The sequence below is a fragment of the Ceratotherium simum genome, chromosome 2, assembly GCF_057802395.1.
Source record: "Ceratotherium simum simum isolate JZ-2026a chromosome 2, ASM5780239v1, whole genome shotgun sequence".
Classification (NCBI taxonomy): domain Eukaryota; kingdom Metazoa; phylum Chordata; class Mammalia; order Perissodactyla; family Rhinocerotidae; genus Ceratotherium; species Ceratotherium simum.
In genome coordinates, this window is record NC_141901.1 from 47,006,236 (window position 1) to 47,126,017 (window position 119,782).

Sequence of the window (119,782 nt, forward strand, 5' to 3'; positions counted from 1 at the left end):
GAACAAATCACAAGGGAGAAGATTACAGAAGTTGGTGGCTCAGGGAAGGTATAGCTTCGTTTTCTCTGAAGATCTCTTACAGAGAGACCCTCTATCTGGGGATGAAATTTTCTGTGGATATTTGGATTATGGCTCATTTAGAAGTGTAGTAGCCAACTACCTGTAGTAATACTGCTTATCCTGACCTGACTTAGTGGTGTCATTCATAAGAAAGCATGAGAAATGCTCAGCTCACTCTGCATGGGCAGGCCACAGAAGCCTGGAAGTGAGCTATGAGGCAAGAGTAGGAACTCTGTTGAGGCCTGTCCTTGTCCCACTTACATTTGCTTCTCTACTTAGTTTCCACACATTGATCAACCAATCAAAAGGCATTTACTGAATGACTACTATAAGTAACAGAAACTGAGGCTACCCACACTCCGTCTTAACTCATAATGATTTTCTTATTCACATGGACTCTTCCCTAGTTACTGAAAGTCCTCCACCTTGCCCTTCCCTTTCAGGTTTGTGGAGTCTGCCTGCTCCTTAGGAATGGGGAAACTATTTCATTCTTCCTGATTCTCCAGTCCTTGGTCAGTGCCTGCCTTTCCAAGATGCTGGGGTGAGCAATGGGCTGAATGTTGGAATTTGAAAGCATCGCTTTGCCCTTCTTTACTCCAGCTCTACAGAGGTTTGGCCATGAAGAATTTCCACTCATTCTAAACTCTTCTTAGTATAACAAGATTATAGGTAAATTGGGTGGATTTAGAACTATCTAGCTGGAAAGAAAACTGTTTCCTCAGTCAGAATGGGATGACAAAAAGGTTGAAAACAGGCCAGTTTCAGGGGCAAATTGTTTCCTCATGAAACTTCCCCAAACTTCTCATGATAAATTCCTCCACTCCCTGGGTGGCTAACCATTCTGGACTCATTTGTCAGAGAAATAGTGTGACAGCCTTCCTGGCCACTCCCAAAGCCTGGCTTCCCAGTCATGCCGGAAGATTGCCCTTGCCCATTCCCACTGCCAAACCTGGGTCCAGGGCAAGAGCCCTGCACCCTCAGATTGAGATAAGGACTGAAAGATCAGTGATCATTTAAAAATTAATCTAAGTTAGCAGAATATAGGAGGTTCAACAAACAAACAAATAAAAACTCAGCTCCTGTAATCTCATTTTATTTTAGTCAAGTAGAGGATGCCTTTGACGGTGTCTTACATATTAGCTTACTCTGCCTACGTAAGAAGTAGACCAGAAAATAGCTTTGAACAATTGGCACTGGATCAGCTTAGAGGAATGTCAATTGCATCAAAAAAATTGAGAGTCAGCTCCTTGTTCCTCTAGGGCAGCCTTTCCATTGCCATTCACCTATCCTACAGCGGTAGCCACTCTTTTTCTCTCTACTGTTGGTATGTTCCATCTTGATAGGATGCTTATAGAGGGATACAGCCAGAGATACGGAGAGGCTGCAATTACTTCTACAAAGGATCCCTAATTTTGGCTACAGAAATACAAAGCTTATCCTTGTTTTCGAGTTTGCTGATTAATTTGGTGATTGCTCCCTTGAGGCTGAGATGGTAATCCAGTGCCTCTTTTCCAAGGTGCTGGGGTAAGCAATGTACTAGATCTTGGAATTTGGAAGCATCCGTCTGTCCTTCACCCTAGCTCTGCAGAAGTTTGGCCATGATGAATTTCCACCTATACTAAACTCTTCTTAGTATAACAAGATTATAGATAAATTGGGTGGATTTAGAACTCTCTAGCTGGAAAGAAAAATACCTATATTGCTAAGAAGCACCTTTACCATCAATACAGCTTGGCTGTTATGCATTGGCTGATATGAGCAAGACCTCTTCCTCCCACTCCCCTAGATGGAGACTTCTGAGCCCAGGAACAAAATATGCCCAGCAAGGCTAGGAAGGATGGAGATTGGAACTAATATTTATTGCACCTACTATGTGACAGACATAGTGCTAGGTGCTTTAAATGGCGTTGTATCATTAGGAAACCAAGGTTCAGAGAAGTTACATGCCTAAATTCACAAGGATAAAAAGTGTTAGAATTGGGATTTTATTTACTTATTTTTTTCTTTTGTTAGGAGATCAGCCCTGTGCTAACATCTGCCAACCCTCCTATTTTTGCTGAGGAAGACTGGCTCTGGGCTAACATCCATGCCCATCTTCCTCCACTTTATGTGGGAGGCCGCCACAGCATGGCTTATCCAAGCGGTGCATGGGTGCGCACCAGAGATCCAAACCCGGGCCCCCAGCAGCAGAATGCATGCACTTAACCACTTGCGCCACCAGGCCGGCCCCTAGAATTGGGATTTTAAACAGAGAACTTCAGATTGAGGTCAGCTGATGGCAGTGTCCTGTGTGGAGGTGTAGTTGTAGCTCTCCACTTTTTCTGAGAGTGACATGGCCCCCAAGGGACATTGGATAATGTGTTCTTACACCTCAGGGTCTACTGGTATGTGGATCAGTCATTTTGCTTATTTTGTCCTTTGAAAATTAACCTGTTTGGAGACTCTTCTTCGCGTAGGGAGTAGCATCTGAGGGTGGGTGGTTTTGCCTTGGAGGCAGTCTTAGACTATTTAAAAATAAATAAATGTTCTTCCATAGCTCTGTAGTAGTATGGTCTGGTGGTGAGAACTAGGATTGGGCATCAGATGGCCTGGGTTCTAATCTCAATTTTACCACTATTTTGTGGTGTGACCCTGGACAGTTATCTAACCGCAGTGTGCTTCAGTTTCTTCTTCTGTCAAATAGATAAAATAATATTAGCCCTAACTACTTTCCAGTGCTGTTGAGAGGCTAATTGAAATGGCACTTGAAAGGGCAATGAGGAATCACAAGTGCTGAACAGGAGTATTACCTCAGAATCCATCTACCTTAGATAATTTTATGGTTTGGGTATTTAAAATCTTTCCTGTTTTTGATGAATAATTTGCCCTGACTATGTAAACAGTATTTGAAAAGGAGTTATTTGGCTTCCATAGACTCTATTTTTTTCCACCTCCTCCCACAGCCTCTTGTTGAGATTACACCTCATAAAATGCAATGTGCCATCACCAATCCCCACCACTTCCTGTTTTGTTAGAAGGATGCCATACACTTTTATGGCTCTTTACAGTTTACAAAGAAATTTTATATACATTAGCTCATTTAATACTCACAACATGATGAGGTAGTTATTATTTCCCACATTATATAGATGAGGAAATAGGTTCGAGGTGTTCAGTGGCTTACTCTAGGTCACATAGCTGAGAAAATCGTTGAACCAGGCCCTGAACTCAGGTCTGATGACAAAAATATTCATCTAGGGCTCTTTTTACCATACCACAGATTTTTGCACCCCTTCTTCCTTTCCATTCCCCTCTCTGGATCAAACCAGGCTTTTTTTTTTTGCTTTCAACCCTGGGTGTTTTTATACAGCTCTTTCTCTTTCACGCCCTGTGTTACTTCAATTATTGTAATCACCCCACCACCCGCAAAAGTCAAGCTGGAATGATAGAACAATGCATGCCCAGGTGTGGCTGTTGTCTGGGACAGCTGCTCACTGCCAGGAAAACGAGGAGGGAGGGGAGGGAGAGGAAGGGGAGCTACCTCTTGGTTGTTGTTGCCACGGAAAGGGAAGAGTGACTAGCTAAAGGGCCTAGATATGAGAAGGAGAAACAGAAACTGTGCTTCTCCTCCCAGTTTTGGGGCCCAAAGCCAATGGGTAGAGATGGTATGGCTAGGTATTTGGACTCCTGGCTGTGACCTGAAGCTAGTTGCCTTGATCTTTCAAATATCTGAAGACAAAAAGTGGAGCGACATGGGGAGGTGAAAGGCCATGTGAGCCCAATCAGGAGTGGTCAGTTTGGTGCATTCTGCTGCAACAAGACCTAGAGAGCAAAAGGGAAAGGAGTCATGGCTAGGACTGCTCTGAGGTTGTGCACCTGTCAATAATCATATGATGATAAGAAGACATTTGAAATACTATGCATTTAGTACTCAAAAATGACTTTTTGTGTGTGTGTGTGTGAGAGGAAGATTAGCTCTGAGCTAACATTTGCGGCAATCTTCCTCTATTTTGTTCGTGGGTCACTGCCTCAGCATGGCTGAGGAGTGGTGTAGGTCCGCGCCCAGGATCCGAACCCACGAACCCGGGCCCCCAAAGTGATGCGCACTGAACTTAACCCCTACACCATGGGGCCGGCCCTTCAAAAATGCTTTTAATTTAGTAGTCCAAGCACCTTTTGGTCCAAAGCTGGCAATAACCAGCAGTAGTTCTTGTTGGCATAGGAGTTGGTGACTATTTAACTGGCCCACCTAAGAAGGACTAAATGATCTAGGCTGAGTGACTTGTGGAACATTGAAAGGACCACAGGGATGTCTCTTTTCTTTGGCTTGGCATCCTAACCATCTCCCTCTTTTCTTTCTCCACACCACCCCCATCATACAATTTGTGGCTCTGGACCAGGTGGAGAGATGGAACCGCCGTGATCAGAAGCTGCTGGAGGCAGTGCAGCGAGGGGATGTGGGACGCGTGGCTGCCCTGGCCTCCAGGAAGTCGGCCCGACCCACCAAGCTAGACTCGAACGGCCAGTCCCCGTAAGTCAGTCCTCCTGACCCCACCCTTGGTATGTGGTTCTCTTTAAAAGCCCCAAACCCCAATATGATGTAGCACCAGGGAATGCCTACAACTTCAGAGCTCTTTTTGTCTTAATTAGCAAGCATATCAATAAATCTTTGCTATGTATCAAGTGCTGTACAAGGTGAGGGAAGAAGATATTGTCCCTGAGCTCCATCCACCTCACAACCCAGATCGACAACACTGACAAAAAAGGACATAAAGCCTATGAAACAAACAGAAAACTGATACATTCACTAAATAGAGTATTTATTCATTGCACAAGTAGGAGAGTGTGTATGCTTAGGAAATTAGGAATGAAGTGGTAGCCATGAGAGTCAAATGGCTAGAAGGAGTGACAAGAACAAGGGGGATATTATCCCTTGTTTCTGCCCAAGTCAACCTTCAAACGTCCACCCCTCTGCTCTGCTCTGGCTGACTCTTTCTGTGACACTTCCAGTCTGCTAAGGGTCCTGTCTCAGAGCAACGGGTAATTATGTGTTTCCTGGACACCCCTGCAGTAGTCTGAGATTGCTTGAGACCATTTTTGTTTCCAGCTTCCTCTGACTTTATGACAGTAGGCCGTATAGCTTTCTCTTTCTCAGAAAGTCAGACTAGCGGAGCTTCCCTCTCTGCTTTTGGGATTAGCTTTGGGGTGAGGGAGCATAGCAGGTAGTGCTTATTAAGCTTCTCCCACTCCTCATTCCCTGGTCCCTTCATCCTCTCCCTCTCGGCTTTGATTCTGGCAGGTTTCATCTGGCAGCCTCCAAAGGCTTGACAGAATGTCTGACTATACTGCTTGCAAATGGGGCCGACATCAATAGCAAGAATGAGGATGGTGAGTAAGTCTGAGCACTGGGTCATGCTGCTTGCTTTTTTCTTTGCAGCAGCAGTGGGGGCCAGTGCTGGGCCCTGCTGGAGGTTCCAACTATAGCCCCCTGCTTCTCTCCTCATAAATTCTGACCAGTATCCTTCCAGGGGTTCCACTCCCTGCATACCTCACCCCCACTCCCACAACCACCACAGGTACCAGGCACTTGGGGAACAGGAACTTCTGGCCCTGTGTGACTGAGAGCTTCTCTCTCTAATCTCCCTCTGATTATCTGTGCCTCTGCTGCCCTCCCTCCCTGTGAGTCATGGGCATGCATGGGGCCACCCACCCTCCCTACCCCTCTTTCTCTTTCCAGGAAGCACCGCCCTGCACTTGGCCACCATCTCCTGCCAGCCACAATGTGTCAAGGTCCTGCTGCAGGTAAGAGCAACCCCTTGATACTATTCCTGCAAAGAGAATAAGTGGACCCAGAGTCTCCTAACTTTATCTTGTAGTCACAAGCAATATTTGGTCAAATATACCCCATTCATCCCCAATAAGAGAGCTGGTAATCATTTATTCATTAACTCACAAACATTTATTTAACACCTACTGTGTGAGGCAACACGCTTAATGCTGCCCTCGAGGGCAGGTCACAAAGCAGAGTTGCCAGGGACTGACTGTCAGTCAGTCAATATGCATATGTTGAGCTCTGCCACTGGCAGGGCCACTGCGGACACTAACTGCTGTGATGATGGGCAGGTAGAAGGAGGGAAGAGGTGTTCAAATTAAACCAAAACCCTACTCTCTGTTTTTGAGGAGTTTGTAGTCTAGGAGCACAAAGAAAAATATACATGTGAAATGACATGTGGACAATTTAAAAATAAGTCTCCAAAAGTACAAAAGGCACAATTCAACAGGCTATTGGACAGATGGCTGTTCTGCTTTTGTTCTTCTTGGCCCTTTCCAAGTTTCCCAATTACAGTATGATCCTAAAGTATTAGTCATGGACTCAGGTGTCATTTTCCCTAACATGTTTAAGAAAAACATATTTTTCTTAAGCCCTAGGTTTAAGAACCAGGGCTGAAATTCAGGGCTACCTATCATCGTCAAGGAATGGATTGGGCTTGCCTAGTAGCTGGCCAAAGCCATGGTCCTCCTGCCCCTCCCCATGGTACTATGGAAGTTGGTGACCCAACAGGGGGTAGGGATGAGGATGTTAACGCTATGCTCCATGCTACTTCCCTTTGTTGCTGTTTGCAGCACGGTGCCAATGAAGATGCTGTGGATGCGGAAAATCGTAGTCCGTTGCACTGGGCAGGTGTGTGGCATGGGACTGGTGGGCAACAGGGCTGCAGGGACCATAGGGTGGGAAGGGAGGGGAGGATAACATGTGGTGGGAAGGGCAGGCCAGGGCTGACTGCTAAAATGTTTGGAGGGGATGTTGCATCATGGTCTGACTAGGTGTCCTTCCTGCTTCCCCTTAACCCAATCATCCCTTAACCCTCTCCAGCCTCCTCTGGCTGTGCCTCAAGTGTGCTCCTGTTATGTGACCACGAAGCCTTTCTGGATGTCCTGGATAACGTGCGTGTCAGCTGGGTAGCTGGGCAGCTGGGCAGTGCCCTACACAGGGAGGCTGCTGCTCTCTCTGACCTTGATTGGCCAAGTTCAGTGACCAGGGGTTGTGCATCACCACCTCCTCTTCCTTTTTCCCCTGCTCCTCCTCTTCCTCACAGAGAGGTTAAGCCTTATCTTCTGGAGAGCTTCTAACCCTCTGAAAAGGAGCATCTAGCCCCAGGACGTGTGTTTTTTTCTGGAGAGGTGGGGGTAGAGGGGAGTTTGTAGGATTGTGTCAAACTCCTAGCTCCCCCTGGCTCCTCATGAACCCCCTCCTCACAATCTGCAGGATGGACGTACCCCCCTGATGATTGCATCACTGGGTGGTCACGCAGCTATCTGCTCACAGCTACTGCAGAGAGGCGCCCGAGTAAATGTCACAGACAAAGATGACAAGTGAGCCTTCCCCATCTTCCCTCCCCAAATCCAGATCCTGACCAATCTAGAAAGGAGCCACTGGGCAAAGTGTGTGTGTGTGTGTGTGTGTGTGTGTGTGTGTGTGTATTAGGGAAAAAGGCAGGTTGGACTCTGTTTTCTTGGGAACCTCTTTCCTTCCAAGTGGTGGTTTAGAACTCTGCCTGCTGCCTCACTGTTTTCTTCTTGGGGAGTTGAGAAAGTTTTCCTTATAGTTTCCTACTCAGCTGCTGCCACCACCATCTTCCTAGCATAGATGACTCCAGAAGTAGAATCAATACTTCTGAACCCATTAGTTTAATTTTCCGGTTTTCAAACTATCTTCTAAGCAATGGAATCCTTTTTTCCAATAAAGAATTTATACACAAGGTCAATATATAAGGCAGATAAAAATGGAGCCCTTCCAATTAGCCTTCTACTTTCTAATGCTGCAGCTCTAAGGAATGACATTTGAAGAGTTCTGGCCTGGTCTAATGCTTTATCATTGGCTAGTGTTGCTCTGTGGTTCTCCTGACCACACTGAGTGAGACCTGACCCTGTGATGGAATTTCTGGAACCAGGACTCCTGGATTCCATGGGGAAAGCCTATGCTCAGGTTTGTCCCAACCCACAGATCGGCTCTGATCCTGGCCTGTGAGAAAGGCAGCGCTGAGGTGGCTGAACTGCTCCTGAGCCATGGAGCAGATGCGGGGGCAGTGGACAGCATGGGGCATGATGCTCTGCATTATGCTCTACGCACACAAGACAAGGTGCTGTGGAGGCTACTGCGGCAGGCCCTGAACCGGCGGTGGCGGGGAGGTAAAGCCGATTCCCTTTTGTAACTTCAAGATTCTCCTCGATAGCCTTAGAATCAAAGAAACTTCTTGGAATCCCATTTGTTCCCATGGAAGTTCACATCTGACAAATAATTGTCACTTTAATTGAGAGCTTACTTATTTATTGCTGCTACTATGAAATGAACCCAAATTCCCAAAAGCATGGTCACAAAATTCCTTAATGTAAATTTGTCTCTCACTGAGGGCCACTCTGGCTAGTACTATTGCTAGCATTTATGAGTTGTAATTGTACATCTATTTGTGTGATTTGCTAGTCAATCCTCTCTCTTCCCTACTAGACTGTAAACCCCTCAGATGATAGGCCATTTCTGTTTTGCTCACCATTGAGGTCCTGGTGCCTATAACAGTACCTGGCACAGTGTCCAGTAAATGAGTGAGTAAACAAAACAAATGAGCTGTCTCATCTCTGGATCGAGAACCAAGGTTGCTGGATAGTTAGGGACCCATTGAACAGGGGTGGCTTCCAGCACCAGGAAGACATGTTTAGTAAGGTTTATTACACTGACAGGCCACTCCTCTCAGAGAAAGTCTCAAGACAGAATGTGGGCTAGAAGCACATGGGATCTGTCTCCTCTCTCATTTCCCCCATGTCTTTTCACATAGGTCAGGGACTAGTTCAACATCCAGATCTTCCATCTCAGGTAAGACCCTAAGTGCCTCTCCTTTTTGCTTCTGCCCCACCCCAGGCTATCCCACTGGAATATCAGGCTGTGATCCTTGGGGCATCGAGATAGTCTAAGAGAAGAAAGGCCCTCCTGGGGCTAGGTTAGCTGCCTGGCTTTCTTCACTGTTCCTTTTTCTACATAGGCCTCTCCATCTGAGCCTCAGGTGGGTTCTCCACAGAAGAGCCCATGGAGAGCGGAGCCTGAGGAGGAGCAGGAGGAAGAGGAGGATGAAGAAGACCCATGCTTAGAGGAGTGGAGGTGGAAGTATGAAGAGGAACAAAGGAAAGTTTCTCAGTTGGAGCAGGAGCTGATACGAAAGACAGAAGAGTGTAAATCTCAAGCTGCAGCCTACCTGGGCCTGGAGAACCAGATTCGGGAGCAGGTGCAGGAGCTGGGGCACCTCCTATCCCGAGAGCCCAGAGCTCCAAGAGAGCAGGGCTCTAGTCTCCAGCCTGGAGGAGATGGCATAGAGCAGGGTTGTCCCCTGGACCTGCTGACTGAGCACATACAAGAGCTAAAGAAGCAGCAGCAAGCAGCAGCTGCAGCTGCAGGAAACCCAATATTAGCTTCCAAGAAGGCAGAGGATTCAGCCCCAGGGGAGATCCAGTATGAAGCCCATGTGAGGGCCCAACCAGAAGAACAAGGGCCACCCCAGAGCCCAAGGTCTGAGACCATTGGGAAAGCCACAGGACAACAACTTACCACCAATGGTGGACAGGCCCTTAGCCCTGATCATACTGACCAGCTGCATGCTGACCAGAAGGAGAGGCCCCAGGCCCCAGGGACTGAACCAACAGGCACAATGGCTGAACCAGTGGGCACAGCAGCCATGAACCAGCTCCTGCTACAACTAAGGGAAGAGCTGGCTGCTGTGTGGCGAGAAAAGGATGCTGCCCGGGGGGCTTTGTCAAGACAGGTCCTGGAGGGAGCTCTGGGGACACCCCGGGCTGAGGCTGCAGCAGCTGCCTGGGAGAAGATGGAGGCCAGGTTGGAGCAGGTGCTGGTGCGGCTGGATCGGGCAAAGGCAGGACTACAGATGAAACCTGAGGCCCCTGCCCAGGAGCACAGAGAGAGAGCCCCAAAGGCAGGCCCAGGGACCATCACCAAAGAGGATGAAGGGAGGGAGAAAAGGGCTCCTGGGGCCCGGGGAGAGACTCTAGGGGCCCCTGGAGGGGAACAGATGCCTGGAGAAGGCCTGGCAAAGGGACAGCTGGAGAAAGAGGTGTCAGCACTGAGACTGAGCAACAGTAACTTGCCAGAGGAGTTGGGGGAGCTGGGGCAGGAGCGGCAGCGGTTGCAGGGGGAGCTGCAGTCCCTGACCCAGCGGCTCCAGCGGGAGTTTGTGCCTAAGCCGGAGGCACAGGTCCAGCTACAGCAGTTGCGGCGGAGTGTGGGGCTGCTGACAGATGAACTGGCCATGGAGAAGGAGGCCACCGAGAAGTTGCGGAAGCGCCTGGCCACCCAGAGCAGTGGCCTCCGAGGGCTGTGGGACTGCCTGCCCCCGGACCTGGTGGGCAAGGGGAGTACACGGGGCATAGCCGAGCCCCTGGAGGAGCTGCAGGCCTGCATCAGCACCCTGGTGGACAGGCACCGTGAGGCCCAGCAGGTGCTGGCTAGGCTGGAGGAGGAAAATCAGCAGCTGCGAGGGTCCCCTGCCCCACGTGCGGAGCCAAGCACCCCCTCAAAGGACCCAGCATCCCCCCAAGTGGCCGCTCTGGAGCAAGACTTGGGGAAGCTGGAGGAAGAGCTGCGGGCCGTTCAGGCCACAATGAGTAGAAAGAGCCAGGAGATTGGGAAGCTGAAGCAGCTGCTTTACCAGGCCACAGAGGAAGTGGCTGAGCTGAGGGCCCGAGAGGCAGCCAGCCTGCGGCAGCATGAGAAAACTCAGGGTTCACTGGTGGCTCAGGCCCAGGCTTGGGGCCAGGAGCTAAAGGCTTTGCTGGAAAAGTATAACATAGCCTGCCGGGAAATGGGTCGGCTGCGGGAGGCTGTGGCCGAGGAGCGCCGCAGGAGCGGGGACCTGGCTGCAAGGGCTGCCGAGCAGGAGCGCCAGGCCAGCGAGATGCGCGGGCGCTCGGAGCAGTTTGAGAAAACAGTGGAGCTGCTGAAAGAGAAGATGGAGCATCTCATTGGGGCTTGCCGGGATAAGGAGGCCAAGGTGAGCAGGCGAGACAGCTGTAGGGAACATTGGGGAAGATTTCTGTGTGTTTAATGGTTTGCTAATCTGAATCCACCTTTGGTTAGTCAGATTAATAGCCCAAACAGAAGGCCAACCATTTGCAAAGACCACACTATGTTCTCCTTGGTCTGAGGGGGTTTGGGGTTGAGACTGCAGGTGAGGTAAGGTATAAACAGAAGGGAGAAGGGGTCTTACCTATCAAAATTTGGGACTCAGGGTTCAGAAGCAGTGTGGTCAGGGCTACCACCAGTGGAGTCCTATGGTTTATTAGCATTTTGACTTACATAGTGTATTAGCCTGGGAAGAGGTCTGATAATACGGTGGGTTGTGGTTTTGAGGTTCTGAGGGGGTGACTCAGGGGCTGATGGGTTAAGAAAAGTAGACTAGGCTATAGCCCCTCTCCTCCCCTCCCACTTCAATCGGAGTAGGTTCTACAAGATTTCCATTGACAAAGGGGGCGCCAATGCAAAGAAAAAAAGTTTGAAAACCACTGTGTTGGATACCTGAGTTTCCTAATGATTGCTCCAAAAGTGAGTGTAAATCTACATGTTTCTAGCAGACGTATTTTATGAATTCTAAAAAGTCAGTTTACAAATAAACTTTGTAATTCTAGAACTACCTATGAAATGAATGAATTCAGACTTCTTATTAAAATTTGTATACATGATCAAATTTAGAATGATTAAAAAATATAGGGAGTATACATTTTATATAATATAGACTGCATGAAAATAGAAGAAATGTTATACAGAATAGGAATCAGTGTGAGGAGGGGCTAATCAAAGAAAGGAGGAATTTTGTGTTTGTGTTGAAAGAGAAGATGAAAGTAGACAAATGGGAAAAGAAAATATTTTGGTAGACTCTGGACTGAGATTTTCTGGATTTGATTTCAGTTTCAAAATTTACTGACTGATCTTGGGTGAGTTCTCTTAGAGCCTCTAAGTCTCTAAGTCTCAGTTTTCTCATCTATAAAATGGGGATAATAATAGGGTTGTTGTGAGGATTACATTAAATAAGATATTATATTTAAAATACTCAGAACAGTTTTGGCAAATGGTAATTACTCAATAAAAGTTAGCTATTTTTATTATTCCTATTACCACCATTCCTATTACTGCTGGTTGTCATTAACTACATTTGTGCCTCAGCCTTACAAACCACAAAAACTCATCTCCATTTCCCTTAGTGGTCAGCAGTCAGAAGTAGGTCAGGATCCAGTACAGAGTTAAGAGCATGGACCATGAATGCAAAGAGATCTTGGTTCAAATCATGATTTCATCACTTATTAGCTGTATGATTTTGACAAATTACTTAACTCAGGTTCCTTATCTATAAAATGTGAATAATACTTCCCTCAGAGAAGTATTGTTCTTCTCAGAACAGAAGAAGAGCTCTTTTGAGTATTAAATGAGACAATGTGTATAAAAGTGTCTGGCACATATTAAATACCTAATAACAGGAAACTGACCTTGACCCTGGGTGGTATTGGAGTGGGAAATGACTTGGGCCTCATTGGTTCCCTTTCTTTCCTTTTGGCCTCAGATCAAGGAATTGTTGAAGAAGCTGGAGCAGCTTTCAGAGGAGGTCCTAGCAGTTCGGGGAGAAAATGCTTGCCTTGCCCTGCAGCTGCAGGTGTGTTTTGGCCCTCAGGGAAATGGACACTGCTAGAGAAGAGAGTGGACAGTGGAAGTGATGTAGATGTGGCAGAGATTCTGGGAACTGCAGACGCCTGGCCAGGCAGTGGGCCAGTGATGGGCCAAGGGAGCCTAGCTGGCACAGCTGACCACTTCATTTTATTGCTCCTCATGCTTGGGGGATCAGGGTGAGTGTGGGGAAGGTGGTCACGTAAATTCCCATTGATGCTCCCTCCCAGGATTCCCAGAAGAACCACGAAGAGATCATCTCCACCTATAGGAATCATCTGCTGAATGCTGCTCAGGTGAGCATGGAGGGAGGTAGAGACAAAGAGTGGGCAGGGGGCATTGCATTTGGGGTCCCTTCTTCTACCTGCACATACTTGTCATTTCTTGGAAATCTAGACTTTAGATGCTTGGTGCCAGGTCTCTGGATCTCAATTGTTAGATCAAGAGAAGTTGTACATGAGTGTGAGGAGGGAGAGTATTTGCCCCTCCTTTTCAATTCCCTGATCTGCTGTAAGGCCTTTTCCTGTCCCTTATGTCCTTTCTCAGTTTCCTCCTGAACCAAATTATCCCTCACCAAGGAAGAAGAGGTGGGGGGCTTGCTCCTTTATTAGGAAAAATAATAACTACAAAGAATCAAACACTTATTGTATACCAGGTGATTTGCTTCATATTCATAGTTGTAACCCTCACAGCAATCCTGAAAAGTAGACGTTGTTATCTTCCTTGAAAGATTAGGAAACAGCCATGGAGAAGTTAAATACTGTGAGGGCACATAGTAATAGCATTCCACTACACCACAGAACCTCTCCCTTGTCTGCCTCTCCCCATTTTCTGTTCTTCATCTCCTTTTATTTCTTTCCTGCCACCTACAGGGCTACATGGAACAAGATGTGTACAATATCCTACTGCGAATCCTCAGCATGCAGGAGGACTGAGGCAGCCTGTGCCCTGAGGGATTCCAGATTTCTCTGTAGTGAGTTGAGGGATAAGGGAAGGAGCCTGGGAGAAATGACTTGGGAAAGGACGCTTAAGGATGGGAATTGGAGTCTCCTTTTGCCCCAGGTAGTAGCTGACTCTAGGGAGTCCTGTGGGACATAGAGCACTTGAAGTGAGCTCAATTGAGAAGACACAATATGGGGAATCACTGGGTGGAGTCAGGAATCAGTGAGCAGGTAGATTGAAGGAGGCTGACTTAAGGGATGGAGGCTGAAAAGAGGAGCTGAGTGACTCTCCTAAGGTCTGAGGTAGAGAGATACCAGGGAAAGATGAGTGATGGTGGGATAGTGGTGCAAATTCATTTCCTAGAGTGGGACTCTACAAATTCCAGAATCTCTCCTTCACTCCCACACCACTCATTCAAAGAGTAGTCATCCCCATTCTTCTCCCTGCCCCTATGCTGGTGGCCATCTTCTCCAGTGCAGATAGACAAGGATCTCCTTCAGCATCTTGGCATGGGTGGGAGGAGACTGAGGATATGGAAGTGTGTACATTTCAACCTTGAATTTCTTCTTTCAGGGAACAAGAGCATTCCTGGTTGCCAGAGGCTCCATCAGGCTGTGGTGGGTTGGGGGGTGGCCACTAGGGGTGGTGTGGGTGGGGCTTCACCTGACACTATGGACCCCAGACCTGAAAACCTGAAGCCTGGAATCAGCATGGATGAGACCAGAGGCAGTGTGGATGGAAGCCAGCTCTATGGAAAATAAAGCAGGAGGCAGGATGGTGCTGGGTGTTGTTTTTTCTGTCTAAAGGGCTGTGACGGAAGGAATCTTTTTCATTCCTCTTTGATCACAAATGGCCTCATAAGTCAGCAGCTTTCAAACTTTGATTATGACCCACAGTAAGAAATACATTTTGCATCCTGTGTACATACCTGAAATAATATTTACCCTTACTATTTCTATTCTATTCTATTCTCTGCTACTATGCTCCACCGAAAAAATATTGGTCACAATACATCCACTAATGGGTCAAGATCTACTTTGAAAAACAGCATTCCCACAGTTTGAAAAACAGCCCTCCGTTAAAGTGGGGATTGACACTCCTCTCTTTCTCAAATTTGTCTCATACTGACCAACACAGCTCTGATCTTTTTTCTCTACCTTGGGACTCCTGAGTCTACTATCTTTTTCAAGGAGAGATTGAGAGACCTGGTTTTTCTTCAGGATGTACAATCTAAAGTGTTCTATTATGTGTTAAACGATGTGTCTAGATTTGAGGCACATGGTTTCATGTGGTCAGTGTTCTTTGCCCCAGGTGCAAAGAGGGATGAAAAGTCTGATTCCTGGAAAAGGGATGAAGGGATATCAGAGTTGGCTTCTTCCCTCCAGTTCTGTTCTCAGACTAAAAAAATGTATCTCTCTTGGCCACTTCCCCTGGGTCTCCTCCCCTTCCTGCCCCTCCACCAGCCAGACTGCTAGGTGAGAGTGAGGCAGTGAGTTTCTCCAAAATCTGTAATTGCGGTTTGGTGGCCCACACACTGATCCCTCCCCATTCCTTCTCTCAGCCCGCCCCCTGCTGGGTTATGCTGGGTTAGCCGGCAGCGGTTTGGCAGTAAAGAGACTGCGTTGAGAGAAGAATGGGGAGGGGCTGCTGTGGAAGGCAGGGGGCCACACAAGGTCTGCCGAGCCTGGCTCCAGGGTTTGGCCAGGAAAAAGAGCAGCTATGTAGATCAGGTCCTAGAGAAGATGAGGGTCAGCTTTGGGGTTTGTGTGGTTGGGCACAGGACTGCTTTAAGGCTGGGGGAATGGAGAGAGGAGGACTTAATGGAGAAAGGGAAGAGTGCAGCTGCCAGAGGAAGAGCATCAAAAAGGTCCAAGTCATTTCTGTTAAGGGGAACAGAACCTCTCTTTTCCTTCCTGTTCTTAGAGTTACCAAAGAATATAAAAGGACTGTTGCATGCCTGATTATATATGGAGTGTTGGGTGGGAAGAATGAAGAAACTGCCAAGAGAAGTGTCCAGAGAGGGGGAGATCATTTGGCTATGTTCAAGTATGAGTCAGGATACAGCTTTGGTAATGGAAGCCAGGGCTTTGGCTCCCTCTGGGGCCCCTGGAAGCTGATCCCAGGATGGCTGAGCTACGGGAATGGTCAGTGATGTTAATCTTAATAAAGGAGTGGAACCTTCCCCAGACCCTGGTCTTCCCAAACAATCTCTCTCTATACAACCCCATACACTGTTACCCCAACAACGCTGAGCCCTGAAATTTTCCTTGATTTCATAAATAAATCTTTCTTTCCCAAAGTAACTCTAGTCCTAACGGTCCCCCCTTTCCTCCTGGGCTGTTTAATAGGACTTCAGTAGGAACTTATCACTCCTGTTGCACTTCCCCCTTGTTCCCCAGGCTTCAGACGTAGGAGTGCATGGGTGAAAGCAGGTGAAGCTTGGTCGGCCATGATGGGATTCAGACTATGTCTTCTAATGTCCTCCATCTGGAACTTGGCCCTGATTTGCAGTTTCCCTCCTTTATCTGGTAGGATTAACTTATTAAATTGATATTTAAAGAGTCTACTATGTGCCGGGTACTGGGGATAGAGTGAACAGCACAGAAAAGTTCTTGTCCTCCTGGAGCTTGCACGATTAGATTCAGGTGCCTGGGTTCCTAGTTTTCTGCTATCCCATAGGGATGCTAGAACTTATAACCTCAAATTAACTATTAAAGGAGATCCCTCCTTTATGAAATCGCTAGGAATCAAGGTGAGGTTGACTTTTTATTTTTACATTTTTACAGCTTTATTGGGGTATAATTGACATACAATATAAACTGCATATACTTACAGTGTACAATTTGATAAGCTTTGACATATGTATACACCCATAAAACCATCACACAATCAAGATAATGAACATATCCATCACCCCCAGAGTTCCCCTCTCTTTTTCATCCTCCTTAACCTCCTTTCCCCAAAACCACTGAAAACTCTAGAAAATACAAACTAGTCCACAATAACTTTTGATCTAGAGGACTATACAGAACAAAAAAAATTGAGCTCAGGGCCTGATTAAGACTCAAGTGTTGGAGGAATCACTTGGGATTTAGAACCAAATACTTGAGCTTGAGTTTATCTTGAGGTCCCACCAGTGCTGGCAGCAAAGCAGCAAGGAAGGAACCTGAGTGTCAGGAGAAGGTGGACATTTTCCCTACGGACAAAATCCACAAAGTAGTTGGGCATGGTTCAGTTCAACAGGTACCTGGGGATATTGGCAGGCTGGCACTTTTAGTTTTATGGTGTGAGTAGGGTCTCACGGGAAGGATTATACTGAAGGTTTAAGATAAATGAGAGGATTATTCATATTATTTATTAAAGTACTCTTTTCCTATGCTGATTATAGGTTTAACTGTCTTGTCTGCTACTGTTAGACTGAGAGCTCCTGCATGGCTTTGATGTCCTCAGCACCCAACAATCTCTGAACAGCATTCCAATATTTATTGAACAAATGACATTATCATTTAGGTCCCAGCCAACTAACTATAAAATACTATGCGTTTTTCCAGGACCTAGTTTGGGTAAACTGCCCTCAAGTTGGTGCTTTCATGGCACCTGTATGTGAGCGATTAGCCTGGAAAACCTCCCTTCTGTTCACCTTCAGCTACACCAAGTGTGTGTGGTCTCTGGTGACGGTCTGTGTATTTGGGGTAGGAGGTGGCGGCCACAGGTAAAGTTAGGGCTTAGGTACACTTCGGATTCTAGCAGCCCAGGCTGCTAGAAGTCTCTTTTCAAGTAGGAATCTCTTAATGTGGTCAGATCCCCGGTCCACACTGTCTTATCCGCAGCATGCCTCCGCCCCAAGCCCGTACACCAGCGTAAGGGGTCAGAGCGATAGTGAGAAGGACGAGATGCAAGAACGTCGTCTCCCCTGATCCACTCACTCGAGGAGTTAATCTCTCCAGCGACAGGCTCAGGGTCCCTCCCTCTCCCGCCCCAGACTCCGCCTCCTCCCCCCATCTTGGCGATCCCGGCGGGCTCACCCAGGAGGGGGCGGCCCCGGCCCGAGCGGTGGGCCGGGCGGAGCTCCCGCCAGGCGGAGCTCCGGCTGCAGCGTCCAGCTGCCGGACCAACCTCCAGCCCTTCAGACTGCGGGAGCGGCGCCGGGCCCCCTCCCCCCACATCCCCAGCCCACCCTCTGAGCCTCCCGAGCCCCCTCCCCGCTCCCTGCAACTGTGCTGGTAAGTCCCGCTCTCCGCACCAAACTTTTTCGCTGCCTAGTTTGAGTGCTGCGCTCGGACCACGAGCTACATTGTAGTTGGGGGGGGCGGGGAGGGAGGACGAAGGATTGAGAATAGCCGTCTTGAAATGAACTATTCACGACTCCATAGCTTCCCTAAAATGGGTCAGATCTCACCCATTTCCCGAGTGGTAGAACTCTTGATTTTAGCTAGTTAAACTTGTAAAGAGGGAGATGAGGGTATTCGCTTTAACTTCGCTACCCCCTCCCCCATTTCTGAGATTTAGCAGTTCTCGATACTTTCCCTCCATATTTCAAGTATCTTTGGCTCCTTAAAAGCTCATCCCCTCCCAACTCTGGCGTGGCAAAGTCCCCCTCCCCCAGGCACTTCGGGTCCGCCTCCTCTCCATTACCCCCGGGAACCCCCCGATCTTTCGGGCCGTACCCTCCCTCCGGGTCTACGGGTCTTGCATACCGGCCAAAGACGTGCAGGGGCTGGGTCCGGCTGTGGAGGGAGGGGCTGAGGCCGGGGCTTGTCCGAAACCAGGCGGGCGGGGTCGGGAAGGGGAGGTGTAGGGGGCCGGACGGGGCGGAGCAGGCGGCATTTGCGGCCGGCGCCGGGGTGGAGAGTTGTGCGCCGGTCCCTGGGCCTGAGCTGGGGCTCGGGCTCCGGCTCCTGCGATGTCTCAAGATGGCGGAGCTGGGCGAATTAAAGGTACCGGCCCCCTCCCCCATCCCCATCTGGACTGAGCTCGGCAGTACGCCGAGTCAGGGAAGCGACTGAGACTGGGTGCTGAGGGCTCGGGTGCGGGCTGGAGACGTGGCGGGGACTGGCTGCTGGGGATGGGAAAGAAGTGGCTGTGGGCGAGGAAGGGGCTGCGGTGAAGCTCCGGGGGCGGGGCCGCGGGGCAGATGTAGGGGTGGGGCCGAGGGGAATTGCAGCTGTTGGGGGCCGAGGCGCAGGGGGCGGGGACACGGGGTAGGAGTCGGATTTGGTAGTAGGGGCAGATGTAGGGGTAGGGCTAGGGGGAAAAGCTCTGTAGTGGCATAGGGGGCCAAGAGGTGCGACAGTAGGGGGGCAGATGTAGGGATGGGACTGGGAGGCAGATGTACGGGAGGCTCCTGGTGAAATGCAGCTGAGAGGATACAGTCTTTGGGGCTTCTATTGGGATCCGAGCCTTGGGAAGTACCAGTAGGCGGCTGAGATCCAGGGGGCGGGGCTGTGCGGGCAGATAGATCGAGGGGTGGGGCAGGAGCATCCTGGAGGCTGAGAGAAAGGTCCTGCCTTAGTGAGTCTTCGGGCAGGACAGAGGATAGAAAGGAGGGAAGTTCTTGGCAAAGCTAATGGAGAAATAAAGACAGTATAGAGGAAATAAGGATAGGGGGAAAGGTAGAGGAGCAAGTTTTTCATCACATTCCTCAAAGGGGGCCCAAAGGTATAATGCTTCCTATGAGGGGAAGAACTGTGGAGGGCTAACAAGGTCTGCCCATGGCAGGGTCTCCTAGAGAATCACAGAAGGGAGTCCTTTAAAGAGAAAGCTTTTTGTGCCCTCCCACTATGAGGGCACAGAGTCTTGAGGGTGACCATATCCGAGGACATCTCATGGGACATCTCTTAAACCATTGGGTTCACCCCTCTGCCTCCTGGCTTTGTTCCACCCTTTGAAATGGAGCCATGGTCCTGGGCAGGTTGAGGTCTAGTCACTGGGCCCAGCTGCCTTTAGGAGAGCTTGAGATTCTGCACCCTGGCTCAGGGCCCACATATCTTCTCCTTATTCTCCCATGGCCTATGTTGAGAGCTTTGCCCTCTCCTCTTCCACCCCTATGGAGGGGGAGGATCGCTTATTTTCTCTATGTAGGAAAGAAGGAGACGGAGTAAACAGGTAGGATACCTGGATTTGGTGATTCACTGCTAACACTCTCCCTCGCCTCAAGTTTTGGTCTTGTTTCCCTCCCAGAAAAATGACACTGAGAAAGGATTTAGGGGAGGTATGAGCATTGAAGCCTGCCCTGGAAACCCTGGCCACAAAAGCTCCAGAGGCTTGGGGAAATAGCTGAGGTAGATTGAGGTATTGGGAGGGGTGGGCTGTGAGGCACAATCCTTCAGCCACCTGGCCCCTTTCTTCCTTGTGGTGCTGTCTGGCCTGAATCCTCTTCTCCCCCTCCTTCTCCTTGTCTCCTATCCTCTTCCCAGGAGTCTGGGATGGGTCTGGGAGTCTGAGAAAGAGCAGGAGAGGAGATAAGCAGCTTAAAGGAGAGTCCAGACTTGAGGCAGGGATGGAGGTAGGAGGCTGTAGTGGACTCAGAGGTGTGCCTGAGGGTGGCTTGCCGTCTGCACCCTGCATCCTGCCCCCACCTGGTCAACTTGCAGGCATGGGGAGATGGGGTTGCTCAAGCTCTAGGGGGTAGTGGTGAGGTTGACCTGAGGTTGCTAAAATGAGACTGAGATGTCCCTTTGGCCAGGTTGGCTGTCTGGCAGTAATCCACTGGCTGCAAAGCATCTTTCTGATCAGTACTGGAGGCAAAGAGGCATCGCCCACTTGGTAGCTCAGCCCCAGCATCTTTGACAGGACAGGCCTGTGCAAGGTAGGATTCTCAAGCTTCTCTGTTCTCCACAGCACATGGTGATGAGTTTCCGGGTGTCTGAGCTCCAGGTGCTCCTTGGCTTTGCTGGGCGGAACAAGAGTGGACGGAAGCACGAGCTCCTGGCCAAGGCCCTGCACCTCCTCAAGTCTAGCTGTGCCCCCAGCGTCCAGATGAAGATCAAAGAGCTTTACCGCCGACGCTTTCCCAGGAAGACTCTGGGGCCCTCTGATCTCTCCCTGCTCTCTCTGCCCCCTGGCACCCCTCCTGTAGGCTCTCCTGGTCCTCTAGCTCCCATTCCCCCAGCCCTCTTGGCCCCTGGCACCCTGCTGGGCCCCAAGCGTGAAGTGGACATGCACCCCCCTCTACCCCAGCCTGTGCACCCTGATGTCACCATGAAACCATTGCCTTTCTATGAAGTCTACGGGGAGCTCATCCGGCCCACCACCCTTGGTACGACTCTTTGTGGTGCCTCAGCTTTCCTGGGCTCCATGCCTCTTCCCCAGGCCTTTCTTAGGTTTTAGTCCTGTGGGATCAGCAACCTGGGATGGGGGCAAATTCTGTGGCTGCCTGAGCATGGGCTTGGGAATAACTGCCCCCTTGTGTCCTCAGCATCCACTTCTAGCCAGCGGTTTGAGGAAGCACACTTTACCTTTGCTCTCACACCCCAGCAAGTGCAGCAGATTCTCACATCCAGGTACATCTCTTTCAGTCCTCCTGCCCCATCCTAGGGGGTTACCCTTGGACTCTGCTCTCTGACTCTTCTCTTCTGCCTTGCTCTCCTCCCTATCCATCCTCCTGTACCTGACTTGTCTCTTGTATGCCTCTTCTCTATCCCCTGGACATCTAACTTTCTGTGTCTCTGTCTGTTCACCCCTGCCCTCTGGGGTCATATACTGACATCTTTTCTTCTCCCTCCCTGTTATAGGGAGGTTCTTCCAGGAGCCAAATGCGATTATACCATACAGGTGCAGCTAAGGTGAGTTGATCCTCCCCCTTAGCCCTGCTGGGCTCCCATTGGGGGTCAAATGAAATAAGGGTATGACAGATACTCCTGGGAGACATCCCTGCTCCGCCACGTCTACCTCAGCCCTGGATTTTTGTTGGATGCTGAGGGCTACAGATATCTATGACTAATTTTCTGAGGTTCCCTGCCTCTCTGCCAGATTCAACTCAAGAAACTGCCTGCTACCCTTTCATGTTCTCCCACGTTTTACCAGGTTCTGTCTCTGTGAGACCAGCTGCCCTCAGGAAGATTATTTCCCCCCCAATCTCTTTGTCAAGGTCAATGGGAAACTGTGCCCCCTGCCGGTAAATATTCTTTTCTTCTTCTGGAAATAACCCTTACCCTGTTTCAGTTCCTAAATGTTAACTACAGACTTATTATGAAAGAGACATGCCCAGCACAGTGCCTGGCACACAGTAGGTGCTCAGTTTACTGATTGAATCAATATAATCTAGAGTACTAAGATAAGGCTGAACAAGGGTTCTGTCAGAACCCAGAGGTGGGACAATAGTTCAACCCAAAGGTTCAGGGAAGACTTCTCAGAAGTGATGACCCCAGAGCTGAGAGTTGCGAGAAGTGGGGCATCCGTATTCTTCCTCCTCAGGAACTCAGTGAGTGGGTTCCTATTTCCTATAAATCCTAGATAGTTCCCCAGTTTTGTGAGTCACTCAGTGGGCCCCCATCTCCTTGGTCAGTGAGTATGCTGGCCTTCCCTCCAGGGAGTGAGTAACTGGAGACAAGAGGTCTTGACCAGTCCCTCCCTTCCCCAGGGTTACCTTCCTCCTACTAAGAATGGGGCTGAGCCCAAGAGGCCCAGCCGCCCCATCAACATCACGCCCCTGGCTCGACTCTCAGCCACTGTTCCCAACACCATTGTGGTCAACTGGTCGTCTGAGTTTGGACGGGTGAGCATGGCTGAGGCAGGGAGCCTGGAGAAGCCTGCAGGGAGTGACGGGGAAATCATCCAGTGTCCTGGGTTGGGGAAACATTTTCCTCTTCATGAGTCTCTCTACCTTAACCCACTGTCTCTTGTCCTCGTGGGACAAAGCAGGGAGTGGGGGGATGGTGTGCAAAGCAGAAGCTAATTGTCTCCCCCCACCTCCAAGTAGAATTACTCCTTGTCTGTGTACCTGGTGAGGCAGTTGACTGCAGGGACCCTTCTACAAAAACTCAGAGCAAAGGGTATCCGGAACCCAGACCACTCCCGGGCACTGAGTGAGTAACACCTTCCCCTCTTCTCCCCTCTGATCTGGATCCAAGTCTTCCTGGCCCTCCAGTCTTTTCAATCAAACCCATACTCCTCTTGTGTCAACTTACCTCACCTCTCACATGAACCCCAACCCTCCCCCTTCCCCCTACCAATCTTCATGGTTCAGAAGTTGGACCACTCCAAGGCACTGTGACACCCTTGCATTCCCAATTATACATCTTTGCACCTTACAGACCCTAACTCCAGTCCTGCTGGAATGTGGGTTCTCCAGAGTGGAAAGAGTCTTAAGGATCATCTAATCTAACCCTCTTGTGATGCTTCAATTCCCTCTAGGTCTTCTCTGCCAAAGTGTCACCCAGCTGTATTTAAGCATCTTCAGGGATGGGGAAATCCCCCTCCCTCCCCAGCCTTCATAATTCAGATCCCAGACCACCCCCATGTGACATCCCACTGGCCCCTGAAGGCTGTCTACTCAGCTGCCTCTCAGCCAGAGCTGTTTGCTTCTGGCCTCACTATATCCTGGGCTTCCTCTTCAGCCTTGCTGACCCCATGGCTCTGGCCTCATTCTTGTTTCAGTCAAGGAGAAATTGACTGCTGACCCGGACAGTGAGGTGGCTACTACGAGTCTCCGGGTGTCACTCATGTGCCCGGTGGGTACAAGGGAGAAGAGAAGGGGGAGGAGGTTTGGGTTAAACCTCTGGACTCAGATGAGGGTTCTTAGGGCTGCTAGAGTGAAGCTCTCTGGGATGTGGGGACCCAGCTGACCAGAGAACTTGTCTCTCTCAGCTAGGCAAGATGCGTCTGACTGTCCCCTGTCGTGCCCTCACCTGTGCCCACCTGCAGAGCTTCGATGCTGCCCTTTACCTACAGATGAATGAGAAGAAGCCAACGTGGACATGTCCTGTGTGTGATAAGAAGGCTCCCTATGAATCGCTTATCATTGATGGGTAGGGCCATTATGCATTCTGTTTCCTCTTACCTAGGACATCCACTGGGACCACCCCCTACCCCTCTCTTTCTCTATGACTATATATAGAGAGCATACTTCCCCTCCCATGAACCTCAACTCTTAATCTATTTATCCGTTTTATATATTATATATATATATATAAAATAAAGAGGATAGATTATTTATATATATATTTCGAACATTGAGGACTTCCTACATACTAGGGATTGTGCTGAGCACTTTGCATGCCTTATTTCATTGAATTCTCATAATAAGACTAGGAGATAGGTACTGTCATTACAGATGAGGAAACTGAGGCTTAGATTATCTTGCTCAAAGTTACACTGTTAGTAAGTGGCAGAGCTAATGTATCAAACTGTTATAATATATTGCCTATAACAACTACTGGACCTCTCACTGAGCACAGCAATGAAGTTCTTTTGAGGGCCTGGGTGTGCTGCTAGCTAGTCCTAACCCCCTTCCAGAGCCTACGTTATGGTTCCTGTTCCCAGTGCCCTTTTTGAGATGGTTTATGGAGTTCTGTATCTTTCCTTCTTACTGTCTTGTTCTTAGTACTACATGAATCAGGTGCTTAGAATGTATTTATTTTAAAATTTAGCATTTAAAGTTTTCAAAGCTCTTTTACATACCTTACTTTATTTGATTCCAGCCACAACTCAGAGAGGTCAGTAGGGTGGATAATATCCCTACTTTAGAGGAGAGGAAACTGAGGTTCAGGAAGGTGAGTCCCAGAACTCCCTGGCTACTGTTCCAGCCATCTCCCAGCCCCATGAATTCCCATCTCTCTCCTCCTCCAGTTTATTCATGGAGATTCTTAATTCCTGCTCGGATTGTGATGAGATCCAGTTCATGGAAGATGGATCCTGGTGCCCAATGAAACCCAAGAAGGAGGCATCTGAGGTTTGCCCCCCGCCAGGGTATGGGCTGGATGGTGAGTGACCCCCTGTCCCCCAGCTGAGCTAAGTCTTGGATGGCCTCTTCTCTGAGACATAGTCTTCTCACTACCCACAGGCCTCCAATACAGTCCAGTCCAAGAGGGCAATCCATCAGAGAATAAGAAGAAGGTTGAAGTTATTGACTTGACAATAGAAAGCTCATCAGACGAGGAGGACTTGCCTCCGACGAAGAAGCACTGTCCTGTCACCTCAGCTGCCATCCCGGCCTTACCTGGAAGCAAAGGGTATGAGGAAATAGGCTGAGTCTATAGCAGAAGGGACAGAGGAAAAAGTCAGGAATGCTTTCTGATCACTGGGCAAACCCTGGGCCAGAGAGGGGACTTAGTGGGCTGAGCTGAGTGAGGCCATCTGTGGTTCGCTGGCTGTCCCAGCTCCTTCTCTCTCCTCACAGAGTCCTGACATCTGGTCACCAGCCATCTTCGGTGCTACGAAGCCCTGCTATGGGCACGTTGGGCGGGGATTTCCTGTCCAGTCTCCCACTACATGAGTACCCACCTGCCTTCCCATTGGGGGCCGATATCCAAGGTATGACACTGATCACAGGTGGGGCCAACACTGCCACATCCTCCCCAAAACCAGATCAGAACCCCCGCTCCTTTTCAAAGTTTTCTGGCTCTCTTGCAAAGGACCACAATCCAAGGAACTTCTTTGTTTTTTTGGTGGTGCAGGGGTGCAGGAGGTTGATTTTAATTTTTCTTTTCCTACCAGGTTTAGATTTATTTTCTTTCCTTCAGACTGAGAGTCAGGTAAGTGGTTCCTTCTCCTCCCATGAAGATCTCAGATCTCTGAAGCTTCCTTTCTAGGCACTGATGGCTCCCCTCCCTCTCTCATTTTCCCCAGGACCTAAATCTGCTTCTCTGTGAGGGAAGGGGGGATGCAGGCAGTTTATTTATTTGTCCTAGGCCCCAAGGGTACTCCCTTGGATTCTCACCCATGTCTTCCTTGATCCCCCGTTACTGTTCTGTCTCCGGAGTTTTTACTGTAGTTCTGTCCCTGCCAGCTCACCTCCTCATACCCATGTGCAGTGGGTGCCTGCCCCAGCCGGACATTCCACACATTTCAGACGCCCACAAAGCCAAGAGCCTAGCAAACTGGAGGGGCTGTCTCAAGGCAGGGAATAGGGGTGGCGTGTGGGGAGGTAGGGGGACGAGTCAGAGAGAGGTTCTCCTGCTTCTCAGAGAATACCTTGGGATCCAGTGGGGTTGATTTAGCCCATATATTTCTGAGGTGAGTGATTGGGAGGTGGGTAAAGTCAGGATAAAATCTTAAACTCTGCCCTTGATTCCTCCCAGCACTATGGTCCTTCCTCCGTCATCACCTCACTAGACGAACAGGATGCCCTTGGCCACTTCTTCCAGTACCGAGGGACTCCTTCCCACTTCCTGGGCCCACTAGCCCCCACATTGGGGAGCTCTCACCGCAGCACCACTCCAGCACCCCCTCCTGGCCGTGTCAGTAGCATTGTGGCCCCTGGGGGCACCTTGAGGGATGGGCATGGAGGACCCCTGCCTTCAGGTCCCTCTTTGACTGGCTGTCGATCGGACATCATTTCCCTGGACTGAGTCCCCTGGATTACAGAAACTTCACTGCCTCCAAATACTCAGCAAGTATGCTGTGGAGTCCGGACCCCTGGCCACTCTGACCTCTCAGGGGGCTTTGGCCAAAGGCCAGAAAGACCTTCATGGACACTTATTTTTGACTTCATCTCTGCTTGACAAGGCCAGCACCCAAAGGGTTAATATTTAACCTCTTTTTAAGGACATTTGGGGTCTATTTTTGGAAATGTTCTTTAGATGGCCGGTACATTCCTTTGGGTATGTTAACCTAGGCAGTGGGAGGCAAATGGGATGGGATGTGAGTTGGGGAAGGGCTGAATCCTTAGCCTTGACTGTCTAGAGCCTCGTGGGGAAAGGACCCTTCTCTCGTCCCCCAGAAGCCCTCTCTTCCCATTCTCCAAACCCATGGGTCTGTTCCTTCCCCACATCCATTGTCTCTTCACGTCCATTCCATTCTCTTTGGCCAAACAGACTGGTAGAGAAACTGAGACAGGCAGACACACGGACAGAGAACTCTATTTTGGGTTGCAGATTTTTTGTACATAAACAAGAAAAACCAAAATACTCCAAAGATGACTTCCCCTGCCTCCTACTTCCCAGTGTGACTGAGGGGGAGGATAAGGCCTTAGCCCTGATCCCCAGGGCCTGGCCTATCACTTGGGTCTCTCTCTATTTATATATTTAAGTTCACAATGTTTCTTACGCCGACCAGCCTAGGGACTGAGCTTCTAGGGCTTCTGTGGTTAGGTCTGGCTCGTTCTGCACCTTTCCTGGGAGGTGGGAGGACCCTTGTGCTCTCCCCAGTCTCCTTTTTCAGGCTTCAGGGCCTAGGACCTATGTTGTAATTTTACTTTTTATTCCCAAAGTTGTAGCAAAGTTCTTACCCATAATAAAGGTTGTGAATGTTTTGTGAGTGTCACGGAGGTGGGCTGGGGAGGGGACTACGCACTTCGCTGTCCAGATCCCTGGTTTGGGGGAGGGGGTCCATGATCTCTTCTTCCTTTGCTGGCCCTGGATCCACGTGGGCTCCACTTTCACATGGTAGGGGTGTCACACTAAGGATTTCCAAGAGCCGTTGTTCTTTCTTCCTTCCCCTCCCCCATGCACAGAAAAACACGAGAGCATTCAGCCCAACCCCGTGGAGCCCTCAAGTCCTTCTTTACCCTTACCTGCCCAGATGTTGCAGCCAGAGACTGAGGGCGAACTTGGTCCCAGTGCTCACTCTCTCTTTGCTTTCTGCTGTGGTTGGGGTCGTCCGCAGCAGTGTGGACAGGGGCAGGGCCAGAGGTCGAACTCCTCCATCCTCCTCTACTTCCACTGCACTGCACAGTGACCACTCTTGTCTGGGCTGTACCTTGTGGCTTAGCCCACTTCTGTATGCATTAGGTCATCTAATCCTCCCAGCCACCGCAGGAGAGGGGTGGGTGGGTGTTAACTTCATTTTATAGAAAGGAAACAGGCTCAAAGAGGGTTAAATGACTTGCCTCTATGAAAGAGTGGGACTCAATCCCGGGTCTTCAGTGCTAGCCAGTCGGAGCAGGAACCCTTGGAGTTTGACGGGCAGTGTCTTTGATCTAAGTGCTCTCTTCATTATCAGTTGACCAACTCACTCCCTAAATCTCTCCCACAACACAAAATTCTCCCCTGAGGAGGGATAGAAGCTGAACTTCTCAATGTGTATGTGTTGGTGGGTCAGGGAGAAGCTCCTACGTACAGGACAGAGGGTGGTAGGTCCTGAGGGAGATGTCTGGGTGTCTCTGTCCCATCCTCTGTGGCAGCCACTGCAGCTGCTACATCTGGTCCCAGCCACAAAAGCGCGCTCACCTCACTTGGGTTTGGTTGGATCCGGACCTGGGGCCAGACATGTTGATCCCTTAGTCATGGCCTTTCTTGGGAGGCCTGTTCTTAATTGCAGCCTACCCTCAGGTGGAATGGAAAGAGACTTGGGGCAGGGGAAGGGGGAGAGGCTATTGGATTTCTTGGTTATCTCTGACCTTCCCTTTCCCTGACCTTAGTCACAGTCCCAGAACCAGTCTGCTGGCCTCCTGAGCCCCCATTTCCTTCCTCCACTGCCAGCCCTACCTGCAGCTGCTGCTGTGACTCCTGGGAGACCACAAGTAGATATAGAATGTTGTGATGGTTTTTGGGGAGACCCCAGCTCAGTCTAGGAGGGTAGGCAGACTAAGAGAGAAGAAAACAGCAAAAGTGAGAACTTCCTGTGTCTCTTTGAGACTTTGTAAAAACAGCTGAGGAAGTGGAGGATAGAGATGGTGCAGGAGGGACAGGGTGAGGATTGTGTGTTCAGGGACTCCAAATCACCAACACTCCATCGTTCCCCCTGTGGCCAAGGCAGGTAGGACTGTTCTACGGGTTCTGGTGGGTTAGAAGTTGTTGAGGGCTCTTGGTTAAATAGGAAGGGACCTCTCCCAGGTCCCTGTCTCACCTCCCATAACCCCAGAGGAACCCAAGAGAACTGGCCCTGGGGCAGCTGTAGTCCACTCTCCTCCCAAAGCTCTCGAAGCCCTCCGTGCAACAGATGGAGTGAGAGAGGGCAGGTCAGAGAGGCCAATTCCTGACTCCTCCAACTACTTTGTTTGCCCCTCCCTCAGCCTACACCCAAGATGGTCCCAGACAGGTGTCTTGGTTCAGAGCAGGGTGCCGGTTGGGTCAGCTGACTGGTTACCTCTTCATCCAGTTCCACACGCCCACCTGCAACAACAGTGGGACCAATAGGTGAATGGTGGTGTTCTTGGCTAGGGACCCCTACTATTTACACTGCTCCTCCTCCAGTGGGTGAAAAAAAGTTGCAGCCCCTTGTGATTATGGGACATACCACATTTCTGGGCCTACTGCTCTGTCCTGAGACTGGGAATAGCATTGTGGAGTGAAGGACAAGATTCTTCCCTGGACTTGGGGCCTTGTCCTTAAGGCACTCACCTGGGGGTACCCAGAGGTTGGGAGAAACGAGGGCGCGGATCCTTCGGGTCAACAAGACAGTCTGGTCGCTGGACTGCAGCATGACGGCCACACCCAGATCCACGTCTCGATTCTTGGGCAGCTCTGGCCCCGAAGCCCTGGGCTGCTGATCCAGGGCCGCAAAGGGGCAAAAAGGGGGTGGCTGGCGAGAGGAAGCCGCTTGGGTTAAGGCTTCAGCAGCGGGGCGGGGCATTCAAAAGCTGGGTGACGTCGCGCGCGGTGGGGGAGGAAGCAGAGGCGGACGACTGGTCAGGCCTCTGGCCGCCAGCTCCCACCCGATCCCAGTCCCTGCCTTGGGCCCTTCACTCCCCCCGCTGGGTTCCGCCTTCTCCCGACCTGGAGCGGAAGCCTGGCCGAGGCGCCTGGGAAAGGCCTGGCCGAGAGGACGAGCCGTCCTCGCTTCAAGCCGCAGTACGTGGGCCACGGCCCGAGCCCAGACCCGGCGCCCGGGAGGCCACACACACTCTGCGTGAAGCTCACCGACTCCGGGCGCCCGGACAGGAGCAGCAGCACCCGCGCTGCCGCCATAGCGCGGCTCTAGGGCCGCTGCGGCCCGCCTGACGCCCTCTGGTGGCCCAAGCGGCACTTCCACTTGGAGTGTTCCGCGGGGTCGGAAGGAAGCCAGGCTTCCCAAACGTCCCCGGGAAATTTAGGCTTAACACTTGGGGATGATCCGTGGTTGTAATGTTAATAAATGACAAAGGAGAATACCTCTAAATCCTCAGCTCCTCTCTTCTTCTCATCTTTTCTGTTTAGGACAACGATCCCCAGACTGAATGATTTCTGGACTCATGTCACCTCCCACCAGCCACAGTCTGAACCCTAAGCACCCCTCCATAGCACTCTGCACACCTATCCGTTATAGCAGGGATCACCTTGAATTAATTACATCTGTCTCCTAGCCAGACACTCGGGAAATATTTTTGACACCTCTCCTTTCTTTCTTCTCACTCAAACGGCAACCAAGCGCAGCAGATTCTGCTTCCTTAAACTTTCTCAAATCCAGGTCTTACTCTCCGACCTCCATTGCCTTAGTTCAAACATTCCTCATATTCTGCCTGAAATATTATCCCAAGTCTCCAAATAGTCCTGCCCTCACCAATTCATTCTCTACAGGGTTGCCAGAGTGATCTTTCTAAAACACAAATCTGATCGTTTTGCTTCCCCTTGCTTTCAGGATAAGAGATACTTAGCACAGTGTAGCAAAGACCCACCAGTCCTTGCCCCTACCTGTCTCTCCAGCCTTGATTCTAGCAGGCCTTATGTCCTATTTTCTAGTCATATCCTATCTGCAGTTTCCCCAAGAACCAGGCTCTGCTTCCCTCTAGGATCCGTTTCCCCTTCCACCTGGCAAATCCTTATCTTTCAAAATACAGATTAAGTGTCACTTTCTCTATGCTCCTGTTCCTGCCTGACCCTTTTCCATGATAGGCCCCCAATACTTCCTTGTACTTGTTTGTCTCCTCCCACTAGGCTGCACGCTCAAGGCTTATGCATCTTTGTATCCCTAAGGCCTGGCCCAGTACTGGGCACAAAACAGGTACTCAGTAAATGATGGTGAGTGGCTTGAAGGCAGAGATGGTATCTACTTATCTTTGTTTATTATATCTACTACAGTGGCTGGCAATTAATTGGCACTCAAATGTTTAATGAATTAGAACTAACATTGGCAAGAGGAAACTGAAGAGATTAGAAAAGAACACCTAACTGCTTTAAATGAACCGAAGCTGCTGAGACAAATTACATCAACTAGATCAATCATATATCTATGGTACTGAAAGAGAGAGAACTTAGAATTGCCACTTGTAAGGAACCACGGAGAAGAGGAAGGCAATGATTTTATTGAGTGCTTACCATATGCCAGGCATTGTGCTAAGTGTTGTACATACATAATTTCAGCTGTGCTAGAAGCCTGGTGCTGGCAAACATGGCTTCTATCCATAGATTCTAGTGTGACTGCTTGGGCCACTTGCTGGCCCTGAAAATAGCTTTTATCCACCCCTACACACCCCCTCACCCCATGTGGTAGTCTTTCATATTCTCTGCATTGAGTGTGTGTGTGTGTGTGTGTGTGTGTGTGTGTAAGATTATAGCTTAACAAAATAAAGAACTGGTGTAGCCTTTTGAAAATGGAATGAATTGCTTAGGAAGAAGTTTTCCACTGGCAGGGATGTTTAAACACAGGCTTGGCTGATTTCTTGGTGGGAACTGATGCATCTGGTAGATGATTAATCTAGTTGATTTAAAGTTTTTTCCCCTGCCAAGATTTGATGAGGGGAGAATATAGTGATGGGTCTAAGACCAGATCAGCAAACTTTAAAAAATATGTCAAACTCTTTCTGGTGTATTCAGGGTGGTAGGGATAGGGAGGGGGTTTCAGTACAAGAATCTGCAACTTATCCCCCTGCAAAGGATGCATCTAGGCACCTTCTTTATTTTTCCTTCTAATGGCCCCCAGATCTTTTGAAGAAGGCTCTTCTGTGTCATTGTCTCTTCATGGTGCTCTCAATGTATGACTCCAGCAGGAAGATGGTTTCATCCACCTGAATCTCACTGGCATCCAACCTGAGTGAAAAAGTGAAAGCATTTGCCCAGACTGAACATTCATTAGCATATTTAAGATTACAGGCTGGGCTGGGTGTGGCCATAGAGAATTGCTTGGTTACCCTTGAGAGTAATGGGTGAAAAGCAGGAGAACCAACAGATCATTCTCCCATTTACTGAGCATCTTTTATGTACCAGGCACTGTGGAAATTGCTGAAGATTGAAATAATATAGCCTCTGTCCTGGGAGAAGCGACAGTCTAACTTGCAACTAAGAGAAAGAATAACACATGTTAAAGGCACAGGTGTAAAAGGACCTAGTGTTTTTTAAGATAGAAGCTGAGAGTGGCTGAGGCTTAAAGTGAGTAATGATTAGGACTAGAAGGGAACTTCCTCAATCTGATATAAGCCATCTAAGAAAAATGCACAGCTAACATCATACTTAATGGTGAAAGACTGAAAGCTTTCCCCCTAAGATCAGGAACAAGACAAGGATGTCTGCTTTTCACTTCCATTCAATCTTTTACTGGTGATTCTAGCCAGGGCAATTAGGCAAGAAAAAGAAACAGGCATCCAGATTGAAAAGGAAGAAGTAAAGCTATTTCTATTCACAGACGACATGATTCTATATATAGAAAAATCTCAAAGGATCCATAAAAAAACCTACGGGAGCTAATAAACGAATTTGCAAAGTTGCAGGATATAAAATCAAAACACAAAAACCAGGGCCTGGCCGGATGGCACAGTGGTTAAATTTGTGCACTCGGCTTCGGTGGCCCGGAGTTTGCAGGTTTGGATCCCGGGTGTGGACAACACACCACTTATCAAGCCATGCTGTGGCAGTGTCCCATATAAAGTAGAGAAAGATGGGCACAGATGTTAGCCCAGAGCCAATCTTCCTCAGCAAAAAGAGGAGGATGGGCAACAGATGTTAGCTCAGGGCTAATCTTCCTCACAAAAAAAAAAACAAAACCAGGGGCCAGCCCAGTGGTGTAGTGGTTAAGTGCATGCACTCCATTGCGGCAACCCGGGGTTCGGATCCCAGGCACACACTGACACACCGCTTGTCAAGCCATGCTGTGGCAGCGTCTCATATAAAGTGGAGGAAGATGGGCACGGATGTTGACCCAGGGCCACTCTTCCTCAGCAAAAAGAGGAGGATTGGAGACCGATGTTAGCTCAGGGCTAATCTTCCTCACGAAAAAGAACCAAAACCAGTTTTATTTCTATACACTAGCAATGAACAACCCAAAAATGAAATAAAGAAAACATTAAAATAGCATCAAAAAAGAATAAAATACTTAGGAATAAATTTAACAAAAGAAGTGCAAGACTTGAACACGGAAAATGACAAAACATCATTGAAAGAAATTAAAGAGCTAAATAAATGGAAAGACCTCCCTGTTTATGGGATGGAAGATTTAATACCATTAAGACGGCAGTACTCCCCAAAGTGATCTACAGCTTCAAAGCAATCCCTATTGAGGTCAATGGTGAGGACTGAAAGGAAATGAAGATAGAGGAAGAGGCTGCTATGAGATTGTAAAAGGCACTATAAGTCACACCAAGGAGTCTGGTTTTTCTACTGTAAATATAAGGAGTCATTAAAGCATTTAAAATAGGAGAGTGATATATTTTTAATCATTTTAAAGATACTAACTTTGAGAGCATTATAAGAGATGGTTTGAAAGGGGAGGTGATTGCAAAGGTCTAGGAAAAAGGTGATGAAGGTCTGCACGAGGACCAACATGAAAGGCCAGACTTGAGACACTTACTGAAGTAAAATCAACAGCCTTGGTCAACAAGAGAGTATGTGTGGTGAGGGAGGAGAAGCTGAGGATGTCTTCAGCATTTTTAGTTTAGGAAAATAGGTGGATTAAATTCTGTTAATTGAGTTGGGGAAGAAGATAATCAGTTTAGGTTTGTTCATGTTAAGCTTGGTGGGGAAGCAGGATATCGAGGTGGATTTGTCTGGAAGGTATTTTTAAACATGGGCTTGAAGTTTATGGTGCTTACTTGTTGACATTACGTTTCAGGGTCTCTAGCTGCTGCCGTTCAGGGGCTGTGATCATCTCCTCTATTTCTTGTAGCTGTGCCTCCTCTGCACCTGTAGCCTGCATGGATGCAATGATGGCTTCTACCCTCTGAGACTTTTCTAGTAGACGTCTGTCAGACAAAACACAACTCTGAGACACGTCTTCTAGGCTTGGAGATTCTTTTACCCTTTAGCCCTGGGGCATAACTTCCCCCGTTTACCATTGACCTGGTCAAAGTGGATAATGTCACCTAAGGACGTTTTCTACAAACTTAATTAGAAATGTGACTTCACTCCTGAAACTCCTATTCCTCTCATTTACACTTAAAGTTTGGTGCCAGTTTGTACATTTTTCATAAATTTAATCTATAAAATTATTTCACTGGGGGTATATTAGAAAAGTGTAGACTAATGCATGATTTATGCTAACCTAAGCGAATAGTTCAGTGCAACTAGACTGGTTATTGTCTCCATTGGTTTCCATTTCTATAGGAAATTTCCCCGCAAGCCTTTGACTTTGAAAAATGTAATTACTCAACTAAAAATGCTACTCACTTGTTCTCTTTGGTTTCAAATTGCCTCCTTTCTATCAAGTTGGCTATGCTCTGAGGGGAGAGAAGAAAGAAAAGAAATGCACATAGTTCTATTAAGTAGCTCAGGTAAAATAGCTAAAGGGGGCATGAGGGTGAGACTTGTCTGTGTGGAGGGAATGGGGAGAAGGTCCAAAGGACTTACCTTGTAGCACCTATGCAGCAACATTCGGGCAGCTGACAGGATGTTCACAGTGTATAAATAGAAGGTCCTGGATGGGGCATGGTCTGGCGTTTTGGGAATTTCCTATTTGTCCATAGAAAGTAAAATAAGAGAAATTATACTATTCTTCAGAACTGGCAAAGTAAACAGCTGTCCCATCTGGAGCTACTCAGCCCTCTCTTTCACTTATACTTTCCTCTTCCCCAGTCATTCAGCATCTGTGTTTATGGCATAATCAGCCACATGGAGAGTTGGGCTGACCTGTTTTTTCCATTTGACTTGCAGCATCCTGAGTGGGGAAGGAAGAGTAGGCAACTAACATTTACTGAGCAACTCTCATGTTTTTTTTTTTTTTTTTTTTTTAGATTTTATTTATTCATTTTTTTCCCCCCAAAGCCCCAGTAGATAGTTGTATGTCATAGGTTCACATCCTGCTAGTTGCTGTACGTGGGACTCGGCCTCGGGTTGGACGGAGAAGTGGTGCCTTGGGGCGTGCCTGGGATCCGAACCTGGGCCGCCAGCATCAGAGCGCGCGCACTTAGCCGCCGAGCCACGGAGCCGGCCTATCACCATTTTATAGATTTAAAAATAATGGTGGGTAATTTGCTCGATGTAACTGGGTAAGAGGCAGAGTTGTGTTTCTGACTCCAAAATACATTCTATCTATTTCTTCATAGGGTATACTATGTGGCTCTGCACATAGTGAGGACTCAACAGATGCTGTGGATAGGTTTAAGCTATAATAAATTTAAGGCTCAAGGAAAGGACAAATCACATGGACTAGGAGCTAAAGAAAAAAGGGTAGGGCGATTCTGAGGTGATTTCTTGGCTGTGCCTCTTTTTTACTAGGCTAATTAAAGCTACAATTATCTTTCAAGTGGTATGTCCTGTTAATCTCTTTCTTTGTCTCAGAGCTGGATACAGAGTTTGTCTGGAGTTCAGGATATTTGTCTCAGGAGTTTTTCTCGCCCTAGGTTGGCAATTATTACAGCACTGGCTACCTGGAGTGATATGAAATTTTCTGAGAGCATCTTATAAAGCATATCCTTTGCCTCCTTTGCTGGAATCATCGCAAAGTCTTCTACCTGCTTCTGCTCCAGGTGCTTCTTTTGCAAAACTAAACGGAATATTCTGGCACAGCGAGACCCAAACCTGGAAAGGAATGAAGAAAGCAAATGGCATGCCAACATAGATTAGCTTTAGCTCCTAGTCATAGATGGTGGTTGCTCCATTTCCACGTGTGGAGCCAGGACCAGAGAGGAATAGCGATCAGAGAATTCTTTCATGATTCCACAGAGCGATGATGGTACTGCTAATCATAAGGTAGTCACCAACTGCTGACGCGCTTGAGCGCCTCAGTTCCTGCATTTGTAAGTAGAGACTTTAGGAAAGCTGGTTAATTGACATAATTGGGAATTAAGCAGTAGGGTATTTAGGGTGAAGAGTAGTAGTAGATGGGATCCATAGCAGTCCAGTGGAAAAATGGGGCAAGATGTGCCAGGGTGTGCCCACACTGGTTGCTTACATAATGATCAAATTACTTGTTCAAATGGGGCTTGGAAAGGAAGTGTCTGACCCCAACCCCAATCAGGGTAACCCCCTTACCTCTCCTGTACGACAGACTCCAGAGTGGCCGTGGCTAGGGATCCTAGGGCCTTATGCAGGTCTTTATATAGAGGATTAAGGTCACTCAGTAATGTTTTGGCCTGGTCATTGTGATCTTAGTTTTATTCTTAAGTCTCCAATTTAAAATTTAAATGCTGTTTTGTTTTGCACGTTGGCATCATTTATAGTATATAAATATTTCAAAATCTTAACTAACTAGGGTGTTTACGTCAAAGTTTTGCTGAACTAAAATTTGGTTAATTAAAAGTTCGGGGGGGGCGGGGGGCCGGCCTGGTGGCACAAGCGGTTAAGTGAGTGCGCTCCGCTGCGGCGGCCCCGGGTTCGCCGGTTCGGATCCCGGGCGCACACCGATGCACTGCTTGTCAAGCCACGCCGTGACGGTGTCCCACGTAAAGCAGAGGAAGATAGGCATGGATGTTAGCCCAGGGCCAGTATTCCTCAGCAAAAAAAAAAAGAAGAGGATTGGCAGATGTTAGCTCAGGGCCGATCTTCCTCACAAAAAATAAATAAATAAATAAAAGTTCTGGGGCCGGTCTGGTGGCGTAGCAGTTAGGTTCACGCACTCCACTTCAGCGGCCCAGGGTTCACAGGTTCGGATACCAGGCGTGGGCTGATGCACTGCTTGTCAAGCCATGCTGTGGCAGCATCCCACATAAAGTAGAAGAAGATGGGCACAGATGTTAGCCCAGGGCTAATCTTCTTCACAAAAAAAAAAAAAATTTCTTTTTACTTCTTTATTATCAATGTATTGGTTCAATTTTCTAACTTATTTAGTATACTAAATATTATCAAATCTTTTCTTTCATAAGTCACCATTCTGTTTCATAATTCAGGCCACCTGACTGTAAGTAAATAACTGGTAAGGATACTGATGACATACATTCCTCCACCACTATCGCCAGACTTTCCAACAAACTCTAGCTATTAAAAAAAAGAGAGAGAGAGAGTGTGTTAACTGAATGGAAAGTTCAGTGATTCTGTTTCCAAAGGAGCAAATCTGGCCAAGAATCTGCAGCAGGAAGCCCTCCTATCAGATGATGGTAGAGAAATTGTCTGAGCTGGCTAGGTAGAGAATGAGGCTACAGGAGAATGTTACCAGGTATCAGTAGCAGAAATAAATCATAACCACAGCAGAAAAAAGGAAAAAAAAAATAGCAAAAATAGACTTACTGGATCATCTGCCAGCAGAGTGAGATACTGATCAAGAACTTGCTTAGAGATGTTATAGCCAACAGGTAAGGATCTGAAGATCTATGGAACAAAACGAGACAGTGAAAATGGGCTTGGGAACTTAGAATTGCTGACATTACTGAAATAAATGTTTTAATTTTAGATATCAAAGGTATAAAAATGTCCAAAAATACAGCAGTGTTGTTTGAAAGAGTAAAAAACTAGAAACAACCCAAATGTCCAATAATAAAGAATTGATTAAAGTACAGCATGGCCATTAAGTGGAATATGGCATAGCCATTATAAAGAATGGGACAGATATATAAATACTGATATGAAAAGAAGGTTTACATATACTGTCATATGAAAAAAGCAAGTTTAGAACAGTATGTAGAGTATAATCTCATTTTTCGTTTAAAATAATATACATATACCTACATATATGTAAGATTATACATAAAAAAAGGTCTGAATAGAGATATGTACCAAACTATTAACAAAGATCTCTGGGGCTGGGATTATGCAAAACTATATGTATATTTAAATTGAGGTATGTTACTTACAATAAGAAGCACAGATCTTTTTTTTGTTGTGAGGAAGATCAGCCCTGAGCTAACATCAAATGCTGATCCTCCTCTTTTTTCCCAAGGAAGATTAGCCCTGAGCTAACATCTGTGCCCATCTTCCTCTACTTTATATGGGACGCCGCCACAGCATAGTGTGACAAGCGGTGCATCAGTGCATGCCCGGGATCCAAACCCGCGAACCCCGGGCCGCAGAAGCGGAGCGTGCGCACTTAACCTCTTGCGCCACTGGGCCAGCCCAGAAGCACAGATCTTGAGGGTTCCGTTTGATGAGTGTTGGCAATTGTATAGACCCATGTAACTACTACCCATAACAACATATAGAACATGTCCACCATTCCTGAAAGTTTGGGGAAATACAACTTTTAAAAAATTATACATTTCTACTCTGTTTGAGTATAGGTCATGTAATTTTGTCTTCAGAAAAAAACTTATATTTAAATTTTTGTTATATAATAAATTAAAAAAATTTTAAGTAAACAATATCAAATATAGTAACTATATTTTATATGAATAAATATAAGTATAATTATGAAAGTACTAGAATGTAAAAAACATTTGATATATTAAATATTAATATTTTAAGAAACAGATATATTAAAAGCAAATTTAAAATATACAAAATTAATATACTGAAAAAACCAAATATAAGGGGCCAAATAATGTCCTGAGCACTAAGGCTCTCAGATTCCAAATAGTGGATTCTTAGAAAGATTAGGAATAGCTTGTACTCTGACTAAGGGACTGGTTTAGGTTTTTAAAGGCTAGATCCCAAGAGACCAAATATTTCAGTACCTACCACCTGAAGATAATCCCCATCCCACCTCAAACAACAAAAACTCTTTCAAAGCTCAGACCTCAACCTAATCCCAGGCTCTGTGTATAATAATTATGTTCTAATATTCAAGAGTCTGTCAGAAAACTGGTACAAGAACTCAAAACTCACCTCGTTGGAAGACAGTGGCTGGGTGAAGGGGGCACTGGAGGAAGTGGTAATCTCACTCATCCGGAGCATGGTCCTCACAATCTCACTGCTGGTCTGAAAAGTGAACCGGAATTCAGAATTCACTTTGCTGTGCTGGCTCTGGCTATATGCCAGATGGCCACATCTGGCAAATAAGTGCATGTTCCTGATGGCCACTGTCCCACCCACTTAAATATCACCTGGTCCATCCTGTTGGCAACTGCGCTGACAATGGCTTGGTCACGGAAGTGCTGGTGGAATCTGTCAAGGTCAGCCTGCCAATAAATCCCATCATCTGGAATGGGCTGAGGAGGAGAGAACGATTAGAGAGAAACATTTAGATACAGTGGAATTTTCTGGTGAGGAGCTTGTATTTCACTGTTCACCATTTCTTTTCCTATACAGTAGCAACAAAATTGGTTGGAGAAAAATCATTCAATCGTGTGGATCAGTGCCCCGACAAGGACAAATTCACAATTCCCAACTTCAGATTCTCTAACCTTACCTCCTATCCTTCTCTTTGAATTTTAACTCTTCTCCATTATCCTCAACTCTCCCATTTACTCCTCCCTTCTCACTCTCAGCAGATGACCTTGCCTCTTATTTCAGAGAGAAAATAGAAGCCATTAGGTCAGAACTCATTCAACTTTGTGCACACATCCCCACCACATTTCTTTCTTTTTTTAAAAATTTGTATTTTTATCCACTTTTATCACAGTGGAAAATGTTCCTCCTTTTACCTAAGGTTAATGCCCATACTGGTATGCTAGATCTCACCCTCTCCTACATTCTCAGGGACCCAGCTCAATCAATTTTCCCTCCACTCGAACTCTTCAGCCTCTCTTTCTTCACTGCTTTCTTCCCAACAGCCTTTACCTTGTCCAAATCTCTTCTACTCTAAAAGAATTCTCCTTCAATCCTATGCCTTCTCTCCTTTTCCTTTCTGTCATAGCCAAGCTTCTCAAAGAGTCTGCCATCCCAGCTGTACCGCCATCCACAGATTCACTCAGCCCATTTCCACCATTATACTCAAACGTCAAGGTCCCTGAGGACCTCCTTGTTGCTACGTTCAAAGAATACTTTCCAGTTCTGATCTTATTTGATCTTTCTGACGCATATGACATGGTTGGACATTTTCTCCTTCTTAACTCTATGTGGCCCCTTGGAATTTATGACACCATTCTTTCTTGGTGCTCCTCCTAACCATTCTGGCTACCGTTCCTCAGTCTCCACAGATTTCTTTTCCAGATCCCACCTATAAATACTGGTGTTCCTCAAGGTTCTGTCCATAACCCTCTTTTCTTCGTATTCTACATATTCTACCTAGGTGATTGTATCTGCTCTCAAGGCTTCAACTATTGATGCACTTCCAAATCTATTACTTAATTCTAGAACTCTCTATCATGCTCCAGATGCATAGACTCAACTACCTATTTGACACTTCCACCAGTTCCCCAAAACTGTTCTTTTCAGCTAACTACACTACAACCAACCCGATTTCTTAAGCTAGAAACTTGAGTATCATCCCTAACTCTTGCTCTCCCTCATCTACCATCCAATTACCAAGTTCTATCTATTCTTTATATTTATCAGATGTCTACTTCTCTTTATCCTGACTGTCATTATTTCAGGCTCTAATTATGGCTCACCTGGATTACTACAATAGCCTCCTAACTGGTTTTCATTTTTCTTTTTAATACAGTGGACGCTATAACAAGGGTAATTGGGTTTTCCACTTTTAATCCTGTTCCTTTTGCATTGCTCTTCCCATTTCTCATAGAGCAGTGCTTTTTTATCTTTTTGGGTCGCAGTTCCCTTGAAGAATCTGAAGAAAGCTATGGAGCGCTCTACAGAAAAATGTGCATATACACATTTAGAGGTGGACTCTCTGAAATCTATCCGTGGACTTTTACAAATTATGAAGCACTGTACTATAGTAAGCTTTGTAAAATATAAATCTAGTCACTTCATTCCCTTGCCTAAAATCCATCAATGGCCCCCCTCACCTTCAGGATAAAGTCCAAACCTCTTAGTCAATCAAGAAATATTTACTGATGTCTTGCTATATTCCAGGTACTAGGGACAAGATACTGCCCTCAAGGAGTTTATAATTTATCTGCTGAGAGTACAAAGACAAACATGTACACAAACAAAGTTTCAGTTACTTATAAATGCTGTGAAGACGAAAAGGGAAATGTGGTAGAGAGAGGGTGGGCAATGGCGCTTGAGCTCTAAGAAAATAGCATTTGAGCTGAGATCTGAATGATGAAAAAGAGGCAACTACATGAAGATCTGGGGGGAAAGCATTTGAAGCAGAGGAATTTTTTACTAAGGGCAAAAGCCTGAAGACTGGAAAGAGTATGACATGTTTGAGGGATGGAAAGAAAGATAGAAGCTGGAACATAGTGAACGAGAGGGAGAGTGGAAAGAGCTGAGGTTGGAGAGCCTTGTCTCCAGCAGATCATGTAAAGACCAGCTCATGTAAGGCTCATGTAATCCATAGTAAGGGCTTGGGTTTCTTCTAAGAGTAATGGGAAACTATTAAAGGAGTCTAAATCAGTGATGTGTTGGGATTTTTTGAAAAAACAACTGAAAAAGTCATTTTAGCTCTTAAGTAGGTAAGAATGCAGGTAGAGAGACCATTTAGGAGAGTGTTGGCAAAGTGTTGACTAGAGATGATAGTGGTTCGGACTAGGGTGATAGCAGTGGAAGTGGTGAGAAATAGTGGGATTTGAGGTCATTTTGGAAATTGGGCTGACAGGTTTTACTGTGAGATTGGATGGTTCTTAGGATTTTGGCCTAAGCAAATGGTGGTGTCCTAGGTGGTGTCCTTTAGTAAGATGAGGAAAGCTTAGGAGGGAGTAGATATTTGAGAGGAGGAAATCATTCTTTTTTGGCCATACTAATTTTGAGATCCTTATTAGATGTCTTCATAGAGATGCTGAGAAGCATTTGAATATAAGAGCTCAGGCCTATATATATCTTTCTAGACTCATTTCTCACCACTGGCCACCATGGGTCTCTATGTTCTAGACATACTGAACGACTTAAACTTTTTCTAGGTCCTTTTTTTGCATAAGGTGTTACCTCTGTCCAATGACTGCAGTAAGTTAAGCCTTAGAAGGGAGACAGCGGGGGCGGCCCAGTGGTGCAAGTGGTTAAGTGCGCGTGCTCTGCTGCGGCGGCCCGGGGTTCACTGGTTTGGATCCCAGGTGTGCACCAACACACCGCTTGTCAAGGCACCAACACACCACTTGTCAAGCCATGCTGTGGTGGCGTCCCATATAAAGTGGAGGAAGATGGGCATGGATGTTAGCCCAGGGCCAGTCTTCCTCAGCAAAAAGAGGAGGATTAGCAGATGTTAGCTCAGGGCCAATCTTCCTCACAAAAAAAAAAAAGAAGGGAGACAGCAATGCAATTTACTCTGTTAGTCTATTCCTGGCCAATATTTAATGAAGCTCATAATCCTACTACTTCTCAACCCAGGAACCTTTAAGCTGTCTCAGGGTTTGTTATCTTAGTGCTCTTTCTGGCTTGCCTCAGGGTGAGACTCGTAATCAAGAAGCCCCATTACCTCTTTGTTATCTGCAGTATGTTTTGGTCTCTTGGCCTTGGGCTCTCCAGTAGCATCTTCCTCAGATGATCTCCTCCTTTTACCTTTCCCTGTCAAATAAAACAGCTGAACAGTTCGGCTACATCTCATATGATGACAGGAAATGACTGAACATAAGAGCGGGTGTCTCTCCATCCCAAAGACATCTGTAGCTGCCTCTAGGTTAGAGTTCCTGAGGAGCTACAAGAAATTCAAGTTTATGATGAAGTCATCTGAAACTTAACAATTTCAAAAAGAAATTCATAATCTTTCTCCCTCAAACTGCTTGTGCTCCAATGCTCCCTTTCACAGTGAATGGCACCATCATCCTCCCACATATGCAAGTCAGTCACACACATGTCATTCTTGAAACCTCTGTCTCCCTCACCCCTTCTATAGCTAATTTTTCACTGGTTTGTCTACATTTACCTTTGCCCCATCCTTTCTGCAAGCAGAAAAATCTTTTTAAAAATGCAAATTAGATCATGTTACTTCCTTTAAAATCCTTTAGTGGTTTTCCTTTGCTCTTAGGATAAAAAACAGATGCTCTATAAGGTCTTACATGATCTAGTCTCTGCCTGTCTCTCCAACCTCATCTCATGGCTCTCTTTCCTTTGCTTACTGTGCTTTAACTATACTGACCTTCTTTTACTTTCTAAAATATCCTATATTTTTCTCACTATATACTCTTGCCTTTGCCAAAAATGTTTATCCTCTGTACTCCTTCATACTTTACCTCACTGGTTGGCTCCTACTTCTGCTTCAAGTCTTAACTCAAATGCCACTTTCTCAAAGAAGCATGTGCCCGAAATCCCCAGATAAAGCTGGTCCCGTTATATATTTTCATAATACCTCACAGTTTTCCTTCATAGTACTTATCAAAGTTTGTTAGTTATATATCTATCTGGTTTATTTGATTAATCTAAGTCTCCTATACTAGACTTAAGTACCATAAGGGTAGAGACTATGAGTTTTTTTATCATTTTACACCACAGTATCTGGCACAGAATAAATCCTTGGTAACTGCCCAATTGATTGATTCATTCATTTAACAATCATTGATGAAGAATCAACAATTAGGGCAAGTCACGGTCCAGGGGTCAAAATTCCTTACCTATCAAGCTCAGTTTAGGAACCAGGTACATGTCCTTTTCACTGATGACAAGAGTGGGGGCAGGTGGTGGTGGCCCAGAGTCTGAATTCTCAGTGGCAGGCACCAAGGGACAACGCTGCACGAAGTGTGTGTCTGCTAGTCGCACAAATGTGTTTGACACCTCAGCATAGTCCATGGTCTTGCCATCTGTACAACAGGAGGAAAAAGGCAGGTGAGATGGCCTAAGACAGCCGAGGGTCTACTCCTGCAGCCAGCCAATCTATGCTTTTGCTAACAGCAGTGGATACAGTACTGACCCTCCATGGTCTCTGTGAGCCGGTCTGCCACTTTCTTCACAACAGCTGACATTGTCATTTTGCCATTCAACAGCAGCTCCTCAACAATTAGCTCCCCAGTGTCACTGTATAGTGTTTTAGCAGTATAGATGTACCGGGGATACCGAAGCATTCGCAACACCCGGCTGCATTGGGCTTCATACTCCACCACACCACGTTTGTGCACTTGATATATCACCAGATTATGTTGGATGAGGACACAAAGAGCTTTTTTGACCTAGATAGGACCCAAAAGAAAGAGGGAAAAGATCTGAAGCCACCACTCATTATTGCAGGCAATTTTGTCCAACAGTTTACTCAGCATCAGGAGATGGCTAGATAAGAATCTCTGTGCTTCTTCCCTCCCTCCATTGAAAGAGCTAATAAGAATCACATGTCCATAGAAGAAATCAGGAAGATTCCTCGCTATGATGCTCATGTTTCCTCTGATCTTCATCTTCCAAAGTACAATGTACTTTCCCTTTATTATTCTCATTCCTTAAAAGTAGTACTGAGATTAACAGACTCATTATGAATAAATGAGGTATGGCATAGGAAGAGCAAAGATTTGCCTAAGAAGCCATGATGAACCAGGAAGTTTGAGAAGCAGAACCTTGGGGCCTACATCTCATCCTCTTTCCCCGCAAATAACACTGTTCTGATCCCAGGGCAGGCTTTCTCCCTCTTCCATTTTGTGGGGTGGGAAGTAACAATATTCAAAGGTAGATAAAAGAAATTAATGAAATGAAAGCAAATTAATGTCATCCAAACATACCTGATCCAGTGATGTTCCTGTGTCATGGGCAATTACTCTTAGTGGCTGGCTGCCAGTTCTGATTAGGTGGACTCCAATTTTTTCTACAATCTCTCCAAAATGCTCTTGCAGCAACAAAGAACACAGTTTAATTTCTGCTTGAGTCATTGTACTGAGGAGTCTGAGAGCTGGAAACAAAAAGGACTGTATGATGGAAAGTTTTTTTTTATGTTGGGAGTAGAGCTACTGAGTGTAAATTCATGTACTTTCTCAAGGGCAATTTGACATTACAGATGAAAAGCCTTAAAATCTTGGATAATTTCGACCTAATAATTTTGTTTTGAATACATCGTTCCAAACAAATAATAAAGATGTCACTGTAGTTCTCTTTAGAATTCTGATATACTAGAAACAACCTAATGTCTAGCAATAAGGGATTAATTCAATCCATTATGGGATACCCATATGATGGAATACTATGCCAACATTTAAAATGAAATATAGTATGTATTAGCATAGAAAATTGTTCACTAAATGAAGGAAGCAGGTTACAAAGCAAAATGTCGAGGAAAATTCAATTATTGTGAAAAAAGAAAAGAAAAACATGTACGTATAGAAAAAAGCCTGGAAGACTATACATCAAATTTATCTTTATGGAATTATGTGTGATTTTAATTTTTTTCCTCTATTTTTTTTTAAAGGTTGGGTGTAGATGGATTTGCTATCTGTCACAGACTTTAGATTCTATACTTCATTGTTTGGAAGAATTAAGGCCACTGTTCACAGCCCATTGGGAGTGAACAGGCAGTGTCATTCCCAGTCCATAAAGGACATGACAACACAGAAAAAGAAATTAAGAGGTAAAGGAGAGTTTCTCAACAGGGTGTTTCAAATAGGAGATGAAGTATGTTGTTTGCAGGGCAGTATTTAATTTTGAAATTTCTACTCCTTGACAAAGTAGACACAAACAGACGTAGTTGGCTATATAATTACTTCCTTATCATCCCAAGTGCTACCAAACATTGGTTTGTTCATTTGTTTCTCTCAATTCCTCAGAAGCCAAGTCTTTGCCTCTCAGCCTCAGTAGGCCAACCACATGCCTTTGGGGAAGCATCCCTAGACCCTCTGCCGTCCTCGAAAAGGATTTTCAAGGAGCTTGACTCCTGGCTCTTCACTCCCTTCACGCAGGTTCCCGTTCTGGACTTGGTCCCTTGGTTCAGACAGCAGTTTCCACTAACCTCTGGGTCAATGCAATCTAACGCCGCCGATTCCCCACGGCCGGCGGTTTCATGTGGCTCCTGCTAGCCGCCGGGGCAGAGGGGGAGCCCACGGCCCTTTCTTGCAGGAGAATCGACACCGAGGAGGACGGGGAAAAGGGAACAACGTGCGCCGCTCTACCCTCAGAGTTTCGGTGGTTTCCGGGGACACTCTTTCTTTCTTCTCGCTGGAAGGCTGGAGGACCGGCGAGGAGCTGTTTGAGGAGCCGGCGGGCGGGCGGACTCTCCTTCCTGCGCCTCTTTGGTGCTGGGAGGCGGGCCTCGGGGTCGCAGTCGACGCCGTCGCCTCTCTGGGCTCGGCAGACTCACGTGACCGAGGCGGGCTCTGGAGCGGCCGGCCGCACTGAGGAAGCGGCGGCGGCGGCAGAGGCGGCGACCGCAGCCGGGTGGTAGCGGCTTGGCGAGGGACGGGCCGCTGCCCTCTCGGACAGCCGCGGCGGAAGAGAAAAATGGCGGAGGCTTCGGCGGCCGGGGCGGGCGCAGGCGCCGCTGTCGCCGCGCACCGGTTTTTCTGCCACTTTTGCAAGGGCGAGGTCAGCCCCAAACTACCGGTAAGAGCCCCGTGTCCTCTGCGCTCGGCATCGGCGTGAGTTCCTCGCCCCGATGTCCAAAGGGTCTTAAGATCCCCGCACTCCCCTGATTCCCCTGACATCGGTCTGTCCAATACCTGCTGCTCACGGTCTCCCGTCGCTGGCCCCCAACCCTGGGCGTCCCGGCCCTGGCTCCATAACTCCCGTCCGGCCTTTTTTCCCCCTCGGATGCTTGACCTGCCCTTCACTCCCTCTCCCCTCGTTACCTGCCCTCCCCCCCATCTTTCTGTCTGTTTTAGCAAGTTCTCCTCTGACAACTCTCCCCTCAGTTTTCTTGCACTCTTCTTCACCTTGTCTTCTCACTATGACCTCTCTTTCTCCTACTCGATACTCTTTCCGCTGTTGCTTCTCACCTTCCTCTTTGCTTTTCTACTTCACCAGATCCTCCCCCTCCCCCATCCTCAGTGAAGCAAAATAGCGGATTGATGAGGATTGTCCCTGTTCGGTTGTCTCTAGTGAAGGAAGGAAGGAAGGAAGCACGAAAGAGAGAGGGTTGGAAGGTAACTGTGGGGCAGAGAGGGGGATTTTGCTCTTCAGTGGTTTCCAGGGTTCTTGTGAAAGTGAAAACAGCCGTGTGTAATGACTTGCAGACTGCCTGCCTCCCTATCACTGTTGAAGGAAATGGCTTTAGGAAGAAGGCAGGACATATTGTTTCAACTTGGTTATTTTTGTTGTCCTGCTGCCAGTGTCTTTGGCACCACCTCCCTTACCCGCCCCCCTGCGCCGCTTTGTCTGTTCATTTAATACAAAGATCCAGGACAGAATGCTGGGGACTGCGTCCTCTGACATAAAATTGGTTTTCACCAGTTTCTGCCAGACTGTTAGCACCTAGAGGGGTAGTGCTATGGTTGTGAAGAAAGCGCTTCTGCAGGATGCTAGTCAGCTACAGCACCCCAAACCCAGGCCCTGTTTTGGGTCGGGTTGTAACTACTGCAGGGAGACCCACTGGGGTGAATGTTAATCCTACCTTTGGCCACCCATCTTTAGAATTAGTTATGGTTGTTTTTTTCCTTAGAAGTAATCAGGTTCAGTCTTGACAGGGTGGCTTCATAACAACTTACCTCTAGACTTATAGTGTCTCAGGTACAGTATGAGAAAGTCTACTAAAGTGTGTCTGTATGTCTTATTTCTTAGAAACACAAAGAGTCTTGTGAATAAGTGCCTGAAGAATATTGTAGCCTCTTCACCTAAAAGTTGTGCTTTTTCAGGCTTTTATAGCATTTTCTTTTCTTTCTGTTTGCCCTACCGCCAACTTCAAAGTCATAGTTTCATCTACAGGCTAGTTTTGCTTGCTGATTTGGCGGTGTGTGTATGTGCTTTTTGCCATGTTTCAGTGCTGGGAAGAGCAGGTGCTTTGTTTTTTTTCCAGTGGACATCCGAGCCTCCAGAACTCTCTTACCACAGAAAGGGAGTCTGGAATTGAGCTAGTGTGTGTGTGACCAGTGACGTGTTGTTGAATGTGATGCCTTGTTGAACATTGCATCCGTAGCTCTACTGATCTTTAAGTCGCTGTTCACTATTTGCCTTAAAGAGTGAGAAAACAGTCTAACTTTCCACAACTTATTATATCTTTTCTTTTTACCATCTCAAGTCCTCACTTCAGAGTGCTCTTGAACAGTGATAATTTGAAAGACTTTTTGGATGTTTTTCTAAGCCTTAGTTTGATGCCTGGAGGAGAGGCTATTGATCTTTTTACTCTGATTTATTATCTGTAATGTCTGATTTGTAAACTAAGGCCTAACACAATTAAATGTAATTGAATATTTACACATACATACAAGGTTCTGTACTGGATATTCTGAAGGCAATAACTGAGGAATATGTGGTTCCTGCCCTTAAGGAGCTCACAATTTTGTTGGAAAGACAAGACAATCATGGAAAAAGTAACAATGTAAGGTGAGTGAGGATGGGTAATATGTGCTTTCGAATTCAGAGAGAGGGGGATATGGTAACATTGGTGAGGTGAGGGAAAGAGTGAGAGATGGGATTTAAATTGAGTTCTACAGGATAGGCAGAATTCAGATTGAGGAGGATAGCATAGACTGAGGTAGAAAAGGAAGAGTGAGTTGAGGAAGAAGGGAGAAATATTTAGTAAATCATTGTTGTTATGCATTTTTAGGAAAAGGTGCAATGAGGTCAGGGGTTTAGTTTTGATTTGTAGATGACCCAGTGAGTTGCATCTTGTTTCATGGCCATTTGTATATCCTTAACCCCAGACTGTCATCTTGAAAATGTTGGTTGTAAGAATGACCAGGTCAGTAAGTGGCTGGTTCAGTACAAATCTGTCTCTGCTACTGAAAAACCAACTCAAACACTGGTAAGTCAGTAGTATGATTTTCATATATATAGGAGAACATCGAAAAGTTTTTTAAAAATAATTTTTTATATAAACTTAAGGTTCCCTCACCTTAAGTACTCAGTATACATTAGGCATGCATTGTTTCTTCAACTGGACAAATGTTATGGGAAAGCTGGATGTCTTTCTGAGGATAGCTAGACTCAACTTATTGTGAATGAAGTTTTTCTTTGTTTTGTCTTAATGGATCACAAGAACCATCATCCATGAGCGCTGTCCTCCCTGAACACGTGAGGCTGCGTATGGAGTTTTACATCAGCTTTCAATGAACTATTACTCGGTAGGTTTCTTCACCCAATCAGTGGGAACGACTGCTTCAGAGCCATCTTATCTCTTGCCAATTTAGTCACCACATAGCAGAGTCATAATTGTGTTCAGTGGGACCAGGTTGCAAGGTTTTTACCACTCTTACTTTTTCTCCGTTTCCCAATCGCTAGGATACAGCACTTCTTGATACATTTGGAAGTGTGCACAGGCAATAGCAATAGTTTACCCAATGTTCAGCCCTGAAACTGCTCTTAGGTTTTTGTTTATCATTTATCTTGTCAGTCCTACTACTCTGAAAGATTCACAAACCCAGTTAACTTTCGTGTCTGAATTAGAAGAAATAGTTTTGGCTATAATTTCTGAGAGAGATTGAAATATGCCTAATGCTATTAAGTTAAGCCACATTCGTTTGAATTAATTTGGTGAAATAACACTCCTCATTGCTAATCCTGATTTATCCATCTTAGCTTTGTGTGTCTTTGGTGTGAATCCTCCCAGATAAGAGAAAAAAGTTTCATTTAGAAAGAAGATATTAAGAAATGAGGGAAAACCGTGAATGGAATTTTAAAATGAAAATATAATATTCAGTGGTACTGTTATCTGTTAGGCTTCAAAAAAGAGTCTCCATTCTAGAAGTGAATATTGATTTAGAAATTTCTTTCTCTTATTGGGAGTGTTTTGTTATTTACAGTGAAATTAATTTTAGTAAAATTTAGTGAGTACTAAACTTGAATTTTAAAATAAGAGATTTTTATTATATGGTCTGAAACCCCAGGGTTTCAAGTTTATATATGATTAGGTAAAATGGCATTGTATATTTTTTGGTCATCAAATGATAGAAGAAATACTTAAGTAACTTAAAATTATTTTCATAACATAGCAGAAGCTTTTGCCTCACCTGACTATACTGTTGAGAGACACTGTGAAGTCAAGACTGACACAGTTACTGTGCTCCATTGATGAATGACTGGGCAGTACCACAGAGGGCTGTGTTATGGAATGTAAAGATGTCATTCCGTCCTCTTTTAAATCAAGGCCAGGGAATATTACCTTATGAGATGGAGTCTGATAGAATCATCATTAAGCAGGTGAGATAAATCATATGCAGAGTAAACTACTTTTGGTATTGATAAGACTAGGGTGGTTCTTAAGTGTTTTGTGGAGATCAGAGTCCTCATCCAGACAAGAGACCAGTCTAAGGATTACCAGTGTGTTGCTCATTTCTGAGGCTCTGCCTGAAAGAACTAGCAGGCTTCTCTCCCTCTCTCATCTCCTTATTATATCACCTTCTTTGATCTAATAAAATGTCATCCTTATCAATAAGTAATGTTATCTAGTTTGGCTCTTTACCAGGTGCTCCACAAGTTATCATCATTGTGCTGTACTTGTAATGGTTCTAATACGGGAAAACTTTCTAACTACCCTATTAGAAGAGTAGCTGAAAAGTAGATTTCTTAGACTTTGTGATTCTTAAAACTCTAAGCTCACTAAGCTTGCTTTTTAAGTTGCATGATTCTTGGAAAGATCCCAGGGTGGTGTATAAGTAATGTAAGTAGTGTTGTTGAACTAGGGGAAGGAATTCAGTGATTTGAGCTGGGTTTGAGAGGTTTTAATTATTAGATTATCCTAAATTTTGCTATTTGTGACTTAACTAGCTAAAAAGTCTACTTGATTATCTGGCATCTCTCTGGTGCTATATAGCAGTTGTTTATTAAATATTTCTTGAACGAATATGTGATATGATAAGTTGAATACCCAATAATTACATTTAAAAAGTAGTGGCTTTAGTGTTGTGAGATCTTTATCTAGAAGGCTCAGTGGTACAAAATGCAGGTGCTCCACATGAAGTGTGAACATGCAGTGTTAGTAAATATATTCCCTGCAAGGATCTAGAAATAAGAAATATGTAACCTTATGGGTAGAAAGCTAGTTCTAGTCTTGAAATTCTTCTGATAAATAAACGTATATATTGGGGAAATCTGTGGGACTTTTTCAGTATGAGGAAGAATAAAATCTTAAACTCACTGCAGATGAAATTCCTTATATTTTGTGGGGAAGTACCAATTGGATGCTAACACTTTGTGTTTCTTTATGTTTAGTTGGCTTTTTATGACCTTTACTTATGTTCAGGGAGAAGATGCTAAGGTCTTTTAGACAGCCATCTTATTAGAAGAGGAAAGAAGGTGTGGATTGCTTTTTCTTCTCTGTAGTCAAATTAGAAGGGGTCTAAGCATAAGAAGCCTGTGGATGCTGCCTTCTTTTTCATCTCTCCACAGCTTAATAATGAGCAATAAAGGAGATAGGGTAGAGCAGTGGTTTTCAGCCAGGGGTAATTTTGCTCCCCAGGAGGACATTTGGCAATGTCTATAGACGTTTTTAGTTGTCACAACTCGGGGAGGGTTGTTTCTCTCATCTAGTGGGGAAAGGACAGGGATGCTGTTAAATATGCTGCAATGCACAGGACAGCCCCTGACAACAAAGAATTACTGGGCCCAAAATGTCAAGAGTGCTGAGGTTGAGGAACCCTGCTATAGAAGCATAAAAGGATTGTCATTGTCTTTTTATGTCAGTGGTGCTTAAGGTTTTGTTCTGGTGTTGCTTTGGTTTCTAATTTTGGGATCCTGATGAGAATTTTCAGTAAGATAATTGAGACCATATAATTTCAGCCAAAGCCCTGTTTGGAAGGGATTGTTTAGAATAGTCATTGGTGGTTTCTCTTCCATTATAGCAGTATCTGTTGGGGTCACTTTCACTCCTTGTGGTTACTGAGACCAGAGGAATTGGATCACCCCTCTCAAGTTACACACTGTAGGGCAACTTCTAAAAGAAAAGTATCCAAATTTTTTGTCAGTTGGGAATTAATTGGGGTAGTAACGCCTTGTGTAACTTAGTAAGACAGCTGGAAATTCCAGTTTGAAAACAAAGCAAAAAGCAGACAACTAGCCCAACTCTTAGTTTTTCTGTAACTCATCTTAGCATTAATCAACTTTTACTTTCTGTTTCTCTTATAGTTCTTAGAACTTTCATGAGCTCAGGACATTTTGTGCTTAAACTTTTAGCTTCTTGAAACTGTTGGTCAAGAGGGTGAATTGAAGTTATCAATCCTTGTTCTATTACTAATTCTTCGTGTGACTGGAACTGAGTCGGCTGACCCTCTCAGTTTACCTTAGTATAATCCACCGTAAAATGATACTGAGGTGCACCTATTGGAAACCTGAAGGAGCGTTCAGAGAAATGGACCTATGTAATCTTTGACTGAAAGGTGGTATAGGAATGAACAGTCCTTATTTGTAGAGAGATAGGGCCTTTACCATAGTAGAAACCTTTTAGGTAGTTCTTATAGTTTCGCATACAGAAGTTTAGCTTAGATCTGGAAAGATTTTTTAAATCTTTTTTTTAAGTTCAATTGTTAGCAGTTCAAAGTTCCTTAGAGGTCTCTAAATGAATGTATAGCAAATAGAAGTGTGTTGGCTTTGGTGTTTATAAACCAGGCACACTTTTCTTGTATGTTAAATAGATTGCCCAGCGTCTTTTCCCAAAGTAGGCCAGTTAGTTTTGTTTTCCTTGAAAATCTGTTAAGATAGGTAATCTCTGTCCTTGATGATTTCAGGTGTCACAGGGAAGTTCTTAGTAGATGAGGTATCCTATATTCACCTCCTTGCTGCTCACTTTGATGTTGTGCAGATTTGAATAGACTACACCTAGAGAACCATTTTCCAATAAAGGTTTCATCATGTTTACTTTTCACCACGCTTAGAATTTATATTCTCAAAAGAAAGAAAAAATATCATAGTTACGTGCCCTTTTCTGCCATTTTCTGGATTAACTGAGACCTGCAGGTATCCTACAATGATGCTGATCTTCCAGCCCAGTGGCTCTCAAACCTAGTAGACCCAGTGCCCTCTTTTTATAATAAATATTTTGAAATACTCCCTTTAGTGAAATGAAATTCACAGATAATACAACTTTCCTACACATACAGTTGAAAAATTCTCTAGCTGTAAGATAACAGGTAAATGTAAAGAAAATAATTCGTGACAAAATAATTACATTTCACTCTCTAAATACTCAGTTGTCCATAACAGGAAGATATATATCAAGTAGTAGATATTGGCGCCCAACAGACATAACAGCTACTTGAGTAAACTGTTATAAGGGTATTTGCAACTTAAATACCATGAGAGACAAACCACCAGAATGATGAACAATTCTTGGTAAAGGTACAAATAAAGTATAATTTTCTCTCGCTTTATTCAGTAGTTGTTTTTCTGGACATTTAATGCATATTAAAATTATGCAGAAAGACTTGATGCTTGTATGTAGGATGGAGTTAGGTCCCAGGCTTTGATAATTATAAAGATGTTTTTTACCTACTTAACTATCCATATGAAGTTTGAGAATAGAGACATTTCTTTGTGCTGATGTTTCCTGTGCTTTCCTGGCCTCTGCCCATTAAATGTCAGTAGCATTTCTTGATCACTGTGACAACCACAACACTTCAGTAGATATCCAAAATTGCGCCTAGATGATTGTTTTGTTTGTTTGTTTGTTTTTTTTTTGGTGAGGAAATCAGCCCTGTGCTAACATCTGCCAATCCTCCTCTTTTTTTGCTGAGGAAGACTGGCCCTGAGCTAACATCAGTGCCCATTCTCCTCCACTTTATATGGGACGCCGCCACAGCATGGCTTGCCAAGCAGTGTGTCGGTGCGCGCCCCCGGGATCCGAACCAGCGCCGCAGCGGAGTGCGCTCACTTAACCGCTTATGCCACCAGCCGGCCCCGCACCTAGATGATTGTATCATCTCCATTCATTCTTCTTTTCTCCTGCTTATTATTCATGACTTTAGAGCAGTACTTTTCACATATTGCAAGATTTAGTCTTTGTCCTTTAGACTTGATTTACTTTTCCTTTAGACAGTTCCTCCTGTATGCCTTTAAATTTCTCATTTCCTCATCACTCTTATTATTGCTACTTTCTTTTTCATCAGTGTTTAGAAGAATGCCTCATTCAATAAATATTTGCTGAATGAAGAAATTGTAATTGTAGGCTTTTTCTTCTTGTCACTTTCTGCTTTTTTACATGTTGAAAATTGTGAGGGTACTGGTGTTCATAATACACCTTAAAACAGAGCACACACCTGTAGTCTAATGAATAAAAGGTTGGCTCAGAGTACCGGTCTGATGGACCACTTACCATTAGTTAGTGGCAGGCAGAATTGAGTCTCTTGTTTTTATTTTATTTTTTTTTGTGAGGAAGATCGGCCCTGAGCTAACCTCCATGCCAATCCTCTTTTTGCTGAGGAAGGCTGGCCCTGGGCCAACATCCATGCCCATCTTCCTTCACTTTATTGGGACGCCGCCACAGCGTGGCCTGACAAGCGGTGCACTGGTGTGAGCCCGGGATCCGAACCCTGGCCGCCAGCAGTGGAGCGCGTGCACTTAACCGCTATGCCATGGGGCCAGCCCCCAGTCTCTTGTTTTTAAACCCAGTCTCTTGTTTTTAAATATGGCTTTGTTTCTAAATCTGATAGCTTATAAATAGAGGAGCTTCCTGTAGTTACCTGCCCTCCATATGAACAGCTGATTGGCTTTTTAAGCAAAGTTATTTCGGTAATCATTTGTAACTGAATTTGTTGAATGGAACTTAGCTGCTTCTAGTGAATCTTCTGTAATTTAAGTGGTAGTTAGAGTTACTTTATTCTCAAACTTATTAAGCTGTTGGTTCCCTGATTTTAATTTATAGTTCCAGTCGATAGGTTCTGATCTTGTGATATGGTCACTGCTGAATGTTTAGAGGCATTAGTGTTTCTAGTTAAGACAAGTTAAATTGAGGAATGGAAATTTTGTACCTTACGCTTGTCGATTCAAAAACGTTGCTGTTTCGATTGCTGATGTAGTGTGAAAACTATTTGTGATGATACATTTATTATTTAATAACATGTAAAAGGCAAATTCAGCAAATTAGCTTTCACTGCTAGTCTTAATTCGCATGTTTTAGATTAAAAAGTGGTTGAATGTAATATTAACAAGTAAGAATCATAAAAGTGTTTAATTTCCTAAATTTTTCAACCTTATTTTACTAATCACTAAAATTATTGGTTTATTATTCTGTGCCAAACGTAGGTGCTGATTCAATGAGGGAGACTTGTTTTAATATTATAGTAGCATTCTGTTGTAACATACAATCAGTATTTCATGAGCAGATTCAGAGTTTGCATGGTTTTTAATAAGGTTAGCAGTGTAGCATAGGTCTGTCTCATCCTGCAACACTAGTGCTATAAAAAGATTCCAGAAGTATGTCTGTTTCTATTCCTGAGTATAATTGAGTCTGGATATTTTCTTTGAGGACACACACGTACACTCTGTGAAGTTTAGCACTTTGAAATTGGTTTGTGTTTTATAATACTATTAAAATAATAAGCACTAGATCATGCAGTAATAACAGTAGTCTATTTACATTCATTCAATAACTATTGGTGCCTACTATATTTCAGGTGGCTGTTCTAGTACTTGGGCTATGTTTAGGAAGAAGTAAAGAGATTTTTTTTTTTTTTAGATTTTTTTTTTTATTTTTCCCCCCAAAGCCCCAGTGGATAGTTGTGTGTCGTAGCTGCACATCCTTCTAGTTGCTGTATGTGGGACTCGGCCTCAGGATGAACGGAGAAGTGGTGCCTCGATGCGCACCCGGGATCCGAACCCGGGCCACCAGCATCGCAGTGCGCGCACTTAACCACCAAGCCACAGGGCCGGCCAGAAGTAAAGAGATTGATAAAATGTTGGGAAAAATGAGTAGTGGAATGAGGATTTAAATATTTTCTCCTCCTTTTGACTTTCTGTTTAAACATTGTAAAATAATGTAGCTATCTCAAGATTAGAGCTAATGCCTTTTTGCCCATTTTAGGTCTGAGCTACGTTTAAAAATGGTAGGAAAGCACTTTCAGAATAAATAAACTGGCTGCAAGCTGTAGAACTAACCATTAGCCCTCTTTTTACAACTGTTATCAGCCCTTTATATATAATATTTATATTATATATATTATTATTATATTATATTATTATATTATTATATATATTATTATATATATATTATATATTATTATTATATTATTTATTATATATATTATTATTATATATAAATAGTACTATAGCACTGTGGGGGAAAAAAGTTTTCTTTTAACCTTTAAACAAATTATTGAATCTTTCAAGGGCCATAGTTTTCCTCATCTGTAAAATGAGGCAGTTGTGTTTATTCCTATCCATGGTTTGGTGATTTGAGCTTTTGGGTATTTTTGGATTTTGTGTAAGGGAATTTTGTTTTGTGGTTTTTCCACATAGAAGATCGTGTGATATCCAGTGAATTAGTTTCACTGGGATTTAAATTTTACTTCTGAAATGAATTTCCTTCGTGAGTGACAAAACTGTATTCTCTCCTTTTACGATAATGAACAATCTTTAATATGTTAGGATAGAGGACGTCATGATGCAAAGCAATGCCAAGATTTTCCTTTGTTTTTTTGTTTGTGAGGAAGATCAGCCCTGAGCTAACATCTGCCAATCCTCCTCTTTTTTTACTGAGGAAGACTGGCCCTGGGCTAACATCCCTGCCTATCTTCTCCACTTTATATGGTACGCCGCCACAGCATGGCTTGACAAGCGGTGCGTCGGTGCGCGCCGGGCATCCCAACTGGCGAACCCTGCGCCACCGCAGCAGAGCGCACGCACTTAACCGCTTGTGCCACTGGGCCGGCCCCAAGATTTTCCTTTGTTAAATCAAAAAAGCAATACAGTCTTAATGCTGGTGATGTTGATTGAATAAATTAAAAGCTCGTTTTTTTGAAGACTTGGGATTCAATGACAGGTAAATTTAGCCTGGGATAATTTCCTTTTCAGGACTGTTTTATAACTATTGCTCTTTGTTTCTTTTATTCTTAAAGTCCTGTTCAGTTAATTCATTATTTTCTTACTTTGTAATGGTCAGTGGCTACTTTTATCAACTAGTTTGTACGTGATCTTTCCGGACCTGAATGTCCCTGAAGTGAATTAGATCATACTTGTAAAATTGTCCTATCTCATTGATGGAAAGTCTGTACTAGAATTCTAAATATTATTTGTATTTTGATGAAGAGTCTACATCAGAGGTTCTGGGATTGCTCCATGTGCCCATGGTAGAAAGGAGGATGGCGCTAAATTATTTTATTTAAAAATCTGTTACTTAATTTAATCCAAAGGTCTGTTCTTTATTCCTGTCTTTTTGGTTTTAAACTGGTACTTTTAAAATGAAATAATGATGATAGTAGGTAGTGACTTAAAAAAATGTTTTTACATGGCAAAATAAAAAAAGCTGACAATCGTTTGTGGGTTCCTAATTTTTTAATGTTAAAATCTAACCGTTTTGTGGAATCTAAAAGTCTGGAAATCAGTAGTGTAAATCAGTTTCTCAAACTGTATGCCAGGAGATTTACTAGGAGTTCAGAATCATGGTAAAATGCTGCATACTAAATCTTCTTCGTGTCTCCATCCCTCCACTTCTCCTGTTATGACACATAATAGCATGTTAATGGTTCTGAAAAATCATTCAGTAAAGCAACATGCTTAATAATATTATTTAATCCAGCCTTTTCCAGATCTGTTTTTTTTTTTTTTTGCGTGACAGACCACTGATTGATATCTTGTGGAACATGGTTTGAGAAATGCTCCACATTAAAAATGCTCGGAGCAGGCCGGCCCAGTGGCGCAAGCGGTTAAGTGCGCGCACTCCGCTGCCGTGACCAGGGGTTCGCCAGGGTTTGGATCCTGGGCGAGCACCGACGCACCGCTTGTCAAGCCATGCTGTGGCGGCGTCCCATATAAAGTGGAGGAAGATGGGCATGGATGTTAGCCCAGGGCCAGTCTTCCTCAGCAAAAAGAGGATTGGCAGATGTTAGCTCAGGGCTGATCTTCCTCACACACACAAAAAAATGCTTGGAGGAATTTATTAGAATCTACAATTTGTTGAAAACTTATTATGGTCCAGGCAATGTTTCATTGATGAAGCGACTTGCCCCAGCATCATGCAGCTCGTTTGTTATTCTGTGTTTTCAGTCCAATTTTGTTTAATTTCAGATTCATTGCTCTTAACCACTTAGGCTGTTCTGAAGCATTGCTCAGTTCTTATTTTGAGACTAAGTACTTAAGGTTAGGATATTCAGAGTTTATGTGCCTTTCCTTCCCTAAGTGTGATTTTTGTTAGAACATACACTTTGTGCATGACTTCAGTGACTTAATTTCAGATTATTTTTCTTTCCCCACCAAGCATGCTTTTCTTTCTGCACAGTGCTTGGAATTTAGAGCTTAGAATATATTTGCTGAGTGAATGAATGTTGTCAGTTTATGTAAGAAGATTCTATCAGCTTAAGCTGAATGTAAGAGGATAAATTTTTTCTTCAAACTATGGTGGTACGTATCAGAGCTAAAGCAAACTTTTTAGATCATTTACCATTTTATATCTGTGCTACTGGGTTAGTTCCCCTTCTTGCTGCCTTTAGTGTGAGCAAGCAAAGAACACTATAACTAAATCTTTTCTGGCTATATTGTGCTGTATGAGGTTAACTTTTTCTCTGATAATTCTTGTAGCTTAGTCTGTTTTTTTCTTAGAAAATTTGGCTTCTTGTCCATCTTATCAAGCTTATATCAAGTAATGCTTTGTCCCATGACCTGATTTTCTGCCTTGTTACACAATGAACTAAAGAAAGTGGGTTAATTATACACCCCTGGGGGCCGGCCCAGTGGCGCAAGCGATTAAGTGCGCGCGCTCCGCTGTGGCGGCCTGGGGTTCGCCGGTTCGGACCCTGGGAGCGCACTGACGCACCGCTGGTCAAGCCATGCTGTGGCGGCGGCCCATATAAAGTGGAGGAACATGGGCACGGATGTTAGCCCAGGGCCGGTCTTCCTCAGCAAAAAAAGAGGAGGATTGGCAGATGTTAGCACAGAGCTGATCTTCCTCATACACACACACACACACAAAATATATATATGTATACACTCCTGTTTGGAGTCCCTAATAATGTCAATGTTGCACGGCCTGGAATGAAGGCACAAAATGATGAAGGTTGTGACTGTTACTATTCTTAGGGAGTGAGACCATAAATCAAGGCAGTTTTATTGGTCTGTAAATGAATCACAGCTCTTCAAATAGTATTTAAATTGTATAGGTATCTTTGTATAATACTGTAACTGTGGCCTAATGTTTCCTTTTTTTGTAAACTGGTTTTCCTTCTGATTAATAGCCAGGGGAACAGTCGCTTCAGAGTTCTTGAGTTCAGAGAACTGAAATGCTTAAACTGGAAACTTTTCTCTTCCTTTTAAGTGAGTAGTTGGCCACATGAATGAGTGAGACAACTTTTTTGTTTTCCTGAAGGAGACTTTGGAGAGACAAGTAAATGAGGAAAGCATTTGTGCTCCAGTTTTACAGGTGGAGAAACAGGTCTTCACAAAGACCATGAAGTAATGGTGGAACTGGGAACAGAACTCAGAAGTTCTGTTGTTTTTGTTTTGGGGTTCACTTGATGCTTTTGAAAATGGAGGAAGTGTAACCTGGCTTGAAAAGGGATAATCATAGGAGATTATGGAAAAAGTCTCTAAAAGCATGGTCGTTGACCTAGAGATGTGAATTGTGAAATTCAGGGTGTGATTATTCTGGCCGAGGAGCTGTGGTGTGTTTCAGTTTGTGTTCCTAATCCTTCTAGTTAGGAGTTTCTGAATAGTTTTGCTATGTGATACTCAGAAGATGAGCAAGAGGATATGACTAACTTAATATTGTGATCTTAGATTTTGACTCTGTCAGACGAGGCAGAAAATTGTCTTCTGTTTTAGATAAAATTAAAAAAAAAAACTCTTAGATGTTGATAGTGAACATGTAGAAAAGCAACGCTGTGGAATTAGGAAATAAATAGTAAGTCTTTATATTATATTTTATACACTGAATGAAATATTGGATGCAAATTTTCATAAAGTTCAAGGGTTTGTAAATTTGACACTATGAGACTTAATATAAATAGGGCCTGGCTTGTAGCTCATTGTCCTGCCAAGATCTCACATTTTGTGATAATTGATCCCTTGAAATATAAGAAGGAAAAGAAAATAATGCATTAAAACCACTCTTTTTCTTTCTCTCCTATATTCTAAGTGCTGTGTGTCCTCTTGTGTTGTTCTAAGTGGGTAAGCATCAGGGCTAAGCTATACTTAGGGGGTTGTTCCTGATTCAGAATATTAGCGGTGAAAAATATTTCTCCTTGTGGGTATTTTTAGATGAAACAGGCAGTGAAACATCTGATGCAGTTCATTCAAGTGTACCTGCTACTGACTATCTTCACTAGAGTTGTATACAATAAACTTTTAGTCCCTAGGGGAAAAGTAGCTTAGTTTGGTGGAAACAACTGTGTTCCTATTTTCAGTGATTCTGGGTAAGTAACTTAGATTTGTCATACTTCTCTTTTACAGATGGGATGATAGAAATGACCTAATGAAATTTTTTCTGTAAGACTTTGTGACTATGGGGACTATATACATTGGCAGTATTTGGGGGAGGGGGATTGGTGTGAAGATTCAATGTGTTACTATTTAAGCAGAGGAGAGATTTCCATAGTGCCAGACAAATAATGGGCGCTTAATTCATTATCCTTGGTTTGCCGCCCCCCGCCCCCCAACACAAACCCCTTCTGCTTAAAATTCAAAACTCTGTATCTGAATATATCAGGATGATACTAAGGCCAAGGCCTGAGTGTGGGAGGAGTGTAGAGGCAGAGACTGTGTTTGGTTCCTGTTTGACCCTTTTACAAATTCACCTTGATTCATGGATGTTCTCCCAAATTGAAGTTAAGATTACCTCTGGAAAAAAAATGAGGAAAAATTAAAATGTAAAGTTAGCCATCTTTAGAGTGACCCAAGAGGTAAACGCTTAAAATCCAGTCTGGTTGTAATCTCAGTGTAGGGCATGACTAAATTTGATTGTAATTAAGAAAATATAGCCAAGTAATTGTATTATATTCTATCTGGAGAAAGAATGTGTCTGTTAGAAGAAGGTGTGGGAATTGTGGGTCAGCAGTGAAAGAAGAGAAGAGAAAGAGTCAGAGGCAAATATAAGCTGCGCTCTTCCTGGTACTGCCCACGGGGGAGAAGAAGCCCAGGTCCTTGATTTTGAGGATCTGGTTTTTGCTCATAGTGGGGATGGATATATTAGGCTATTCTAGCATAATGACACAAGCTATATATCTACTTGTCTTATTCCTCTGATTCTCTGCTTATTTAATAAGCAAGTGATTATAATCTAGAATAACTATAATAGCTATATTTATTAAATGTCTATATTTATTAAATGTCTGCTATCTAATGTGCCAGTCACTAAGTTAGGTATTTTGCAAACAACTTAATCTTTACAATAATACAGCAGAGAAGTAAGCATCTCCATTTTACAGCTGGGAAAATTGAGTCTCAGAAAGGTAATGTGACTTCCCCAAGACCTCATATCTAGTAAGTAGAGACTTGAGATTGGAATTCAGTCTCTGATTCCAAAACTTTTTCCTCTGTGCTGTGATACTTTTCAGGTAGATTTGCTTATTGAGAAAGACGGTGCTGAATAGTAAATGTAAATGGGCCACTTGATAACTTTTTTTATTGAAATTAAGTAAGTTCGCATTTTGGGTTTTCTATGGATGGCCTCTGAATTTGGTTTTATGTGAATTTTCCTCTAAGAGACAGATCTTCTCTTGGTCTGCTAAATTAGATTTCTGAGCTTGTAAGTTTGAAGCAGGATTGTGGTTTCATCAGGGTGATGCTCCCCTGTAAGGAAGGGAGGGGGCCGAATGGCTGCTGAATTTCCCAAGGCCTCATTTGGCTTTGCCATAGAATTTTCCATTCAATCCTCAGCAAATTATAGTTCCTATTCCTTTCTCTAAAAGCATAGTTACTTTCAATCAACGTGTGTGTAATGAAAAGATAGGAAGTTTTGAGTTCAAGACAGACCAAGTTTTCCATCCCTTGGGCGATGTTCTGGTTTTCTATTACTGCCTAATAAATTACCCAAAATTTAGTGGCTTAAAACAATAATTTATTATCTGTCATGTTTCTGTGGATTCCCTGAGTTCAGCTAGCTAGTTCTTACTTGGGATCTTACATGCACTGTGGTCAGGTAGTGCCTGGAGATGGAACCATCTGAAGGCTCTACTGGGCTGGACCTCCAAGATGGTTTTTCCCTCTTACAGTCCAATCCTTGTCTGATGTCTCAGTGCTCCTCCATGTGGCCTCTCTGTCCAGCAGAGTAGCCTGGATTTATGTGGCTACTTAGGGCTATAAAAATCAGGAAGTGGAAGCTGTCAAGTAGTTAAGGACTTTATCTGGAACTGGCCCAGTATTCTATCAGTTAAAGAAGTCACAGGGCCCCTTAGATTCAAAGTGGGTAGAGTAGAAGGTCACATTGCAGAAGAGCAGGTAGGTTGAGAGATTTTGTGGGAGCCATCTTTGGAAAATGAAATCTTCTACAGACAACTTACTTCACTTATCTGTAAAATAGAAATAACAATATTCACCTCACAGAATGGTTAAGAGGAATAGCACTGTGTCAGCCACATCATAGGTGGTTCATAAATACAGTATAAGTACCTTTCTCCCTTAATTCTCTAACATGATAGATTATTTCTAGTCTCATTTTACTTTGGGTCACAGTTTATTCAGTACATGGTTTGGTTAACATTTTCCTAACTAGACTATGTTTTTCAGACTGTTATAACTTAAAACAAAAAACTTTATCATAGAAAATTTCAAACATATCAAAAGTAGAGAGAACAGTATAAGAAACCCACAAGTACCCAGCTTCAATAATTATCAACTCATAGCCAATCTTATGTCATTTATCTCTACCCTTACTCAACATTCTGTCTCCAGATTAGTTTGAAGCAATTGATAAAATTTTTGAGTCTTTAGAGTGAGGGGGTGGCACCCTTGGTGTAGCTGGAAATCAGGGAAAAAATAGTGGCTAATGTGAATCCAGAGGAAGAAATGGCGGTAGTAAGTGGAGTACTATCAGGCCTTTGAAAAGAAAACTTAGGATCTGGAACTATAACATCTTCAGAGTGTTATTTTGGGGTTTTTAGGCCTTTAGGAGAATGGAAGTGAGAGTTTTCTGAGATCAGACCTTTGTTCTGAGATCAGACTACAGAAGTATGTAAGAGACAAGTGTGCATTCTTTGATAATTAGAGAATGAAGAGCTTGTGAATTCTAAAAAAGTTCTCTGTATTTCTTGTAATGTTGATTGCAGGAGGGATAGTCCATGGCTGAGAGGTTTGTTTGTTTTATAATTAGCTACTTTTATCCAGAATAATTCACAGAGCATTTGGAAAGAATTTTGGTTCTCTTCCCTGTAATCAAAATAGAATTATTTATAAAGGTTTGATTGTGCTTGTAAATGGAAGGAATACCTAGTGACAGGAAGAACCCTATAGTACTTCTATGGTTTGGTTTATACCTCTGAAGTGTCCTGTTCTGTGAAGGACCTATTGTGGCTGACAGCCCGGTTCCTAGAACCATGCCTTAGGATCGTGAAGAGAAGACTTGTTCATTTCTCTACTCTAAATCAGTATGATTCTTGCTTCCATTTTTTTTGTCTTCACAATTGTGATTTCTGCCTTTTGAAATTATTTTCTCTCCACCACAACTCTAAACATCCATTTTGAAAGTTCAGTATCAATGTAGATGACACTTTAAGCCTAAAGACCTTCATCCCTACTCCTCTTCAGCCACCTACTCCCATAGCTCTATCTTGGAGCTTGTGATCATCCACAACAGTTCTGCCTCTGAAATCTCAGGCTCCGTTATCCCATGATCAGGCCACAACTTTCTAAGTTTCCAGCTCTTTTAGCTCTTTACTTCCACTCTACCCATTCTCTGATTATATCAGATTTTGGTACTTTGACTCCTAGTTGTGAGGTGTGTGATAAGTAATTTCATGTTCATTTATTCAGTAAATATTTATTGAACTTCTGTCTGTCCTAGACAGACAGCGGTAAACAAAACTGATCTGGACCCTGCCATTATGAAACTTAGAACTTACTGAATGGAGACAGACATTTAAAAAGCATTAAACAAATATATAATTAGAAATTGTGATAAGGGCTATAAAGGAATGAACAGGTGCTGTAGAAGAAAATAAGAGTAAACCACTTTAGGTTGGGTGATGAAAGAAGGACTTTCTGACGTGACATTAAAATGGAGACCTAAAGGATTGAAGTCCCTTGCCATGCAGAAAGTTAGGGGAATAGTGTTTCAGTTATAGGAGCAGTATGTATGAAAGCTTAGAGGCAGGGATGAGCTTAATGAGTTAGAAGAATTGAAAGAAGGCCCTTGGGGCTGGAATGTGCTGAGAGAGGGAGAGGGTAAGCTGAAATGAAGTTGGCCAGTTGAACAGAGACCAGCTGAATCAGGGCTTTGTAGGTCACGTTTAATTTTATTCTAAATGTTTTGGGAAATAGTTGAAAGGTTTTAAGCTGGGAAATGACATGATCTGTTTTGTGTTTTAAAAAGATCATTCTGACTTCAATATGTAGAACAGGTAGGAAAAGGCTAGATAGAAGAGAAGCAGGACAACACTAAAGAGGGAAGGTATTCAGCGTGTTGAGCCGGTGCTGGCTTAGGTTAAGATAGTGTGGCAGTGAGGCAAGGAGTAGATTTGAGAAATGTGTTCAAGGTGGGAGTACCAGGAACTGATTGTTGGATGTGGAAGATAGCGGTGAGGGAGGTGTCAGGAATGACTCTCAGGTTTCCCATATGAGTAAACTGGTATGCCACCTCTTGAGGGGGGCTGTGTGTGTATGTAAGTAAGAGAGAGAGAGCATGAGAGAGAATACACATGCAGATCAATGAATCTGGAGTTCAGAAGAGTGGTCTGGGTTGGAGATACACGTTTGGGAGTTGTTGCATATTGGGGATATTTAAAGCAGTGGGAATGAGTGAGAGAGGGAGAGGGAAGAAAGAAGGGGGCCCAGCGCTTTGATTGCAACAAATTGTAGCATTTTGTGATTGATTCTTTTTTTTTTTAATAATTTTATTTATTTATTTATTTTTCCCCCAAAGCCCCAGTAGATAGTTGTATATCATAGTTGCACATCCTTGTAGTTGCTGTATGTGGGACGCGGCCTCAGCAAGGCTGGAGAAGCGGTCGTTGGTGCGCGCCCGGGATCCGAACCCGGGCTGCCAGCAGCGGAGCGCTTGCACTTAACCACTAAGCCACGGGGCCGGCCCCTCTTTTTTTCTTTTTAACTTTAGACATTAGAATAGATTTAAGGTTAGCCTTCTAAAGTCAATCTCACTTGCATTCAGATAAACTTGCTTAGTGGGAGAGAAAGGGGTGGAGTTACTGCTACCTGGGAGGGTGGGGGATGAAGGAGTAGAGGCATGAGCTCAGGGATTTATATGGTCTCCAGATTATTTTCTTTCACGTTATGCCCATTATGAGTGTTTCTCTTTTATGTGTGTAGTAGAGAATAAAGGTTGAGAGCTTCTGATCTGAAATTTTCTACAGTCTGGTCCCAGACCGCTTATCGACACTCATCATGCCACTCCCCTCTAACCTCCATGCATGCTGTATTCTATTGTTATAATCCTTAACCCATAATTTCCTTTTTCATTGAGCAAGCAGACTAATATTTTGGGTCCCTGTTTCAGACAAAGCATTCTCTGATTCCCTCAGACAAACTTTGGCATTTGTTTATATTCCCAAGGTGCATTGATTATAGCAATTACTTTATTAAATTATACTGTTTCTTGAATTGGCTGTCTCCTTACCAAACTAATCTCCTTGACAGAGGGATTGGTCTTTTTTTTTCTTTATATCTTTTAAGAAAGCATTTGAATGTTTGAATTACCATTCTGACTGTCTTTGTTTGGGTAGCCAAATACAGCATACATCACTTTCTGATAAGACAAAGTTGAGGTTTAGAAAATATAGGGAGCAAGAAAATAGTCGAAAATATCTTTCCTAGATCTGTTTTAATAGTAGTTAAAATATATTTTTTAAAACTATGATAAGGCAGTCTCTAAAGTGTGTTCTTTCTCATCAGCCCCAAAGTTTGATATTATTTATTTAAAAGAAAGATTCATGGTACTGAAGGAAATAAAAGCTGATTTAATGGAATTGTTCTGGTTATTTGAATCAGCGTTTTTGTAGAATACCTGAGAATATTAAATTTTATTTGGAACCATTGGTAATCAAAACATAGATTAGAAGTATTATAAAACTTCATTGTAAATTCCTAGTCTACAAATTGGTTTATACTGTGATTCAGTTTATGTCTCCTATCTGTACATAGTAAAAAGAAAGCAGTTTCTATACCAACCAATATTATAATCTTTTATTGCTCTGATATATCTTGTGGAGTTTTTTCATTAGATTTGAAGAGAAAATTAGATAATGAATTCATTCCAGTTAAAAAGAAAATCAACTCAAATTAAAAAACAAATAGAAAAAGTCTTTGCATTGTCTCTTTTAGCTCTCAGTGGGAACCACTTATGAAGCCATTCTGCAAACATCTTATGGAATTCTTTATTTGCCAGAGTATAATAGAAAAAACTATCCTGGGAGTCAGCAAGTACATACAACATTAGCTTGTGTACTGCATATTATTCTGAAAGTACATACTTAGTTTTCTAATGAAGACTTTTATTTATTTCTTCCTTTCTTTTATAGGAATATATTTGTCCCAGATGTGATTCTGGCTTTATTGAAGAAGTGACAGATGATTCCAGGTACTGTACAAGCTCATGAATAAATCAGGTTTTCTGTTATCAAAATTATTTTCTCTCAGCATCAACTGAATAGAAAGGGATTTGTTTTATAACTTATAATTCTCTTTGCTGAGAGAGAGAAAGAGAGAGGGAGAGAAACAGAAGAAAAGTGGTGAGGGAAGGGGAAGAAAAATGGGAAAATTTGGAAAGTGATGTGATAGTGGGTGTGATGAGATCCCCTGTTTCTGATTGTGTGAGTGGCATTCCTTGGAAACCTCTGTGTCCAAATCAGAATAAATCTGGTAAGTTTTCATTTATTTTCTGAGACTTTAGGGTTCTCTTAGATTATTTGTTGGTTTTTAGTGACTACTCTGTTGCCTGAAGGTAAATTGCTGTTATACCTCTTTGGTGGGCTGGGGAACCACTTCTCAAAGATATCTAATAAGGTAAACAGGCTGTTCTAGCCAGGGAAACTGAGTTATTACTCTGCTTTGAGGAAGCCTTGGATCCCTTGTTCTTATTAGGATTATTGCAGTCCAACTTACACCATCTTGCCACTGTAATGTTAATATTTGGGTTTGTAATGCTTGAAATTGGCTCTCATTGGTCTTACTAAAGGTATAAAAAGAGAAATATTTCTGAAAGTGACAATATTATATATTACTTCTTGGTTAATATGAATAAAACTGTAAAAACTTAAAAAGTAGAATAGCATTGATAGCATGGCCTTTTTTGACTAAATATGATGGCACATTTGTTCTTTTGTGGCTATCTGGTTAAACATTGGTTAGACGGTTAAAGAAGTACTAACTGGATAAAAAGAATCTGTAATCTGAAGCTTCTTTTAATCTTTGAGTTACCTGAGCATTTTAATGGCAGTAAATAATTCCTTTACTGTTGCTGTTGGCAGAATCTAAAGTTGAAGGTCCCTTCCACAACCAGGAAAAACTACACACTTTACAGTATGTACCATTAGTTTAACTTTATTAATGATTGGTGATTATATGTAGAAGTGAACTGAAGCTTCTGGGGCAGTATATGGCATGGGATATAGTTTGGTACAAACACTTAAATGTTGATTCTAATAATCTTGGTTTTAAATAACACAATACCAACTCTAAACCTGTAAGATTAGCATGACAGCAAAATTAGCAGTTTTGTGTCGATGGCATGCTAACTTGGGATAGCTTTTTATTTGTGCTATTATAATGGCATCAAATACTTACTTCAAGCACTTCTGCTCTGCACGTGTTAAATAAAGAGCATATTGGTAATTGAGGGGCAATTAATGGGTTTATTTTTTTCTGAGTTTTTAAATAGTAATCCTGGTTTCTTTAGCCTTGTATATAAAGTATAGTTATAAATGAGGATAGTGATTAACTGCAAGATGAATCTTTTCTAGCAGGGAACTACAAATTCTATGGATCCTGCTCTCACTTAACTTAATTCTTTTATTTGTGCCTTTGTAGGTCTAAGGTTGCCCTGTACAGATGCTATTGGTAGCAAATACTCAAATGCAAAGATTATGTCTTTGGAAAGATCAGTGTTTTAAATAGTTGCAGAAATGCTTTCTTAGAATCAGTGTCTTCGAGGTAGCATGGTATTCCCTTCGGTAAAGTTGATAAACATTTGTTGATTTGAATACTTAGCAGTTAGAGTAGTAAGTAATGGATGATAAAAATTAAGGAGAGGAAGTCCTTGCATGTAAATATTGGATAATGGGCCCCATTTGCTATTAGACATTCATCTAGAGGGATATCTTGTAAGTTTGCTTAAGCTTTGTAACATTTCTCAGAACAATGGGGTTGTTTTTATTATCCCTTCTTTATGATTAGCCCTATCACTTAAAATACAATGGCATTTTAAGCAAAGGGAATGCTGAGGGAGTTTCAGGGGCAGCAGAACCCCCAAAAGATAGAGTTGATAGCTTTAATTACCAAGGATATTTCAATCCATGAAACCGTGTAGTAAAGGCAGCAAAGAGCCTTGGAAGCCTGTGGAGGTTTGAGCAATAAACTGGATACACAGTGGTAGTTCAATTATTTATTTATGTAGCATAGATGTACCAGTGCTTTTGGGCTTGTTCTGCTTTTGAAGTGTTTTTTACAAAAGCATTTTTAACTTCTGAAACAAATACAGGTGTTAAATCATTTCTAATCAGAGAATAAGGCCTGAGAATGATTGCATAGAGAATGGCATTAGCTTTGCTTTTTCGCTTTTGGATCCAGACTAACCAGGGTGTGTTTGTTTCCTCAGTGAGCTCAGTGCAATGCCTGGATTGGTACTGTAATTCTGAAAATGAAAGCTGTTTGTAGTAGTTTGTGGAGTGAGTGTGTGTACATGTTTGTGTGCTTACATGTGTCTCTTGAAGTAAAAGTGGTATCCAGCAGTTCTTGATTCTTTCTACCTCCTTTCCCCCAAAGTGTTAGCCAGTTTCCTCTCTTCTTTGCAAATTTCATGGGGACAGTGGGATCTAATATTCCTCCCTGGTCTTTGGGAATATGTAGTTATTTTATTATTTTCACGTGTGATGGTAATTCAACAACTTTTATTTTCAAGTTATAAAATATATTCAATGTATTCATTATAGGATATGGCATTGCAGGGTTTTCAAAGTGATGAGTGCTCTGTATAATGTCTGACATTCTACATATATTTGTGGTATTATTAAATATAATCTTTACCCTCTGAATTTCTAAATTTCTTAATGGATGAGACAAATTCTACATATTTGTAATGCAAGGTAGAATTTAGAATCAGTCAGCGCAGAGGGGTGTGGAGGACTCTCATTTGGTTGATAAATTCAGAAAAGACTTAATGGAGGAGGTAGCGTTTGAGATGGGCCCTAAAGGATGGGTAGGATAATTAAAGAATAGGATGAACTATCAGAAGAAGAAAAAAATATTTATTGAGCCCTTTTATAATGTGCTAAATAAAGTACCAGACCCCTTGCATTACTCCATTTGATCATTCCCAAGTCTCAAATGTTGTATCCAACTGGTGGTTGAATGGTTTTTTAGTGAAACATTATTTTGAGAATCTTATTTTATTTCTTAACCTGTTTGAGAAGAAATATTTGTTTTTCTTCTTTTGCTAGGTCAAATTTGAATTGCATTGCTGGCTGTGGGTCCTTCTTCCTTCTCTGTGGTGGCCCCTCTTCCCATTTTTCACTTGATTTCTTCTTGATTTTGTAGTTTCTTATAATATTTTTCATAGATTAATCCACATGCCAGTTCTTCATAATTTCCTTTGTAGGTGTCATGTTGGGATGAGTTATTTTTCCTTATTGGGCTTTGTTCTCAATGTACCATTCTATATTTAGCTTCTGGGAGGGAGGCTTGTTCCTGGGAATAGAATCACTACTCATTCCTTTTTCTCTTCAGTTTTTTAGGTGGTGGTGGCAGCCGGATAGACAATAGTACATCAACACATTTTGCAGAGGTGAGTTTTCCTTTGGCTGTAGGGATCCTTTAGGTAGTGGGTGGGTGTTAAAATCATGACAGATTTTTCACTTCCCAGCACAGCAAAATATCAGACTGTATAAGAAAAATGTGGGCAAGAGTAGCCCTTAGAAAGATTTGTGTTTTCTATAGCTGGGGCTTTGGCATGTTACTTTTGGTAAACCCTTGATTAGGAGAGAGAAATAGACTTGAGCTGTGCTGTTTTAAACCTGGTGGTGTTTTCAGTTCTGTTTTCTGCTTCTTTATTATGTGTATGGTGTGAGAATAAAAAGGTTGTGTTGTTTTTGAAATAACAAGTGTTGCAGACTCTGCTTAGTGGCATGACAGATGAGTAAAGAGCGGGCCAGGATGAGTTGTAATTGTACTCACAATGAGGCACAGTCTTCAACTTTACATAGAGGTACTCGTTTCTAGAGATTACCTCTGATGATCATGGTAGTTTGGTATAATTGGAATTAGGGAGTCAGATTAAGGATAAGATATTTACTTGCCTTCCAGATCTCAAGATGGGGCCTATAATTAATTTCTAGTTCTTTATGTAATGCAGTATCCGTATTTTTTGGGGAAAAAAATCTTAACTATGATTTGAAAATAAGGCATTAGTCTGCATCCTTGAATATCATTTTATATTAAATTCAGAATATTTTTCTTTTTTCATTTTATCCATTGACTTAAAATCTCATTTAGTTTTTTTTTTTAACCATTTTTAAGTGTGCAATTTAGTGGCATTTAAGTACTCTTTGTTTTTAATCATTTAGAGACCATAGCCCATAAGGGACAGACCAGCTCAGCCTACAAAAAACACTGGGTTGCTTTGCTTCTGTTGGCACAGAACTTTCTTGGCTCTAGAAAGCTAACAGATGCTAAAAGAAAAAAAAAGAGTTAAATCCCGTAATCAGAATTTCTTTGTGTTTCAGGATCACGTTAGCCTTTTCTAGAGATAGCTCAAGTGCCTAGAGAGCTAGCAGAATTTTTTGGTATTTATTTGGGGGTAAATTAAAACTGTATTAGCAGTGTATTTGAAAATTAGTGTTCAATTGGAAGCCCATAAAATCCTAAACTTCTGTCTTTTATCCTGTGAAAATTATCTTAAGACCTGTAGCTCTCCGGATTTTTATGTTGTTAGATTTATAGTCAAGAAACTTGGTGAAATGTTTGAGTAATAGTCTTGTTTTATTAAGGATATTTTTTTTACTTAGGGTCTGTGGTAGTACTTTTTAATAAACCAGTATTAAGTTTTTTGATTAACTCTGAACTGCCTTGTTACATGGATTGATTCGAGTGTGGTTCAAGACAGATCTCACGTCTTTGAACTTCCATTTTTATTTTCTCTTTTTGATGGATTGAAAAACATTATTCAAAATTTATTCTGCTTGTCAGGCCCGGAAGCCTTTCTGATTTTAGTATGTTTTTTCTCCTGTGTGTGCTATTCCTGATAACACAGATTTGTCACTTACTGATTATGCATATATGGAAGAAACTTCATCTGATTTTCCTTAAGTGTTAGTTCTCTTTTAGGCAATGGAAATACATTGGTCTGTCAGTTTTGTAGATATGACTCACCAGGAGGAGATGCATAAAGAAGAAAAATAAATATATGTAGTCAGTTTCCTAACTTAAGTAATGCTAAATCTGACACTGATGGCATGAGCTATTCTTCAGGTGTTAAAGTAATTTTGCTGAATCATAGCCTGTGACTTCACATTCTTTAGGGTTTTTAGCAAGGGCATGATTATGCTCAGTTTTCCCTCTGTAGAATTCCCTTATCATGCCTGAATAGTTCAGTTTTCTCCTTTTTAAATGATATTTTGCATTTAAAAAATAGAAAAAAGTGTCTTGAAAATATTACAGAAGTTGGCAGGAATTTTAAAAAATCAGCTAAGAATTATATAGTTGAGTGCATTTATACACAGCACTCTGTTAGAAGTAGGGGCAAGAAGCAAATGTCCTGGTTGCCTTGTCTGCAAGGATCTTATAATTTAGTTGGGGAGCAAGTGCAAACATGTATGAAACAAATAAAACAAGAAAGAGTGTACAGAGAGTATAATAGACTTATTGTGAGGTGTATGTAACAAGCACAGTAGAAGGGATAGATTCTGTGGGCTGCAATCTTTGGGAAGCCTAAAGTCTGTAGGAAGAGAGGTCAAATGACATAGTTATATGCCTGGAGCCAGATTGCCTGAGTTCAAATCCTGAATCTACCACTTACGACTATGTAACCTGGGCAAAATTACTTAGAATCTCTCTGTGCCTCTGTTTCTTTGTCTGTAAATTGGGGAAAATAATAATACCTACCTTGTAGGGTCGTTGTGAGGATTAAATACATGCCAGGTGTATAGGCCAGTGTGCTTGTCATATAGTGAGTGCTTATTAAATTTTAGCAATTATTAAGATTTCATGGAGATGGTAAAACTCCTTCATGGAGAAGGTAAAACAAGGGTTCAAGTACTGGAGCCTTAAAGGATAGGTGGAATTTAGATAAGCAGAGGTGAGAAAAACTATCTCAAGATAGTATTCAAAGCAAAGAGGTGAGAAAAACTATCTCAAGATAGTATTCACAGGCTATAAGAAAAAACTTAAGAAAGAAAATTATATATAGAAACCAAAGTTATTTTTCTTTTTCATATTTTAGTTGGTAATTTCAGCAAAGGCTTATACTCAATTTTGCTCTTTCTCTTTAGCCAGAGTTGCTTGTACAGGGAAGAAGTTATTTCTATAATTAATATTTACTAATAGTTGAGTTCTTAAAGTTCTAGATATATTAGAAGAGGCTTAGCCCAAGCAAAATTTCTAACAAAATCTGTTGTTGTTGTTTTTTTTTAAGTGGATCTGGGGTGTGCAGATAGAGTGGATGAGGATGGAGTGAGGGTAGAAGGAGAGTTGCCAGTTAAATGGGAGCTGTGTTTGAGGAATGTGTGACGGTCAGTGGAGAGTGAATCTAAAAATGTTGCTAGCAGTTTGTAGAGAGATTGGATGTTGCTAGACTGAGTTCCCAGATCATAACCTGGGGGAATTGAGCCCGTGGCTACCTGAGGGTTTCATTGATTACTTGAAAGCTTTTGACCATGACCTGATGCCAGTGAGACATCTGATCTGAGAGTCTCAGCTTACCTGAGTGGATCACTTCAGTGCAGGGGTGGCTGTGGCTGCTACCTCAGACTTGCAGAAAATAAGATAGATGGCTTTCTGGAAAAAGAGCTCCCAGGTATGCACAAGAGGGCAGGGCACTCTGAGCAGTCTGATTTATATTTATTTAAATGAAATTTGTTTTGGTACATATGCAGCATTATAATGGCAATAAAAAAGATATTAAAAAGTATCTGGAGTCCCACTATTCTACGAGCTCTGTTTCTCCATATATTCCTTTCAGATTTTGTCCTGAGGCATAGACACTGAAAGATATTATGACAACATTAGAAGATTTTTTAAAAATGAAAAAAATCTCCTATATTCTCATTACCTTATTTTAGCTTTGTTTTTTGCATAATACTTTCCGTTTCTCACACGCATGATTCATAACTGTTTTCAGGTGCAATCATAAAGTATGCCATATTGTATTTTTGCTTTTTAAAATTTACTTAGGATTATGTCATCAATTTTTTTGTTGTCTCTCCGTAGTTATAAAAATTATATATTTTATGACTTCATATTCTTTCATGTCTGTACTATATTTATTAAAGTGTTACCCTTTGTTAAACATGTCTGGTTATATGTGATGGTTGATCCTTGGTTGTACCTCTTCCTTCCACCTCTGAGTCTAGAACATGTTGAGAAATAAAACACAGAAGCCAGACAGATGGAAATAAAAATTTAGTTTTTATTCAACCGAATTGGAGAACACAGTTGATCTGTGGCCAAATGGACATCCTAAGTCTATACAGGATGACCCACCTGAGAATTAGAGGCTGCAGAGCAAGGCATACATACTCAGAACCACTTTGTTTTTTGCATTTGTGCAGCTTCCCAGTACATGAACCCCATCCATTGGAGGAATGTGCATCAGCAGATGTTAGGCTCTTGCCACTCACCAATCAGATACATCACTCCTCTAGTAGGGAAGAGTAATGAGGAATGAATGAAGCGGTCAGAAGTGGAAATGAGAGATCTGATTCTTCCTCTTCACCTTTGGGTTAACTAATTTAAGCCTGTAGTCAGCAGGGGTCTGGGAGTAGTAACTGTGGTGGTAGGGGAAGGAGATCAGTAATCTGTAAGGGCAGTTTTGCTTCTACCTTCATGAAGACTTCTCCAATACCAACTCATGCTCTTTTGTGTGTGCTTCTGGGACCTGTGGAGAAGGCTCTAAAATAATCAAGAACAATATAAAGTTAAATTAAATTGAACTAAATAAAATTGTCGATATTATACTGTTTTTGACCTACAAAAATGGCAACTTTAAATTATTCAACCTAGTAAAAAAAAGTTAAAGATTTCAAACCATTCTTCCCTAGGTAAACTATCCTTTACCTATGTGCTATTCTTCTCAGTCTCAGGCAGAGGGCTTATACTCAGATAGCAGGTAGTTTGAGCAGTTGCAGCCTGGATTGGATCTTAAAGGTTGAATTAATTCAACCACATCTTTGATGTGTCTCACTTTTTAGTATGAAGAGATAAGAGCTCATTTCACTGTTCCTGCTTCGAGTCCAATCAGTTTGGAAATGTCAGGTAAAACAGCTCCTCAGCAGTTGCTCAAAGAGTAACTATGTTTCAGTAATTCAGTACACACTATTCAGACCCATAATACTGTTGCCAAGCAAAGACCACAATACAAACTCAGTGGTAACTAAAGGAAGAAGGGTAAAACAGAAAACGTTCTTGGTGTCAGCCTTACTAGTTTTCTGTTCGGTGAGTGCCAGTTGCCCAGAGACCACAGTCTGTGAATTTAAACTCATTTGGGGCTGGCCCCGTGGCTTAGCGGTTAAGTGCGCACGCTCCGCTGCGGGCGGCGGATCCCGGGTTCAGACCCCGGGCGCGCACTGACACACCGCTTCTCCGGCCATGCTGAGGCCGCGTCCCACATACAGCAGCTAGAAGGATGTGCAGCTAAGACATACAACTATCTACTGGGGCTTTGGGGGAAAAAAATAAAATAAATGAATAAAATTTTAAAAAATTTAAACTCATTTGGGAAAAGATGCCTTTCGAGAGATTATTTATGGGAAGTGGGGAGGTGGTCGTGGGGGATTGTACATCATATTTTTTGTTTGTGAATGGCATTTGAATGCACTATACTTCTGTAAAATTTAGGAATTTGCCATAGTGGCAGCCACAGTCTTGAGAATTTTTTTTGAGGGCCCTTTCTTGCCCAGCCAACACATTATAAACCTCTTAATATCCATTTACTTTTGAGCCTTATAGTCCAGGCAACCCTGAGGTGATTTGAGGATGAGCACTGTTTTTATTTTCCTTCAGTATCCACTGCTCCCGATAGTCACTCTAATGCTTATTATTCTTTTTTGAAAACTAGTGTAATTTTTCCTTAATTTATTGATCAAATCTATTTCCAAGAGACAGACCTTTTAAAGTACGGATCTTTTAAATTGCTCTCTTAGCTTTTAGGTTTGCAATAATTTTATTCAACCTTCCATTTACTTCTAAGTAGAAGCTTTATTTTCCTGGTACATGGGATCCCTGTGCTTCTTTACCTATTTACTAATAAAAGCTACTACCTTTCTCTGGATGAAGATATAGTCTAGATTTCCAGTATCTAAACCCATGGAAGAAGAGTTAGCCTACCCAAAAACTTCTCTTGGGTCCACATGCAGTTCAAAATAAGATAAAGAGGTATTTGGAGCAGCTAATGTAATGCCATTTAACTCTGCTGCCAATGGCAGTTTAAAGGTATAACGCTTCTACAGCTGGGATAACCATATAATAACCCTATAATTTATCTTCCAAAATGGGATATTTTGAGTGTGAAAGGTACACTAAAAATAATACAAATTATCTCATTTTTTGGAAATTTATTTACCAAAAAGTTGGTTTTATTATGTTGGTGGATTTGTTAAATAATTGTGTCGAAACACTTTTTAAAAATATAATTCTAAAAAATAAAAATAACTTAGGTCCTCAAACCTGACAGAGACATTACAAGAAAGGAAAACTGTGGACCAGTATCCCCTCATGAACATAGATGCAAAAATAGAACAAAATTTTAGCAAATAGAGCCCAATAATATATGAGAAGGGTTATGCATCATGATCAAGTGGCATTTATCCCAAGAATGCAAGGTGAGTTCAACATTTGAAAATCAACCAATGTAATTCACCATAGTAACACTAAAAAATAACCATGCGATCATCTCAATAGATGCAAATAAAGCATTTGACAAAATCGAACGTCAGTTGGTGATAAAAACTCTTAGCAAACTAGAAATAGATGGGAACTGTCTTAATCTGACAAAGAGAATCAACTAAAAACCTACAACTAACAATATAATTAATGGTGAAAGACTGATGTTCTCCAGCTAAGATCAGGAACAAGACCACAATGTCCACCCTCACCACTTGTGTACAACATTGTACTCGAGATTCTAGCCAGTGTAATAGGGGAGGATGGAAAGGTAGAGAGAGGCAGACAGACATAAGTGGCATCCAGATTGAAAAGGAGGAAGTAAAAGTGTCTATTCACAGTTGACACAGTCTTTTATGTAGAAAATCTGGTGGAATCTATAAAAAAGCTATTAGAACTAGTGAATTTAGCAAGGTTGCAGGATATGAGAAAAACATACAAAAATCAATAGTATTTCTGCATATTACCAATGAACAGTTGGAAATTGAAATTTTAAAAAATAATATTTACAATAGCATAAAAACGTGAAATACTACAAATTTCAGAAAAGATATATAAGACCCGAACGTGGAGAACTACAAAAATTACTTAGAGAAATTAAAGAACACCTAAATAAATGGAGAAATATATCCTGCTCATGGGTCAGGAGACTTAATATTGTGATGATGTCCTTTATAGATTCAGTATAATTCCATTCAAGATCCCAGTCAGCTTTTTTATAGAAATTGACAAGCAGATTCTAAAATTCATATGGAAATACAAAGTACGTTAGAATAGCTACGACAACTTTGAAAAAGAAGAAAAAACAAAAGAAAAAAGTTGGAGGACTAATGCTACCTGATTTCAAGACTTATTATAAATCTACAGTAATCAAGACTGTGGTAGGGGCCGGCCCGTGGTTTAGCGGTCAAGTGCATGTGCTCCGCTATGGGCGGCCCCGGTTCGGGTCACGGGTGCACTGACGCACCGCTTATCTGGCCGTGCTGAGGCGGCGTCCCACATACAGCAACTAGAAGGATGTGCAACTATGACATACAACTATCTACTGGGGCTTTGGGGAGAAAAAGGGAAAAAGAAAAAAAAAAGGAGGATTGGTAATAGATGTTAGCTCAGGGCTGGTCTTGTTCAGCAAAAAAGAGGAGGATTGGCATGGATATTAGCTCAGGGCTGATCTTCCTCACCAAAAAAAAAAAAAAAAAAGACAACTGTGGTATTGCCATCAAGATAGATAGATCAAAAGAACAGAATAGAGAGTCTAGAGACAGACCCTCACCGTATGGACAACTGATTTTGACAAAGGTGCAAAGGCAGTCCAGGAGAAAAAGGTAAACAAATGGTGCCGAAACAATTGGATATGTACAGTACAAAAATATGACCTTGGATATGTACTTTAAACCATATACAGAAATTAACTCTAGATGAATAATAGACCTAAATGTAAAAAAACTTCACAAAACTTGAAGAAGTAAACTTAGGAGAAAACCTTTGTGATCTTGGGTTGGGTAAAGATTTGTTAGATGTGATACCAAAAGCATGATCCATAAAAAAAAAAAGTTGATAAATTGGACTTCACCAAAATTAAAAACTTCTGCTTTTCTTCATGACAATGAGAAAACAAGCCACAGACTGGGAGAAAAATATTTTCAAATCATTTATCTGATAAAGGACTTGTATCCAAACTATAAAGAACTCTTAAAATGGAATAGTAAGAAAACAACCCATTTTTTAGAAAATGGCAGAAGATTTGAATAATTTGCTACAGATGGCAAATAAACATGCAAAAAAAATGCTCAGTGTCATTAGGCATGAGGGAAATGCAAATGCCTCACCCTTGGTGAGGCTGTAGAGCAACTGAAATTGAATATAAAAATGGTACATCCACTTTAGAAAACAGGCTAGCTGTTTTTTAAAAAAGATAAAAATACACCTGCCATATGATCCAGCCATACCGCTCCTCTAAGTATTTACCCAAGAGAAAAGAAAGCATACATCTGGCACATGTACATAGGTACACACATGTTCACAGCAACTTTATTTGTAACAGCCAGAAATTAGAAACAACCCAAATGTCCATCAACAGGTGGATGGATAAACAAATTGTGGTATATCCATACTATGGATTATTACTCAGTAATATAAAGTGTATGGAGTACTGCTCAGCATAAAGCACTGATACATGTAAAAATATGGATGAATCTCAAAATAATTAAGCTTAGTAAAAGAAGCCAGACAAATTAAGAGTACATACAATACGATTCCCTTTACATGAAGTTCTAGAAAATGCAAACCACAGAAAGATCAGTGGTTGCTTGGGGGCAGGGGCAGGGCAGGAGGGAGGGATTACCAAAGGGCACTAGGAAATGTTTGGAAGTGGTGGGTATGTTCCTTATCTTGATTTAGTTTTATAAAATTGTGAACTTTTTCAAAATTGCATTTCTAAGGTTAATAATTTTGAAGTTATTCACCCTCAATTGACTCATCTCTGTAGGCCATAATATTTTTTGAGATACAATTCACATACCATATAATTTAGCCTTTTAAAGTGTACAATTTGGCCATTTTAGTATATTCACAAAGTTGCACATCACCACTGTCTAATTCTAGAACTTTTTCATTACCCCAAAAAGAAACCCTGTACCCATTATTAGTCACTCCTTTTTTCTGCCCAGTTGCCCCAGCCCTAGGCAACCACCAATCTATTTTCTGCCTCTATGGATTTGCCTATTTAGGACATTTAATATAAATGGAATCATACAATATATGACTTTTGTGACTGACTTTCACTTACCATGTTTTCAAGATTCATCCATGTTGTAGCATGTATCAGTACTTCATTCTTTTTTTATGGCTGCATGATATTTCATTGTATGGATATACTACATTTATCCACTTAGTAGATGGACAGTTGGGTTGTTCACACTTTTTTTTTTTTTTTTTTTGCTGAGGAAGATCAGCCCTGAGCTAACATCCCTTGCCAATCTTCCTCTTTTTTGCTGAGGAAGATTAGCCCTGAGCTAATGTCTGTACCCATCTTCCTCTATTTTGTATATGGGATGCCGCCACAGCATGGCTTGATGAGGGGTGCGTAGGTCTGCGCCCAGGATTCAAACCTGCGAACCCTGGGCCACCAAAGTGGAGCGTGAGAACTTAACCACTATGCCACTGGGCCAGCCCCTTGTTTACACTTTTTAGCTGTTATGAATAATACTGCTGTGAATATTTGTGTACAAATTTTTGTGTGAACATATGTTTTTATTTCTCTTGGGCATATAACTAGGAGTGAAATTGCTGGGTCATATGGTAACTTAGTTTAACTTTTTGGGGAACAGATCTTAGTATTTTAAGAGGTGCTGATGTGATTGTGATTAGTTTATAGCAAATTCTACTAAATGGAAGCTATTGTCCCTCCTATTTTTTATACTGAAATAAATATTTCAGACCACATATATTCAGGAGCGTTGTCTCTACCTTCATTGAGTAACATTTTCAGTTTTTCAAGACAAAACTTGTCAAATAAACTGTCCCTGTGATTCTTCTGAATGTTTCACCAAAACTTTATGGTAGGGTTCTCCATTTGTTTTTGCTTATGTAAGCCATGCCCTGAATACCCAGTTTTGTTGTTTGAGCTATTGTTTTCTCTTATGCTTGTCTAAGTCTGCTCAGAGGCAAATGACATGAAGCTATTCTTATCCTTCGTGTTGATTTGGTATAAATTTGTGTGGTATGCTTTTTTATCCTGTGTTCTATGGTCAGGGTACACTATTGTTTTGGTACAAATACATCGACTGTTACTATTAGTTTGCACTGATTTGCAGTTTCCAAACAAGTAGCAAAATGCTTCATGCCAATGTTGAAGCTGCTTCTAAGCTTGAGTTCCTTCAGAGTTTTTACATGTATTAGATGTGATAACAATTTATGTAATTATCAATGCAGATTATTGATATTATGATCTTGGTGCTTGATTTTTTCCTCTAGTCAAAATTTTCAAATATTTGCTTTTTTTTTTTTTTTTGTGAGGAGATCAGCCCTGTGCTAACATCCGCCAATCCTCCTCTTTTTTTGCCGAGGAAGATGGCCCTGGGCTAACATCCGTGCCCATCCTCCTCCACTTTATATGGGACGCCGCCACAGCATGGCCTGCCAAAGCAGTGCGTCGGTGCGCACCCGGGATCCGAACCAGCGAACCCCGGGCCGCCGCAGCAGAGCGCACGCACCCAACCGCTTGCGCCACCGGGCCGGCCCCTCAAATATTTGCTTTTTAAATTAATTACAATGAAAATAATGATTGCTTTGAGAAATCTTTTCTGTGAGCAAACATTGTGGAACTTGATTCATGTAATAAGGGAATCGTAATTTCTTTTACCTAATTAGGATAGATGATGGAGAACAATAAGGGTGCTGCTTATACTTTTTCACTCATTCAAGGCAAGTATAGTTTTGGATTTTTAAATGTTTTATTTACTTTGGAATTTTGGGTCAAGAAAAACTTTGCATCATAGACCGCTTTTCAGACTAGAAACCAGTATTTCTAACAGATAGAGGATGTCACTAGAAAGCAAAGGGAAGTAAGTCTGATATGATAAGACGTCCAAATGGCAGTTAAAATGAAAAGGTGCTTTACCTTGCTAGTATGTAGAGAAATCTTATTGATGTTTTTAGTGTGTGTATTATTTTTTGCTCTTCAAATTCGATACTAGAATTAAATTTTTTAACAATGTTGACAAGAGTATGGGAGAATGTAAGCTCTTGTACTCTGGTAGGAGTATAAATTAGTATGGCCTTTTGGTGGGTAGTTTGATGCTGTCTAGCAAAATTTAAAATGCTTATACCCAGAAATTCTCTTTCTATGCTACAGAATGTTCATATGAAAGAGAAGGAATGCTTCTTGGTATATTTTATGGGGCTAGTATAACCTGATACCAAAACCAGACAAGGATAGTACACCAAAGGAAATTTATAGGCCAATTCACTCATGAACATGGTGTTCACCTAAAATGACAGAAATAGAATCCAGCAAAATATTATAAGCCACATTGTGTTTGTCCTTAGAATTCAAGATTGGGTTAATATTGAAGGCTAGAAAGCAATGGGATGACATATTTAAAGGGCTGAAAGAAAAAAACTGCCAGCCAAGAATTCTAAATCCAGCAAAACTATCCTTTAAGAATGAAGGAGAAATTAAGACCTTCCAGATAAACAATAGCTGAGAGAGTTCATTACTAATAGACCTTCTATACAAGAAATGCTAAAGTGAGTCCTTCAGGCTTTCTGAAGTAGGGCCAAAGGACATGCATTTTAAATAAACCCTCCTATTGATTCTTATACCTCAGAACCAGAAAACAAAACAAACAAAAACAAAAACATCACAATGAGATATCACTCTCTGTCCAGCAGATTGGTTAAAAACTAAAAAAAAAAAAAAAAGTCCTATGATATCAAGTGCTTGCCAGGATTTGGTACAATGGAAAGTCTTAAATACTCTTGGTGGATCTATAAATTTGGTACAGCCACTTGGGAAAACAATTTGTCTTTACCTAGTAAAGTTGAAGATCTATAGACCATATGAAGTTGTAAAGACCACTGTTAGAGAGACTCTTCTGTCTCTGCAGCTGAAGACATATATAAGAATGTTCACACTGGCTGTAATAGCCAAAAACTGGAAACAATCCAGATGTTTATTGAGAAGAGAAAAGATTTTTAAAAGTGTGGCATAAAGTGTGTATGGAAATTAATATATCAACATGTAAGGTACTTTTATAATTCATAAGGCACATATTATTTAGGGATGTGTACATTTGTAGTAAAACTATAAAGAAAAGCAAGGGAATGATAAACAAAAAATTGAGGGTAATTGTTACCTCTGGACATTGGGGGAGGAGGGACACACAGAATTTCAATGGCTTTGGTGATGTGAGCTAAGAGATGGTTACATGGGTATTTGTTTTATTTTCTTATACCTCATTTATTGTGTTATTTTTCATGTATCACATACTATATATTATAATAAAAAATGTTAAAGAGTATATAAAATATTAAACACCTGTGCCATGCTGCTGTTGAGAAGAATAATATGACTTTGTGTGTTCTGAGTCAAGACAAGCCTTTTTTTCCTCCACAGCATTTGTCCCTATCTAACATATGCAGTTTCCTTTCCCTTTGTTTTTGGAGGGAGGGAGAGTGTCTGTCTCTTCCCACTTGAAAATGAAATTCATTTCATTTTTGTTCTTAACATTTTATTCTTAACATTTTGTTCACTGCTGTATCCTAACAGTTCCCAGAAAGTGATTGGTTGGGACATAGTACATGCTCAAAAAGTATTTGTTGAATGAATGAGTGAATGAATGTATGTGTGTGTGTATATATATATTTTTTCACAAAACCTGTGTGTGTATAGACACACATACACACACACACACAGATATTTAAAGATCTGGAATTCTACACAGCAAATTAGCATCTGGGTAGGGGAGTAGAATCGGGTGGGGGTTGGTCACTGCTGAGTGTATAGAGACTATATTGCACTTTATATTTTATATTCTACTATGTTTGCATGTTTATAATAATGTATTTATTGTGTATTTTTTAGTTAAAAAGGGAGGAAGCATCTTTGAAAATCAGGAAGAAAATTGTAAACTGGAAAGATTAGCAAAAAAATAACAATATTATTGACAAACCTAAACAAACTCCCTAACTTTGAGAATTGATTTGACACGTTATTGGATGGTAGATTGAGACTAGAGTGAGTTCTGGAATCACCTTAGCTTAATGTGCAACTGGGCTGCTAACCCTTTCTCTGAGTGTTTCTAGAGGAGGCTGTTATTAGTATGGGTCTGTGGAAGAAAGGATTGGTCTGGAGTGGAGGGGCTGTGAGGATTTTAAGGCCTAAGATCATATACTGAGCAATTTTTGTCCCTGTTACTATATATACATCAAATAACTTTTTTCTGTTTGATTTAAAACGTTAAAACAGAACAAAAAGACTAGGATATGACAAGGATATGTACTTGACTGGATGGAGTGAAATAAGTCGTATTCTGTGGAACTCTTGAAATATCTGATGTGTAGAAAATAAAATTTAAATTAATAGGTGATTTGTTTTTTCCATTCATTCTTGGCTTAGTAGTTCCTCTGCCAAATCCAATAAACATCCCCCCACACACACAACCCTCCTCCCTCTCCCCTTTTAGTAATAAAATAAAAGTATGTACAACAGAATGGTCTTATCAGACATTCCTGCACTGCCTTGGCACAGCTTTGACGGCTTCTAGATAAGAGAAGTATTTTATAAAGATATCTGTCTCCACTTTGTGGTGATGATGCTTTTTTACAAGTGTGTACATATATCCATGTTATTTAAATCTTAGTTGTGACAAAACACAAAGTTATAGGGTTGATCTAAATGATAGATTATGCTTAGGACAGAAGTCCATGATCACCTTTGGCTCATGTTTTTATTTCAGAAGGGGAAATTGGTCAGAAGCATGTGGATATGAGCTCAGTGTGAAGGAAAGGGTCCAGCCATTGGCTTGTTGTTTCTAGATGAAGGAAATTAGTTTCTCAATATGTAAGTTTTTTTCCCCTATGCATGCGCTTTAAAGACCTCTTTTCTCCTTCATGAAATTGGGGAAACATATACTTTTAAGTTTGGAGCTGCTGAATTTTGAAGTGTTAAAAGTTATTCCCCTCTTTTTTCAGTATTTCTTCTTCCTGTTTCCTCTTTCCCCTGTTCTTTAAACCAGTAACATGGTTTATTTCTGGTTTTTTACTAGCTCTGGGACCATTTGGACCACGCGATGTTTTTCCAAGATTTTAGACCATTTCTAAGTAGCAATCCACTGGACCAAGATAACAGAGCCAATGAGAGGGGTCACCAAACTCACACTGACTTCTGGGGACCAAGTCGGCCTCCACGGCTGCCAATGACTCGGAGATACAGATCTCGAGGAAGTACTCGTCCTGATAGATCCCCAGCTATTGAAGGGTGAGTGCAAAGTTGTTTTTTAAGTTCTCTTTAAGAGTAGTTTCGATGAAGGACATATTGGCATAATCTAATCTTTATAAAAAGATTCTCATACTTATTACCTTTGTGGACAAGATGGAGATATATTGCTAGAATGAAAATGAAGCTAAATTGAATGTCTGTACTCAACTACTACCAGTTAATGAATGGTGATAAACGAAAGAATGATAGAACTAATGATATAGGTCTCTGGTTACCATTTTTATTAATGTCTCAGATTAATATATAGGTGATATGTTTGTTTATCAAAATTTCAGAAGATACTGAAAAGGATATCAAATATATTAAATGACATTAGGATTCAAAAAGACCTCTACAGGTTGGAGCAATGGACTTAATATGAAATTTAATAGGAATAAATGTAGAGGCTTGTGACTGCAAAAACATTCAACAAAAAATGTTTATTGGATGTCTTTTATGCTGGGGCACTTGTACTAGACACCAGGGATAGAATGGTCAGCAAAACAGATGGTAGCCCTTGATCTCATAGATCCCATTTAGTAGGAATAATAAACATTAATTTTTTTAAGTGTTTGCTATATGCATAGGATTGTGCTTCATGCTTTATTTGCTTATCTCATTTAATCCACATGAATTGGTAGGTGCTATTGCTATTCTCATTTTATATAAGGATAAACCAAGAATCAGAGAAATAAAGTAACTTGGATCAGTGGTGGATCCAGGACTTGAACCCAGGGGTATATGAATCTACTGCTACACTCTCTGATACGGCAGCCACTATCCACATGTGGTTATATCAATTTAAATTAATTAAAAGTTAATAAAACTCAGACATGGAAACAACTTAAGTGTCTACTGATAGATGAATGGATAAAGAATATGTAGTATATATATATATATACACACACACACACACACAATGGAATATTATTAAGCCATAAAAAAGAACAAGATCTTACCATTTGTGACAGCATAAATGAGGGTGTTGTGCTAAGTGAAATAATTCAGACAGAGAAAAACAAAGACCGTATGATCTCACTTATGTGTGGAATCTAAAACAAAAATCGAGCTTATAGATACAGAGAACAGATTGGTGGTTGCCAGAGGTGGGGGGGTTGGGGTCCATGAAACATGGGTGAAGGGGGTCAAAAGGTACAAACTTCCAGTTATAAAATAAATAAGTCATGGGGATATAATGTACAGCATGGTGACTATAGTTAATAATACTGTATGTATATTTGAAAATTGCTAAAAGAGTAGATCTTAAAAGTTCTCATCACAAGAAAAAAAATATATTTATGTATGGTGATGGATGTTAACTAAACTTATTGTGATCATTTTGCAATATATACAAATAGCGAATCATTATGTTGTACACCTGAAATCAATATAATGTTATATGTGAATTATACCTCAATAAAAGAAGTTAATAAAACTCAAAATTTCGCAGTCACACTAGCCACATTTCAAGGGCGCAATAGCGACAGATAGCTAGTAGTTACCATATTTCACAGCATGGATTATAGAACATTTCTGCCATCACAGAAAGTCCTGGACAGTGCTGTTCTAGAGCCTATGCTTCTTCTCACACACATACTTTCTAGTCTTTACCACTGGGGCTACAGCTGTTTACTTCTTGTTTGTGTTTGATTCTTTTTGCCTATATTTCAGGACAGAATTCTTTGTGGCAGAGGTTTCTGAAGTGTGTCAGACAGGGTGATACTAGGTGGTACATTAGTGAATATTTTGATTTTGGCAATTGAACATTTTACTATACTTGTTTTATCACACGTCTATCACACGTCTATCTATCTATTTGTACATTATGTTCATCTTATGTTTTGTGCATTTCAAAGTTAGTTGCAGGCATTCCTTGTTAGGACAAATATAGGATATGGGAAACCCGATTTAATGGGATTATCTAGGACAAAAGCCAATGAAAGCTTAGACTATGTTAATAACTTATAGTGCTCAGAGGTAAGCACTGAGTCCTGTGCCAGTTAAACTGCATGTAGATTACTTTCCCTTCTCTACCTGGCTTGGATCCCATTGTCGAAATTCTCCATTACTGTTCATCTAAACTTTTACCTTCTGTGCACGTTTTTTTTTTCCTCCCACTCGCTAAACTGGCACTTTTGGATCAGTGGTATGGTCTGCTTTTCCTTGTTCCTCCACTAGGGGATGGCTAAGTACTGTTGGAGGAAAATCACATAAATGTGCCCATTGGTGCCCCTGCAAATGGTAAAGTGCATTTACTCTCCATTAGACTGTCAATGCTTTTGATTAGTCTTTTATTTTGCATTCCCCTCAGCAAATATTTTGAACTTGCACCAAATTTTGCTCTTCAAATTTCCTATCTAGTAGCTGATTTCTCAGCAGCTGACTCTTATTCTTCATTATGAAAATTAGGGCCTTAGGCATGAACTCCCCAAATCTCTATCCCTAACTTCTCACATCAATATTTATTTCTCCTTCTAGTCTCCTGAGATGAGGTGTCCTTCTTTTTTTCAAAGCAACCCTATCAGCCCATGTTTCTGACCCATTCCTTACCTTTTTCTTCTGGGATTTTGTTTTATCCATTTTATTCTCCCTGCTCCCTTTTCGCCTTTTACTGTCCCCCGCCCCCGCCACCCTTTTAGTTCCATGGTTTTTAATTCTGGTTGTACGTTACTGTCAATGAGAATATTTTTTAAAATACTGATATCTAGGTTCTGCCCCTAGGGATTCTGATTTAATTAGTCTAGTTGAGGTCGAGGTGTTGGTAATTTTAAAAGCTCCTGAAGTTGTTCTGATTGTAGCCAGAGTCGAGAACCACTGCTTTAGTTACTGCCCAATCGCTTTCCTTCCCTTTTCAATAAAATTTTTAAGAGGAGTCTATGTTTACTTTGTGTGCTTTCTCATCTCTCATTATTCCTCTACTGCTATGGTCTGGTCCTCCTTTCGTTAAAATCCCTGGTGACCTAGTTGCAGAACAAGTGAATACTTTAAAATCTATTGTATGGGTCCAATTCACTGGATTCAACGTTTTGGTCTTTTTCTTCCCTCTTGAAATTCTCTACTTCTCTGACTTCCATGACAATACATTTTCTTCATTTACCTCTTCTCTGACTTTTCCTTCTTGTAGATACTTCCTAAATATTTGTTATACCAAGTTGTTTCCTTCATTCTGTTTTTCCTCCTCCTTACAACAGGATTTCTTAACTTAGGGCCTACTGACATTTTGAGCTGGATAATTCTTTGTTGTGTAGGGCTTTCCTGTACATTGTAGGATGGTTAGCAGCCCCCCAGCCTCTACCTACTACATGCAGAAACTACCCCCAACCCCCTCCAGTTATGACAACCAAAAATGTCGCCTAACATTGCCAGATGTTCCCTAGGGGGCCAAAATTGTCCCTGGTTGAGAGCCACTGCTCTATAAGCTCTCTCTGGCCATTCTCAGGTTCTTGCACAGTTCTAATAATTACCTATATGCTAAAAACTCCCAGATTTATATTTCTATTTTGATTTTTCCTCCTAATTTGAGACTTGAATCTATAACCCCTTGTTAGATATTTCCATGTGGATGTTCCACAGATACTCCAAACTCACCAAGATGGAAACTAAATTGTTTTTCTTCCAAACCTGATCCTTTTTCTTTATTTCTGATTTCTGAGTTTGATTGAAACTCTCTACCCAGTTTAGAAACCTGGGCATTAACCTATAATCTTCTCTTGGTCTCACCTAACCCTCCCATATACACATATCCAGTCATTAAGTCTTTCTGATTTTTATTTCCTATTTCTCAATTCCTATTTTGTCCAACCATTTTCCCCTTAGTTCACGTCCACATCATTTCTTGCTTGCCTGCACTATTGCATCAGCCTCTTGACTCTTCTTTCTCCTTCAAAGCTTTACCATTCTTAAATTTTCTCCCATATTACCCTTGCAGGATTATCTACCTAAATTTTCAAATCTGTATCACTTCCTTGCTTAAAATCCATTGTCATAGGATCCATAACTTCATGTACAAGGTGCTCTATGTTTGGAACCCTCCCAAACTCTGCAGCCTTGTATTCTGTCGCTTTCTGCTTTTCTTTTATTCCACCAATACAAAACTTATAGTTCTCTATATATACCATGCTGTTTCATGCTTCTATATCATTACTTAATCTGTTTTCTCTGGCAGAAATACCTCTACTGCTTTTTTAACCCAGTTAAATCATCCTTCACTGAATTTGGGAAGCCTCCCATGACACCCAGGACTGTATCAAATGCCCTTCCTTTGTGTTCCCCCAAAGCAGCTTATTCATTCCTGTGTCATAGTTCTAACTACATAAATTGAAGCTATATTAATACTAGCTAGCATTCATGAAGTGTACTATGCCAGGCTTGATATCCATTAGCCCATTTAATATTCCCAACAATCCTGTGAGGTAGGTACTATTGAGGAAAATTGAGATTCTGCCATATTAGAGTCTGTTAGTTATCTATTGTTGCATAACAAATTACTCTAAAACTTGGTGACTTGAAATAGTAGTAATCATGTATTATCTCACAGTTTCTTTGGGTCAAGAATTCAGATAGGATGTGAGAAGATAGTTTGTCTCTGCTGTATGATGTCTGGGACCACAGCTAGAAGACTTAAAGCCTGAGGGCTGGAACATCTGCAGGCTAATTTGCCTACACGTCTAGTGGTTAATGCTAGCTGATGGCTAGGGGTCTAGTTCGTGCTGTCAGCTGGAAAACATACTTATGACTTTCCTTAGTTTTAAGAGTCAAGGCTAGCTTTTTTTTTTTCCCCTCCAAAATGTCCTTTAATTTGGATTTGTCTGATTGTTTCTTTGTTCAGATTAAATATCTGGGCAAGAATACCAAATAAATGATGTACTCTTCTCAGTGTATTACAACAGAGAGGGCACGTGATGTCAACTTGTCCCATCATGGGTATTGTTAAGTTTGACCATTTGGTTTAGGCAGTGTCTGCCAAATTTTTCTAAAAAGGTACCATTTCTCCTTTGTAATTAATAAATAATCTGGGGTGATACTTGGATATTGAGTGAATAGCTGGTTCCCTAATAGTTTTTTACCTAATGATATTAGCATCCATTGATGATTCTTGCCTGAATTATTACTGTAATGGCTATAAAATAATGATTTTCTATTTCTGTGATTCCTTCTACAGATATTAGACAATCATCTGTAAAGAAGAGTTTTTCTTTTCTCCCTGCCTTACCTTGTCTATCTGTCTGTCCATTTATTTATTTATTTTAGCATGGACTTACGGATTTTGTTTTAATCATTATTCATTTTGATGCTCAAATAATCCCAATTTGGCCAGAATAATTGGATCTAAACATTTTAGGCAGCAGCCCTTGTTCACAGACCTTAAATTAATAGGAGAGTTGGGGTGTCAGCATAAAGTAATCAGGTTGTATTTCTCTGATTATTAACTGATAATTTCTGGCCTGTTGGACAAATACAGTTTCTGCTGAGGTTCCTTTAATGAAAGTAAAATACTTTCAAGAAGATTTTTTTTTAGTTGCCAAATAAGAATGAGAATTACCCTCATTTGTTCTTTGTACTGTATGAATGCTTAAAAACAATATAAATTCCTTCTATTAAAGTAAAAATTTTATTATTAATTAGCCTCTCTTATAATAGAAATACCTGAGGAGAATCCTAGCTCTTTACTTCCTGTGTAAGAATGTGATTCTTGGAGCTGCTGCAGCCATCTTGCAACCATGTATGTGAGACATGGCTGATACGCTGAGGATGGCGGAGTAGAAAGATGGCAAGAGTCATCTTTCATTGAGTTGCTATACCAAACGTGGGACTGTTTGCCTCCAGACTGTTTTTTAACTAAGGTAAATAGATGTCCTTGCAGTTTGTCATTTTTAGTCAAATATCTATTACTTGCAGCTGAATATGTTTTTTAATTCTTATAGTTTATGTAGATGGAAAAACATTTGCTATTAGTAGAAAGTAACCATAAAAATAAATACATTAACAATGAAGCAACATTATTAAATTTAAAAACAAAATAAAAATTTTAAATTTAGAATAAACATTGCTAAAATCAGAGTACCTTTCGGTCCCTAAAGTAGGCTCCTGCCTACTTCTCCAACTTCATTCCACACCTCTTCTCCCCTTGCTCTCTCCATTCTAGCCATACTGGCCTTTTAGTTTCCCACAGTTGCTCTTTTCCCTTCAACCACAGGGCTTTGCACATTTTGGTTTTATCTATCTGGATGGCTGGAGTGTTGTGCCTCTAGCCTTGACCCTTCTCCCCTTACTTAGGTTAACTCAGACCTATCCTTTGGATATCACCTCCTCTGGAAAGCCTTTCCTGACACTCTTACCAAGTCCTTGTGTATATCCTCACAGGGCTCTGTGTACTTCGTTTTAGCCCTAGTCATAGAAGCAGTTTTATTTTTTGTGTGGTTATGTAATGTCTCTCTTCCCCACTAGACTGTAAGTTCCAAGGAGGCAGGGACCATTATTCCTCTAGAACCTAACATAATGCCTAGCATATGGTACATCCTGAAATATTTATTGACTGACTGACTTAATGAAAGAAACATTTTCCACAGTTTTAAAATATGGTAATAAATTCATGCGTTTCCTTTTGAACGTAACTTTGGCTGCTCTTAATTTTACGTTTTGTCACCCCTGCCATATTAAATTGAATTCCAGTTATTGCCCAAACAACAGTGGAGACGTGCAGGATGAGCATAAGAGTTACTGCTAATTTCCTCAGGCCACTGAGTATTGTGGGGAGATTTTGAGATTCTGGGTTCTCTATCTCTCCAAATCCTCAGTGATATCATCTTCTTGCTCTCTATGACTTAAGAAATGTAGCAGACTTTTGAATGAAAACAAATGTATAACCATTGACTTTGTTTATAAAATGTCCCTGTTAGTAAAATGACCTCATGGCAGTATACCTACCTTGGAAAACACTGCCCTAACATTTTCATTCTAGGTTAGGAAGAAAATAGCCAACCATTAGAGATATGTAAAAATGTATTCAAAAAAATTTTTTGCTGTGTTTATATGGAAAATAAAAAATCCCCTTTATGTACCTGTTTCAATTTTTCTCAGAGTTCCATGAGGGTAGGGATAGTATCTAATTTTCAATATCTAGTTAGATATTTTTAATATCTAATTTTCTTTATGTAACAATGTATCCTTTCATCTTTCCATGTTATTACTTAGGGATCTGCCAGATTTGTCATGTTTAAACACATGAATAGAATTCCATTTTAAAAATATACAATAATTAATTTAGATAATTCCCTAATGAGGGACATTGGGGATCGTTTAGATTTTCTTTTTTATCATTATAAACTATACTATACATTGAATAATCTTTCTTATTTATATATTTTTGTATGTCTATGAAAGTGTATCTTTCCATATTTTCCATTTTTTTTCCTTTGTACTTCAGTTTGGATATTTTCTATTGACCCACCTTCAGTATCATTAATCTTGTCTTCTGCTGTATCTAAACTGTTAAACCTATCAAAGGAATTACTAATTTCAGATATAATATTTTTCGTTTCTAAGATTTCAATTTGATTACTACATGGCTTCAAATTCTTTGGTGAAATTTTCCATCTTTACTTGAACATATTAGTCATAGTTAATTTAAAGCATTTTTTGGATAATTCCAGTATCTGGATCACCTCTTGGTCTATTTCTATTGTCTGTCTTTTCCTCTTGGTATTTGGTGTGTCTAGTAATTTTTGGTTGAATATAGATAGTTTGTATAAAAAATATTAGAGGCTCTAGGCAATGCTATGTTTTTCTAGAGAGGGTTCATTCTTTTCTTGCTAGGCATATAGAATGGTGGATGATCACCTTGATTCTGTCAGGGGCTGTGTCAACTCCAGGCTGGATTACAGCCCTGATAAGGATAGTCTATTTAGAATTCACCCTTGGCTTCCAGAGATTTCAATTTGGAGCCTGATATGTTCTGTGGGGCCTTTCTTCCAATGAGTCTTGAATTCTAACCTTGGTCTCATGAGATGGCTGCAAAACTCTGCTCTATTTTTCAGAGGTTTCCACTTAAGTTTTTTATTTGGTGCTCTGTATAGTCCCAGATTTGGTAAATGTTCTGATGGGAAATTTGCTTTGTGCTTAGGGCCTCCTGAGTCTTTGCCAAAAGATCTGGATTCACTATTTCCCTCACAGTGGCCCTCTATTGAAACTTTGCACAGGATTCTCAGCTTTCTGCTCTTGCCCAGCATCAGCAAGTGCAGTTACAGAAGCCAGCTTCTTCTTCCAAGGTTATTCCCTCTCTAGAGTCTTCACCCCTCTATTTCTCATTGCCTCAGCAGCTCTCCTCTGCCTTTGAACCGATTATCTGAATTTCCTAAGTATCTAGATATTCTAAGTTGTTCTAGGTGTTAATGCTGGTCTGCCACCAATTGCTTTATCTCAACTGAGGGTGAACGTCCATGGAAATGTTTCTCTAGGATGAAATTCTAAGAGAGAAAGTGCTGGGTCAAGGGTATGACCATTTAAAAGTTGATATTGTTAAATTGCCCTTCTGAAAGGCTGTAACTATTATATTCTCACCAATAGGATTTGAAAGTGTGCCATACGTCTTTATCAAACTAGATGTTATCAGTTTTTATCTTTGCTAATCTGATAGACAAAAACATGATAGTTACTTTTGTTTTAATTTCTCTCTTTGATTTTTCACTTGATTAAGCTTATTTTCATATATTTATTGGATATTTATATTTTTTCTTCTATGAATTGTTTATTAATATCCTTTGCCCAGTTTTCCTATTGTGGAATTAAAAAATTGTTTTGTAGGCGTTTTCTCTATATATAGTACAGTCATGTGCCACATGATGATGTTTCCGTCAGTGACGAACTGCATATACAACGGTGGTCCCATAAGATTAGTACCATATAGCCTAGGTGTGTAGTAGGCTATACCATCTAGGTTTGTGTAAGTGTACTCTGATGTTCGCACAGTGAAGAAATCACCTAACGACCCATTTCGCAGAACATATCCTCGTCAAGTGACGCACTTAGGATACTGATCTTTTATCTATATTGCAAATATAAATTTCTTTCTAATCTGTCCTTTGTCTTGTCCTTGGTAACCTTTGTTGTATAGATATTTTTAATTTCTAAGATATCAAAGCTTTCAATCTTTTAGATTTCACATTGGGTTTAAAAAGCCTCTCCTTATTCGAAGATATAAAAAATTTATTCACATATTTTCTTCTGGTGCTGTCTTTAGTGCTTTTTGGTTGTATTAGAACTCTTTTGGTTACAAGTGGTAGAAATCCAATTTAATGTAACGTAAGAAAAAATTAGAATGTATTGGTTCATATAATTCAAATGGTTCTTGGCTATATCAGACCCAACATCTCCCCTTTATAACAAATATCTTATAATAGCCCCTCTTACTTTCCTGATTTGAAATTCATTGATAATATAACCTATAAAGCAGAATTTTAAAAAAATGCATATATATTATGTTATTCTCCAACTAATAAAAAAGGAGAAATAAAAGGAAAGTAATATGTAAAAAAATATATCTTTTAATTTGTAAATGCTTGGCTATGGCTATTCTGGGAGACAAAATGAAATATCAGATGCTTGCTTCTGCATGTAGAATCATTAAGAATGTGATAGTGCCTTTCTGTCATCAGGTAAGCCAAGATGGGCACTTACAAATACATCTAGGAGCTATGGAGGAAGAAGCAGTCTAATATGATGCGCTTTCTTCTCAGGGTGCGCTGCTGGCGCACTGCCAGCTCTGCCAGCTCTCTGCGCTCCACAGGGCCCGATAAACTCGTGCAGACTGGTATACAAGGCCATGCAAGTTATGTCATATATTGGATTCATCTGCACTGTGGTGGCTGCAAATGCCTAGTTCCTATGAGTGCAACCTACAGCAAGCCTGTCCATTGTGGTGTTAACCAGCTAAAGTTTGCTTGAAGCCTTCAGTCTGTTTTGGAGGAGCCGTCTGGACGCCACTGTGGGGTTCTGAGTCCTGAATTCTTACTTGGTTGGTGAAGAGTCCACGTACAGATTCTTTGAGGTTATCCTCATTAATCCATTCCATAAAATTGTCAGAAGAAATCCTGACACACAGTGGCTCACCAAACCAGTCTACAAGCGCAGGAAGATGTGAGGGCTGATATCTGCAGGCCACGAGAGCCGAGGCCTTGGAAAGGGCCCCAAGTTCCACCACAATTTTGGTGGTTCTCACTGTGCAGTGTGGAGAAGGTGCAGTACTCTCCAGCTTCACTGTTACCACTAATATAAGTAATGTTTGTAAAATTCTTACCTAATAAACAATTTAGGACAATTGTGTCTGCTTAAAAGTGTTCTTTAATTTGTCTTTTAAAACTAGTCTGCAGATTGTTTCATGAATGTATAGTCCAATTATGAAAGTTAAGGTGCAGTAATGTTTGAAGACTAAGTGATGGTGTATCTTGTTTCTAATAAGATAAATACTTTTGTCTTTGCTTTATCTTATTAGGGAGTTATATGTCAGCGTTTAAAATGCTATGTGGTATAATAGGTGTAAATTAAACTCTTTAAAAGAGGAGTGCAGAAACTAGTCCTGTAGGTTTGTTGGTGCATGTGATGAAATCCACAGCTTTATTGAGGTCATGCAATGCTCTGCTGGTTTACTCTCAAGTGGCTGTTTTTTGGAGTTCAGCAAGGAAAAACTTTTAAAATTGTATTTTGCTTGGAAAATAGGATGAGAGGAGGATATCCCAACCCTTTGTCATGATCATATGTGGAAAAATAATGAAAGTGGACTAGAGCCCTCACTTCTGGATTTAATCCAGTATTCCATTTATGTAACTGCTGTTTCCGAAAGGAGAAAAGTTTAAAAGAATGCCACCTTTTTTAGGAGAATTGAGTAAACCTGTTGTAAGAGGGTTCTCTTACAAATGAAACAAATCCTGGTTAACCTAAACAAAATTGCCCCATTCTCCACAGTACTGTTGAAGTTCACATAAAAGATGAACGCTCCTAGTTCAATCCCATGGCTCCACGGGATCTGTAGAATCCTGAATTTCGTGCAAAGTAGTCAGTGGTGTTATTTACACTGGTTATTGAAATTGATTGAAATGGAACATTAGGTAAAGGAGAAGGTTTGTAAGCTAGTAATCAATGCTGGGGTTGGGAACCTGGTGACCATCAGATAGATACCTTTCAAGTGTCTGAGGAAAAACAAATTCAAGTCAGGTTTAATCTAAATTTTAAATACTTTATCTGTAATGCTAATTTGTGACCATTATGAACCCTCTAGCCACCTTAGAGGGAAAAATATGGTTGGCTTTATTTAAAAATATATCGTTGCTCTGTCTAGTCAGTCTTAACAAGTCATCTTGGTCAACCTGCTTTATCCACTCCCATAAGGCTACTGAGAAAAGTCATGTAGTTGGTGTCAATACAAGGTCATGGTTTCCAGTCTGACCTTATGTGTTGTCTGCTGTGATTTTTCTCATCTCTGGTCAAACTACCCTCAAAATCCTTATCATTCCACTAACTTACCAGGCCATCAGTTGTCCCCTTGTTAAAAGCAGAGCACCACATTCTGTTGAATTTATTCTAGTGCGTCTTGTCTTCCAGTAGACTAGGCTTCTGTTTCCCAGGGTGAAGTTGAGCATGTAGGAAATACAAAAGAGTAATTCCCCAGGTTCTTTCCAATTCTGGGTTTGCTGACTTAAGAATAGGTAGTTTGATTTTAATCAAATTGCTGGTTTTCGTGAACTGATTTTTCTCCTATTTTCTTTCTTTTTTTTTTTTTTTAAAGATTTTATTTATTTATTTTTCCCCCCAAAGCCCCAGTAGATAGTTGTGTGTCATAGCTGCACATCCTTCTAGTTGCTGTATGTGGGACGCGGCCTCAGCATGGCTGGAGAAGCAGCGCGTCGGTGCGAGCCCGGGATCCGAACCTGGGTCGCCAGCAGTGGAGCGCGCTCACTTAACCACTAAGCCACGGGGCCGGCCCTCCTATTTTCTTCTGGGGTCTCAAAAGGGTCAGTTAAATGATTTCCAGAAAATGTAAAGAGGCCCATAAAATCTCTTGAGACCTAAATTCCTTTCCACTCAAAAGAAATCTTAAACCATTTATTTTGATTGTGTGTAGAGGTTGTTCAACTAAATGAGTAAATGTCTATTAAACTAAAAAAAAAAAAAAGGTAATAGTTACAATTGCAGATGATACAAGAGTGTTATATTGACAGCTCGTTATCACAAGCAGCACTGCTATAGGGTTATGATTTTTCAAAATGATAAAGAGCTCTTGGGGGGCTGACCCGGTGGCGTAGTGGGTAAGTTCACGCGCTCTGCTTCGGCGGCCTGGGGTTCGTGGGTTCGGATCCCAGGCACGGACCTACGCACTGCTTATCAAGTCAAGCTGTGGCAGGTGTCCCACATATAAAGTAGAGGAAGATGGGCATGGATGTTAGCCCAGGGCCAATCTTCCTCAGCAAAAAGAGGAGGATTGGCAATGGATGTTAGCTCAGGGCTAATCTTCCTGACAAAAAAAAAAAAAAGAGCTCTTGGGAAAGTTCTGGGGGCGGGGGGTGTTGTATAGTTTTTCCTTGATTTTCACAATAGAGGCATTCCTGGAAAATTCAATATGTATTAAAAGCAAGTGGAAAATACTTTATGTGTACAATGGAGTTGCATTTAGGCTCAGTTAATTATAGACAGTTTTTCTCCAAGTGAATGTCCAGGCAGGACATTCAAAGATTATGCATGTTGGAGGACAGTTCTTTGTTGGGCCTGGCTATCTTCCCATTTATTACAGGGTGGCTAGCACTGTTCTTTCCTACTACTAAATATGAATGATATCTCCCCACTTACTATAACTAGCAAAACTGTCTCCTTGGATTTCTAAATCCCTGGGTAGGGGCAATACTGAGAACCACTGACGTAAATTAGAAGTTCTTAAATGGATCTAGATGGTCAATCAATGTGTAATCTTCATCTGTCTGTCTCTCTCTTGAATCTGCTTTCCCGTGTTGGCATCATTATTAGATAGCTCTCCCTATGTAAAGTGAAAAATAGCCAGTGGTAGCTCCAAGTTTACAAGAACATTAGAGCATTCATTCCAAAGGATATGTCCATCTATCAACTCTCATGGAGGGTCTCTGGCTCTCTTTGGGTTTTCTGCCCATACTCTGGTGGGTGAGGGTTGTTATTCTTGTGAATTTTTTAAGTTAAGGATCTATCTTTTTTCCCCAATATGAGTATCTGGTTATTTGCAGCATAATTTATTGAATAATCTGTCTGATTTGAAATGTCACTTTTATTATATGTACATTTTCATACTCATCTGTCTCTGGATTCTCTATTGTGGTCTGTTGTTCTTTATTTATGTGTTCTTATGTCTGTACTTTACTGGTTTACTTTGTATAATTTTGTAGTATGATTTGATACCTAGTAGTAAAAGTCCACTTAATTATTATTCTTTTCCAAAAATTTCTTGATGCCTCTCTTACATTTACCCTTCCAAATGGATTTTATTTATTTATTTATGTATGTATGTATGTATGTATGTGATGAAGATCAGCCCTGAGCTAACATCCATGCCAATCCTCCTCTTTTTGCTGAGGAAGACCAGTCCTGAGCTAACATCCATTGCCAATCCTCCTCCTTTTTTTTTTTTTTTTCTCTTTTTCTCCCCAAAGCCCCAGTAGATAGTTGTATGTCATAGTTGCACATCCTGCTAGTTGCCGTATGTGGGACGCCACCTCAGCATGGCCCGACAAGCGGTGCGTTGGCGCGCGCCCGGGATCCAAAACCAGGCCACCAGCAGCAGAGTGTACACACTTAACCACTAAGCCATGGGGCCAGCCCCCCAAATGGATTTTAGGTGCAATTTGTCGATTTCTATTTCCTCTCCCATCCCTTTGGGATTTTGATTGGAAACGCATTGGATTTATACATTAATTTGGGGACAGTTGGCACTTTTTATAATATTGAAACTTCACATCTAGGCCAACTTCACATCATGTCTCAATTTGTTTGGTTTATTTGATGTCGTTCAGTAAAGTTTTATAGTTTCACTTAATTTTTTAACTGATATTGCTGGAAAGCTTTTTGTTATCCATCACCTTGCTACTTAATTGAATTCTTTTATTAGCTCTAATAGTTTTTCATTTTATTCTTTTGTTTTCTAGATTAGCAGTCATATCATCAACAAATGTTGATTGTATTTTTTTCCTGTATTTATGCCTCATTATTTTTTCTTATTTGTTGGACTATTATCAAAACAAAGTTGTCTAATAGTAGGCATCCTTGTCTTCTTCCTGATTCAGTGGGAGTGAATTAGTGTTTCTTTGTTAAGCATGTTTGCTTTTGATTCCTAACATATGCACTATCACATTAAGAAAGGTTTATTTTATTCCTAATTTATAAGGGGCTTTTAATTAAGAATTAAAAAGAATTTGTAAGGGGCTTTTAATTAAGAATTTTATCAGATCCCCCTTGCAGCCATATCAAAATGACCTCATAGCTGTTTCTCCTTTAAATAATTAATGCATTTTATTAACTAATAGATTTTCTAATGTTGAACCAATACTGTATGCTTTGAGTAAAAACTACTTTGTCAAGAAGCATTAATCTCTTAATACACTATTTGAGTTGATTTGTTCCTAATCTTTAGGATTTTTGCATCTATTCATAAGAGGGCTGGTAATTTTCTTGTGTTGTCTTTTTCAAGTTTTGGTATCAGGGTTATGTTAGTTTCATAAAATGAGCTGGGAAATCTTGCTGTTTTCTTATCCTTGGAAATAGTTTAAATAACATAGGAATTACCTATTCCTTAAAGGTTTGGTAAAAGCTACCTGTAATTCCATGTGGGCCTGGCATATTTTGGAGGACCAGATCTGTTACAACCTTTTCAGTTACTTCTGGGGTTAATGGTCTAGGGTGGTGTTTTATTCTTCTCTGTATTCCCAGCGTGTAGCATAGTGTCTGTTTTATCATAGATACTGAATATATTTGTGTTGAATAAATGGGTAATCGTGATTGTTTCTAAGAGATATATGGAACATACGAATTAGTAGTAATAATAGCTAAGAGTTTGTGCAAGGCACCAGTATGAGTGTTTTACAGGTATTAATTTGTTTAATTTTCACTATAACTGTAAGGAGAAGTTACTGTGAATATCTCCATTTTAGAGTAGAAACTGAGGCATAGAGAGGTTAGGTGAATTGCCTCAGGGTATAAAGCCAGTTAAATGTTGGAGCCAGAATATTGCAAAAATAAAGATACTTGTATTTGGTGGAATTATAAGTTAAAAAAATACTTTAAAAAAAGTTAACAGTATCATATAATCTTCCCAGTATTTTAAAAAAAGAGTTAAGCATTTCCCTAACTTTCTTGGAAACTTTCCTTCCAAGGCACACATACCAGTGTGTCAGTAAGTAGAACTTGAAAGTTTTCAGTTCAGTTTCTTTTTTCTTTCATGTAACTGTAAATGGAACACAACATATCTTTGGAGCATATTGCTCTGCCTGTTTTACAGGTCTACCCAGATTGTTCCACATGATTATTACTACTTTGCAATAGTTGTCACTATAATGTCACCCAGTGTTTTGAAAGCATATTACAACTTCATATTTTATAGATTTTTTATTGATTAAATTTTAGCTTGGCTGCTTCTTGACAACAATTTGTCCTAGTGACTTGAGAAGCAGTATAATTTTTTATTCTGCTTGTCAGGGTTTCAACTGGTGGTTTCCATGGGCTATATCTCAGGCCCCTGTTCATTCCACTGATTCCACTGTAGAGAATACTTTGTCATTTAAGTAATCAGATGTCAGAGATGAGCCTTTGTGGGATTATTGCTGTGTTCCTCACACCAGCCTAAGGAGTTCCCCTGAAATGAAATATATTTCCTTTGGCTTTTTCATTGGCATGAGTGAAACGTTTTTGCTAATATAAAGAAGGGTGAGTCTCACATTGTTCATTCATTCTTCAAATTTGTATTGATTATGCCTAAAGTGTGTGCTCTGTCCTCTAATCTGCATCTTTCAAATGCTTTAGTTTATCCAGGTATAATCAGGTCCTGAATAGATTAGCTCATCTTATCTAACGTTAAATGAATCTGACCTGTGCCAGAACTAATAAATTAGAAGACTAATTTATTAATTTACACCTGGGGGTATATTCTATTTCAGTGACTGGAAAACTCATTTCTGCTTTTTAATATAATGCCATCTTTGAATTTCCCAGATATCAAGAAATCAGAGGCAATCAGATGGTTGCTTGGTGTGTTTAGAATCAACAAAGGAAAGTGTGTAGTCTTTAGGAGAAATTTCATGGGGATTATGATAAATCTAAGGAATTATTCATATTTCACCTTAAAGAATTTTTTTAGGATGGTAAAATATTTATCTTTGTCAATTCTTTTTATTTGTCTGTATTAGATCAACTAACACTTTCATACTTTCCAGACCTCATAGAGATTACCACCCATTAGTTTACAATTATTACATTAAGACCTGTCTTTATTTTAGCATGTTGTACTTTTTTTTTTTTTTTTTTTGGTGAGGAAGATCAGCCCTGAGCTAACATCCATGCCAGTCCTCCTCTTTTTGCTGAGGAAGACTGGCCCTGGGCTAACATCCATGCCCGCCTTCCTCCACTTTATGTGGGACACTGCCACAGCATGGCTTGCCAAGGGTGTGTTGGTGTGCGCCCGGGATCCGAACCGGCGAACCCCGGGCCACCGCAGTGGAGCGCGCGCACTTAATCGCTTGCGCCACCGGGCTGGCCCGGCGTGTTGTACTTTTTTAACATTTATTTTTTATTGTCACATTTTAGCCTGGTGTTTTAGCCTCCCTTCTCATGATACAAAGGAAGGTCCTTTGATCTTAGCAGTAAGCTGTCTCTGAATTGCTTTGTGGGGTGCGTTACTTCTAAGATTTCCTACCTTAAGAATATGTTCTCCTGAGGTTAACTCTGGGTTCCAGGACTATAGTTTTCTGACTGCTGATCACAACTCAAATTTTGAGAATTGACTGTTTTTGGTTGTTAACTATTTTTTTCTTATTTAAAAAACATATATATCGGTATGGATTAAAAGGACAACATTACCCAGAAATAGCAACAGTTACACCTTGATACATAATCTTATAGACCTTTTTATATGATACCTACATCTATATAATTGAAATGGAATCATACTATACCTATTTTATAATCTCCTTTTTTATCTTAATAGATTGTATATATCTTTCAATATACATCTTAATTGGGCCCCACGGGGTCTCTTCATTCATTCAACAAACATTTGTATATTACTATGCCAGGTGCTATTCTAGATGTTGGGCATACAGTAGTGAACAAAACAGTCAGAAATGATTGCCCTTGTGGAGGTTAAGTACTAATGGGGAAACACAGACAAGGAAAATAACTTAAATCAATAGAATGTTAATCAGTAGTAAATGCTATGGGAAAAAAAGGCAAGAAAGGGAAATAGGGAGTGTGAGGGAAGTGAAGTTTCAAAAAGTGCAGTCAGCAAAGGCCTTATTGAAAAGGTATTTGAATAGACATAAAGGAAGTGATGGTATGAGCCAGGAATGTGCCAACAAGGAGAGGCCAACGTGGAGCAGAGTAAGTGAGGGCAATAGTAGGAGATTAGGTCATAGAGAAGTTGCTGAGGGTGGGATGGGAGAGGTGAGTATCAGATCAGCCTGGTAGTCTATTATTCTAAGGGCTCTTATTCTGAGTGTAATGGAAATCCAGTGGGGAGTTTAGGGCACAGGAATGACATGGTCTAACTTATGTCTTAAAATGATCGTTCTGACTGCTATGTTGAGAACAGAATGAGGGGCTGCAAGGGGCACAAGGGCAAGGGCAGAAGCAAAGAAACCATTTGAGAGGCTGTTGCATTAATCTAAGCTAGAGATGCCAGTGGCTTGGATGAGGGTAGTGAAAAATGGTTGGATTCTAGGTGTAGTTTGACAATGGGCATGCTAGGATTAGCTGAGATTGGATATGAAGTGTAATAGAAAGAAGAGTTAAGGATGACACTTAACAAGAGTTAAGGTTTTTGGCCTGAGCAGCTAGAAAAATGGAGCCACCATCAGCTGAGATGGGGAACACTAGGAGGAACAGGTTTGGGGGAGAAGATTCAGGAGTTCAATTTTGGACATAATAAGTTTGAGGTGCTTATTACACATTCAAATGGTGATGTTGAGTAGGCAGAGGTCTTGGCTGGAGATAATATTTGGAAGTTGTGGCCTATATATGGTATTTAAAATGATAAAACTGGATGAAATTGCCAAAAGAGTCAAGATAGAAAATAGAAGAAAGAGTTCAGAGAATTGAACCCTGGGCCCTCATTGATAAGAAGTTTGCAAGATAAGGAGGAATAAGCAGAGGAACCTGAGAAGGCACAGCCAGGCCCCTAGGAGGAAAATCTAGAGAGAGCACAGCTCTGGAAATTAGGTGAAGACTCTTATCTGGTCTTAGCAGGTGTCTTCCCCTCAAGACCCTGTGGATTGATTTTTTTTCTTCTAATGAGTTGCTAAAATAAAGTACATATACCACCCTCCTTTCTCCCTGCCCCTCCCATTTTAGCTACCTATTACTCTAATGAGAAAAGATTTTATGTATTTAACAACAACAAAGAATTCAGTGTAAATACTGTATGTATCAACTGAAGATAATCTCCTAGCAACATCTCATATACTTACTGGGGCCACCCTGAGCAGTGTCTCTGTTACTGTTGCAAAGACATGGAGCCAACATCTGATTTCCTGAGAAAAAGCAGCTAAGAAAGGGGAATCAGCAGGATCAGCCAAGGGACCCCTCCAACTCCAAGCATTTGCATAGAGTCAGCTTTAGAGCTTCAAGGAACTAAGCTCTCTCTCAAGCTTGATTATTATCATTCACTTATGGGTTAGTTCAAGCATGTGATAATTTACTCTTCTAGTTACTAGCAGGCAAGGGAGGGTATTGTTAAAGAACAAAAATTCAGCTGAGTAAACTTAAAGATCTAATTGGCTTTATTCAGCAATTCATGATTCAGGTAGCATCCCATCTAGCAAGTAGAAAAGATCTCTGAGGAGTCGTACAAATGGAAGGTTTTTATAGGCAGAAAGAAGGTGGGATGAAGAAGTTAAAAGAGTGGATTCGGGGCCGGCCCGGTGGTGTAGCAGTTAAGTTTGCGTGCTCTACTTCTGTGGCCTGGGGTCTGCAGGTTCGGATCCCGGGTGTGGACCTATGCACCACTTATCAAGCCATGCTGTGGCAGCGTCCCATATAAAGTAGAGGAAGATGGGCACGGATTTTAGCCCAGGAGTAATCTTCCTCAGCAAAAAAGAAGAGGATTGGCAACAGATGTTAGCTCAGGGCTAATCTTCCTCAAAAAAAAAAAAAAAAGAGTGGATTATTGCAGGCAAACTCACCTTTTCTTAGGGGAAGGCAGGGAGTCTTTTCAGGCAGGTTACCTCACTAGTGTTGATCAGGAAATTCTAGACTGATTGGTTTAAAATTTCTCTCCTGGGAGAGGCTGAAACTGCAGTTAGGTTAGATAGTAAGTCTTTGTGGTTCTTAGCATAAGTGACTCCACTTTGGGCCTGTTTGTTTTTAACAATATATGTTATTTATTGCTGTGTAACAGATTATTCCAGAATTTTATCAGTTTATAACAACAGGCATTTATTATCTCACAATTTCTGAGGTCAGGAGTTTGGGAGCAGCTTAGCTAGGTGGTTCTGGTAAAAGGTTTCATGAGGTTATACTCAAAATATCAGCTGTGGCTGCAGTCATCTGACCACTTAACTGGGGCTGGAGGATCCACTTCCAAGATGGGTCACTCACATGGCTGTTGGCAGGAGGCCTCAGTTCCTTACCATGTGGGCCTCTCCATAGGGCTCCTTGAGTGTCCCTGTGGCTTGGCATTTGGCTTCCCCAGAGTAAGTGATCTGAGAGAGAGAAAGGAAGAAGGAAAGAAACCATAATGCCTTTTATATCCTGATCTTGGAAGCTAAACACTGTTATTGCAGCCATACATTTTATTTTATCTGTAAGAAATGAGTCGCTAAATCTAGCCCACATTCAAGGGGAGGAGCATTAAGCTCCACCTCTTGAAGGGAGGAGTATTAAAGAATTTGTAAACTTTTTTTTTTGGTGAGGAAGATTGGCCCTGAGCTAACAACTGTTGCCAATCTTCCTCTTTTTGCTTGAGGAAGAGTGTTCCTGAGCTAACATCTGTGCTAGTCTTCCTCTCTTTTGTATGTGGGACGCTACCACAGCATGGCTTGACGAGCAGTGTGTAGGTCCGCACGTGAGATCCGAACCTGCAAATCCCAGGCGGCTGAAGCAGAGTATGCAAACTTAACCACTACACCACTGGGCTGGCCCCTATAAACATATTTTAAAACTACCACGATTCACCCTCTGGCCACAAATTTCTTACATTCCTCCCTTGTGCACAATATACTCACCTCCTTGGCGAGACCCACCAATAGACTTGTCCCTTTACAGCATCAGCTTGAAATCCAGGTTGTTGTCATTTAATTAGGTGTAAGTGTGGATGAGGCTCCTTGGGTATAGTTCCTCAAGTACAATTCCTTTTGTTGTGAAGACCTGTAAACTAGAGATAAATTTTCTGCCCCTCACCCATTTAACATACAGTGATGGGAAAGGCATATAATAAATAGGTATAGAGATTCCTCTTCAAAAAGGGAGAAAATGGGAGGCACAAAGAAGTAACTGATTCACAGCAGTTCTGATGTTTGTCTGGAGAAATGTTGGAGGTTCCTTGATTAGGACTTAGTTCTATTTCTGCCCAGGACTGCTTGTCTGTGGCTCTTGTTTCTTCCCTCTAGGCTCTTGATTCTACCCTATGAGTCATCCTTTTTTTTCCGTGAAAAGTAGTCCAGATTTGCAGCTGCATAGTTTTCTTAGCCTGCTTCTTGGCAGTAGAATTTTGAGGGCCCAAAAGGCCCCTTCTCATTTTGTAACATCTCTGTACCTTTCAGTTTAAGCTGGCTGTGTTTCCTTTTAAAACTTTGAGTCTCCTGTGAATCTTATTGAGATTCATGCAGTTAGCAAAAGCCACATCCACAAATTTCTTCTAGATAATCTATTTTCTGCTTGGGGCTTCGGCTGGGATTGCTGAGGGACAATAGTTGTAGTGGGTAGAATTGTATCCCAAAAAAAGATATGTTCAAGTCCTAACCCCTGGTACCTGTGAATGTGACCTTATTTGGAAATAAGGTCTTTATAGATGTAATCAAGTTAAGATGAGATCATATTAGGTTAGAGTGGGCCCTGATCAAATGGCTAGTTTTCTTATAAGAAGAGAGAAATTTGGACACAGAAGACATAGGAAGAAAGGCATATGAAGCCTGAGGCAGAGACTGGAGTAATATGTCTACAAGCTAAGGAACAGCAAGGATTGCTGGCAACCACCAGAAGCTAGGAGAGAGGCATGGAACAGATTCTCCCTCAGAGTCTCCAGAAGGAACTAACCGTAACAACCTCTTAATTTCAGACTTCTGGCCTCCAAAACTGAGAAAATAAATTCCTGTTGTTTTAAGCTACCTAGTTTGTGGGAATTTGTAATGGCAGCCCTAGTAAACTAATACAATTAGTTTAAGCTTCTTAGAAGCCCAATTGTTTGACTGAATAGTTCTCTAGGCACCACTAGATCTTTCTGAGGTCTTAACAAAGAATTTTTATAGCCACACTCTTGGCTTCATCTTTAACCATTTTCTTTTGGCAATGCCCTGGATTTGATCTTTGCTTAGAAACCATTTCTTAATTTTAGTATCATTTAGAGAGGCTGGGAATTTTCAGAATTATCTAGTCTTAACTCCTTTTTGTTTAACTGTCTTTCCTTTAACTTATTCCCCTCCTCTTGCATTTTAACATAAGCAGCAAGAAGAAGCCAAGAGCTATCTTCAGCACTGCTGTCTGGAAATCTTTTTTTTTAGTATAAAGATTTTTTTTTTCCTTCCCAAGGGAAAGATTCGCCCTGAGCTAACATCTGTTGCCAATCTTCCTCTTTTCTTTTCCTCGCCAAAGCCCCAGTGCATGGTTGTATATCCTAGTTGTAAGTCCTTCTAGTTCTTCTATGTGAGCCACCGCCACAACATGGCAACTGACAGATGGGTGGTGTGGTTCTGCAGCCACAACTTCTGCTTTCCACATTATGGCAGGCAACAACTTTTGCCACTATGTAACAAGGATCCCTTTCCCTCCAGTTTCTGATAAGACTTGTCTCACTTTCACTTAAGCTCTCACACATAACTTCCTCAAAGGCCATCATGCCTCTACGTTTCTTCAAGGCTCTTCAAACATTCACTGACAGCTTTCTCAAAGTCCTCCCAGCCTCTGCCCTCTGTTGGCTTCCAAAGCTACTTCCACATTTTAGGTTTGTTATGGCAGCACCTACTTGCAGGTATCAAAATCTGTATTAGTTATCTATTGTTGTATAATAAATTACTCCAGGGCTTAGTGGCTTAAAACAACAAACATTTATTACTTCATAGGTTTAGTGGGTCAGGAATTCAGGAGCAGTTTAGCTCAGTGGTTCTGGCCCAGGGTCTCATGAGTTTACAGTCAAGACATTGGCCATTGCTGCAGTCATCTAAAGGATCAACTGGGGCTTACTCATATTCTGGCAAGTTTGTTCTGGCTGTTGGCAGGAGGCCTCAGTTCCTTATCACGTGTGACTTACCACAGGACTCTTGACATGGCACTCTTCCAGAGAAAGTGATCAAGAGAGGGTGCAAGGAGGAAGCCACAGTGCCTTTTATGACCTAGTCTTGGAAGCTACAGATTATCTTGCCATTTCTCTTGTTAAGAACTAAGTCACTGGGGCTGGCCCCGTGACTGAGTGGTTATTAAAGTTCTGCGCGCTCCACTTCAGTGGCCTGGGCTTGCAGTTTCAGATCCCAGGCACGGACCTACTCCACTTGTTAGCCATACTGTGGAGACATGCCACATACAAAATGGAGGAAGACTGGCGCAGATGTTAGCTCAGGGCTAATCTTCCTCAACCAAAAAAAAGAGGAGGATTGGCAGTGGATGTTAGTTCAGGGTGAATCTTTGTCAGCGAAAAAAGAAAAAAAAAGAAGCAGAAGTAAGTCACTAAGTCCAGCCTACACTCGAGGGAGTAGTATAAAATAATTTCTGGACATATTTTAAAATAAACACATAGTGGTGTTAGCTGTTGAACTTTAGGAATAGGGAGAGTCTGATATTGGCTACTGCCGTTGTTATATTGATTGGCCTCGTAAGTAAAAAGGGAACCAGGGAGTTAAAAGTATATATCATGTCAATTATATCTCAGTAAAGCTGGGGGAAAAAAGAAGAGAAAGCGCATATCATTCAGAAAACAGGAGATCTAGGGGAAAAATTCCTTCAATGTTTTTCTTTTGCTGAGACATTACCCCATTGTCTCTTTGGGTAACAAAGACCAACTCATTAGGATAAAGGACTGAGTAGATGTGTCATCTTCAGTGTTCAGAATGACAGGTGTCAAGCATGTGTGTTTGTATGTGTTTGTGTTATAGGCATTTGAAACACATTTTGAGAGCTAATACAGCATGTTGATATGTGTTTGTAAAATGGAATTATTCTCAAGAGAAAAAGGACCCTTTAAATAGTGTTTTATATAGAAACCAAATGTGTAAAACACATAAGAATGGAACTACCCTTGTTACAGAGAGGTGGGCCCAGAATCCCACTGGCATAGCATCCCTTACAGCCTCTCTTCATATTACTGCCAGGGATCCAAAGAACACAGTTTGAAAACTACACCGTACAATCAGATCCCTTTCCAGCATAATTGACAAAATCTGTTAATCCATGAGAGAGCAGAGCTCAGGAGGATAGCTGTAATAGCAAAATAGCACTGTACCAGGTAAGCAGGCTGATTTCTGGTGCTATTTATTGTATAATAGTCAGTGAAAAGCCATTGTGGTTTGGGGGAAGGAGCTGGTAATTGGTCAGACGTGGATGTCTGTAAAGTACTTTCATTAGTCTGTTGTCTTATCTAATATTTTCTCCTCCAACAGGATAATACAACAGATCTTTGCAGGATTCTTTGCAAATTCGGCAATTCCTGGATCCCCACACCCTTTTACCTGGTAAGTAACTAATTGCCTTCTGTCTTACTCTGCTGGAGTATCATTTTAGGTACTATAGTTTCTGTGCCATAGCAAGGAAAAGAAAGAGCTGCATACGTGAGTATATAGATGTGATTGGCAGGCTATTACACTGCTATTATTTGCTGAGCACAAACTTAATCAGAACTTATTTTTTATTGTTCAGGCTCACGAGGGCCGTCTTGGTCCCCAGGATGTATGGGCACTGGGTGTGTCTGATTTCATTCATATTCTGGTCTGAGGGTTGTGTTGAGATGGGAAATGAGATGGTCTCTGCCAGGCTTGGTATCTGATTTGTGGGTTTCTCCTCTAGATCATATGGGAAGATTTCCTTCCTTAAGAATTTCTGAAATTGCAAGCATACTTAACTTTCTTTTTTAAAAGTAAGAATTGTTTGTCAGAAGAAACAAAAGGCTATAATTCATATCAGAGTGACACTTACATACGATAGAGGGTTAAAAATGGAATCTCCTCTTGTCTGGACAATTATTTGCCACTTCTGACTCTGCCCCAGAAGGCCTCTTTGCTCAGAGGGACCTCAGTCCTTCCACACCATTATCCTGTTTTCCAGTCTCTAGTTTCTTTAAACATATTCCAGCCAAAGAGTCTGGACATCCTTCATCCAGGGTAGTGCCCCAGCTGCTCCAAAAAGAGGTGCTGCCAAGTCGTTTTTGTAATTGCTCTAAGTTGTGATTCGGAGAGACTGCTATGGCTGCTTCTCTACTTGAAAGCTCCTCATTGTCCAGGTCTACAGGCAGCCTCTTAGAATGAGGGAAGTCTGCTGTAGATTTTAGCTAGTCACGAAGCGAAAACTCTCCCTAAAAAGCAGCTTCATCTATGTTTAATGTAAGTGGGCACAGAGAAGACAAACTTTTCTTAACCACCAGGCAATGAGTCACTCTTTTTGCTTTGGTACGTCATGTGGTATTTTAGGTAGCTTCATATTTTATGTTCCATTCAGTTAAGTAAAAATTCCTAGAGTATGAGAGACTACCTCTGGCTAATCTGTTTGACCTTGAAAATATTGAGAAAATTCTTTGCCACTTGATTCTAGAGTACTAATGACTTTCCAGCTCTGAGAGAGAACAGGATTCCTCTGCCAATTTTTTCTGTGGTGTAAGGCAGAGCCTGGTCATTCCATCTAATGCTGTCTATCTCATCTCATGTATAGGAGCGGGATGCTGCACTCCAACCCTGGGGACTATGCCTGGGGTCAGACAGGGCTTGATGCCATTGTAACCCAGGTGAGGAGCTGCCTTTTGAGGGTGTCTGTTCAGTGTGTCTCATGGTTCCACAGGCTTTCTGCTTTCCTTCTGCTACTTTCTGAAATGGAAGTCACTATGCTTTCCCTTATATTTTGAGCTTTTAGATTTCCTTTTTACTAAAGGGATAAATGGTTTACAGGTTTAGCTCAGCATCTGTGTACCTTCTAGGTCCTACAGGCTTTCTAAAAGATGGCTTTATGTCCATAGGAAGAAAAGACTTCTCCTCTAACAGAGAGTATTTTGTATTTTTAGCCTTTTGTTCAGTCCTGTGAGGATCCTATTAACAAGTACTTCACAAAAAAGGAGGGTATACTCACATGTTGAAGCAGGAGTTTCTGCTAGATGGAGCAAAGTAGGGGAAGGAAGCAGAGAAAACGGTATTCCCGTGCCATGTATAATTGCTTCCATTTGTCTATGTTTATTTTAATTTAATTGGTTTCTCATTTCCCTGTGGATTGCTGAGAATAGAAAGCATGTCGTTTATATCCAAGTCTTCTTGTAGGCAGTAATTTACCTATTTCTTGTCTTACCTTATGCTATTTTCCATACTCCCACCCTTTTCCAAAATTTTTCACCAAAAATGCAGTTTTTGGACCAGTTAACTATTACTTTTTATTAAGATGTAGTTTTATTCATGGCATTGCACCCCTTTTGCTGCCTCTGAAGTTGCTTTATGCCCAGAGGTAGGGCTTGCAATGATGAGTCTGTCTGTAGGTTTATACTAATGTCACTCTGAAATTGTAAAGCAATTGTAAGTGTTCTGGCAGCAGGAAAGGGGAAACCCAAGCCTCTCAGAGCCTTGCAGAAGAAAGAGCAACTAACATTTCTAATACCTGCACTGTTTTTCTCAGCTGGAGCAGCTCCCTCCCTAGGGGTAGATAGTGAGATGTCTGCTGCTGCTGCTGCTGCTTCTTCTTTTTCTTTTTCTTTTTTTGTAGCTTTTAGGACAACTGGAAAACACAGGGCCTCCCCCAGCTGACAAGGAAAAGATCACATCTCTTCCAACAGTGACAGTAACTCAGGAACAAGTTGGTAGGTTCATTTTTACACTTACTTTATCACCTTCTGATCTCTGTTCAAAATCCCAGCACCTTTCTATACTGAGGATCTTCAAGTGAAGCTATGGCACTCCTAACATTCCTCCCCCGGTGCCCGATATGGAAGGTACCTACCCCTTCATTAGGTTAGTCAACAGGTATTTCCTGAGCAATTACCATGTTCCTTTTCTAGATGCCATGCAGGAAATAAAGAGGTACAAATATATGTAAGACTTGATTTCTTGAAGAACTTACTAAGGGAAGCAAAACTCACCAAATAATTAAACAACAGTATAGAAAATAGTGTTGAGCAGATGCTACTGTCTTGGGAGAAGGAGGAAGAGAAAAAAATGGGAGGCTGGGAATTTGTTTCGCATCTTCTCTGTGTCAGATGCAGTTAGGTACATTAGACATAGATATTTTATTTATAAGCACTGAAGGAATTTAGTGATAAAAGACATTATTTTGGACTGGGACTTCTTTCCCCACAAATTCTGTTTAAGGAAAAGTATGAACCAATGTAAGAATGTTAGCATGGACATGATGTCTGAATCAGGTGTAAAGAGAGTGACCTTACTAGACCTGAAATAGAATCTGGTTTGGGGAGTAGTGGGAAGTATAATTGGATAGGAAGGCAGGGGCATTGTTACAGAGGACCTTGAAATGGGCAGAGTAGTTAGGACTGGATATTTTAGGTACTGGGTAAGTTTTGTAGGTCCCAAAATGGAGAAATGAGGGAATTTAAGTGATCTTTAGGGAAGATCAGTTTGGAGGTAGTGTGTAAAATAGATTGGAAGGGGGAGAAAGCAGAAACGGATTTAGAGGGCTGTTGCAGCATCCAGGTGGGGTTCAGGTGATGGTGGCAATGCTAACAGAAGGGAAAGGGTAGACTCAGAAGATCATTTTGAAGAAAGGCTTTCATCGCTGATTGCATAATGCTACGAAGGAGGGGAGAGGGTCAAAGATGACTCTAAGATTTTGCAACTTTGTAACTATAGTGGTGGTGCTGCCATCATCAGGGGTGGGGTAATTGTGAGTGGGTCCTGGTTTGGATAGGGAGGTGATGTGATGTTTTGAATTTTGAATTTGTTGATTTTGAGTTGCCAGCTGAGAATCCAAGTGGAGATGAGCTGGGGATTGCTTTGAAGCTGGTATTAGGGCAAATTAGCTGGTAGCAAAGTATAGGATACATTTGGAGGATTGAAGGCCTAGAGTCAGGGATACCACCTGAGAGGCTGTTGCAGTAGACTAGGCATAAGAAGTAAAAACTAGAATTAGGACAAATGTGGTGGGAGTGGATAGGAACGAGTGAATTTGTTAACTGGTAGTCCTACTCCAAATGCCTTCAGTGCCGTGGGGCATGTAGCATAACCCCGGCCACTGGAGAGATAGACTAGCTGGTATGATTAGCCAGACTTGGGAAACTCAGAATTTGCTGCCTGGTACTCTCAGTTTACTTGGTAGCCATTTCCTTTCAGAGGACAGGGCTTCCTGTCTCTGAACTTGGAGCCCGAGCTACCCTTGGGCTTTGCAATTCTTCACCATCACCTCCTGGTACAGCTTTTAATTAACAACTTGTACAGAGGGCTTTAGGGCAACCTTGCTGAAAGAAGATGTGTGATGTGGAAAATAGTAGGGTAAAAGTGGCTTGAGACACTGAATGGGACTGCTAAGATTGCTGAGATGAGTCCCTTGTTGTGGTGCACAGATTGCCAGTGTTTCCTAGGTGGAAACTGCCAGAAGGCTATCACACATTTGAGAAGATGTTTTTGCTATTTTACTTAATGATAATCTAAGCCCCAGTTACTTCTTCCAACTCTTTACATTGAAAAGTAGGCCTTATATAGTTCTTGTCTAGACCTTATTGGAATAGGCCCCTTCATCAGTCCTCCTTTTCATATCCCCATCTACTACCACCTCTACCCCCATTCAGAAATCAATTTCATGCTTCCTGTCTGCCTCCCCTAGGATGTGCTCTGTGTCTTTTCTTTATGCATCTGTCCTTTGGTTATTAGAGACATTGGCAAGTTTTTCTTCCTTCTTTTCGTTTGTTTACTTTAAAAGGCATTTCTTGCTCCAACAGATATGGGTTTAGAGTGTCCAGTATGCAAAGAAGATTACACAGTTGAAGAGGAAGTGCGGCAGTTACCCTGCAACCACTTCTTCCACAGCAGTTGTATTGTGCCGTGGTTAGAGCTGGTGAGTACAGACAGCTGTCATCTGTGATGGGGCATCTGTGTCAGTCACGTCTTCGTGGGGGGATGGTTCAGAGTAAGGGTGTAGTGAACAGTTAATGGAGAGCCAAGCAGATCAGATTTTAGTCCCTGGATAACTCCTAGTAGCACCATTACTGTTTTTTAGATGACTGTCTATTTGGAACTTCTCTGACCAGGAGTTAACAAACTACACTGTGGCCTATCACCTGTTTTTGTAAATGAAGTTTTATTGGAACACAAGTATGCTCATTTGTTTACAAATTGTCTATGGCTACTTTTGTGCTACATTAGCAGAATTGAGTAGTTGCGACATAGGCGGTCTGGTCTGCAAAGCCTAAAATATTTACTAGCTGTCCCTTTACAGAAAAAGTTTGCTGACTCCTGCTCTAGACCATCTCAGGTCACTGATTCTGGTTGGTTCTCTTTGGTGGTATGTGTTTGCTATTGTTAAGTTGCTGGCCGAGAACTCTCTCTGTCAGTTCTCTTTAAAGTTCTATTTAGGAGATATCCTGGTGTTACACCTTGGAGCCCAGTGTGCCCTGTGTAAGAATGCACGCCCTTTTTGTTTTTCTACCTGCCAACTCTCAGGTTTTCTTAAGTATTTAGTACCTCCAGCTTCTCAGGTCAGGCTGTTTACATGGACTGATATCTTTCTGTTTCAGCATGACACGTGTCCTGTATGTAGGAAGAGCTTAAATGGTGAGGACTCTACTCGGCAAACCCAGAGCTCTGAGGCCTCTGCAAGCAACAGATTTAGCAGTGACAGCCAGCTACATGACCGATGGACTTTCTGAAGCTAAGGACTGCATCTGAGCCAGGGCTGTGGTAGTCTTTTTACCACAGCTGTAAATTGTATCAAAACAAAAGCTAGTAGGTGGATTTAGGAATCGCATAAGAAATCCCAACCCGTAATATTAATGCAATGAGTGTTTTTCTTCTCTAAATTTAAAGTTAGTATCTACAGATGGAATTGTATCTACAACAAAATGCCTCTTATTCCTGAATTCAGAGTGATAACTTTAAAAGTATGACACTTAATTATGTGGGTTTCCCCCCACCAGAATAGAATCAGTTGCTTAAAGTCTAGCTAGGGCCCTGCTATCTGTCATGTTACCTTGTAATTCATGTTTCCACCTCCTTCTCCAACCTCGACCCTACCATTAGTGTATTTTACAGTAAATACAGTGGAACCAGAGCCCTAAAGTCCTGCTGATATAAAGTCCTTCTGTTTTAATTGTACAAAAGCATCTACTCTTGGCCACATTAGCCATGAAGTAAGGTCAGATTAATTCAGAAATCTGAGAGTAATGATTTTGTTTTGTCTTGAATCCTCAGAGAGCAAATCAAAGAAAAATTACAGTTGGAAGGAGAAAGAGGCTTATTATTGTAGTATTTGTTTTTTTTATTTTAATTTTTAAAGACTACTTTACAAGATGCAGTTTCCACAGTAACCAGCATGACATGTCTTAGGAGTTTTATGTTAGTAGGAATCCAATTCTGGTTCCTTTTTGGGCATGAGTTGGGCAGCATACAGGCACAGAAGGACAGATGTGTGAAATCTTTGGTTCTGAGGGTTTTTGATGATCCCCAACTCATTGTTTACTATCTTTTGTCCTGGGGACCTTATAATAAAGTCCTTCACAGAAATAGAATTACTTCATTACTGTTTCTACAGCCAATTCACTGTTTTAAGTAATTCATTAGTCTTCAGGAATTGAGATTTTACATTGTCTTATTTTAATTTTTTAAGTCCTTTTATCATCTCTGAAACCTTTCTGTTCTGCTTAGTTCTGAGTATATTTGAAGTCAAACTGATTATTTTGATCATGCCCAAAACACATTGGCCTAGCAGAGGTAGGCCTTATTTTTTCTGCTTAACAGTGTCCCATGCACATGCTCTTTGGAGCATATACGTGTTTAAAGTTGAATAAATGAAGATCAAAAATGTCGTTGGAACTTCAGAGTCTCAAAAGGAAATGATGGGGACATGTAACCACTGTTGGTGCACTCAGAAGGGTGACAGAGAGACACCATTTGTGTGGTCACATCAGCCTTTCATAGTTTGGAATGATTAGAACAAGAAAGCTACTCTTTGGTGAGCCTCTTTCTTGGCTAGGAGTCTTTCCTAAGTTTTTGTTGACTATTGTACACTGATTTTGGGGGTGAGGGAAGAGGGTTAGAAGTATCTTTGTACTTCGGTAGTGGATAAAGGAGTAGGAGAGGGAAGAGAGAAAGTGGGAAAGTGGGAGAGTGGCTTGCTGAATTAATAGCCTAACTCTAAAAGTTGTGACCATAAGGTGTGATTCACATTGGGCCCAGAGGGAGTTAAAGATGTTTTCTTGTATGCCTCTCATGTTATACCTCTATAGAGATTGTTTCTTTGGAGAATGTGAGCTATTTACTATGGCTATTGAAATGTACCCCAAAAATACACGTTGGTTTTAAATGGGGGGTGAAAAGGCTGAGTGGTGGGTGAGAGGTATATTATGAATATTTGATGGCCACTAGTTAGATGGAGAAAGGCTATGCTGAAGTTGGAGCACAGTGCAGTTTTCAAGTAGAACAATATCAGCGGTCTCAGAAAAATTATGAACAGCCTGGAAATTTTTGTCTGTCTGTTAGTGTCTGGAGATGCCAGGACAGGCACTTGTATCTTTGCTTACAACTGGAGAACTAGAAAGGATCTAGTAGCTTGCCTCACAAAAGGATGGGAAACAAAGTATCCCAAAGGATAGGGATTTACCTTTTCGATACACAGAGCAGCAAATAGCATCAGTCTAAGTTATCCAAAATTTTCTTCACTTTTTTTGCTCTGATAGAGGATATGAGGCTCATTTCTGTTTCCCAGACCCCTCCCACTTAATGAATCTCTGGTATTTCATCCTAGAATAGGAGGCATGTCAGACTTCCAGGTTAATTGAGGTTAAGGAGTGTACTTGTCAGGGTTCTCTAGAGAAACAGAAACAATGGGGGGGGGTGTGTGTGCACATACATATAAAGAGATTTACTATAACGAATTGGCTTATGTCATTATGGGGGCTAAGAATTCCCAGGACCTGCAGTCAGCCAGCCAGGAGAGCCAGTGGTATAGTTCCAGTCCAATTCCAAAGGCCTGAGCACTGGGAGAGCCGATGGTGTAAATTCCAGTCCAAAAGCCAGAAGGCTCAAGACTCAAGAAGAGCTGATGTTTCAGTTCGAGTTCAAAGGTAGGAAAGGACTGATGTCCTAACTCATGCAGTCAGACAGGAGAAGTTCCCTTTTGCTAGTAGTAGTATCAGCTTTTTTGTTGTATTCAGACCTTCAACTGATTGGATGAGGCCCAGCCAGTTTAGAGAGGTCAGCTCAGTCTACCAATTCAGATTTTAATCTTATCCAAAAATAGCCTCACAGACAGACCCAGAATAATGTTTGACCAAATACCTGGGCATCCCATGGCCCAGTCAAGTTGACACATAAAACTAATCATCACAAGGAAGAAAAATAAGAAATGATGCACATAGCAGAGTGATTCTCATCCCACTTAAGTTTTGCCAGGTGAACAGTGTGTCTCTTAGAGAAATGTCTGCCTTGCTTGGAGACCTCAGTACTAGGGTTAAACAGTGGAACAAATGTATATGGGATGAGGACTTGTTTGCCTTGTGCATCATATCTTTTTTCCCCTTCAATCTAAATTAACCTGGAAGTCGGAGATGCCTATTATTCTAGGAAGAAACATTGCAGATTCATTGGTTTAACACCAGAACATGGCTGGGATTAAGAGTTTATTTCTAGGAATGCCTTTCTCTTAAATGTTTCAAACATAGTTTAGATATAGTACCCAAGGTGGAGGGCTACATAACCGGGACTTTTCAGGTATTCATTTGTTTACAGCTGGAAGGCTTACAGACTCAGGACTCTGGAGCCTTAATAGGAGTCAAGGGAGAGATAATTCAGCTTTCCCTGATTGTTGAAGACAAGAGAAATGATTTTATTGCAATTTCAGATCTTGAGCCCTTAGACTTGAGGCCTTTACATTCATATTACATGGCCTACCCTTTGTGTTCCATGCGGAGCTGAACAGATTATTTTCTTATTCATAAATGTCTTTTCTTCTTTATCTTCCTCTTGTCCATTATAATTTGAAATAAGAGGGAAGAAAACTATTTTGTTAGCACATAATTAGGAGAGACTTCCTAGAGATTGGTAGTAGAGAGATTATATAGGCCGACTCCTTGCTGGCCTCCAAGTGATTATTGCTTCTCGAGTAGTTTCCAGATGAATTAGTCTAATTCATCTTCCTGTGGGTTAGTTCTGGCTGGACAGAACTGGGCAGTTGGGTGGGAAGGGCAGAGTGGTGAACATTTAGCTGTTATCTCCAGCATCTTTAAAGTTTCTAAGCTAATGAGTTGGGAGCTGGGAGAAGGAATAATCCTGGCATTAAAAATTAATTTTCCCTCAAAGTTCCTATTGCCAGTTCTCTGAAGAGTTGAGAAACGTGGAGAATCCAGAATGATATTTTGTCCCTGTTACTGTAGCCCCTTGACTCTTTCCTTACAATAATGTTTTAATTTATAAGAAAAAGGAATTACTCCAGGTGGAGGATATGGAAATGGTTATAAATTAAATAGCTTCCTTAGTTTGTTATAAATTTTAGATGTCAACATTTGCTGCATAACATTTCAGCCAAGTGCTTGTTAAGTGTTTTCCTTGAGCAGCACTGGTCCAATAATTAGTTCTCAAGTTAGAAGGAAGATTTGGGGGGAAGAATTTGTTTTTTTCTCAAGCAAGTCTCACTTTGATTAAATAGTTATTAGGAGCAAAATTCCTTGTTTATGTTTTTGTACTGCACATTCATACATATGTATTTATGTGTATATATATATGTATATATTCACAGACACACACATATACACATTTCACACTAGAGGAAGAAAGGATGTGATGGGCACTGAAGTATAGCACAGGGCTGGATCCTCAATCTGATTCTGTCATTGTACTTACTTCAGACCCTTGTGTTTCCATAGTTCTCTGTTATGGGACACTCTTGGCTTGGGCAGACACCCTGTCACATGGCGTGTGGCAAGGAGATTCACTGGAGGTAAAAGCCTAGTCATTTCTGAGGGTTGAGAATAAGTGGCTTGGAGGAAAGGGTGTTTATCATCCATTGCTTCTGTATTATAGTTAGTTGAACTCAAATACAATTACCTATTTTAAATTTTCTTGATAAATTATTGATACAAAAATGACTTCTCTCTCGACCTTCTGCATGCTTCAGTTTCTTTCTCCCTGGTGTCCAAGTGCTATTTCCTCAAGGAATGTTAATTAAATATATCAGTCTTAACAAAAACTAATCAGGAGGGATCATAGTCTATGCCTGTTTTAAACAACAACAAAACAGCCTCTGGGGTTTTGGGAGGTGAAGGGCACCTCAGAGTAGGTTGTTAGAGCTGATCTAGGCAGGCAACTGATATCTGTGAAGGAACATGGATTTTAGGAGGAGAAAGAGCAGGGCTGGTGAATAGATAGTTGGATGTTAGGGGAAAACCCTCTCTGGCCTCTGTGGTAGAGAGGTGGGAAGATGAGAGTGCTGTTTACAAGAATAAACCAGTGGTGATTTGGGAGTTACAGGGGTCTAGCCGGAGAGAGTTTCCAAAATGAATCTCATATAAGTTCTGATGCAGGGAGTTGGGAGAAAGATCTGATGGGGTAAACATCATAAGTGGTTCTCCTGTGAGGGGAAGTTGTAGCTTACAGTAATGTCAGCGTCTCAGCACTCAGGCTGGGAACCACAGGGATGCTCCAAGGGTTTAAAATAGAATGTGTAGAATACAATGTGTACAAGTGGAGATATTTTCCAGGATAAAAATAGAGCCCTTGTCTGATCCAAAGGACATTATGAGGTTTTGATCTCTCACCTGCCAGACAAGTGGAATTACAGGTATTCAACTCTAAGATCTTAGACATATAAACTTATGTTTTGCCAAATTACAGTTTGATGGCATCCACAGAAGTGGAGTCTATATGTTGCCTTTCCTCTTTCGGCTAGTACACTTTTATCTGTGAATCATGGGATGTAGGCTTGCGGTTTTTTACCTTTTCTAATAAGATGTACCATTTTTAAGGTCCAAAAATTATGACTCCCTCTCAATAACATAAAAGTTGTATTTTTAGTATCTTTTGATGAAAAGATACATAAGAAAAAGCTGCTGTGATTTCAGTAATGGCTTTTAAATCATTTTGACTTTATCAGTCACACCAGAATCTGTATCCAGTTGAAATACAGTGTATACATATTTGTAAGATATTTATTCAGACCGAAGATAATGCTTATACAGATTCCTTGTAATAATTCCATGGCCTCATAGAGGTTTAAAATCCATGGGTTATGAATCACGCATATAGATTGAGATTAAGTTGTATGTCCAGAAAACTGCCTATTCATGCATGGAAATTTATAGGCTTATTTGAAATCAATGGTATCAATACATTTTGAAAGCCAAAATATAAGTTTTTCTAATTTTTGTGTAACCATGTCTTGAGATAAGCAGAATAAATAAAATAAATTCTTTAGACGTGGGAC

At 41.6% G+C, this 119,782-nt stretch overlaps 5 protein-coding genes and 1 pseudogene across 8 annotated transcripts; 4 read left to right on the forward strand and 2 right to left on the reverse strand.

Moving 5' to 3' along the window:
• Positions 1-3,701: 3,701 nt before the first annotated feature.
• On the forward strand, positions 3,702-14,333 carry ANKRD35 (ankyrin repeat domain 35). Its single transcript, XM_087417808.1, has 14 exons — positions 3,702-3,714; positions 4,318-4,570; positions 5,339-5,427; positions 5,777-5,841; positions 6,664-6,721; positions 6,914-6,984; positions 7,307-7,413; positions 8,045-8,229; positions 8,871-8,908; positions 9,075-11,090; positions 12,654-12,743; positions 12,985-13,050; positions 13,627-13,727; positions 14,270-14,333. The coding sequence occupies exons 1-13, from the start codon at positions 3,702-3,704 to the stop codon at positions 13,687-13,689; spliced, it is 3,114 nt and encodes a 1,037-aa protein (XP_087273934.1). The 3' UTR covers positions 13,690-13,727; positions 14,270-14,333.
• Positions 14,334-17,763: 3,430 nt separating this feature from the next.
• On the forward strand, positions 17,764-27,107 carry PIAS3 (protein inhibitor of activated STAT 3). 2 transcript variants are annotated; one of them, XM_014779937.2, is made up of 14 exons: positions 17,764-17,919; positions 20,537-20,954; positions 21,114-21,198; positions 21,430-21,480; positions 21,722-21,812; positions 22,278-22,412; positions 22,617-22,722; positions 23,294-23,367; positions 23,504-23,664; positions 24,485-24,618; positions 24,699-24,867; positions 25,035-25,168; positions 25,352-25,389; positions 25,936-27,107. In XM_014779937.2, the coding sequence occupies exons 2-14, from the start codon at positions 20,540-20,542 to the stop codon at positions 26,203-26,205; spliced, it is 1,863 nt and encodes a 620-aa protein (XP_014635423.1). In that variant the 5' UTR covers positions 17,764-17,919; positions 20,537-20,539; the 3' UTR covers positions 26,206-27,107. The 2 variants fall into 2 exon arrangements, with proteins under 2 accessions (XP_014635423.1, XP_004420627.1); XM_004420570.3 differs by lacking the exon at positions 17,764-17,919 and adding an exon at positions 18,534-18,633.
• A 3-nt stretch (positions 27,108-27,110) lies between these two features.
• On the reverse strand, positions 27,111-29,717 carry NUDT17 (nudix hydrolase 17). The gene is given in 9 exon segments (XM_004421091.3): positions 27,111-27,178; positions 27,181-27,254; positions 27,369-27,521; positions 27,914-28,050; positions 28,282-28,380; positions 28,643-28,735; positions 28,883-28,908; positions 29,137-29,317; positions 29,512-29,717. Coding segments are annotated over 9 exon segments (993 nt in total). The 5' UTR covers positions 29,704-29,717; the 3' UTR covers positions 27,111-27,140.
• Positions 29,718-30,995: 1,278 nt separating this feature from the next.
• On the reverse strand, positions 30,996-46,007 carry POLR3C (RNA polymerase III subunit C). Of its 2 annotated transcripts, none has more exons than XM_087444317.1 (15): positions 45,863-46,007; positions 44,646-44,812; positions 43,853-44,108; positions 43,557-43,742; positions 42,425-42,513; positions 39,051-39,155; positions 38,833-38,925; positions 37,303-37,383; positions 37,002-37,053; positions 36,112-36,172; positions 35,592-35,658; positions 34,489-34,590; positions 34,309-34,358; positions 33,735-33,884; positions 30,996-31,740 (listed from the first exon to the last, which is right to left on the reverse strand). In XM_087444317.1, exons 2-15 carry the CDS (start codon positions 44,790-44,792, stop codon positions 31,659-31,661), a joined length of 1,521 nt encoding a protein of 506 aa, XP_087300443.1. In that variant the 5' UTR covers positions 44,793-44,812; positions 45,863-46,007; the 3' UTR covers positions 30,996-31,658. The 2 variants fall into 2 exon arrangements, with proteins under 2 accessions (XP_087300443.1, XP_004420629.1); XM_004420572.2 differs by having other exon boundaries at positions 35,508-35,658.
• A 123-nt stretch (positions 46,008-46,130) lies between these two features.
• Positions 46,131-115,172, forward strand: RNF115 (ring finger protein 115). 2 transcript variants are annotated; one of them, XM_004420571.3, is made up of 9 exons: positions 46,131-46,452; positions 66,828-66,886; positions 70,249-70,306; positions 84,384-84,595; positions 108,616-108,687; positions 109,877-109,949; positions 110,909-111,002; positions 113,091-113,206; positions 113,886-115,172. In XM_004420571.3, the coding sequence occupies exons 1-9, from the start codon at positions 46,351-46,353 to the stop codon at positions 114,015-114,017; spliced, it is 918 nt and encodes a 305-aa protein (XP_004420628.1). In that variant the 5' UTR covers positions 46,131-46,350; the 3' UTR covers positions 114,018-115,172. The 2 variants fall into 2 exon arrangements, with proteins under 2 accessions (XP_004420628.1, XP_014635426.1); XM_014779940.2 differs by lacking the exon at positions 46,131-46,452 and adding an exon at positions 67,776-67,827 and having other exon boundaries at positions 66,827-66,886.
• LOC106800321 (large ribosomal subunit protein eL15 pseudogene) lies at positions 94,259-95,027 on the forward strand (annotated as a pseudogene).
• Positions 115,173-119,782: the final 4,610 nt, after the last annotated feature.

Excerpts from the sequence above, each read along its gene's own strand:
- ANKRD35 (XM_087417808.1), top strand. Across the intron at positions 8,230-8,870 it reads GAACCGGCGGTGGCGGGGAG|GTCAGGGACTAGTTCAACAT; the intron begins GTAAAGCCGATT and ends CTTTTCACATAG. Across the intron at positions 13,051-13,626 it reads ATCTGCTGAATGCTGCTCAG|GGCTACATGGAACAAGATGT; the intron begins GTGAGCATGGAG and ends TGCCACCTACAG.
- PIAS3 (XM_004420570.3), top strand. The coding sequence starts at position 18,610 with ATGGCGGAGCTGGGCGAATTAAAG. Across the intron at positions 23,368-23,503 it reads GGGTGTCACTCATGTGCCCG|CTAGGCAAGATGCGTCTGAC; the intron begins GTGGGTACAAGG and ends TGTCTCTCTCAG. Across the intron at positions 25,390-25,935 it reads TCCTTCAGACTGAGAGTCAG|CACTATGGTCCTTCCTCCGT; the intron begins GTAAGTGGTTCC and ends GATTCCTCCCAG.
- POLR3C (XM_004420572.2), bottom strand. The coding sequence starts at position 44,792 with ATGACTCAAGCAGAAATTAAACTGTGTTCTTTGTTGCTGCAAGAGCAT. Across the intron at positions 43,743-43,852 it reads GCTCACAGAGACCATGGAGG|ATGGCAAGACCATGGACTAT; the intron begins GTCAGTACTGTA and ends CCTGTTGTACAG. Across the intron at positions 39,156-42,424 it reads ATACTGCAGATAACAAAGAG|CCCATTCCAGATGATGGGAT; the intron begins GTAATGGGGCTT and ends TCTCCTCCTCAG.
- RNF115 (XM_004420571.3), top strand. The coding sequence starts at position 46,351 with ATGGCGGAGGCTTCGGCGGCCGGGGCGGGCGCAGGCGCCGCTGTCGCC. Across the intron at positions 46,453-66,827 it reads AGGTCAGCCCCAAACTACCG|GAATATATTTGTCCCAGATG; the intron begins GTAAGAGCCCCG and ends TTTCTTTTATAG. Across the intron at positions 84,596-108,615 it reads AGATCCCCAGCTATTGAAGG|GATAATACAACAGATCTTTG; the intron begins GTGAGTGCAAAG and ends CTCCTCCAACAG.